General features: G+C 39.1%; 2 protein-coding genes and 1 long non-coding RNA gene across 11 annotated transcripts in view; 2 read left to right on the forward strand and 1 right to left on the reverse strand.

Annotated features, from left to right (window-relative positions):
• Nucleotides 1-12,648, forward strand: part of RGMB (repulsive guidance molecule BMP co-receptor b) — a 24,736-nt gene extending 12,088 nt beyond the window's left edge. For 2 of the 4 annotated variants that reach the window (XM_061445374.1, XM_061445375.1), the window contains one exon: nucleotides 3,324-4,146. In XM_061445374.1, coding sequence (XP_061301358.1) covers nucleotides 3,324-3,989 — 666 coding nt within the window. In that variant the 3' untranslated portion in view covers nucleotides 3,990-4,146. Of the gene's footprint in view, nucleotides 1-3,323; nucleotides 4,147-5,782; nucleotides 5,895-8,904; nucleotides 10,651-10,786 lie in introns of those variants that run through there. The other 2 variants (XR_009741870.1, XR_009741871.1) reach the window with 2 other exon arrangements.
• An 8,125-nt stretch (nucleotides 12,649-20,773) lies between these two features.
• On the reverse strand, nucleotides 20,774-80,335 carry CHD1 (chromodomain helicase DNA binding protein 1). 6 transcript variants are annotated; one of them, XM_061445379.1, is made up of 37 exons: nucleotides 80,196-80,335; nucleotides 78,192-78,386; nucleotides 58,061-58,262; nucleotides 56,990-57,094; nucleotides 55,626-55,693; nucleotides 54,429-54,578; nucleotides 53,882-54,165; nucleotides 52,052-52,277; nucleotides 49,481-49,581; nucleotides 49,040-49,218; nucleotides 47,872-47,999; nucleotides 47,195-47,411; nucleotides 46,484-46,573; nucleotides 45,586-45,776; nucleotides 44,274-44,462; nucleotides 43,810-43,972; nucleotides 42,026-42,178; nucleotides 41,490-41,561; nucleotides 39,606-39,755; nucleotides 38,860-39,008; nucleotides 38,483-38,579; nucleotides 38,304-38,399; nucleotides 37,158-37,334; nucleotides 36,818-36,978; nucleotides 35,489-35,530; nucleotides 34,621-34,751; nucleotides 34,069-34,207; nucleotides 33,139-33,289; nucleotides 31,981-32,103; nucleotides 30,913-31,050; nucleotides 28,460-28,723; nucleotides 27,902-28,042; nucleotides 25,460-25,638; nucleotides 23,742-23,838; nucleotides 23,482-23,539; nucleotides 22,576-22,786; nucleotides 20,774-22,377 (listed from the first exon to the last, which is right to left on the reverse strand). In XM_061445379.1, exons 2-37 carry the CDS (start codon nucleotides 78,242-78,244, stop codon nucleotides 22,017-22,019), a joined length of 5,436 nt encoding a protein of 1,811 aa, XP_061301363.1. In that variant the 5' UTR covers nucleotides 78,245-78,386; nucleotides 80,196-80,335; the 3' UTR covers nucleotides 20,774-22,016. The 6 variants fall into 6 exon arrangements, with proteins under 6 accessions (XP_061301363.1, XP_061301361.1, XP_061301360.1 ...); XM_061445377.1 differs by having other exon boundaries at nucleotides 80,038-80,290; XM_061445376.1 differs by lacking the exon at nucleotides 80,196-80,335 and adding an exon at nucleotides 79,957-80,088.
• Nucleotides 80,336-80,507: 172 nt separating this feature from the next.
• LOC133265128 (uncharacterized) lies at nucleotides 80,508-87,439 on the forward strand. Its single transcript, XR_009741872.1, has 3 exons — nucleotides 80,508-80,622; nucleotides 81,170-81,315; nucleotides 87,395-87,439. It is a non-coding gene; the product is annotated as an uncharacterized LOC133265128 (long non-coding RNA).
• Nucleotides 87,440-106,922: the final 19,483 nt, after the last annotated feature.

Raw genomic sequence — 106,922 nt, forward strand, 5'->3', positions numbered from 1 at the left:
CAGGTGCTAAGCAGACTTAGAGCTTTACTTCTGTTTAAATCATTCTTTCCTTGCAGAGCAATGAAAATGTGCTTGAGGAAGCAGGAATACTTTGAGCAGGCTGAGATAAAAGTCTATTTCCTCAAAAACTGTCCTGATTTACTGCATCAGGGTTTGGATTATATGCAGGAAAAACAATTACTTGACAGATCTCAGGTTTCTCTTCTCTGGGTTGCTGAGATTACATCACTAAGCATAGAGTTGTGCGGTGGTCTTTACAGGAACGAGGCCACTTGTGCTGTTGTTTTTTCTTTGTTGTAATCAGTATATAGCTAGCTTGAGATCACCTCTACTAAAGGAACTTGGTAAACTGATCTCTGTGGACCACAACTAAGCTTGACTGTCTATGCCCAAAAATGGAGAAAATGCACAAGTGGGCACATACTACATCAAAATAACATCTAGTGTATGTGTGTGAGAGACAGAAAAACTGACAGCATCAAACAACTGGGACAAACCAAACATTGAAAGCTAACAATATACTGTTTAGAGTGTGTCTGTGTATTCCAAAGGAGAAACTGTTGAAGTGGAAAGAGGGAGATGGAAAGACTTTTTGTCTTGCACATCTGCTATAGAGAGGTGAGGCTGAGGAGGGTAAAGGTTTTATTCAGATTTTCTGGAATCAGCTGTTTGTTTAAACTCTAGATTCTACTTCAGAGCAGAGGGGCAGGAAGCAAAAGTTGTTATGCAGAAGTGTGCTGGTTAACTGAAGTGAAAATGTGAGGTTGCTATAGAGTAGATATCAAGGCAAAAGTTTAATATTAAATTGAAAATGCCTTCTAATGTATTTTGGAGTAGTCTAAATCTTTTAGCAGATTGATTAAATCATATACTGCAAGTAATTTTGATCAGTCAGGGATGAAAATAATGACTAAAACACCTATTTCTGGCGCAAAATCCCCTTTGACCATTTCAAGGAGTCGCTCCCCTCTGAAACTGTAAAGGAAGTAGCATACCTGTTTCCAGTATTTATTTATCTTTGTCGGTGACATGGGCAGTGGGATTGAGTGTGCCCTCAGCAAGTTTGCTGATGACACCAAGCTGTGTGGTTCAATTGAGACACTGGTGGGAAGGGATGGCATTCAGAGGGAACTTGACATGCTTGTAAGGTGGGCTGATGCCAACCTTATGAAGTTTAACTGTGCCAAGTGCAAGGTCCTACACCTGGGTTGAAGCAATCCCACGGACAGCTACAGGTTGGGCAGAGAAGAGATTCAGAACAGCCCTGCAGAGAAGGACTTGGAGGTGTTGGTCCATGAGAGAATGAACACGAGCCAGCTGCAGTGTGCGCTCACAGCCCAGAAAGCCAACCATATCCTGGGCTGCATCAAAAGGAGCATGACCAGCAGGTCGAAGGAGGTGATCCTGCCCCTCTACTCTGCTCTCGTGAGACCTCATTTAGAGTATTGTGTACAGTTCTGGTGTCCTCAACATAAAAAGGACATGGAACTGTTGGAGCAAGTCCAGAGGAGGGCCATGAGGATGATCAGGGGACTGGAGCACGTCCCGTATGAAGATAGGCTGAGAAACTTGGGACTCTTCAGCCTGGAGGAGAGAAGGTTGCGTGGAGACCTCATAGCAGATTTCCAGTATCTGAAGAGGGCTGTAGGGATGCTGGGGATGGACTATTCATTAAGGACTGTAGTGACAGGACAAGGGGTAATGGGTTAAAACTTAAACAGGGGAAGCTTAGATTGGATATAAGGTGGTGAGGCACTGGAATGGGTTGCCCAGGGAGGTTGTGAATGCTCCATCCCTGGTGGTGTTCAAGGCCAGGTTGGACAGAGCCTTGGGTGGCATGCTTTAGTATGAGATGTCCCTGCCCATGTCAGGGGGGTTGGAACTAGATGATCTTAATGTCCTTTCCAACCCTAACTATTCTATAATTGTATGATTCTATGTGATTCCTCATTATACTTTTTATTTTAGAAAAAGCCATTAGACACTACAAAATTTGTCTGCAAGGCAGCTTAATGATTCCCTTCAAGTAAGACTGGAGGACCTACTCTTTCTGTTGTGGCTTATTCAAAGAAATGTAAAGGTTGAAAAGGCCAGTCATAATCTTAAAAGAATGAGTAACTGTTTTATGCTCCTGATTTTCTGTATTGGAAGTCAGTCTTCAGAGGTGTGTTTTTCAGTCTTGTCTCTCCGTGGGCATATTTTCTAGCAAGAGTGGGCTGGAAGTGTCAAATCTACCAGTTCCTGGGACAGATGGATTCAGGAGCCTTAAACAATTATTTGACTAGTTATTCTGCTTGGTCATGTATCTGAAGTCTCACTGCCTGCTGTGTTCACGGCTGATAAAGCACTAAATACATCAGTGCCTTTCAAGTAGTCTCGCACAACTAATCCTGCAATGCATGCAACAAGTGTACCACAACATGTGTACCCAGCAAAGGTGATACAGTCACTGCAAATGGAGTGATGAGAATATTGTGAGTGGGGGAAGCTGAGTTCTCTTGTACCTTTGTGTGATTTTGCAGAGTCTCATTCTGATTTTGCCATAGTGGCTACCTCGCATTGTCGGAATTACTTAGCAGTTAGCTTCTCTGTGACTGCAGGATGCATTCCAAAGCATTAAGAAACCATCAGGCAGGAGGGAATTGTGATGCTTAATTAAATAGAAAGCCTTTTCCTTTCCTTTCCTTGCCATATGCTAATAGTCTTACTTCCATGCCAGCCTAAGACCAACAGGTTCAGGCTGTAGGAGAGAATGCTCAAGGAGACACCTTATAGTAGCCATCCAATACCTAAACAGGGCCTACAAGAAACCTGGAGACGGACTTTTTACAAGGGCCTGTAGTGACAGGACAAAGGGGAATAGCTTTAACCTGACAGAGGGGAGACTGAGATGAGATCTTAGGAAGAAGTTCTTCCCGGTGAGGGTGATGAGGGCCTGGCACAGGTTGCCCAGAGAAGCTGTGGCTGCCCCATCCCTGGCAGTGTTCAAGGCCACATTGGACGGTGCCTGGAGCTACCTGATCTAGTGGAAGGTGTCCCTGCCTGTGGCAGTGGAACTAGCTGATCTTTAAGGTAGCTTCCAGCCCAAACTGTTCTGTGATTCTATGATTTAACAACTGCTATCCTGTAAAACATTGTTTCAAGCATATATACTGACTATTTTCCTGTAGATATGAGTTGGGAACAGCTATCAAGCTCTGAGGCAGTGGGTGGTCCTAGATATGTTTGGTTGCAAAATGGAAAAGGGATTGAAATACGTTTTTTTTTCTACTAACTTCGCCTTTTTTTTTTTTTCTACTTCCCCTCCCACCCTCACCCCCCAGATAACTATTATCTTTAAATCGTATGAAGACTGTACAGATCAGAAAGTATATCAAGCAGTGACTGATGACTTGCCTGCAGCTTTTGTTGATGGTACAACAAGTGGAGGTGATGGGAACACCAAGAGCTTGCGAATTGTGGAGAAAGTCAGTGGCAAATACATCGAAATGCATGCCAGGTACATTGGAACCACAGTGTATATACGCCAGCTTGGGCACTACCTAACACTGGCCATTCGCATGCCTCAAGAGGTGGTTATGGCCCATGAGGAGAGCCAGGATCTGCAGCTGTGTGTGAATGGTTGCCCTTCAAGTGAACGTATCGATGATAATGGCCACTTACCATTGCCTGTGATGGGTCACTTGGTCCCTCAGCATGGTTCTGCTCATCCCCAGTCAGTGTACACACTGGAAACTGCCACCACTAAGTGCCATGAGAAGATGCTGCTGAAGGACGTATATTTTTACTCATGTGTATTTGATCTGCTCACCACTGGTGATGGTAACTTCACAGCTGCTGCTCACAGCGCTTTGCAGGATGTGGAGTCACTGCACCCTAGAAAAGAGCACTGGCATATCTTTCCCAACAGTGAAGGTGGGGGTGTGGACAAGGGTAACAAATTCTTTGTTGGTCTTGGACTTGTGTTCTTGATCCTTGTGTTTTTGTAGGGCTTTTTTGTCTATAACAAAGTTTTGAAATATATATATTGTCATAATATATTGACTAAATATAAGTATATATGTATATACCGTGTATATGAAGGGATGTTTTGTCTTGAGACACCCACCAGATTGTACATACTATGTTAAATATTTTCATGTGTGATTGCTGTAGTATTCTTTGTATCTGTTTTGCAATTGATGAAATATTTTATAATGTCCCTGCATTGGGTCCCGATAGAAAGCACTTTATTTTTATATATGTTAAATATTTGTGTGTCTGAGTATGTATTATACATATAAACATGTTCATACAACACTCAGTGCTACCTCTAAGTACTACTTAGTTTAACACAATTTTTTAATGGGATTAGTTCATGGGGTTTTTCTATCATTTCTCTTACTCCAGAGACAGTATGTCTCTTGTTCTGTAATGGCATTGGTGATTTGCTGGGCTTGCTAGTTAAAATCAATAAGAATGGAACTATATTCTGTCCCTCAACCAAATGGCTATCCTGTCTTTGGAAGGAGAGAGTAAAATGTTTCCCATTAGCTCAAATGACAATCTTGGATAACCTGAATTACAGAACTGTAATTCTGACATTTCTTAGTTTCATGGCATGAGTTTCAAAAGAAGAAAAGGAAGTGAGACTTGTAATGAAACTGTTGCAGCTGTCCCTAACCTCAAGGGTTGTCATTCTCCAAGATGGACTAGAAAAATCACAAGCCTGAAATCTGCCCCTTGCTTGGGTGCTAATCTTATCTATACATTCAGAAGGAGAAGGGCAGTGAGAATGCAGGCTCTGACTAATTTCACTGAAGAGCTAGGAGGAGAATGAGATTTGGTGACCTGAATGCCTTAATCTGCTGCAAGGAGTGGAAGTTTTAATTCATTCTACAACAAACCCAGCTCCAAGTCATGTTTATTTCACTCTTTAGAAACTGTTCATCAGAGACTGGACAGATACATTAGAAGTGTTATCTGAATAAGACTCAGATAGCACTTGCCTTTATATGGTAAACTTTGTCTAGTGTTTGCCTTGGTTGGAGGGAGATGGAGTTTATTTACAGAATTAAAGCTCCTAGTTTTTATGAAGCCTTGATGGGTTAGGGACTGTTGACTGTTAAGGCCAGCAGCAGTCTTCTCAAAGAAACTAATTAATTCCCTGTCTGGGTGGGTAACTGCATACAGGTGTTACTCTGGGAATACCTGGGATGAAAGTAGTCAGAACTGAGTGGAGGCTGAAAGTAAAACTTTATTTTAGACTTTTATTTTATTTGCAGCTTGTTATGTCTGATGACACTGTTTCACATGAGTCAGACTTGTGGATAATGTGGCCCCTGCACCTTCACATAATGCTGGCAGGCTTCTCCTTCTTCTGTGTGGATTGGATGAACTTCCTCTTCAGTGCTCTGAATTTAGAGTTCTCATGGCTGAAAACTAGTGGATGAACCTAGTGTTGCTTGCAGTGGTGCATATACTTACTGGGCAGGCACCATATAGTAGTTAACTTCCTCTTTTCCTGGATCCTGTATGCATATAAGTGTGTATGCTATATATATATATATGTATATGTTTATACTAGTATTGAGTTGTTAGCTTCTCAGATGAATAATATTTTGGAACTGTGGTAATTCCCAGAAAGAGTTTTCAATTTTCTTGTTCCTTCTGTGGGATTTCTTGAGAAAATGTTATTTGCACATGTTCATTCTTGAAGTCTTTAAGAGAGCTTTAGTTAATGCCAAACATGTGGTCATTTTGAAGCTAGTGAATGGTCTCTGGAGATAGCTTAAGCTTCCACAGGTCCTCCAAGTGTCTGTGTTGTAGAAGGCTACACATGGTTTTCATGCTTGGAAACCCCACAATGTATCAGTCTTTGCCAAACCTTTTAGATGTGGTTCATGAATATACCAGTAAGTATATGCTTGTGTAAAAGAGTGGCTGAGCAGCTTATAAATACTTTAAATTATTATGAAAGAAGAATAAAGTTGCCTTCTTTGTTGAGGAACATCTATAATGTGGTCTTAGTGACCCCTGGTAGGGTACAGAGAAATTTGGAATGTGATCTACATACTGGACAGGGAATCTATGAATAAAGCCCTAGTTTGTCTCATTAACTATCACTTATTGGGTAGGAATGTGCTGAGCATAGTCATTACACTTCCTTGCAGATGCTTGTTCCCCTCTGCTATATAAGCTGTGTAGTGAAATTCATGAGCAGCAGCTGCAAACCAGGCTGGTACACTGGAGATAGTGTCTGGGAAAAAAAACAGCAGGAACCATCCCCTCACGATCCCACTTGCACAGTTCCTTCACAGTGTTTGCAGAGATACTTGAAAGAGCTTTAACACAGTGATCTGATATTGCTGCATCCATCTTGAGAGGTGTTATGAAAATCCTCTTTTAAAGTTACTGAAGAACTCTCAGACCAGAAGAACCCAGGAAGAGAAAATTACTTGCTGTGATTTTAATTAGAACAACTGAAGAAGAGCTGGTGTGTTAAAAGAATAAATTACATTGAAGAGTCCAAAAGATTACAGAACTCTGTATAACAAGATGGTCTCCTATGTATATATGGGAGTTGTAGTATTTTAGCTGCAGGGCTGATCAAGCAGTATGAATTAAAAGTGCCCTGACTTAAAACCAGTCCTGTCAGGTACATACCCAGAAAACTAGACCTAATAAATACAATTTTGAATGTTGTTTTTCTAAGCTTGCGTTGTAGCTAGAATTTGAGGTATATATATAGAACAATCTTATGTGGTAGATGCATCACTAAATGCTTTGTGGAAATAACTATAGGAAGCAAAAAGAGCTTTAAATACACGTTTAGTATATGCAGGAGGATCCCTTCATATCTGTAAGAGCTTACTTTCAAAGGTGGTAATCTACTACCACAAGCTCTGCAGAAGGAAATACAGCATGATCCATCAGTATTTTAATGCAACAAATAGTAAGCTATTACTGATACTATTACTTGTCTTTAAATTGGAGAGACATAAATTTGAAAATGGACCACCTTGTGGATAAAGAATTGGCTGGATGGCTGCACACAGAAAGTTGTAGTCAATGGCTCAAGTGTTTACACAGAGAATGGTGATGAGAGGTGTCCCTCAGGGGTCAGTATTGGGACCAATCCTGTTCAACATCTTTGTTGGTGATACAGACGGTGGGATTGAGTGTGCCCTCAGCAATTTTGCTGATCTCACTAATCTAGGTGGTTTGGTTGATAACACTGGAGGGAAGGGATGGCATCCAGAGGGACCTTGACACACTTGAGAGGTGGGCAATTCCAACCTCATGAAGTTCACCCAAGCCAAGTGCAAGGTCCTACACCTGGGTTGGAGCAATCCCAGGGACAGGTACAGGTTGGGCAGAGAAGAGATTCAGAGCAGTCCTGCAGAGAAGGACTTGTGAGTGCTGGTTGAGGAGAAACTGAACATGAGCCGGCTTCAGTGTGCGCTCACAGCCCAGAAAACCAACCATACCCTGGCCTGCATAGAAAGGAGCATGACCAGCAGGTCAAAGGAGGTGGTCCTGCCCCTCTGCTCTCCTGAGACCTCACTTGGAGTATTGTGTACAGTTCTGGTGTCCTCAACATAAAAAGGACATGGAACTGTTGGAGCAAGTTCAGAGGAGGGCCATGAGGATGATCAGGGGACTGGAGCACGTCCTGTATGAAGGTAGGCTGAGAAAGTTGGGGCTGTTCAGCCTCAGAAGAGAAGGCTGCGTGGAGACCTCATAGCAGCCTTCCAGTATCTGAAGGTGGGCTGTAGGGTTGCTGAGGATGGACTATTCATTAAGGACTGTAGTGACAGGAAAAGGGGTAACGGGTTAAAACTTGAACAGGGGAAGTTTAGATTGGATATAAGGAAGAAATTCTTTCCTGTTAGGGTGGTGAGGCACTGGAACAGGCTGCCCAAAGAAGTGGTAAATGCCCCATCCCTGGCAGTGTTCAAGGACAGGCTGGACAGAGTCTCAGGTGACATGGTCAAATGTGAGGCGTTCCTGCCCATGTCAGGGGGGTTGGAACTAAATGACCTTAAAGTTCTTTCCAACCCTGACTATTCTATGATGCTATGATTCTATACTGTCTGTGGTTTGCTGTTGCGGTGGATATTAGTGGCTTATTTAAAAGGTGATTTTAAGTATTATTAAGCACTTTGAACTAGGTTATTTCCTAATACTGTTGCGTTCTTAACAGTAGCTGTAGTTGTGTAATCTGACAGCTTCCCTAGGAAGCATGTCAGAAAACTGAGCAGAGTATCAGGTGCTTAATTGTTCATTTTTGCATGTACATACACTCCTAAATAAGGGTATTATAAAAGGAAATAGCATGTTCATATCAAACCAAAAATAATTTTTTCTCTCTTCCTGGAAAACCTGGCTGGAAGAATAATCTGCATAGAGGACCTATTAAACGGAACACAACCTGAGAGAGCGCAGGAGATCAACCTGGCTTTTGTTCTAGAGGTTGAGTTAGGACCTTTCAGTAGTTCATTTCCTCTCAAATTGCTGCCGTACTGCCAGAAAATAGATCACCCACTGTTTACATTCTCTTACTTTAGCAGTATGGATACTGTGCATTTGTTTTATGGTTTTGAAGATGTTTTAGTGGCTCTTTGTTTACATGCACCCTGAAGTGCAGCAAGCAGTGTTGCAAGCTTTGCACTGCCTAATGAGGGTTTTGTTAGTGGACATGTTCTGAAAAAAAACAGTTTGCTTTTGGCTTTCTTCTATTTTGACAGTTATAGCACAGTTTCAAATCTTGATTTTTTTTTCTTTGCTTTTTTTTTTTTTTTTTTTCACATGAGTACAGCTACAGTACTCTACATTGAAATTTACCTGCTTCATGTTTGGGGTTATTTTAATTCCTGCCTGTGTCTTGACTGATATAAACTGTTTTCCTTTCTGTCTTTTTAGCTATTCCAGCTAGTAAAGAGTGCTGTCTACACAATGCCTAGACACTGCTAGTAATGACTCCCTTTTTTTGAAGGTATTATTTGTTGTTTTCAACATAAGCATTCTGTGTTGTGCTGCTAGTTCTCTCTATATTAAAAACAAAGATTGTGTGGGTCAGTGTTGTTCATTAGATTTTATCATCATTAGATTTTATCATTCTTAGATTTAGATTTTTAGATTTTATCATTCTTATTAATTTGCTTGTTTTGAAGAGCAACATAGCCACAGATCAAGTATGCAGGTAAAGTTTATTGTGATGTTGATGTAGAACAATTCCATCTTATCTGATCCACAATTCTTTTAATCTGTGTTTGTAAATTTCACTTCACTGAAATGAAAAGCTGCTGATCATAATTCAACTGTGAACGGTATATTTAAATAAATAAAAAGATTTATTACAGACTTCAAATGCATGCAGGGGTATGTATCAGAACTGATAACTAGATATAAAAAGGACTTAATGTATGTGGAGTCCAGTAACTTTTATGGGAATTATTTTAATAACTACTACAGTTTTGAAGCTTAATTTCCACTTCTATTCTATACCATAACAGTAGAAGAATAACCCATTACATACACAATCAATGACAGAACATGTCATTGATTCTAGAATGTGCTGAAGGCTGGGTCTGCAACAGATTTTGTATGTCTAGTTGGTGTTTGAAGTGTTTCAATCTTAAATTGACTTACACATTAAAGCCTTCTCAGTTTGAACCAAGATGTATCTTTAGGATCTCTACTTCTTTCTTCTTAGTCCAGTAAAGTCCCTGAAGAAACCTGCAGTTTTGCTACTAGGCAGAGAAAATGAGTGCAGTCTTGAAGATTCTATATGCTCCCTAGCCAGATTCATATGTTCATCTTCCTGGTTTACTTGCAGGCCTTTTTTGGCAGACACTTGTCCTGCTCACTCATGTTTTGCAGATGATGGTGAGTTGCTTCTAGTGTAGTGGTGGTAAGCGTCCTGCTGGAGTATGGGAGAGGCAAAGTTAAAATTCCTCCTCTGCTTCAATTTTTCACATCTTGCGAGAATGCCAGTGCCTTAACAGCTGGGAGCTATAGTCAAATATATACAACTCTGTATTGCTATAAAGTGATAACTTTATACAAACAAAGTCTTAGGTGCCTTGAAAGAGATTGGAGGCATACTTTATGCTTGAGAATTATTTTGCCTGAATTCTGTAAACTAAGTTCGTAGGTCTTCTTTCTAGTTAGTGGAGTAAATGGCAGGATTGTAGGTTGGGTTGAATTGTCTTCTGGAGGTGCCTACTGATATGCTTCAATACAGAGGGGACCCAGGCAGCTAATTTTTAAATAGCTAAAGTCAGATGAAGTTATTCCAACCCTGATGGGTACATTCTAAATTCCAGCCTAGGTTCCTATTCAGGGACTACCTGTATTTGCTAGATGCAAGACAGCTGACCCAACATTTTGTGCACAGAATCACATCTATCTCCCAGTCCTTACTGATAGATACATTTAGGCCTCTGAAAGCTCAAACCTGACCGTCTTGCCCTTGTCTGTATACTGAAACTCTCAACATTTGATTTTTCTGAAATCATACATAAAGAAGGCAACAAGACCACCCCATCCTTTCTGTATTGGTTTCCTCCCTCCCAGAGCATCTGGGAATCAGCAGGGGAATGACACAAAGAAGAAGCAGGAGTCAGAAACAAAGAGGAAACAAGAGATGGAGTGGAATCATAGTGGGTAAGGCTTCTAATCTTAATTTTGGTCTTTAATTCTCAGACTGTTTACATTTTCCAATGAATGACATAAAATATATAACATAAATCTGCATAGGAGCAGGTGCTGTGTTTTCTAATTAGTGTGGTTTATTTTTTAGGCTGTCCTTAGGTGTGTCCTTTGCTGCCATTAAGAAAAAACCTGTATTTTGTTGTGAAGTTAACAGTGCTTCATGTTCTCACTTTCCTACACTTCGAGATTTTCTACCTAAATCGAAGATATTCACAGCTTGGCCTTCTACACATGGATAATACCTATTCTGTTTCTGAGGTTATGTCAAGAAAACCCTTGCCAAAGCCACATAGGAAAATAAAAGCAACAACCTTGAGATGTGGCAATCTAGAGGCAATGAAAATGCCCATAAGATTGAATCGTGAAGGAAGACAAATACAGAAATGTATTCTCTTGGATGTAGGGAGGAGATACCACTGAGCTGCTCAGACCTTTGAAGCCAGGGGATATGGTGGGCATATGATCAAAAGCAAATATTTAGAAAAGCAGTAAATTTTAATGTAGAAAATTGAGGCCCTTCAGGTACTACCAGATTAGGCAACAGCTGTGCGCAGGCTCTGAGTATTGAATCTAGGTGTCTAAATTTTTTAGTGGTTAAAGGCTATAATCCCTTTAAATTAACAAACACCATTTTTGCAGATGAGCTAGATTTTGAACAGCCACAAATCCATCAGACCTGACAATATGCATGCCAGGATTCTGAGGGGTCTGGCAAATGTAGCGACTAAGTTGCTCTCTCTTGTACTTGAAAAACCGTGACAGTCAGGTGAAGCTCCTAGTGACTACACACTACATGCATGTAGAGGTACTCAGTCACAGTGATTTTCCAGAAAGGGTGTGCAGAGATTTTGCCATCATGCAGTCATCTATACACATTTGTGTGCGTACAGTTGGGGTAGGCCCCTTCTGCCCTATTTTCCTGGCTGTAAGGTCTCTCTGTATCACCCTGCAGTCTTTGCTTGTCAATCCAAGCCACAACTTGATTGTGAACCATCATTTCCATCCCTTGCTGTTCCTAGCTGAAAGCTCTTCTTACCAGGTTGGCCAGACTTAACAAACCTGTCAAGATGTTTAATTAATTAAGAGTTTAATTAAGATCAACCCTAGGGGTTGCACAGTGCTATCATGGTATTATCCAAATCCATGGTGAAAGTTTCACTTTCTTTATACGTCAGTTGAGACATTGATTTTAAATATCTCTTAAATTCTATGATGCTTTGCTTCTCTGTTCTCATCCCTCTTTCTGATGCTGTAAGCCTTCCTAGAAGTACTAATTTCCAACAATAAAGTACATCAGAAATAGTCATAATGACCTGCTTGTATTTGTGCCATAGTGGTAATTTCAGAATTATTGTTCTTTTGGTGTGAAAATGGGCTCACTTTATAGTCTAGAAAGATCTGAAACTAATTGTATCTACCACCTAGTTCTCAATTTTTCAGTTTCGAAATTCATTACAAGATAACTCCATGCTGGAACTCAGAGTACAGCTAAGTTATTTCACATACAAATTAAGAGAAACACACAGACCGTAGGAAGCATGAAAATCTCACCTGTCAAATTGAACTACTCAAAAAGCTGAAAATACGTACAAAAGAAATCTTATGGTTAATCTTAAAATATTTAATATCTAATTAACAATAAAACACTCCCAGTACTTCAGGAAAAGAAATTATCCACAATAAAAGCACTCAGGGTCCTGTAGTCTTTGTAATTGCTGACAATTACGAGTAAGTTTAGAGAAATCATCACTTACTACTTACATGACCGCTCATGCAAATGTAGATTTCTTTTAACCATTTAGGTATTAAGCTTTCACAGGCACGCAGTCTTAAAAGTGGAAACGGTGCTCCGAATTTTCCAAGGGAAGCATTGCTGTTCAACGTAATCTAAGTTCAGCTCCCTCTAGTGACTCCAACTGCTGCTTTGAATACCTAACAAGAAAAGGAACATTTCCACCCCGATCTTCTGTTCAACATGGAAAATGGAACCCCAATTATAAAAATACATCTCTATCATATTGATTGAATAGCGGAAGAAAGGAGAAAATAAAGTGTAACCTTTATTGTTACAGATACTACATCATTTAAAGTAAATTTAAAAAAAAAAAATGAGCCCGCACTTAGTAAATAAGCTTTTGCACTTCAAGCAGTATTTTCTGGTTAGCAAATAGCGCAATACTTTCTGCTTACTCATAAAAACCTCACCAAATTTCACTTTCTAAAATCATTGCCAAAGAAGTGGTAAATGCTCCTTCCCTGGCAGTCTTCAAGGCCAGGTTGGACAGGGCCTTGGGTGACATGGTCTAGAGTGAGGCGTCTCTGCCCATGACAGGGGGCTTGGAACTAGATGATCTTAAGGTCCTTTCCAACCCTAACTATTCTATGATTATATGATTTTAAAAGGCAAAGCCAAGAGCAGTTATTAACTAAAAAATAGTCATAGAAATAATAAAGTGCTTGAGAGATATGAAACGTACAAGGAAGCATTTACAGTAGCTGCCATAGGGCTGTTTCTTGGTGACATATATGAAGGGAAGAAACAATAATGAAGAAGAAATGAGGATAATTCATCAGAACCTGTCTCTTCAGGTATGTTCTGCTTACTTAATCAATCCACAGCATTGAATAATTAAATTGTTCAGTCTAGTAATTTTTACTGAAGTGACAGAAAAAAACAATTATTTTAATATAATGCAGAATATTCAGTGCAAATTGAGAGTACCTCACTATCTCATTAAAGTTCTTAATTGATCAGCTAAAAGCAAACAATGCCTAAACCAGCTGGTACTATGGCAGATCTTTGCTAATTTATACCTGTGTGTGGGAGACCTAGAGTGTAACCAGCCCACGAAAGCACCAGAACTGGCACAAACAGCAGAGACGTGACATTGCTTCATTTGTGGGCAAGCAGTAGTCTGAGGAGACTTAACCATGGTGGGGGGTGTGCAAAACATTTTTAAGCTTTTCTGTGCTCTTTCACTGCTTTCCTTAGGTGGAAGAAAAGCTGTGTCTACTTTATCAACTCATGCAGTGCAGAGCAAGAAAAAATGAGTTGAAGACCCAACATCTACACCCCACACCTCTGGGGAAGGGGGATTAAAATCAGCTGAGCTTTAGTCTTGATGCCTGGAGGGTGTTTTCCCCTTTGGCTTCTTCTGAAATTAACCAGCCCTATGTAGAGGGAGACTGGTCTACAGTGCAAATCCAAATGGAGAGTGTGGAAGGGATCAGGAAATTAAGTTCAGAAATCTATTCCTTACTCAATCTAAAATCCTGTTCTAGATGCAAGCTGTGTTTGCGAAGTACTTCTCATTTTATGAAAGCTTCTGTTCATCCACGATCATAACATAAGACACCCACCTCAAAATAATATTTCCAATAATAATATAGAATTTCCTCTTAGACTCCTTAGAATCTGAAGCCTGAACATCTAGGTGGTCAAATGGTTATCAAATTAACAATTAGCGACTTGTGGGTGCTATAGCTGTATATCCTCCCAATAGTAATTATGTTTCTTCAGGATGTTGCAGTTGAAGAATTAAAGTTATGACAGAATGAATAAATTCTTATAGCATCTACTGGTCTGCTGTTTGTATGGCAAGGAGAGGACCTTGGTGGAGGAGATTTTGTATTTTCTTTAAATAGGTATAATCACAAAATTCTCTCTAAATTCCTTGTTGCTCCCATGTTCCCAAGAGGCATGATTGGAGGGATAGGCTGTGAGAGGCAGGTGGTGTTGACTGACACAGATCACATGTGCTCTTTTATCTGCAGCTGTGTGCTAGCACTCCCTCCACAGAGCCACTTCTTTCACAGCTGGCTGAAATTCAGAATTTCTTTCACTGTCTCTGTGTAACAGTTACTTCAGGGCCAGTCTTCCAAACCTAGTATCTGCCTTCCAGCTCAGCACAGTGTTTGGCAAACAGCAGAAGATTTGATGCCTTATGGATTTACTTTGCTGTCACGTTCCTAAAGCAGATGGAAGGTATACTGGAGTAGTCATCCAGAGTCTGGTGAGGCAACTACTTTGAGAAAATGCTTTCCACAGATGATGCCGATTGCGTAGCCTAAATGTTGCTTATTCTGTCATTCTATGAAAATTTGGCATCTGAAAACACCAGGGTATTTACATATGGGAGACCAATAAGGCCAATAATTGGATGCCTAATGTTTTTAGTTTTAAATTACATTCAGTGACTTGCCATCTGTACAACTGATAGGTAAAGAGAACCAAGGGAAGGTTGCAGATGTTCCACATTTGCTCTCTCACAGAGCAGAAGTCTTGAGTGTCACTCATGACCCTGATGGCCACCTCTGCTGCACTGGAATTCTGTCCACTGGAACAATTGTGCATTGGAACTTTGAAGCTGAACTTCGTAACTTTTATTCAGCTTAGCAGCCAAATTTCAAAGTGTGAAAAAGAGAGGACGATAATTACACATAAGTTCCTATCTTGAGAATCATGACTACATCTGTACCCAGTTAATTTCCAATATCTGTGAAGTTGTCGGAGATACATGAAGAATAAAGGAAACTTTGTAAAAAGTGAGCAAGATACAGCCCTGAGAAAAAGGTTAGGATGATACCACAGATCAGCCAACCAAGGCAATACCAAGGTAAGCACAAAGAGAACAAAACTGCTGATGGATCCAAACAGAAGAGTACTTCAATTGAACCATCCTAATTAACATAAGACATACCCCACCCTTGGGTAGGAAAACCCCTACCAATGCAGCCCCTGCCCCATAGCAAATGCACAGTAAAAGGAAAATGCTGGGACTTTACTAAGTAAAGACAGGGCAACTTGAGAGCCAGTGGGAATGAGGTTGATTAAACATGACTAGAAAAATACTGATAACTGTTGCTCAGCATATATAAAATGTTTACTGTGAACGGAAGCATGCTAGCTTTGTGAAGTTACCACCTAGCACACATCTCTGCACAGACAAGAAATTAACAAGTATCTCAACTCTCTGTTAATTTGCTTTCTGTACACAAGGTGAAGACCTGGTTTTTGGCACAAGAAATTGATGCATAACTTAAAACAGGTCTCCCTGAGATGACTGCTTTCAGCTTCGTCATTGTTTCCCACATCTGCTCAGTGTTTTATTAAGTCAAAACCCAATAAAAAGATGTGGTGTAGTAATCAGAATTTCCACATGCTAATTTTCAGACAAGCAAATGAGCTTGTCTCATCTCTCAGCTGTCCTCAACAAGAATACCTGGCACTGGCCATGACTGCCTTCCCACTTCAATCCAAGATCATTCCTGGAGGGCTCAGGTACAAGCTACTGGGAAAAAATCCTGTTCCAAGAGATCTGCATCAATCAAGATGGCTGAAAGAAGACATTAAGGATAAAGAAAGGAACATGGAACTGTTGGAACAAGTCCAGAAGAGGGCCACGAGGATGATCAGGGACTGGAGCACCTCCTGTATGAAGACAGGCTGAGAAATTTGGGGCTGTTCAGCCTGGAGAAGTGTGGAGACCTCATAACAGCCTTCCAGTATCCAAAGGGGGCCTACAGGGATGCTGGAGAGGGACTCTTCATTAGAGACTGTAGTGATAGGACAAGGGGTAACGGGTTAAAACTTAAAAAGGGGAAGTGTAGATTGGATATAAGGAAGAAGTTCTTTCCTGTTAGGGTGGTGAGGCACTGGAATGGGCTGCCCAGGGAAGTTGTGAATGCTCCATCCCTCGTGGTATTCAAGGCCAGGTTGGGCAGGACCTTGGGTGACATGGTTTAGTGGGAGGTGTCCCTGCCCAGGGCAGGGGGGTTGGAACTAGATGATCTTAAGGTCCTTTCCAACCCTAACTATTCTATGATTCTAAGAAATACTGAATAAAATGTAGTACTTAGAAGCACCTGGTAAGACTAAAATAAAATTCACACTTTCAAATATTTTGTTATTCAGTAGATACTGCTACTAACTGATGTGTGTCTCATGATCCCCTTGTTATGCTGGAATAACAATTCATCTCATAAAACAGAGCATTTACAGTACTAAACTGAGTGCATCACTGCATCTGAGAAGAAATTATTATTTTTTATTCCATGATCATACACTGAATGATAAAAGTAATACTGAATTTACTTCATGCATTCACTGCAGTATACTCTCATTGTGTACTCTCTGCAATTGATAAAGTGGGCTTCCCTAGAAAAAGCAGTTTGAGGCTCTGTCATTAAAATGACATCATAAGAATTGCATAGAGGGGCCTGAATTAAGATGCTGCATGAAAATTTAGTGCAGCCTAATTTTTAAGTCATTTCTTTTGCAGTTATGCAGATGTCAAGTCACTCTTCATTTATGGAAAACAAATCAAAAATACTGTCGTCAAAAAATGTTGTTAACTCAGTTTTGACTGTTTACAGTATATTTATTGAAAACATTTTCAGTATTTTCCTATTTATTGAAAATATTTTTGTAAAGAATTGGTAGGCTGTCAGTCCATCTGTTTATTCTGTATGTTACTATACTACAAACCTATGAATTAAGCCCTTAGATTACAAATAGAAAAATAACTTGACTCACAGTTAATGTAAGCAGATTTCAAATTAATAATGACAATGTCTTTTTTGTAATTATGGAAACAGATTTTGGTTCCTTTCTGTTGGTGCAAGCATGGTACCTCTAACTATACTGGATCAACTGTGGCACCAGCGACCTCTCACAATTTGCTAAAGTTTAGGATTAATGTTTTTGGCAAGAAGTCCTGAAAAGCTTTCATATAGCTTTAGTCAGTAGTGTGCATTTTCACTGACTCTGATTGACAACCTTCACACAAAAAAGGCACTATGTTGTATTAAAAGTTTGCAAATCAGTTCCAGAATAGAGCTGGTACAGCTGGATTGTCTGTTAGAATCTGCCCATGCTGTGGTGCCCTTTAAAAGTTGCCCAAGACCTGTGCAGTGTATGAATTGTTCTGGCAGTCTGTGTCCTGTTGCCCATTTCTTGAGGTGCCACAGGGTCCTATGTAGCCATGTGGTGGGAAACAAATTAATCAGTGCATTCAATCATGTAACAGATAACATGCTGCCAAGGAAACACTTAAGGAGGGTTAAGTGAAATAGAATCACTACTGCCTGACAATTGAGAGACTTACAATATGCACAAGAGATACATGTTGATTCCACAATGGAAGAGAGGTGCAGGTGCACAGGAACTTTCATATGAGGCTACATTACTTGCTGTAGCCAAAACCTGAGGGTCACTTTTTACAGTTAATCCAGGTTCAGAAAGCAGCTACCTCACACAGAATTCATGTATGTTATTGTAGACCTTTACACGGCTACATTTTTCCTGCTAGCTAGAATAAAAGAAGTACTATAATGAATCAAGCTTGGATTAAGTAGTTTGGGGTTACAGTTAGATCTCAGGTGTTGACTAATAATAGACCTGTAATTAATCACTTTGACGTTTCTTTATAAAATCCCGACAGCACTTATATAACTCAAAGGACTGTTGCTCAGTTTACTTCCTGTAAATGATAAAGATTCATGAAAATCAGTCGTATTATACAATGGACGAAAACAAATTTGAAATACAGTCCTGATAATCCACAATAAATACATGCAAATTTTCTGTATTTATTAGTTTATATAAATAGTGAAGCTTTGGAGTAAACTGAAAATGAGGCACTTGACCAGGACTTGCTACTTTTCTGTAAAATGACCCCTATCCCCCCCTATTTTTTTCTACAACATATACCATACAGAATATGAACACATATCTAAGATTTTAAAAACTATCCTGCTACTACATCCTCTCTTAATTGCTGGGAATTCCTAGGGCAGTTTTTCCACAGCTGAAATGCTGGATGTGGAGAGATTGTTTTCAGACTCCAGAATGGCTAATTCCCTCAGGTACTGATGCCTTTCTTGTACGCGGTCCACCTTCATGTGCAATGTACAACATCCTCCTTGAAGGGATACCTTTCCTTCACACTTATCCTCCAGAGGCTGAGGATTCACAATTCCCTTGTCAACTGCCCCTTCCCTAACAACTTATCCTCGCTGCTTGGCTTCCTTATGCTCTAATTCAAAATTGCTGCCCCCATTCTCCCAGCATTGGAGCATCCAGGTGATGATGTGCTCACCTGGACAACAGCTAAAATCTTTTAGCATATTCTGCAGCTCAGTCAAGGAGAGAGATCAAGAAGTTATCTCTTGTTCTGCCTCTTCCTCTGTTTCTTGTAGTGGTTCCTCTAGTTCTGGTATTGGCCCTTCTTCATCTCTTCCTTCACTAAACAAGTTATTTTCAAATTTCCATTTCCTCTTGCATATAGGAGCAACTGATACCGACACAGGTTTGTTCTCTGGTTCAGTCATATCATCCATCACCGGAGTGAGTGGTGGTCACGCTTTTTGTCAGGGTTTGAGTAGTTGCAGTACTGGTCACAGGAATTAAAACAGCCACAGTGCTTGTCACCAAAGTTTGAAGTCTGAATAGTTACTGTACTTGCTGCTGTTATGGAGCTAAAAATAGCTGCAGTGCCTGTTGCGAGAGTTTGAGTAGCCCTGGTACTGGTCATCACACAAGAGTAGCTACAGTGCTTGTTGTGGAGATTGAAGTGGCTGCAATGCTTATTGCTGGGGACTGAGTAGCCATAGTGTTTGCCACTGGTATTTTAATAGCTATAGTGTGTCACAGGGGTTGAAGTAGCAAGTCTTGACACTGGAGTCTGAGTGCCTTCCAGCCGCAGTGCTTCTCACAGGGGTTGGAGTAGCCACAGGCAGCTGTTTAACCCTGAGCAAGATCTGAATCATATTCAACAACATGCTGTCTCCTAGTAAAAGACCCAGGCTGGTTTCGAAGGGAAGGGAAGATGAAGGGGAGCTGGTGGCTCTTCATGGAGAAAAGGTCAAAGCTATAGTTGTTAATGGTTCCCAACAGATGGCTCCTGAGGGACAAAGGTCATGATACAATACTGAGTGGAAGTACCAGATTACTCTCATGACTAACAATTCCATCATATCATAACCCAGCACTACAAAGTACAACAAAATTATAACCTTAGCCCAAGCCCCACAGATAAACATCACCACAGGAAGTACATATGACAAGAACAGTATCACATAGCATACCAGAAAGCACATGTGTGATCTCTGAAAACAAATGAGGCAATGTTATGGCCAGTGATTATTACAGTACAATAATAACCACAAAGTTGTTATAATACACTCTGCTCAGGTCAGTTGTTATCTCAACCCTTTGTGCCTCATGCTGGGTGCCAGAAAGGACTGCCATGGTTTAAACACAGCCAGTAACTCGCTACCAGGGAGCAGCTTGCTCAGCCACATTCCCCAATCCCTAGGCAGGACAGGAAGGAGATGAAGAATACAAAATCTGCAAACTGTGCTAAGAAAAGTTTAATAACTAAAGTGCAATATAAAGATAATAGTAATAACAACAATAACAATACTAATAGGAAACAACAGAAATATAAATGAAAATTCAGAAAACCCAAGTGATGCCCAATAAAATTGCTCAGCACCTGCTGACCAATACCCAGCATGACCCAAGCAGTTATTGGACCCTTCCAGGTAACTTCCTCCAGTTTATATACTGGGCATGACACGCTATGGTATGGAATACCCTTTTGGCTAGTTTGGGTCAGGTGTCCTGTCTCTGCTCCCTCACAGCTTCTTGTGCCCCTCACTTGGCAGAGCATGAGACTGAAAAGTCCTTGATCAGGGGAAATGCTGTTGAGCAACAACTAAAAAACCGGTGTGTTATCAGCACAGTTCTCAGACTAAAGCCAAAAAACAGCACTCACCAGATACTAGAAAAATAACTCTGTCCCAGCTGAAACCAGGATATTTTGGTTCTACATGAATGCTTTCATACAAACCTGTTCAATTAAAAAAAGTGCACAACACTGCAAGAACACAGAAAAACTGGAGCAACAGATAACAGTTTCAACTAAGCAAGCCAGACTAGGTATCTTTCCTATTATCACACTGCATATTAAAATTCAGTACTTTAGAGCTTCATGTTTTTAAGGGTAAACTTGAGAAAAAGTAACGCTGTAGAGAAAAGCAGCAGAAAACTACTACAAGAGCCCACATATCCTTTTAGTTTAAATTTAATTTGTCAGACAGAAGTTATCTATGTACAATCAGTGTGCATTGTAACAATTCTGTCGATAAAGTCATTCAAATCTTCTAAAATATTAACTGTCTGCATAGCACATTTGACATTATTGCCCATGTTGAAGAGGGAACACAAATGGATTTACAAGAAATTTTGGCTGACTTAGATTCTGAAGTGTTTAGATATTTAACACTTCTCCTTTAAAACCAATGCACCTGAAAAGCTTTCCAGAGCACAGTTTAGCTGGATGTTTCTTACCATTTCATTACAATCACAACACTAACAGCTTAACAGGAAAATAAAATAAAAAAACACGAACAAAACAACAACAAAAACCCCCACCACCACAAACAAAAAAAACCCCAAACATGTATCTAAATTATCCAATGAAAAAGGAGCATTAAACAGAATAATATGTTCCCTTTCCCAATTTTTACATTCTAAACAGTGATTTCATCAAGATGCTTTATTAAAACATGTAAGTACACTGATTTTGTTTCATACTTGTAACAAGAACGCCTGAGTTGGTGGGGAAAGGAACAGTCAAAAAAAGCCTGAGAGGGAAAAAAGCTCATTTAATGAATTTACAATAATTTACAGTCATTTGTTTGTGTGTTGTTTTTTATTTTTTTTTGTTTTATTTTGTAAAAAGGCATTATAACTGATCACAAACAGGAGAAATCCTGGCTACTTTACAGGTACAGAATTTAAATATTCAAGCTTGTGATGAAAAGTGGCAAGGTGGTCGCAGTGTACAATGTAAACAAGTAGCTTTGGAAAGTGAACAAAGTCCTTGAGAGTTCTTTACTACAAAAGAAAAGAAAATAAACTCCCCATTCCTTCCTGAAACATGAGCACAGGTCAGGGTTTAAAAGTTCATTTACAAACATAATTTAACATGTGTTCAGCCTAAACCCATTTTGACATGAAGAGTTTTATAGTAAGATCCAGTCTGAAAGGGGCAGTGTTTGAGGTCCCTGTAAAAGTAAACATCTATCTTTTCTTAAAAAAAGAGTGCCCCAGCATTTGCAGCACAGTGCAGCATAAACTTTAAATACAAAAATATTTTTCTTCTGTTGGTATAATAGACCTTGCATCCTGGAAAGAAGTAACAATACTGCTACTGATAGAATAACCAGTTCATATCTTTCAAGTCATGTAAGGCAATTACTGTGTTAGTTTACTGGATATGGCTAAAACGTTCAGAGAATGACAGTCTTTGTTATGTTTTCCGGCTACTCCATGTGTGTTCAGGTGTACTTTTATGATCTGATGAGTGTTCAAATGGAGATCTGTGTCCTAGGGGAGATCTTGAATCATAAGACCTCTGATCTAATGGTGACCTTGGGCCACTACCTGATGCTCTGTGGTCCATTTGCCAGTCTGAGTGGTACCTATAATCTCTAGGAGACTTATGATGGCTGTACTCTGAAGCTGAACGGTGATCTGAATATATCCGGTGGTCTGCATGGGAACGGTGATCCGAATGAGCCCGGCTTTCTTTTAAACCTCCTTCCAGGTTTGACCTGTGGTCTCTGCTCCTGTAGTCATCTAACTTTCTATGTTTACTGTCACTGTAGTATCTAAAAATAGAAATTATTTGTATTAGTGTTACTGAACACACATTAAAAGCCACAATTATGTCAGATCAACAGAGCTGCATGAGAGAAATATTGCTATGATTTTGCATTACTCAAAAAAAGATATTTTGATGCTTGCTACAAGCATACTACAAAACCAGGAAGGGAATTCTGAACAGATTTTAAAAGTGATGAACTCACCTGCTGTCTTGCTTGTAGTGATCCCAGTCTCTGTGATCTTTTCCATTGCTGAAGGCTGAATAGGGCCTTTTCCTACAGTCACTTTTCTTGTAAGCATCTCCCTGATGCCTGTCTTTATGATGATCGTGGTATTGTGACGAATGTCTGTCAGAAGAGTAACTGTCCCTGCTACTGTCATCATGGTTTGTATTCTCCTTGAGTCTTTCCACATCTGTTTGATAAGGCAGAGGTTACAAGTAGTCTCATAAAGTATTTTCTTCACCTAATTCAAACAGCACTTCCTACCAGTCAGATATAAAGCAGTATAAAACTGACACTGTAATTTGACAGAAACAAGATCTAAATACTTGAAAGACAAATGCGCTAATGCAAGTGAACTGAAACCTCAGAAGTCAGAGGGAAGCAAGCTTGAATGTACATGTGTAGGACTCGGAAACGGAAATTTTCAACCTCTCCATTCAGTCTGTGAAGATAACTGTGATCCAAACAAGCAGTGAGTAGAGGTGCCTTTAGTAGAGCAATATCAGACAGAATGATAGCAACTTCCCCTCTAAGAAGGGATGGCCTGAAGAAGTTGTAAAGATACGGCTTGCAAGTGAAAGACTGTCAGTGGTATTTCTGAAACACATTATGTTGCTTGTTTAACAGCTTTGGCAATGTGGGATCAAAAAATTAAACCCGAAAATTGTTTCCAAATTGATTTTAAAGCAAGGTGAAATAACCTGCTACTTAAACCAGTAAGTACCAGCTTCAGTCTGTACTCAGCTGTATTTCATCAACTAGTAGTTTTGCTAATTAGCCATCTCTAAGATATTAGCAGTGTGGGGGACAGATCAAGGAGACATGAAATGAAAAAAACATGAAAACTAACATATGTAACACAAGAATATACTTAAGGTTTCTTACCTGGATTTCTAATTATATGTGTATTCACATTGCTGCTAATATTCTGGTCATTGTGTTGCTAAAAGAGACAAGTACAAAAACTCACTGCTACATCCCAAAGTTCGTCTGAATTAATTAGAAAAATATCCTAACAAAAGAGACTACTGCAAACATAAATGCTAGATAAAGGGTATTTGTGTGTTCATTATAAAAATCTAATAAAAGCATTATAATACTTAAAATACATACCTGTATTTTTAGAAAAGGTTTGAAAACATTACCTGAGACTCTTGACGTTTTTTGATTGCATGTTTATACAGCTTGTGCAGCTTTCTGGCATCAAATTCTGTAAACTTAGAGACAAAAATCCACAAATTTCTGAGGAAGAAGAAAAGAAGATATAATTCTTTTATACATTTTTCTTGTATTATCCATCAGAACATGGATTTAACTGAAATTATCTAAACATCAGTACTTCAGCAACCAGAAACACTGTGAAATTTACACAGCATTGCCGAACAGCACAGCAAAAAATAAGTAGCTGTATTTGAAATATTTGAAAGATTAACTCCCTTAACATTTGGCACTACTTAATATTTATCAAAAATACTTCAGAATGCAAAGTGGATGGAAAGTAGCACTAACAACAATCATGTTTTAGAATGATTTGTGCAGCTGCTTAAAAATGTAGATAATCCGTTTATGAATGTCTTCTGAAAGGTTGTTTGAATGAGTACTCACCACTCAGTACATAAAAATCTAAGTAAGTAAAAATACTTCCAAAATTGAAATCTCTTACAGTTAAGACATATGACCTACAAGCCTTATTGCATGAAAATATCAGAGATTTTTTCCACAGAATTCCAAAACCTGGTCAAACCTTTGAAATGAAAGAACTGTGAAAGAGGAACAAATTAAGTCTTTTGCTGTCAAGATGCCAAATCTCTAAAGCAATAATTTCCTTCTACAGGTAACAGATCTCAATTCTAGATTTATTTTTTTTTCTCAAATTTACATGTGGAATGCTTAAAAAGACTACAGTCTAGTGTTCAAAAGCACGTGAAGCGTGCAGGCTCAGGAAGAACGGCTCCTTTGCCAGAACACTGACATTTTGGTCTAGAGGTTTGCAGAAGCAGACAACCAGTCACTGGCATGCCTAATTATACTTGTATAACTTTATATAAACTTACTACACTTGCTATCAAAGATAGCTGAAATACGTATTTTGTTAATCTACACGTAACACTGTGGCACTATAAAGAAGAACAGCTCTTAGCTTCTACTTCAACAAATGTAACATTTACCAAAATGTAAGATGGGGATCTGGGTTTCATACCTCAGATCAACTTAATATTTTGAAGTAAAGCAAGTAAAACCAGCAGAAGCATTCTACAGAAGCAGAAGTTTCCAAGAAAATGAAACGCTTAACAGACTTCTGTATATGAAAGCACAGGCTGTATTTTCAACCATAAAAATACTGAAGTGAATATTCTGATAAAAGTAACCCAAACTGCATCAAGAACTTAATGAAGAAGTTTACAAACTAAATTCCTTTCTTTATTTTTTTGTCACCTCCTAAAGATGCAAACTCTACTTTAAATTTTATTTGAGTACATTATAATAAATACAAGCATCACATACAACCACAGTTAACATGTAATTTAATTTTAGAGAATATTTTTAAAAGAATAAGGAATTCTGGCACTCAAAATCATACTAAGCTCAATTTGCCTCAAGAATTTTAAAGGGTTTGCTTTCAGTTTTAAGACGTGAGATGACTCTACCTACTGGACAAAATGCATTGCTATGCATTATGAAAAAGCCAATCCATTAAAATTACAACTATCTATAATCTCCTTTTTATAGATCCCTATTCAAAACATCAGAAAGATACCAGAAAGGGAAAGTAAGAAATGAGAGAAATAATTAAAAACTACCCTGCCAGTAGAACGAATTTTGGATTTTCCTTTTTCAAGAAAAAACATTGAGAATAACTTACTTTCTCCACTGTTTAATTTGTTCAGGATTTGTGTACTCCTTTAGACATTCAGTAATGTGATCCCCAATTTTGATTAGACACTGTCTAGTATGTTCCAGCTGCTCTCTTTCAGAAAGGCCCTTCTCTGGTCTATCCAGCTGTTTCAATGCTGCTTTGACAGGCCTCATTCTTTCTTTGCACTGTAAAAAGGAAACAAGTAATGTATTATTTCAAAGGAAAATTCTGAACTATGACCCACCCTTTACTGTGATACACATACACCCAGGCAAAGACTGTATTGTTAGAAGCCAAATAAAACACAAGACTTGCTCACAGCTCTTCAAAATCTTTTATAGGTTTCCTTCAGAAAAAGTTGTGTTTTGAATCCCCTAGAAATTTACTCCTCTATGAAAGCATTAGATTATATAAAATACAGATATCAAGGATGTAAGAAATCACTGATTTAATATAAGGGATTTCCTGAGGGAAAGGACATGTTACAATTGGATTTTACAACCAAAGCTTTCAGCACAAGCATACAGGACAAGACTAACTTTTTAGCACCTTGAAAGCTATACTAACTCAACATCATAATTAACTATGAGTGTTCAGTACATTTCCAAAAGATACTTTCTGCAAATTAAACCTGGCAGCAGAGGCTCAACACTGATTCTCCAAGCAGTTTTGAAACCTCAGTCCTATTCAGATTCTAGAAGAACTTGTGCTTTCAAGAGTAAAGCTAGTTTGGATATGCCTAGATTAGTAACAACAGTGATGGCAATGCAGATACATATCATATGTGAGTTCCTGAATTTTCACACTTTGATTCAGATGTTTTAATAATAAATCCAGATAAAACTAGTTAGCACGATTTAAATTACAGACATTTGTTTAGGAATATCATCCAACTACAACAGCATGGTAAAGAGATGAAGAAATGAGTATTTTTCTTGTCACAAAAAGCCAAATTACTTAAGCCTGAATAACCCACTGTAGCAATTTGCACTTGAAAGTGTAGTTAAATATGCTAAGTAGACTGCATTTGACCATGGCATAATGACAAACATACATTCCAGAAAAAAACCCTGGACAAACAAGTGTTTTCCTATACAGAAAACCATCCTAGAATTACTCCCAGCTTGTAGAAAAAAAACCAAAACAAATTAAAAAAAAAAACAAAAAAAAAATCAACCCCCAAAAGCCCCAAACAACCCACACAAACAAAAATAAAACATATATAAAGAAAAAAAGAAAAAAAAACCCAACCCAAAAAAAACAAGCCCAGTCAACTACATAAATAAAAATAAAATGAAGACAAACAAAAAACCAACCCACACTTTAAAAAAAAAAAAAAGACAAGACAAATGACTGTAACAGAATGAAGCTGAGTATCACCATTACCATGTAAGCATCTAGGGACAACCAGGGAAGATATTCCATTGCCAGCTCATGCCACTAAATAATTAAGCAGCTGCACTGCACATTGCACTAGACAAAGCTTTAAGCTGTCCTTCAGAAGATGGTTTACTTTTAGAAGAGTGCACTGCTTAAATATAGAAGTGGTCAGAAAAATATAACTGTACATGGAAATTAAGTGATTTTCTGTCACTTAGACACACAAACATATCCACCTGAATCACCTGAGACTCATCCTGGAAACCACAGGTGGGTTACTTGAAATGTTTAGAATAAAACCATACACAGACCAGTCACTACCATACTCAAGAGGATCTTACTTGAATGTCACAACCAGCACCCGCAACAACCCCAGTAAAGCTGGCTGGCAAAACCAAACATCTGTTGAAATCTTGAATGACAAAACACCCACAGGAGAGTAGCTGCTCAAAGCAACTCATGAATACCTTTCCAAAGGACCCAGACAACATATAAAATTTATATAAGTTGCGCATACGTACCTCTTTTCCTCCAATATTGATTCTGTTCTTAGTCAGAAATAGTGATTCAACAAAATTATTTTGTTGTCAGAGACATTACTCCAGCAAGGTATTTTTATGGGCCTTAGCATTTGTTCCTTACTATGTCTACTAATTTAAGTCTGCAATACTTATGGAGGGAAATGCTGAAACTTAATTTCTTGTTAGCTTACAAAGAACAAAGGTGTACAAGATAAAGCAAAGCCAGAGACTCTAACAGTTGAACTGAAGGTCACTGATGTCTACTCTTCAAAGAATAACTCAAGAAGTTACTCTTCAGGGTATACCTTTAAAGTCTATACTCTAAATCTATTCAGCAGATAGATCAGTGGATAAATACTGAATAAATACAGCAAACTGATGGAATGAAGACAAAAATTACTTTTGTCCAGTATCAGTAACATTCACTGATACGAGACTATAGTAGCAAAAGAAAACCTGTGTTACTGTGCCCAATAACAGAACCAAGAATGTCAGAAATTGTCCTCATATAGACTTATAAACACTAACTTATCAAACAGGGACTTACCACACTAAATGTTTTCTGATCTAGTTCTTCAGATTCTTCTGATATAGGAACTGGTTCACTAGTTGCTGTAATATGAACTGGAGTATCCAACAATGGAGTTTTTTTAGTTTTTTCTTTATTTTCAGATTTTACTTCATTTACCTAAGAACAAGATATAAAAATATCTTTAGTAAATTTTATTTTGGCTCTGGAATTATCCTATAATATACGACAATCCCCGTAACTACTGAATTCTTTTCAACAGTAAGAATAAAAACTATGCTGACATTCAATGACAGTACATTTTACTTTCTTTGTGGGATGGAAAAGAATAGAAATTAAAGAATTTCTTGCACGCACTTGTACTCTCAGTCCAAATAAAATGTTATTGAAGACATAATTTCCCATTTCAAATGCCTATCACCATGGTTTCAGGTAGTAAAATAAAACTTCAAATTACATAAAAGACTTTAATGAAATGACAACTGATAAGATCCAAAATACCTTTTCATCTCAGAATCACTCACATAAACCTAGTGGCCTTTTCTAGTACTACACAAGATAAGTAAACCTAGTTACCTTCTCTTCCTTTACTTCTTTTTCTTTCTGTGTGGATTCTTTTACTTTGTTTTCTCTCTTTTCTTTAAAATCTTTTTCTTTTAATTCTTTTTTATCCTCTTTTTCTTTTTTCTCCCTTTTCAAGTCCCTCTTATTTTCCTTTTCTTTTGTCTCTCTTTTTTCTTCAGCTTCCTTCTTTATACCAATATCTGGCTCAGGCTTTTCTTCATTTTCTTTTTCTGCTTTAATTTTTTTATGTGGATGTTTCACTGAAACAATCTCATCCTGCAATACGCAAGCATATATGTCACATCAACTGAGTTCCTATCTGTACAAAGTTTTGTAACTATCAGACTAAACCATCTGTGCATTTTTTTATCTGTGCATTTTTTTTTTCTTTATGGACATAGATTTAATACCTATCAAGTAGAACTGAATGCAGTTTCAAAGATGAGAACCACTCGTTCACTTCCTTGATGTGACAAAGCAAGTCTTGACAGTGGTAGTGGAGGTGAGAAATTAATGTCCATTTAACTTAGAATTCTGTCACTCTAAAAGGTAGTTAGTCTCTGAACAGGTAAAAACTATAAGGAAGCAGGTCTCACAAAACTGAGCTGATTGGTCAGGACACTCAAGTGATGCAGACGTTAAAAGACCTCTGTTCTAGTTAGCTTTGGTCCAGCAACTTTTTACCATTATTAAGCATTTACAGAAGTAACAGAGTCACAGCTTTCTTTTTTCCAAAGGTGTTCTTTTTACTAGGCTTAAAAAAAATTCTTAGTTATAGAGTAGTCTGACAGGGGTTGATTTAATTATCTGAAGGTGAACAAAGAACTGCTCAACTGGTCTGTAAGGTCTGACATGGAAACTCAAATCCTTTCAGACACAGAAAAATACTATAGCAACAAAAGTTATTATGTACAGGAGCAAGAATCATTATGATTTTTGAATTTGAGTACATGCTGGAAAGACATATACAGAATCCATTGCAGAAAAACAGATTAAAGAATTCCCAGTACATGAATCTGAAGAAGTTACTTAGATGAAGTATCAAGTAATCAACCCAACCAGGACTTCAGTATTTAGGCATCATGGAAACTTCTCCACAAAACCCCAATGACTTCAAGAGTTTCCTGAATATTCTAGCAGTTAAACAGTGAAGTTTCAAATTTTGCAGCTAAGTAGCTAAAGCCAATGGTTTAGATGGTTGAAGCCCATTTTTGCATATACTCCAGTTTTCAGAGGTGCAACTGTTAGTCTGTGTCTAAAAATATTAGTGATGAATGTGTGTTATTAAATATACAAAGGGGGACAGCATTCTGGACACTTTCCCAAAACGTAACAAGTCAATCAACTGACTAGCAATGTCTATTCTTTTGATGAAATCAAACACTCATTTTTTAAGTAGTCTGAGCATTTAATTTAGTTTTACGATTCACATGCCCATGCTAATTCACTGAGAACGGGACAACATTTACAATTCTTAGTTTTATATTCCAGACAAACTACTGTATCTATAAACATAAGCCATTCTATGTTCGATTTATTTTTTTTCCCCCAGCTTTACATTTTAATCTCCATAGTACAGTTTAAATACATATAGGAATGCTTTAGTTAAAGATTACTTCTTTTTTTTTGTAATAGATATATCATGGTTCTTCTAAGGCTGACTCAGTTTTAACTATATATTCACTATGTCTCCTATGTATTCACTATGTCTACGGTGAGTTGACAATTACAATGACTTGTAATAGTTTAAAATGGTTGTGCGAGACACTTCAGTTTAGTTTATTTTAAACCAAGTATGAAGTATTTTAATGATACATATAGATTTGCATTGATTTATTTAAACTACTATCAAAGTCATAAAATTAGCTGTGACATGACCCCAAACTACTTAAACATTTATCTCTAATGGTTACTGCTGTGTAATAAGTGTTAGAAGTAAAAAGATGCAACAAAAGTAGAGGCCTAAAGAAACATCAGAAGTTACAGAACATTAAAGGTTAAATAGTTGGCTAGATAGTCTTTCTGGATAATGAAAGCAATGACATACACAGAAGCTTTAACATGCAAGTGTTGAAGTATCATCTATTCATTGTGCTCATTCTAATTGACCTTGATGATTTTTTTCCCAAGCCTGAATAAAAAACTTTACCTGAAGAATCACTATCAGTTGTTTAACACATTTAACACATTATTTTATAATTACGTGTTGCATTAGGTTTGTTAGACTGCAACATTTTTTAAAAAATATTATTTGGAAAATTACTCTTAATTCCTAAGTTACTGGCTTATCATTAAATTAAAATAGACACAGTCTTCCATGTTCCTGCATTGATGCAACATTAGATATACTGGCGATAGGAAAATGGTTTCAGGTGCTTCAATTTTATTAAGCCAAATATAACATAGAAATCAATCCTAGCACAAAGAACTAAACAGCCATCTTTACCGTATGAAAAGACATTTACCTTGTTATCCTCATCTTCATCTTCATCAGATTTTTCTGAGGGTTGTGGTGATGACTCACTTTTTATTTCTTCTTTCATTTTTGCAGCCTTCATCACCTTATTCTTCTTAGTTCTTGTTTTCCTTCTCTTTGAATTGCCCTGAATGGAAATTGGTCTCTTTAATATGTAACTGACAAACATCTTTGCACCACAGTTGCAAGAAAAAAAAAAATATTTGTTTTTATATCATATAAAGGGTTCATTTAATTTGATTTCTTGCCACTCATGACCACCACTTTTCTCAGGAATGGAGAAAGAGCATAGTGCAACAGTAGAGAATACATAGAAATAGAGAAAAATTCAGTATGTGTCCTGGGTTCAGCAGTAGCAGTCATTTTTCTCCTTCTTAGTAGCTGGTGATGTGTTTTTGACTTTCAGGCTGGGAACAGTGCTGATAACACCGATGTTTTTAGTTGCTGCTTAGTGATATCTAGTCTGACCAAGGACTTTGTGAGCCTCATGCTCTGCCAGGGAGGAGGGGAAGCCAGGAGGAAGCAGAGACAGGACACCTGACCCAATACCTTTTTGGAGAGGTGTTCCATACCACAGCACGTCATGCCCAGTATATAAACTAGGGGCAGTTACCTGGAAGGGAGATCACTGCTCGGTCGGGCTGGGTATTGGTCAGCTGGTGGTGAGAGGTTGTATTCTCTTCCCTTGTTATTTCCCTTATCATTATTATCATTGGTGGCAGCAGTAGTGGTTTTGTGTTATACCTTAGTTACTGGACTGTTCTTATCTCAACCTGTGGGAGTTACATTCTTTCGATTCTCCTCCCCATCCCTCCAGGAGCCGGAAGTGGGGGGGAATTGAGCGAACAGCTGTGTGGTTTCTGAGTGACAGGCTGGGCTTAAACCACAACAGTATGAAACTGCAATTAAATTCTTGAGTTAGTGTCATCACATGACACTATATATTACATATGATTTATAACATAGGGTAATACTACACAAAATACAGAACAAAAAAGGGCTAGCTGACATGCCCATAAGCGTATTATCTCAGTAACGAATGCCAAATTTTACTTACTGCACCAGCAAGCCTCTGTGCTTCCTTTCTTGCAAGGTCTTTATTAAGTAACTTAATGAGGTAGTCTGCTCGGGTCTGTAACTGCTTTGCCTGGGGTTTCTTATCTGGATCATCAGGCAAAATCTGAGGAGAATAATGGTAGTATTACAGCTCTGAGTACAAATTTCCAGGTTTGGAAGATGCTACCCTGGGGCACATAGAACAGAAAAAGCTGCATAAAAGGTAGGAAACAATCCTCTTCAACTACGTCTGGCAAATATGCCAGCATTTCTGAAGCAATGGAGAATTTTTTAAAGATTCCTCTCTAATCACACAGCCAGTGCATTCCTGGAAATTACCTCCCAGTTTAAAATAAACTCAGGAAACCAGCCTCAGATTCATTTCCACTCTGATAGTTTAATTAAGAATTTTATTAAGAAACCTATTTAAGAAAGTTAGTTAAGAAATTTAACTCCTGTACCTATCATCAACAGAACTCTTGGCTCTGCCTCATTCATCTTCTAAACACAAAATTCACTACATGGTATTGCAGATGACAAAACCATAAATAGGTGGTTTCAAAAAACAAATTAATGGAAGGCAGAAGCAGTAATCATTATTAAATGAATTTGGACACAACCCTGGCTCCTCAAATCCCAAACCCATAGCTTGTTGGCACTGTCACAAAGTTTACCTCACCTCAATCTTTCCTTCAATACCTGTTGCTCATTAGTGCTAAGGAGCTATCGCACTGATTTTAGTTCAGCTATTCTTATGCTGTGAGTGAAAGACAGCTTCAAGTGAGGAACCTGGGGATTAAGCAGGGATGGGGAAACCAAATCAGATCTCCAGAAAAACCTCCTTTCCAAAAGGTCAAGAACATAAAATGGACGAAACTAGAACAGTTAAAATAGAGAAGGAAAAGACTGAAAAAAATCATGACAGTGGTCCAGCTACATGGATATAAGTCAACACAACTGACTGCAAGAAAGCATACTTAACCTGAACACACAATACCTTAACATTAAACAATATACCACAAGAAGAATACTAAGAAGTACAACTGATGTATAAAGTCTCTGCTGTTTCAGTTATCACAAAATAAGTTCTTTCAGTATTTTTTCTTAGTGGCAGTACTACCTAAACAAAAAAATCCTTGAGGAAATGTGGATAACATACCTTCTGTGTCAAACTGAGATCAGGATCCATTTTTATCATTTCCCAGCTGCCATAACCATACTCATAGATGCCTATCAACAGATTGGAATCATCTTCCTTACCCCAATCGATATCAAAATGAGCAGCCTTGGTGTGGCATGGGATGACATATCTAACAGAAATAAAGTAGAAAGATGAGATTATTACTTCTGACATTTAGCAAGGGGGAAAAGAACATATTAAAAGTGATCTAACTAGGTTTACTTTCTCTGCTAAGATGCTGGTATATTTAGGAAATTAACAAAAATATTCATTATTATATTTTCTTAACATTTCTATAAAATATCAAAATCAGCATTGAAATGTGCTTTAAAGCTGACCAAGACTAAAATGTGAAGAACAGACATCTGTCTGTGGCCATGAGCTCTGTCACAGAGTTAGCTAATCATGAACAAAAGCAAAAATCATCATCCAGTGTAACTGCTAACTAAGCAGATAGTTTAGGGATTGTGATACACAAGGAGGGAAGGGAAAATGTTCAGAGAGCAGTAACAACTCCTGTTTTCCCCTCAAGCAGAGATGACACATACTGCAAGTCTTCAGCAAGCCTGAATTCTAATTCTAATTCTAATTATTATTGGCAACTGAATACAGCCCCCAGTGAATACAATTGGGAAGCCAAAGCTGTCACTGGCTTCCATGGCACGGGAAGAAAGAATGAAGTAAAGATGTGGAGCACGTTAATGCTGCCAGTCCTTACAGGGAATAGAGGACAATGCCATCACAGTATGCTTTGAGTCAGTTATCTGAAACAAAGCTAATAAACTTGAAAAACATTCAACATTACTACTTCCTAAAAAAAAAAACAACCCCAAACAAAAACCAAACAAACCAAACCACACGAAACAAACCAACCAACCAAACCCCCAAAAAACAACCAAACAACAATACCTTTTTCTTTCTTCTGGATCTGAAGGAATGGATTTGTGCAATGGTGCCAACTCTTCTTCATGAGATATGACTAGCTTTGCATTCACCTGCACTCCTGAGATTCGGAATGTCGGGCCTTTAACTTTCCCAAGTCTACCTCCTTAAAATAAATGACAAAGTCATTAAAATATTTACCTTTACAAATACCATACAGAAAGTAATAAAGAAAGCAGGTAAGACTGATGCTATACCAGCAAACTTTCACTTACGCCAAATGACCTTTTCTTAGCCAAATGCTTGAATTAAGCTTCAGAATCAAAAGGTCTTCTAAATAACAAATTACTTCTCCATTTCACAGTAAAGCAAAGACATACTGCTGTCTCTGATGACAATTCAGAGTAAAAAAAATTTAAAAAGTCACCTTACTACAGCCCTTTTAAAAAATCACCCAGCATGCGAACATTTTTATTTACATTTTCCCCCCAACAAAACTATTTTGTTATGATCAGAAAGCAAGAATAATTCAGACTTGACATTTTTTATTGCCTCCTAAGCCCCCTGAACATATTGTACCTGCTCTTTCTTGTCCAGACGAATTGTCCTTTAAAGCTTTAATGCATCCATTATGTACAAGCTCTCCCAAACGTCTAAGATCTATCTCTGATTTATCAACTAGCTCAGCATCTCTAGCTACAGCATCTAACCTGTAATAAAAGAAACACGTATTTTAGTATCTCTGAAATTTCAGGAACTGTGAATGATTCCTTCAGACTTTGAAACTAGAGAAATGATCATGTAAGTTACCAGTCACCCACACTTGCTATGCTGTGTATAATTTTGATCTAAGACGGGGAAAGAAAAAAAAAAAAAAAGGTGATTTAGGTATCAGGAGACAATAGAACAAAAACTGTAAAAGGACCCTAACCAGACAGTGTTGTGATAAGTTACTGTGCATTTATTTTAAAAACAAAAAAGGAATCGTAATACACAATAAGCTCATACAGACCATAAATATTTTAAGGAAAGTAAGGAAGGGAAGTTCTTCCTGAAATATAGAATAAAGCAAGCTTAAAAATAAGAACTGACAGTAAGGAAAATGCAAAACTAACTTTTGACAGTCACAGCAAATAAACTTACAGGCTTTCAACAGGCTATCAAACAGGACAGTTGAATGATTTTCATCAATGAAGATTAAATAAGACAGAAGGTAAAGTTGAAAGATAGTAAACAGTCCTGCGAATTGAAAAATTTACTGTGTGGCTCTTTGCACACATAACATAGACTGAGAAGGGGAAGATGTAACCTAAACTTCTGCTATATCCGAGACAAAAGACTAAACACTTAATTTTCTCTTCAGCAGAAGATTTCTTGGTATATTGCTTGAATGTTTATGAGAACAAGATTCCAAGTTGCTACACACATAATAATTAAACACATTTACCTTTCGAGGGGGCCACCAAATTTCTTGTAACTCTTGATAAACCTAGTAACAGAAAATAATATTGCCTTTTAAACATATGCTTAGCTAACTGCATTAGTTACACAATTGTATTAATATGATTATTAATCCTAGTATAATGCTATGTGGACAACAGAAAAAAAAACACCATAAAGTATGGGAGCTTAGTGTATCCAGATAACTCCCAAAAAATCAGAATTTTAATGGTTTAAGAACTGATGTAAATAATCCAATAGTAAGTACGATTTATTTCAGAAATTGCTTTATTAATTTCAGAAGACACAAGATTCAGCAGCTGGATGTATCTAATCATAAAAATTTAATGTGGATTTACAGTAAATGGACATTATGTTATGCCTTATACAGTAAAAGGAGCAATGTGCAACAGGTAATTTGAACATTTTGGAAGATATGACATTAAAAACCACACTCTCTCTAGCAATGTGTAAGTGATGGAAAGAAACTGGAGATACCTGGGATAGAACTGAAATAATAAAAATAATTTAAAAAAGAAAGAAAATTTCTTAAACAATTGAGGACTCAAATGCTAGTGCAAACACAAGATTAGCCTTTGGAAGAAGTACCAATTCAGTGCATTGCTAGATGAAACGGAAAGGCAAAGAGAATCTTTAAAAGTTATTTTTCTAACCAAAAATACTTTGAAAGCTTTACAGCACTTCAGAGAAATATGCATACCTAAATTTCAGAAGCAAAACAACATTTCACAACCCCAAAAAGGTAGAAGAAAAAAATTCCCTCCTTCAACCCCAAAAGATATTTTAGCACCAAATATTGAAGGCACTTACTGTACAGGATTCAAATAGAATTTTATATTTTTTTAGTTTAAAAAAGCATGGGAACACATTAATTCACCTAGTGTCAAGAAATCCAAAAAGGAAACAATACCCACTCAAATTTTTGTAGTTGTCACCAAAAAGATTTACATATTCTTTCAGCACTGCAGTAGATAAAATAATGGGAAGCATACGACTTTGCTTGTGTCTTAAAGGAAAAGCTTACCCATTGTAACAACTGGATTTTGGAATCACTGTCCTCATGGGTTGCAGAAATTAAGAAACGCAAAACAATCAAGAATATTTTTCAAACCTAATTTTATCCCTTTTTAAAATGGGTTCAAGTTCTTGCTATGACAGTTAACTATGTCAGGACCACATAACATATAAGGTGAATTCTAAACGCTTAGAATAAAAAAAAAATTCAGAAGGCAGTCTATTCTTCCTGAATTTCTTTGTACTTTCAAGCATCATTATGTCTTGTGTCTTTAAATATTCATGTCCCCCCATGTCTTACCGCCTGATCTCTGCATCACTAAATCCTTTAATATTTTCTCGAGGAATAGTTCGTGGTCTTCCACGCTTTTTTGGCCGTTTCCTTTCCGAGATGGAGTCGCTATCAGATCCAGAGTATCTTCTACTCCTACTCCGCCTCCCTTCACTTCCATTAAAGCTGATCTGGAATGTCAGAGTAAGTAGTTCAAAGCTAGATTATTAACAAACATAAGTAAAGTTTTACGCAGCCTGTCAAAAATATGTGTCCAGAAAAGGAGGGAAAAAACTCAAACCCAAAACCCAACAAACTAACTAAACCAACAGCAACATAGAAGTACAGGTCAGTAAGAACCAAGAAGCACCTGTTTTGCGCAGTTTCTCATCCTTGGGAGCATGTAGATTTCTTCAAGTTCTTTTTGTCTTTCTTCCTCTTCTATTCTTCGCCTCTGGACTTCTGGAATGATTTCTTCCCAATTTCTTGAATTCCTTTCTGGCTCCAACTCAATATCATCTTCGTCCATATTGGAAAAGTTGGCCACCTTGTATGTCAGATTATATGTATTTTTAACAAACTGATACATGACTTTATTTGAAAAAGTTTAATCAACAAATATTTTAGGAAAACAAAATTCTAGATGGCATATTTATGTACTTACATATTTGACGTACGCTATTGTTGTATAATTTGACGTACGCTATTGTTGTATAATATGTATAAAATTCATACATACAAAATACTTTATAAAACACAGTCTCTAGTGCAAGTATTTTTAATCATTTATGAAACAGACATGAGACTCCATGCAACATGGGCTAAGATAAGATGAGAATCTTTTTCTTCTTTTAAAAGTTGCTATTACCAATGCGTGGTGAAACACCCTTCTGACAGCTGCAGACTGCTTTTTAACTTTCTTCAAAATAGGGCTAACAACATTTGAATGCCCGAGCTTATGTGAAATTATAATAATGTAAAACAAATCAAACATTAATATATTGTAGAAACCAAAATATATTGCAAATGAGTCATCAGTAGGAGATCTATTTCATAATCTGCTGATGTAAACAAATACCTCCAGTTCTGCATATTTTTTTTGCACTCACATTATAATATGTTTAACTGATAACACTTGTATTCAATCTTACTTCAGGGCTGAATGCCACTTTGAGAAGTCATCAAACAAAAAATGCAAACTTTGTATTTTGCGTTCCATGATATCAATGCACTTAACAACAAAGTGAGTAAATAAAGCACAAAACTACCTGGAATTCTGATCACACATTAATGAATGCCTCTTATTTTGTTAGCAAAATACAAAACGTATTTTGAAATTTGTATACTGATGGTTGGTTCTCTGTATAAGTGAAAAAACATTTTATTAGAAAGAGATGCAGATTTGACTCACTGAGGCATCTCTTTCTTAAGAATGAAGAGACAGGCACACAGAAGAAAGACAGTACTGTTTATAAAGGAAAGTGTAATATGCAGGAAGGAAAGAACAGACCAATACCTTGAACTGTGAAAGCAATTCATCTCCCACAGTTAATGGACCTGGCTCATTTTCCCGAGTTTCGGCCCTCTTCAAAATTTCATCTATATCCATTTCCTATAAAAGAAGTTTCTCTTTACAACGAAGTAATTCATACATATTTTAAGTTATTATATTATCTATCTAGTCCAGATAGATACCTGGGGCTCCTGTTCTTCCCCTTCGGGTTCTTTAAAAAGTTCCTCAGCACCAAATTTCAAAATTGCGGATAACTCCTCTTTATTAAAAGGTGTTGAGCTGAAATAAAGTAAGTTTGAGGAAAAACATTTTATCTTCATAACTTGAAAAAGTTCTTTATAATCATGAGTCAATTAAACTTTCTTCTTGCTGTTAAATAAAAACTATATATATTTTAATATATGTATGTATATAAAAGTCTACAAAGCCAATATACTTCGCATCTTTATTTTTTAAACCTTATTTTGCCTTTAATTAAACAAGTGAAGCCACTTACCTTTTTATTTACTTGTCAAACATACTTAACTGTAAATTGGTATGGCAATAAATATAAACATACCTTGAAGGAGTAGATCCTGTATGTAGTACAGTTTTCCCTGTAGTGTCCATTCTCTGAATTACTAGATGATCTAACACCATCTTTTTCTTGGCTCTTTCAAGAATATCTTCTTCTACTGATCCTTTTGTGACTAGCCGATAAATATTAACCTATGTATATTATAAAAATAGTAAGCAACAACAACAAGAAATCTCAGTCTTCACTACAAAGCTTATGAATTTGTTGACTGATTTCAAGTATGAATTACTAGGTTAATCATGTTGCCACAGACTTTACATAATTAAAAAACAAAAAAACAGAGGCAACAGAGAAATTAATTCTTATACCTGCCTTTTTTAAGCTTCAGTGGTTTGGCACAAGCATTGCCAAAAGCAAAACTGCCCCATTTCAAATTATTACTGTATGAGAACTAAGTACTTAGTACTGAAGAGAACTAAGAAATATTTAAGCAAGTGAGATGTGCCTGGTGTAGCAGCTATTGTCTAGAATGACATGATGCCAATAAATGTGAGACAGATAACACAACTCTTCTCCCTCTCCCACCCATATTATCTCTCCATACATGGGAGATTTAAAAAAAAAAAAAAAAAAAAAAAAAAATTAAATCAGCATTACTAACATTACATATACAGCATGTATTAGTTATTCTCAAAAATACATGAAGACTGAATGGTACTGACCAAGCAAACGGCTAACTGTACAGAACCCTCCTTCAGGTTCGGATCTTAAAAGCTGAATGTGCATACCTGTTTCTTTTGTCCAATCCTATGTGCTCTAGCCTGTGCTTGCAGATCATTCTGTGGATTCCAGTCAGAATCAAATATAACTACAGTGTCAGCAGATGCCAAGTTGATACCTAATCCTCCAGCTCTGGTAGACAGTAAAAAGCAGAAATCCTGAAATCATAAAATAAGAAATAGTTTTATATATAATAGTTGCAATATTCTTAAAGGAACCAGTATGACAATTCTTTACGTGGTTTGTGGCACAGACTATATCATATACCACCAATTCCATAACTGTTCTATAGTTAAAGCTCCTTCAAGTAGAAACAAACATTGGTATCAATTTCTGAGTTCCTAACAGTTTAAAGGAAACAGCATCTTAAGATGATGATGATCACTGACCAAAATATCCCAACCAACCAAAGACTGGCCTAAAAGTACAAAAGCCCTACTGTTAAAGCCTTTTGTGTAACAAAGTTCTGTTCACACACCCCCTGCCCTAAAGCATGAAAGACTAAGCAGCCATGCCAGAACAGCTAAGATGCTTGACATAAAACTTGTTTAAGAGACAGGAAGCAAAAGTCATCTGCCAGGTTCAATGCTGTTCAAAGTATTCATGAACAGTATGAAAATGGGACAAGCAAGGTGAAAAAGCCAGCAAATGACATACAACTATTCATTCAGAGACAACTTTGAAGGACTGCAGAAGGATCTCGAGACATGCAATAAAACAACACAAGAAATTCAAGACAACAGGTAAAACAGATTAAAAAAATAAAATAAAAAAAAACCAATTTTCAGTTCAGTCACAGGAAATAACAAGCCATTACACTCAAGAATGAGTCCTGAGAACTGTTTTAGAAATTTCAATGTAGCCTCTAGCTCAGTAATGACTGAAAAACATACAGAATGCTCTGCATTTTTAGGAAAGAAATAAAATATAAAACTGAGAACACAATTTTGTTGCTGCATAAATGCATAATTTGCCTCCATTTTTGGAATGCACAAAGTCCAAATTTCTCCGAATCTCAAAAAGGTACAGTGTAACTGCAAAGATTTCAGGAAAAGGCACTGATGTCTATGCTAGAAATCCAAAACAAAATTAACTTTTGTATTTAACAAATGTCTGAAGTTCAGTACGGAGTTAAGTCCTTCTCCCTCCATCATAGCAGAAACAAGCTGGAGCAGCAACTGACACATGCTATGGTTTAATTACTGATTTAATTAAAAAAAAAAAAAAAAGAAAAACAACCTTCACTTCCCCAAATCTGCCACTGTAGGACAAAAAATTTAAGCTGATCAAAGGTATGGAATGGCTTGCATATCAAGAATACTAATGCAAAAAAGAAAGAATCTGTGACAGACACCTATACATTCACAGGTTGCTCACAAGGAATATCTAGAAATCTGTTCTTTAGTATTTCTTCCAGGACAAGTTAAGCAGGTAGCAACAAATGAGGAAAACAGAACCCACATTTGAAAAAGTTACAGATGGCTGTTCATGCAAGAATATATACAAAAGAATACAGTTCTGCCACTGCCAATGGATGTTTTTGATGATAACTGCTTTAAGTTCAAAGCTCTTCTAAACACTGTTGGTTAAAGTCCAAAGCAGAGGTTGAATTTCTGCAGCATTATATAGTAATTAAAATTACTCTGATAAAGAGCTTTAGAAAAAAACAAATTATGAAAATTATATTTATTGAATGATGTAGTTAATGTGTTTTTTACTTAATCTCAGACTAAAAAATTAGCAGATGTAAACCCTATTATCTAGACAATAACAATGAATTTTCAACAATATTGATATATTCCTCACTTTCCTCAGCCTCCATTTTTGTGCAATGTTTTTCTGTATTTCTCAGGAAAAAATAAAACAGATTACTTAGGAGAAAAAAATCATACCTCTGAACCTTCTGCATTAAAATGATCCAGTGCTTGTTTCCTCAATTCCCCTTTTATTGATCCGTCAAGTCTCTAAAGAGATTGAATGCTACAGTTAAAAAGTAATTCTTATGCTATATTCAAAATCAGAGCACCCCAAATTCTCAAATGCCAAACCTGTTATGTGAAGAAAAAAAGAAAACCTATGATGCATTAATTCTTGTATTTTTTTAATTCATCTATTTAACATCAAATTATTATTTAGCATATAGCAATTGCCAGATTTTATCAAAAGAGAACATGTTTTCTTGTGTCTTCTTAAGCAAAGTGGTACAGATCATATTCACAAAACAGATGAGTTTGGAAGGGACGTGATACTGTCTAACTCCCCAACTTAACTGGGGACAGCAAAAGCAGGCTGCCCAGCATCATGTCTAGGGGGCTTCTGAATGTCAGCGAGCTCATATCCTCTGAACAAGTTGTCACCTCAGGTAAAGAAAAGATTTTTCTAATATTCAAGATCAAAGCTTCTTGGCTACTACCACCAAGATTCTTACTTGAAAGGGAAACTGACGATACTTCAGATATTCTGCTAGGATGTCCAGCATCCTCACCATCTGTGAGAAAATCAGAACCCTGTTGCCACGTTCTCTCAGACGAATCAGTAGCTTGTCAAGAAGGATTAGTTTCCCACTGCTACGTATTAAATGCTACAAAATCCAAGAAATACATATTAAGAAATAAGTTCATCTCAGCATTATTATACACAGCAGTTGGTTAGATATTCAAGTTTTGCTTTTCCTTCTAGTGCTGAGGGAAGAAAAAAGGGGCAAAAAAGGCAAAATCTGACATTTCTGAAGAATTTCATAATTTAAGATGTGCATATAATATGTAATCTCCTCAAACTAAAAAAAAAAGCAACCATAAAAACCCAACCAGCCAAAAAAAAAAAACAACCCCCAAAACCCCACACAAAAAAGCCCAAACACAAGAAGACATCACTGCTATATAATCTTACTAGTATGCAGCATTAACTAAAAAAGTTCACTCTGATTTTAGTTGATTCTAACTGAAATCAACTGGATTACTAAATCACAAAAGAGAAATGTTCAGCTCCCTTTTAAAGTCACATCTTAACATCTCATCAAAAGATGAAGTAAACGTAAAATGGCTTAAAAATCTAAGCAGTTATGACGTAGACCCAAATTCCTTTCTGCAAAGTATAAAATCAAATTTGGTAACCAGTGAAATCTAAGACTGAGAAAAAAAATAAAACACAACTATCTTGGTACTACTTTCTCTTCGCCTTACATCTTCTGAAAAGGAACAGGTACTGCTGCTTATTTCTCTAAGTATTTTAAACAAAACCTATCAATCAAGTTTCTCTTTATCACAAGATAAAGTAAGAATCTTATTTGTGGTGCCTAACACTGTAACCCATCTAAAGCTTGTTAAGCCTTCTCAGAACAGAAACTCAAGCAAATGTGAAATTTAATGTTAAAAATGTTATGTGAAGATGCTTGGGACAAGTTTAGGGAATGCTCAGTTTAGTTAGGCGATTTACTCTTCATGCCAAAAAGGAGAACATTTTTCACTGCACAAACTAGTAGCTTTAGAAAGTTATTTATGAACTTGAAAAACTACAGGAAAAAAAATCTTTAGAAATATTTATGTTGGCATAAACTGCATCAATAACAGCAGTCTTCTTATCTGTTGCTCAACAGATAATCCTCAACAGATTTAGTACAAGTATTAACCTTAAAAAACCAGAAGAAACAGCATATCATCTTTGGTAGTGATGGTAACTGGTTTTATCTGTTACAAGAAGTAGCAAAATATAATGGAGCTTTTGATGCTCATTACTACCATTTCCTTTCACTTTGGTTGTTTGCAGGCATACAGAAAACAGTATTTGACTACAAAAAAAGCTTCAAAGTATTCTGTAGATCAGTTCCTCCTGTCACATAGGTTTTGGGTATAGCACTGCCAGTTACATGCACTTCCACTCACACTATATTTACCCTCTTAGCTGTTTTATTTTACTTAGGTAGGTTTATTTTGCATGAAAATACACACCCTGTTTCAAACTATTTCCTTTTTACTTTGATTGTAATTAAAACTGGGAATATTTAGTCACTTATATGTCAATTATTCATTTCTAATTAAGAAACAAGAATCAATTCACTCACCTGTAAAATACAGGATGCATGTTTTCCAGAGAACCTGTCACTTCTTAATATACTTAGAATAAATAAACCTCCAGAGCACCATAAAACTGTGTAAATATTACAGATATAAAATAGAACTTTTATATATATGTATAATATTAAAGTGTCATTACCTGTAAAGCCTCCTGTTTATTGTAAAATTCATTATCATCTGGTGGTTTAATGAGGTAGCAATGGTTACAACACTTCTTGAGCTCCATCATGATGTTCAAAAAGCCTGAGGTACTGCCTTTTGAACCTTTACTGAGGGCTTTATAATTCCTCGTTAAAATCCACCTATAGTGTAAGATGTACAATGTAAGTAATTCTAATCATATGTGAAAGCAAGACAGATATAAGCTCTCACAATATAATCAAGCCAAAGAAAAAAGCAGATCCGCCCCAAAATGTACAACCATGCCAAACAAAAGCTACGTGACATTAGACTAGTATAATTCTTGAGCCCTTGCTTCAAGAATTTTACTGCTGTGAAACCCTAGAAGCCTGAAGTTCAAACTGCATTATAAAAACTATTATATTTCAGTAAATTCCTTGTAGATATATCACTGAAAGAGCTCAACTTAAAAAGTGTTGTTACTTGTAATATTGCTTCTGTAATGCACTCATTTCCATCCTCAGAATTTGCTCAACTTTAGCAGGTAAAGACTTTTCTACATCTTTTTTAACTCTTCTCAGCAGAAATGGTTCAAGTTCTTTATGAAGACTTGCATAACCATACTCTCTCCCTTTGCCATGCTCCTCTTCAAAATCTTCCCAGGAGGAAAACCTTCAACAAAACAAAGAAGAATGAACACAAAATACTGACATGCTGTGAATGACCTGAAGGAGCAAAATTCAAGAAATAAGAAAACACAAAGACAGAATGTGTTAAACACAACATAAAGAGTGCGCACACACATACAGATTTCTTCCCTTCTGTTTAATTTAGCCAATTTCTGAATTTTCATCTGACAAGAAATTCCAAATACTTTGCCTATGAATAGAGAAAGGAATTAAAAAAAAAAAAAACTACATAATTAAATTTTAACTTCCCCAGTGGAAATGGAACATACCTCTTCTTCTGCAAGGATACTTCCCTAGATGGTTACAAAAATTCCATTATTATACATTTATCAAGAGAAGAAAAAAAAACAACCACCTGCATAGCTGGAGGGTGTGCAAGAGAACAAGAGACTACTTAATGTATGTTTTGCAGCTTCTGTTGCCTGCCTAAAGCATGACTATCCTCTATGCCACAGACTAGGAGAACAGACTTCACCATCAAATGAAGAATGGGTACTAGACCATAGTGGCTCTGCTTGTAAGGTTCTGAAGCAGACAGTATAATCCATAGCTTAAACTAAATAGAGTTATGATCCTGGCATTTACAGTACGCCTGACAGGAATATGTGCTTTCACACATGAGCTACAATTTATCTGAGGTATAAACAAAAGTGAGTACAAAATAAGGTCAACACAGTAACTGTGTTGCAACTGTATGCAAACCATACGGGAAAACCAGCTATGTAACTGAACTACAAGGTATTGCAAATCTTCATACAACTTTGTTTTCATTAATAGTACTAACACAGAAAAGATTCCACTCTATTTTCTCAGAGTAAATTTCCCCATATTGTTTTCCTCTTAGGCTAAGATGAAGCCTTTTTTCCAGGTCTTCACCCATGCATTGATCACTGTGATACACTGATGTCTGTGGATTGTTAAAATGAAAAAAAAAAGACAACTGTTACCAGTGTTATTTCATGAAAACATATATGCATCTACTTTGATATAAAACATTTACATTATCTTTCAGTATGATTCTCTATCAATTCTCAAATCACTACACTATTTCACAGTAACAACCTTGACCAAAAAATGTTAAAAAGAATCATGTAAAATTCTCTTACTTTTCTGGCATGATGAAGTGCAACAAAGACCAGAGCTCTTTCAGGGAGTTTTGCAAAGGGGTTCCAGTAATAAGAAGACGATGGTTAGACTTAAAGTCTATCAAAGTCTTGTATAGAAGAGAGTCGTCATTTTTTAAACGATGAGCTTCGTCAACTCCTATGAACGCCCAATTCAGACCACCAAGGAATGACTTTAAAAAAAATGGATGAGGGGGGAAATGTCATACAAACACACATTGCATAATTAAAGTTTTAAAGGAAGAAAATGGCCAGAAGCCTGACCCACACTAATTTTTACATCACAGAAAAAAAATCACTATTGACCTCTTCTTCCCAGCATGTACAAACGAAGTAAAAATGGTCTGCTTCTTGACTATCCATAAAAATCTCCATATATTGTTAGAAGGACTAACAGTAACTGTGTGCTACCACTATGGAGACAGTATTAATACAGGTATACATACTACTGTATGCACAATAACAAAGGAGAAACTACATGGAATTTCAGAGCTCTGAATCATGTCTGGGGTTAGGCTCTTTTTTCAGCTCCTTGATGGTAGTCTGCAAAGTAGAGCTACTGAAGATGGGAGATTATTACAGAATGCAAATCCCAAGCAAACTAAAGAAAAAGGAAGTGCTACCCACTTAACAAAATGGAAAATGACTGAAAACCTCACCACAGATACAGAAAATCAGGAAGTGCTTAAGCCCCACCCCTACCAACAAACCACGCACAAAAAAAAAAACCCCAAAACTCCAACCATGCACTGTCATAGTTCAAAAAGCAAGAGCTATCATTGTCTATAAATGCAATGGCCCACAACCCAAACACATGTAAGTCTAAAGAGAGTTCTACAATGGAGGAATTATTTTTATCTCTCTGAAGAAATGTGATTACCTTATCCTTAAGCAAGATTTCATACGTTGTTAGAAGTATGTTAAATTTTAACCGTTTGGTCTGTGGATGCATCCATTCATGAGTTCTTATCTACACACACACACAAAAAAAAAAAAGTGAACTATAAGCTAGAGAAAAAAAGGTCTGTTGACTACGATGAATTTATGTACTGCAGCAATCTGTTTAATGTCATAAAATAATGATCACGAAAAAGAAGCACAACATATTAACATATGCAAACCTGAACTTCCAACCTATGTATTCCAAAAATATTTTGTTTAAACTTCAGAATAAACAGCAAAGAATTTCTACAAAACATTTTTTACTTTAATGGATAAGATTAGTAACATTCAGAAAACACATTAAAGAAAACAAACCAACTGCATTTCAAAAAAATAAATTAAGATCATGACTGGCTTGCTTACATTATTTATTTTTACTACAGTCATGTAAATAATCATGTGGCAGAAAATAATTTGTTTTCAAATGCAAGACCAAATTTTTTAATCCTGTTCACCGCTAAGAAGGAAGGAAATCTTTCACACATTTATATCAGATCAAATCTAAGTTTTCAATTTGCATCTTAAACACACATTGTTTCAATAAGTATTGGCTCAGTCCTAACCAAAATACTGAGATGAGCACAGGATAGAAATATGAAGTGAGTCTTGATTATCTACCAGCCTTTCCACTGACAAGAGAAATACTCACCATATTTCTGCTAGTTATATCTCCCAAGTAAACTACAGCATTCATCTGAGGAGCCCAAGTTTGAATCTCTCTTTGCCAAGATGTCAAGGTAGAAAGTGGCACGACCAGCAGGAAAGGCCCATACAATTGATGTTCATGAAACAGGTAGTTCAGAAAAGAAATTGTTTGTATTGTTTTACCCAGACCCATTTCATCCGCAAGAATACAGCTATTCCCTCTAAAAAAAAAAATATATATATATAATAAAAAAAATTGTGGGTAGGAGGGAAGTGGTATAGAGAAGGGAAGGAATTGGACAAGAAGAAATTATTACCTTGTGAAGCATAAAACCCACTCATACAAATTTAAGATTTTCCAACTATACATTTTGACATTTATTTCCATAAAACCAATTTCCATCCTCCCTTAATATTTTAATTATATTTAAAAAATTAATAAAAATTTTGCAAACACTCCTTTATGAGTCTCATTTTAGAAGTATAATGCTAATGTTGACATGTCAGAACAGTTGCTTTGGGTTTTCTATTACTGTTTTAGGTTGGTTTGAGCTTATTATATGAAAACCTTCACCCTCCAAGAAAAAACAAACAAACAAACAAACAAACTGGAAAATCAATTTAAGTTTTACAAAAGCTTACAATTTACAAACAGAAAAACTTATTTCAGGCCACACTTACTTGCACCATGAGTGAGCAAGCCAATTCAATCCATTTAACTGATAATCTCTTAACTCCAAACTTTCATGTCCCCCAATGTACGATGGCTGCTTCTTCAGTGCAACAAACCTTGGCCTCTGTTTTAGAACCTGTCAAAAGCAAACTGATCATCAGTCCTACTATTGACTAAAGTTGCCAAAATGTCTTCCTACAGGAAAAAAATAGTAGTAGAGATCTACTGGGTCACCAAGTTTAGTCTTCATCCATCGATAAAAACTAGGCCGCCTAAAAACACGATCTGCAAGTTGAAATTAGTCCGATTGCTAATCTGAATTTCACAATGGGAATCACATTAACTCACTCAAAATTTACTTTCAGAACAAACTACAATACTACATAAGCCCACCTTTAAATGCCAGTAAAACCTCAGTGGACCTGCATCTACAAAAAACTATCCTTAGTAGTGATACCTTCCATATAGATTAGTATATATTATTGCTATTCTAAAAAACCTTCAAAAATATTTCATAATATGTATCTTATCTCTGGATTCATAGAAAGTTTTCACATATTTGCTAATCGCAATTGGCGTGGTGGTTTGAACCTGGCGGGCAGCTAAGCCACGACCCAGCTGCTTACTCACTCTCCACCCTAGTGGGACTGGTGAGATAACTGAAAGGGAAAAAAAAAGAAAAACTTGTGGATCAAAATAAAGAGTTTACTGGGTGAAGGGGAAAAAACACCCAACCAACCAAAACAAAAACCCACAACAGAAAAAAAATCCACAAGTGACAGAATGGGAGGCATACATTAACACACCAGCAGCCTGATGATCAACAAGTCTCCAAAAATCAGCCATCTTTGAACCCCTGCTCAGCCCACCCAGTTTTATCATCACATTAAATGGCATGGAATATAATTTTGGCCAGTTAGGTCAGCTGTACTGTCTGTGTTCTCTCTCAGTCCATTGCCCACCTCCAGACTACTCACAGCAGGGAGGACACAGCAAGGAACAGAGAAGGCCTTGACACTGTGCAAGATCTGCTCAGCAATAGCCAAAACACTGTGTTACAACACTGTTTAGGTCACAAATCTAAAACATAAGTCATACAAGCTACTATGAAGATAACTGACTCCATCCCAGCAAGGCCCAGTACAAATGATTATAAAACCACTGCAAATTACATACCTTACAATCCTTAAAGGGAGTCGTCTTGGATTGATTTCTGCTGAAGTACTCATCAATGCGTGCCTGAAACTTTTTGGCAATGAGAGCACCATCTTCCCAGCTACATTCTGAATAGGGCAGACCCTGCCATTTACAATAGTAGTCTGGATAACCAGCCGCTGATTTCTGATTTGAATGAGCTGCAGAAATGCATCAGAGCAACCTGATCAGCATTTTACTTCTTTATCTTATAAAAACACTCATTTTACATAATAAGACAACATAAGCTAGCTTCATAGTACAGACAGTATGACAACTTTTCTCTTTAGCTGAAGTTTTGTTTTGGATTAGAAAGTGAGTGATACTCACATACCAAATTTCTTAATTACACGTGCAACGTACAAACAGTGAACATACAGAATATTCTCAACACTGTTTTCTGTTCACAAGTTTGTAACATACCAATTATTCTTTCCACTATCTGGTATTGTTTATGTAGATCATCTGTAAGCTCTTGCTGGCAGTTGTAATATTCCACATCTTCTGGAGAAGCATTTTTCAGCCTGTAATGGGAATTAATTTGCAAAGCTTATTATACTGTATAGTTCTAAAACTAAGAAAATTTGGCAGCTCTAAAGCTCTGAATATAAGCATCATATGAAAGTTGCTTATAAAGATTCTTTGAAGGGAAAACTTAGAAATTCCAACTACAAAAACTGCTGCATCTGACCTAGGTCATCATTAACAACTCAGTATGCTTACTGAGAGACCCAACTACTACAGCTACAGGTGTTACCAATCACACAGCTAATTCAGAACACCTATTCTCAACAATCAGTAGAGTACTAGCAATTGCTAGGGGAAATCCCATGGGCAAGGCTGTTTGAAGGTAAAGGGGCCCAAGATAGTTGGTTGACATTCAAGGATTGCTTTTTCCGAGCTCAAGATCAGAGCATCCCGACACGTAGGAAGTCAAGGAAGAGGGCCAGGAGACCTGCGTGGCTAAATAGGGAATTGATGGGTATGCTCAAGTGGAAGAGGAGAGTTTACAGGTCATGGAAGGAGGGGCTGGCCACTTGGGAGGAATATAAGGCTGCTGCTAGAGGATGTAGGAAGGCAGCTAGGATGACTACGGCCTCCTTAGAATTAAACCTGGCGAGAAGGGTCAAGGACAGCAAAAAGAGCTTTTTCAAATACATGGCAGATAAAACTAACACCAGAGGCAATGTAGGCCCGCTGATGAAAGGGATGGGTGCCCTGGTGACAGAAGATACAGAGATGGCAGAGTTACTGAATGCCTTCTTTGTCTCTGTCTACTCTGCTGCAGGCAGTCCTGAAGAGCCCTGTACCCCTGAGACCCTAGATGAAGTCAGGTCAACGGAGCAGTTTGCCTTAGTTGATGAGGAATGGGTTAGAGACCAGTTGAGCAATCTGGACATCCATAAATCCATGGGTCCAGATGGGATGCACCCGCGGGTGCTGAGGGAACTGGCGGAAGTCATTGCTAGACCACTCTCCATCATCTTTACCAAGTCTTGGGAAACGGGAGAGGTGCCTGAGGACTGGAGGAAAGCAAATGTCACTCCAGTCTTCAAAAAGGGCAAGAAGGAGGACCCGGGTTAACTATAGACCGGTCAGCCTCATTTCCATCCCTGGGAAAGTGATGGAACACCTTATCCTTGGTGCCATCTTAAGGCATATCAAGGATAAGAGGGTTATGAGGGGCAGTCAACATGGCTTCACCAAGAGGAAATCATGTTTGACCAATCTCTTAGCCTCTTATGAGGAAACAACACGGTGGATGGATGATGGCAGAGTGGTGGATGTGGTCTACCTTGACTTCAGCAAAGCATTTGACACAGTCTCCCACAGCATCCTCACAGCTAAAATGAGGAAGTATGGTCTGGATGATCAGGTAGTGAGGTGGACTGTGAACTGGCTGAAGGAAAGAAGCCAGAGAGTTGTAGTCTATGGGGCGGAGTCTAGTTGGAGGCCTGTAACTAGTGGAGTGCCTCAAGGGTCAGTACTGGGCCCAGTATTATTTAATATATTCATCAATGATTTAGATGAGGGAATTGAGTGTACTATCAGCAAGTTTGCTGATGACACTAAGCTGGGAGGAGTGGCTGACACGCCAGAAGGCTGTGCTGCCATCCAGCGAGACCTGGACAGGCTGGAGAGTTGGGCAGGGAATAACTTGATGAAATATAACAAGGGAAAAGTGTAGAGTCCTGCATCTGGGCAGGAACAACCCCAGGTTCCAGTATAGGTTGGGGAACGACCTGTTAGAGAGCACTGTAGGGGAGAGGGACCTGGGGGTCCTAGTGGACGACAGGATGACCATAAGCTAACACTGTGCCCTTGTGGCCAAGAAGGCCAATGGCATCCTGGGGTGTATTAGAAGGGGGGCGGTTAGTAGGTCGAGAGAGGTCCTCCTTCCCCTCTACTCTGCCCTGGTGAGACCGCATCTGGAATATTGTGTCCAGTTCTGGGCCCCTCAGTTCAAGAAGGACAGGGAGCTGCTGGAGAGAGTCCAGCACAGGGCAACTAAGATGATTAAGGGAGTGGAGCATCTCCCTTATGAGGAAAGACTGAGGGAGCTGGGTCTCTATAGTTTGGAGGAGACTGAGGGGTGACCTTATTAGTGTATATAAATATATAAAGGGGGAGTGTCACGAGGACGGAGCCAGGCTCTACTCAGTGGCAAACAATGATAGGACAAGGGGTAATGGGTACAAACTGGAACACAAGAGGTTCCACTTAAACTTGAGAAGAAACCTCTTCTCAGTGAGGGTGACGGAACACTGGAACAGGCTGCCCAGGGAGGTTGTGGAGTCTCCTTCCCTGGAAACATTCAAAACCCGCCTGGACACATTCCTGTGTAACATTATCTAGGTGTTCCTGCTCCGGCAGGGGGATTGGACTAGATGATCTTTCGAGGTCCCTTCCAATCTCTAGCACACTGTGATACTTCACAGAGTATTTTAATGGAGGGTACAGAAGTATTGAGGAAGCCTATATAAAAATATTCACCATCGTTTTGTTTCCTGATCCTTTTTTTTATAGTTGTCCAGTTTCTTCATTCCTTTAACATTTTGTTGCTTCAGTGTTTCCTCAGTTTCCCAAGTGTTATGGATGTGTGACCAACCTTTCCATTTAATAAGATACTGTACTTCTCCTGGCTCTTTTGACTTTTCAAATCCAGCATTTGGGTCACCATCTGCTTCAATTGCATAGATGGTGGTTGCAGCACCTGTGGCTAAGAAAGAAACATCATAAGACTTAATTAAGTGTGCATTGTGATAACTTAACCAGTAAGAAATCTAGTGTAGAAAGCAGTTAGTGATACTTTCAGATGAGTATACAATTGACTAGTGTCTACAGTTCTCATGTCATTAGTCTTATTTGAACAATTATGAGGCAAATATGTAAACACATGGACAAGTACTCAAAAGAGAATCAAAAGAGCAATCAAAACTTCTGCATTTAACCTATAGTATCTTTGCTTTATTCCTCAGAATTTTCTTTGCATTCTCAGTCTTTACAGTGATCACCAGGGAACACTACTAATGCTGCTTGTCATCTTCTGTTGTATTAGGCTCATCTCTGAGCATACAAAAGATATCTGACATCATACTTGGTCAGTCTTGAGACACCAATAACGTACTACTAGGGGATACTATAAACTTGTTTCTTTCTAAACTTGTCTACTTTGTCTGCCTTTGTTATCTTACCTGGGAAAATCTGTAATTAAGTACAGGCTATATCACAGCTGAAGATTACTAGCAGCAGCAAACAGGCTTATTTCTGTGAGGACAGACAGCTAAGGAAATGAGCCCAGCAAGCTGTAGGGCTAAATAAAGCCACAGAGAGTGGCAACAACAAAAGACAGCACAGGCAGCAACATCATCAGGGCAGGAAGAATATAAGAAGCTGAGTTCCAAAGCCTCTGACCACAGCAATAACATTATGCACTGGAGCAGGACACACTACAATTCAGGACAGGATGGGAGAAGAAAACAGAGGAAGAAGAGTGCAAGTTCTGAGACAGGTCAGAAACTGTAGAGAGAGAGTATAACTAATGGAGAAAGGCAATTCTGAAGTGCAAGGGCCCCAGGGTTTGGGTGCTGGGTTTCTTTTTATTTGGTTTTATAACTAGAATCCTAATTTGCAGATTCAGAACGCTTACACAGAGCTTCTAGACACTGCAACCCATTACTACCAGAAATATGAAAGCTTACCAATATTTACAAAATACTTTCAAGAGCTCATATGTAAGTGTGCCTCTGAAATTTTAGATGCATTTTGTAGGCATTCCACACACTGCACTGTATTAAGACAATTTGTACAGCAATATCTGAAAACATAACCTCAGTGGCTTAGCCTTGCCAACACCATCTTTCAAGATTCAGGTTATTAGTCAGCTCTTGGACTTTCTCCACTCCACTGTATATAATTTATATTTATCAAATATCACTAAACTGCAACAACAGCAGCATAACAGTATGGTATGCATTTATGCTATATCCCACTTTATTTTTGTTTTCTACTTAGGTAGAAAATTCTACATTTTACTTTGAAACACTTAAGAGGAACTTTAAAAAGGAACATCCTTATGAATATGAGACAAGACAAGATGATTTTTTAGTAACTTTAAAATTATCGCTGTTTGTGAATTTCACAGATGACCTACAGCTGAGAACATCTGCTGAAGTTGTACCACAGCATATTCCAGGATCTTAAGGACACCACCAACAAACAAACAGACAAACAAATGCATCCCCCCCCCGAAAAAAAAATAAAAACAAACAACAAAAAAAAAAATCCCCAAACAACAACAACAACAAAAAGTAAGAAAAATACCTCCTTTTCGTCCAAGGCGACTATCCATGAATTTTTCTATAGTTTCAAATTCATCTTCTTCAGTTTGTGGAACATCTTCACCACAAACTTCCAGTAAATCATCAGAATCTGTCTTGGCTTCTTCAGCTTCTTTGTAACTTATGTTGACTGTTGCCTGGCGACGAGATCCTCTCTTATCATAATCATCATCATCATCATCCTCCTCTTCCTCCTCCTCATCCTCTGATGAATCAAGTTGCCTCTTTTTTGGTCCTGCACTCTTCTTCCCATTTTTTGGCTTAATTCTGGAAGATAATGACACAACAGGGACAACTATGAACCTTCTGTATTGCTCTCTGAATACATAGTTAAGGAATACTAAGTTACTCCACTTTCAGTTACAGCAGACAAGAAAAGGATTTTCCTAGAAAGCAGTATGTTAACAATGCTTTTAAAAACACTCTTTTTTAATAAGCGTTAATGTCTTTATTTGAATATAGAGCAGCAATATACAATTAAACTGCTTATTAGAAATAGTACCAAAGTATCCAAATGAATGACTTCTTACCTGCTTGGAGGTTTCCGGCTTTTGACCTTGTTTTTTGGCTCATAGTCAGATTCACTCTCTTCACAACTGCTTTTCTCCCTATCTTCCTCTGATTCAGAATCGGAACCAGTTCCTGATACTGACCCTGACCCTGACATTTGCCAGTCTTCACTGTACATATTGAAAGACAAAAAAGTAACTTTTTTTTTTTTTACATCAGGGATTCATTCATAGGGTATCCGCTGTAATTTCAACACTCTTCACAGAAATAAAAATCTTTTAATGGTTATTTCAGCTGATAAGACAGAAAATTGTCATCACTGAATAAACTGTCATCAATGAATAACAGATAAGTAAAAATGCCCAATGGCTTCAAAGGGAGTTGGACTAAGTTTTCTGTTACCAAGAGGTAGATTTAAAATCCAAAACAAAAAAAATCTGGACCTCTAAACAAATCTCAGCATGAAGAAATGAGTTAACATGATATTAAGAAACCAAAACACTTAACAAGTTTAACTGGAAAGATACATCTTTGTCAGTACTACCATTTCTATATACTGGCAACCCTCAATAATGAGGGGACTCATGAACTGGGAAAAGAGGAATGATAGAGCAGTTAAATTTCTACACATCATGCATAAAAAACGCATGTCACTGCCTCTCACTGCCACAACAACAATATATAATCCTTTTCACATCCTTTTTGATCTACCATTTAGAATGAAGCTTATTTTCAGTTAAAATTCTTTGCTAGTCAATGAAGTTTATTACTATCAGGACTACAATAATTTCTACATGTCCGAGGAAAAAATAAGAAAACCAACCACCTAAAAAAAACAGGCCAAAAGAATTTGCCATTAACTAAGATTCTAACTTAAATTTGTTGTGAGACAACCTATTTAAGCAGTTTCACATTTCTACAAGAATTTTTAGAGAGGGCCTTCAGCTCAAAACCAAATTGCAACAATATTTTTAAAATAACAGCATTGATGAATGTTTCTGAAGAACACTGCACTTGTTCGCTCAAAAGTACCATACAGATGTACCTTTTAAAGTTTATTTTAAATATTCCAAAAGATTTATCAAAATTGGAAATGCAAGATCAAGAAGAATTAGAAAGGGAACTTAAGCATTTCAGTTGTGGAAAAATGAAGAATGAATTATGAGCATATGTCACTATGACAAAAAAAGAAAAAATTACTTATAAAAATATCTTACTCTTTATGTTTTCTCTTCTTGGTTTCACTGGAAGAGTCATCTGCAGAATCCTCACTACTTGATGAGTCCTGCAGGTGAAGCAAAAGTAACCACACCAATTTGTCGTTACAAAATGAATGAAGTATTTCTAACATCATTAAACAACAAATCAGGTCCCATTTTCACATTGGAGGCATTATTATTCAGGTTTTACCCTCGTCATTCCCCACAGTGTAGCTGTTAATGCAGAATGAGATAAAGACTGCTACTGGTTTTGTATTTATCCATATATGAATACATTGTGCCAGCACAGCTCTAGGGAAATCAAAAAAGAAACCCTGTTTTAAAAAATAATCGTTATTGTCAGGTAATTGTCATACACAAAAAAATCATGGTTTAAATTGCCCCAACTTAATCAAGATGATGGCTCTATCAAAACCCTAATAAAAATCTACCCTCTCTCTACCAGACAGCTTTCTCACCTTCCATATTCTTTCACATTTAAACACCAGTTTAAGAACTAGGAATGTTTATTCTTTCTCTGTGCTCAAAGAAAAAACAAGAACCCTCTTAATATCAGATTTTCCTAAAACCAATCTCACTGGGATTCAGTTTAATTTAGATTAAGTTATATCCTGAAAAACATCTGTCTGAAAGAGAATACTGAATTACTGTTTTAACAATAGGTGATTAAGTTCTGTGTTTAAGTTTTAATGATAAGCTGCTAAACCAGAAAAAAACAGAAAACCAATCAAATTAGTGTGACTACATCGCAGAGTTTTTGTAATACAGGAGAAAAAGACTGCTTCATAAGTAAATTTCACTTCATAATCACTAGTGTCCTTAAAAGATGTTCGTCCTGCAGAGTCAACGTTTCTTTAGCCTATGATTTAGGTTTTAAAATACCTAGAATATGCGAGTCACTCTTAAAATACAATTCTTTTGTAGTAACTTATTACAAAATTTGTCAAAACATTTTTTTTTTTATTCCATAAACTGCAGCATTTACCTTTATACAGAATTAAATTGAAAAAAAATTCTAGCCTTTTTAACTGCCTTTACAAAACTCAAGAAGCCAAAAATAAAATGCGGGTCTGCGTGCTTGAAAATTTTCACCATGTATTACAGAGTACTTACATCTAAAAATACTCCATAATTAAGGCTTCTATAATTTTGGCATAATTAACTTGAAAACAAGTAACTAGAGATATTTATACTTTTCTTTATAAAATCATCAGTTATTTGAATGTTACTTTTATAGGCTAAACCCAGACTTTTACACAGGTAAGAGAATATAACTTGGCTTTATTTAATTTTATTCTAACTTATGGGACAATGAGATATTACTTTTAATATATTTTAAAAATCTAAATTATGTTATTCACCTCTTCTGAACCACTGTCTGATGAGGCTGCCTTTTGTTGTTGCTGCTGCGTCTTGAGTACTGCTGACCTTTGCACCGCAAGTATACTTGGACTAGACTTCCAAAACTGCACAGGAATGGAGATGCAAGAGTCTGTTAAAACATTCTGAAAGTCTCTGGTTTCCACATTTTTACTTTGAGTAGCATTGCTATTAAGACCAATCTTAATTTTATCAATCAAAAAATTTCACTCCACGCCCTAATAATAGGTTAAATTAATAAGATTTCTGCAGAACAGGTAGTTATATAGTAATTGCCAGGACAACCTCTACAGCAGTTTAACAGTGCAGTTTAACAATAGTTAGAGAAATTGTAGAAAGTAAAAAATCTATGAAGTAGATTTTTAAACTGACCCAGATAAATCCTTTTAGGTCACTTACCTGTTAAGTTTCTTTTTCACACAGTAATTCTAAAGTACATGAACAGAAATATTAACAGACAACCCTTAATGGTCTTCAGTTCTTGTGGTAACTAATACATGATTACCCTTCATAAATATGGTCTACCAGCCAATAAAGTCCATGTAAGAGAAGAATGCAAGTAGTTTTGGCCCACCATATTTAAGACATTTCTAAACACCACTCTTTCCTGCATTTAGCTAACTTATTGATAAAGCCAACTGTATGTAAGCTTGGAATTTTTATAAAAATCATTTATTGATACAAGGAAACTAAGCATTAGAGAAACAATGTAAAAAATAGAATTTCAGAAATAACACATGTGCCTTTGTGTTCCATAAGTTCCAGCAAATTATTGTGTGCTTCTGTGTGATGAAATTTAAGGTAACCATTTAACTCAAAATACTCAGAAATAATTTTAAAAGTGTCAGCCCAAGTACTTATCCATAAGAAACTGTTTAAGACAGTTAAGCACATGCATTCAGTAATCCAACCAAATTAAAATCTATTTAAAAACACTATGTTATCTCTTTTAATTTTTTTTAAATAACACCTGCCCTTGAAACTAATAAGACAGATTTTTAAGGGTCACCTCACCTCCCCTTGAAAAGAGTTCATTTATGTGTTTTGCTTACCTCAGATCCGTCAACTTTTGGTGGTTTAGCTTGAATTTGTTTCTTCTCTCTAGATGTGTCAGACTCTGATTCTGACTCAGTGCCTGACTCTGAACCAGAGTCAGAGTCGCTACTACCCGACTGGCTGCTGCTTCCATCACTACTGCTTGAGCTTGAACCAGATCCAGAACCTGATGCTGACCCGGAATCGTCATCCGATCGGCTACAATGAGAAGTTAGAAGGGTATTACATATTTGCCAAGGCAACAGGATTAAAAGAAAAAAAGTCACCTTTGCTTCACATATAAATCAACTGTTAAGTTAGACCAGACAAATGGGTAGCACAGAAATGGATGCAGTCAATTTAATAAGTTGAGATTAATAAAATTAAAATAAACAAAGATGAGAATTCAGAGTGCAATCATACTCTTTGTGAAGCGTAACAAAAGGCAAGATAAAGCAAGAACATTCAAATTAATATGGAGGAGTCAAGCATGGGAAATAAAAATAGTGGAAATGTTTCTTACTTTCCATCCCCATCCTCTCCAAAATTCTTGCTTAGCTCCATCAAACCCCATATATACCTACACACCTCTTGGCAGTTAAGTCTATTCCACAAAGATCTGTCCAATTAAAATATAAGATTTTTTACAATCTTTATAGATAAGTAGTGATCATTTAAAAAAATAAAATTTAGAAGCACATTATCTCTAAAAAAAAAAACCAAACCCAAAACCACAAAACTATGCAGACCGTTTTCCTGTTAAATTAATGGCAGCCAAATCCCCCATATAGACAACTCTGAATTTGTCACCAGTAGTAAGGCTTGTGCTGAGGCACATTCCTTGGCATATACTTGAGTTGCCAGATTATTCTACCTATATATTCATTTTACACCTCATGTAACATACAAAGAAAGCACAATAATTAAAGATAAATATGACCATTCAAAAAAATTGGGAAACAAGTAGAGTTAAAGTAGTAGAGTTCTACAACAAGTAGCCAAATTAAAATTTTAATAAAATTACTCATGAGGTTAATACTACCATATTTCAAAGATACCATGAGAAAAAAACACTGGAATCACACCACCACAGAGCAAAATAATTGCAGGTTGACACCTGGACTGCAAACACAAGACAAAGTAAACATGAAGCAGAATTGAAAATGGTAAAACCAAAAGCTGGTATTAAAACCTAGTGAGTACAATTCACCTGGCTGACAGTCAGCTGGAGGTATTTCAGGGGTATAGGGAGGACAGATTGATCATCCTCTGCCCTAGAATATACTTAATCCATTTTAAAACCACAAAACAATGTAAAATCATGCCTCTTTCTGCTTTTGCCAACACCAACAACACTATGCAAGTAAAGAAAATAGATGAAGCTATTCACAAACTTCTGCAGACTGCACCTCAATCAGCCATCTGCAACTGTCAGCTTTGAAAGAAAGAGAAATAGACCATGGTGAAGCTTCCTGGTTCTGAAGCAGGAGATACAGAGATACACCCTACTGCTGGGTTTCTTTGCATCTGCAGAGAGGAAAACTGGCACACAAGGCTGCTCCCAAACGTCCTGTTTGCACAGCAAAGTACCGTACATGAACGTCAGGGGGACTGTGGAAGTCAGCACTAACTATAAACGAAGAGAAATTGAAGAAAATTCAACATGGAGAAACCTTGAGACACAAGTAAATACTAGCTAGACAAGTCCTAGTGACAACGAGCCACCAAAATTGTGATCCTACATAATTCTGGAGGAAGGGAATCAAATACTTCCATGCAGGATAAGGCTTGCTCGAACAGCACAATAATAATGTGGATTACCAAATCTAAAAGAAAGGCAAAACATTAAGCCATAACAATGGTAATTAAGTTAGTTTTCCATATAGCAGTAAAACATTTCATATGCATCAATATAGTTCCACTCATAGGTTCAATCCCACACAGAGCCAGAGGCAACCAAAACAAAGTACCTATTTTCTAAAGTAGTTGACACTGAAATAAACTACGTTGGTCAAAAAAACTGGCAACATTATGATAAACATGTAAACCAGCTACAGGAGAGAATGGTGGAGAGACCAAAGTGGGGGTAGAGAGTTGAAATTCTGGTTTATTTATGTAAATAAGCAAAAATCACATCAGTTAAAATTTCCCATCAACTGTGAATCTGAGTGGTTTGAAATCTTTTTCTTTATGAAGAGACCAGCTAGCTGCAGGTAAAGGAGAAGGGGAGATCAAAAAAAACAAAATTACAAGAAACAAGAAGAAAGAACAAATAACAATGTTCACAACTGATTTAGAGCTGCCCTAATGCTACCATATATGAAGGACAATGCAGGATCACTACTGTAGAGTAATAACTAATTGGTACATAGAGAAAAAAAAAACAAACCCCACACCTAAATTTAAAGGACATTATATCAATAATGTCCTAATAAAATTTCTTATCCCACGGTGTTAAGTCAGCACAAGGAAATGAGAAAATACAAACTGAGCAGCAGCAAGTAATTTTAAAACTAGGGAATGACTTGCTAAAATAAAAATCAAATCTTAGGATGCTATGGCAGTGATTAAAAAGAGTTTGAAAGTAACTAGTAAAAAGCACTACAGCAGCTGAAGCACACAAGACTATGTTGTGCAGAGTTTACTTTAATAAGCCAAAGTAATACAAATGTTTGAAGCTACACTAGTGTTTCCGCAAACATGCATCACATACTGCCAGAGGTCTTAATGCAACTACAGTGCACAGAAAAAATAGGCAAGATTAACAGATGTATCTTCATTTGCACTGAACTGTGAAGAACTTTTCTCCTAACTGGCCACAGGACAAGCAACTGATAGGCTCTAAGGACTACCAGCCTGTATTTATTTCACTGTGTCCTTCCATACAATGTTTCAGCCTGAGCTTCCCAGCTTCTGCAGGATGTTGACTTGGAGGCATAACCTCCGCAAAGACGGCGCTATCACCTCAAAATCTAAAGCTCTTGTTTGCAAAGTAGGTAGGAAGTGGGGTAATACATGAGTAAGTTCTGCATAAACATATGCAATAAAGAAAACACTGCAGACTGCTGAGACTGTACCAAGCACGATTCCGTGACATGCAATACCTGTAAATCCCCAAAAGCTACAATGCTCCATATAAAGGACTTTCCTCTGGGAAATTTAAAATATATAAACCAAAAGTAACTGATGGGGAACCAAAACACACCATATAGTAAAAGATACAGGTTAAATGCTCCGCTTTCAGCATGAAAAATACTTTCAAAATTAGAGAGAATAGTTATTTTTCTGTTTATCACTTAAGTCATTGCAGTCAAAGATCCAAAAGAGAACAAATTTATGCCAAGATGAAAATATCAAAAACTTCAGGTGCTTTGATTTTCCCACACTTAAAAAGTTTGTTCGGTCTAGCATTTCTAATGATAATTCTTCTTTCACAATGTGTAACAAAAATCATCATTTCAAACTATGATACTGGTATTTTAATTTTTTTTTAAAGAAAAACTTACTACTAGAAAATTCCAAGTGATTTCATGCTAACACAGGAACACAGGTGTCATCATGAGAAGGATGAAGAACAAGGAACTTAGTTCAGCCATTCCCTCTATCAAAGCCACTGCCCCTGCTCTCACAGAAATGTTTTCTTAACCCGGGGGGCAGGAGGAGAATTCACTCCCCAGCCAAACTACCTGGGAATGCCAGCAGTTAAAAGAAAACTTTTCTGTTTCAACACTACCAAAAAAAATAACAAACACCAAAAAACCCACCAAAAAAGCCCAACACAAAACCAACCCCCAAAGCCTTTCCCCCCCAAAAAACAATCCAAACCTCTACTGCGTAACAGGACTAGTTACATATTCAAACAGAATTTGAATGGAAATTTTCAGCCTAAGAGCTATTTCTTAATTATCTCCAAAGGTAAGTATCTACAAGGCAGACAGAAAGAGAGACTTGATGACCAACTGGGTTTTTTCTTGGTTTTATTCATCTCTTATGGGAAACAGTTTTAGACCAGCATCAGACTAGACTACAAATTTACCAGACTACCAGAGAAATTCTAATATAAAGGAGCACCTTATTTGTTTTGGTTTTTTTTTTAATAATACTTGTAAGAAAGCAGGAGCAATAAAGTAAAAACATAGACCTATCTAACTTTTCCTAGAAATCAAGAAAGTCAACAAAATACGGAAAGACTTGCCTGGGACAAACAAGGAAGAGTTATGTAAAGGGAAGAAAAAAGAACTACCTTTTCTTCTCACAGCAGATGGAAAAGTAAAATGTTTCTGTGGCATTTTTAAGCAATGTCTCTTAAGCAGAGACCATAATGAAACAACAGGGTAAGGAAAATGAAATCTTACTGAAAAACTAGCAGTAGTTTTCAGTTTCAACTTCTATCCAGCATTGATACTAGCCATTTGCTACACCATATCAATTCAACCCAGAGACCAACCTTTCCTAGCACTTTGCCTCTGCAGATGTAATATCACTAGGTCATTATCTGTACTTGGATTTATTTTTGTTTCACATGTAGTGTTTAGACAAAATATAACAATGAGTCATTGCTTTGTATTATCACATGAGCAGGTCTCAGTCACTCTGCCTCACTACTTAAACTGAGAAATGTATCTATGAAAGCCAGCCTCCCTGGTGAGAAACACAATCCCTACTTCTTTTAACTGTGAGGATTACCAGGATTTAGCTACAGCCTTCACCATTACCTAAGGAGGCAGTCTCCTAGTTGCAGTATTTGCTCCAAGGTGTTCATGAAGGAGAAATAGCTCCCTCCTCTGCCAGCTGAAGCTAACTGTAATATTATTACCATAAGCTAAAAATAAAGTGACAGAGCTGATACTTCTACTCCTATACAAGCTCTTTGTAAACCACACTGCAAAGTAAGAAACAATGACAATCTGGAATCATAGAATCAACTAGGTTGGAAAAGACCTTTAAGATCATCAAGTCCAACCATTCCCCCAGCACTGCCAAGTCCACCACTAAACCATGTCACTAAGGGTCTCTACATGGTTTTTGAATGCTTCCAGGGATGGTGACTTCCAGGATGGTGACTCCCAGGTGCCCTGGGCAGCCTGTTCCAATGTCTGTCTACCATTTCAGTGAAGAAATTTTTCCTAATCTCCAGTCTAAACTTCCCCTGGTGCAGCTTGAGGCCATCACTTCTCGTCCTATCACTTACTGCTTGGGAGAAGAGACCAGCCACCTTCATCCTCCTTTCAGACAGCTGTAGAGAGCAGTAAGATCTCCCAAGGCCTTCTCTTCTCCAGACTAAAACCCCCAGTTACCTCAGCTGTTCCTCATCACACTTGCGCTCCATTGCCCTTCACCAGCTCCGTTGCCTTTCTCTGGACCTGCTCCAGCACCTCAATGTCTTTCTTGTAGTGAGGTGCCCAGAACTGAATACAGGATTTGAGATACACCCTCACCAGTGCCCAGTACAGGGAGATCATCACTGCCCTGGCCCTGCTGGTCACACTGGTGCTGATACAGGCCAGAATGTCACTGGCCTTTTTGGCTGCCATGGCACAAGCTGCTCATGGTCAGCTCTGTCACTCAAGCACTCCCAGGGCCTTTTCTGATGAGCAGCTTTCCAGCTACTCTTTCCCAAGCCTGAAGCATTGCATGGGGTTATTGTGGCCCAAATGCAAGACCGCCACGTTGCCTCATTGCACCTCATACCATTTGCCACAGCCCATCAATTAGCCTGTCCAGATGCATCTGCAGAGCCTTCCTATCCTCCAGGAGATCAACACTCCCAGCCAACTTCGCGTCACCTGCAAATTTACTGAAGGTGCACGACTGCCTCATCCAGATCACTAATGAAGACATTGAACAACACTGGCCCTAAAACCAAACCCTGAGGGACACCACTAGTAATTTTTCTTTTCTTTTTTTTTTTTTTAATGTTAAAATACTAATTTAACTGTAAGGTGCCATTTATTTATACTGCTACAGATCCTTGCAATGCTGCAGTTTATTTGTACAGTAATAAAAATTTTCAGTTTTGTTTTCCAAAATGAAAACGCTTGTGCCATTCTGAAACACCAGTACAACTGGAATGTTCAATGTAACTGCATCTGACAAGAAGCTGGAACAAAAAAAAAAAAAAAATCAGAATTATCAAGACTATGTGAAATATGTATCTACCTCCACTATTGTTAGTAATTAACCTTGCCCTGAATGCATATTCTCATCTTGTCCATGCTTTATAATGTAGGCATCAGTAGAGTAGTAATTATAATTTATAAACTATAAACTGACTATATGTACTAACAATTTTAAAAATTAATTACACATACATTGCAGGTATGTGCTCAAGTATTTTTTATTGATAGGAGTGGGCAAACAAAAATTCTGGATAAAAAAACCCATATGTAATGGAGAGAAGCCTTCCTTTTTCTCAAACCTGTACATATTAAGCAAGCCTTGTCTATTACAAACAAACATAAATCTGTAATCGTCATGGGATTTACTATGACCTTTTTTCACATGAGCATTAATTCAGATTAAATCCTACTGTGCTAGATGCCAACCCTAAGAGTAAAGACAGAATTATTTGCATAAAGGTACATATATTTACATACACACACATTCAAAAATAAAATTCACATCTATCATCTCCCTCAGTAAAGGGGGAACTCAGGAACAAACAAGTGAAGTTTCCCTTTAATTGCTCCTACCTTTGCTCTGAGTTTCTAGTAGTTTTCACACAAGTCAAACAACGGTACAAGCAGTAGTATGAGGTACCACACTTTGAAAACACTCTCAGTTCTCACTAATACATTCACCTGCTGATGAAGGTTCTCCAAGAATAATTCTTTTCTTTTTTTGACATCGTTACTGCTGCTCTCTACAATCCCCTCCCTATGGTGTCATTCACAGAGGGTATAGATTCAGCTTTTTAAAACAGCTGTTTTCATAAACATTCTCAAGGCCAATGGGTAAGTGGAACAAACAAGGAGTGAACAGTCGGTATTTTTCATGACTGCTGTCCTAAAACCGAAGCATGAAACAGTGAAATCAATACAGAATTCAGGGAAAAAAACAGCAAACAAACCCTAAATATATTCATATTAAGGATTTTTTGTAGTTTGCAATTTTACTACACACACATTCCATACTTGCAAGTCATTTTCCAAGTACGTAAACTGGTAGGTGGTTTATGTAATGCCTTTTCCCCTTTCCCACAGCATGGCGTTGCTGACATTACTAAGAAAAAGGTCAACAGCATGCAGAATTCCCATTACACTGCAGTGCCTACCAGCATCAGATGAAATCTAAAAAGCTTATTTGCAGAGTGTTATCTTATGTTGACCAGCAAGGGTTCATAATTTGAGTACCTTTTCTTGCAATGAATAAGGCACGTTAGTGCAAAATAGCACTGCTGACCTCCACAGAATTAATCACCTGAACTGGCACTACTAATTACCAAGATACTGGTATCACATCTCTAGGGGTAGGATGCAAGGAACATTAAATATTTCCTCAAATAAGGATTAGAACACTGTCACAACTACCTGTCACCTACTGTCTAATGCTCTTACATAAATATCTCTGGAAGACAACAGAGAATTCTGGTCCCCTGCTCTTCAGAGTTCCCCTTAAAGTAAAGGAGAGGCAAAGTGTTATTTCTTGCCACTTTCTCCTCCTGTACAGGCCAGGGTCATTGCCTTTGCTTCAGATGCTTCTCCTTTTTGCTAAACTGTTTCCAGTAAAAGTGGACACCATACCCACTATGCTACGGACACCTGAGACAGAGTAAAAGCGATGGTTTTGAGTACAACTTGACTAGCCTTTTATCTCTGCATCTGTATCCTCTTTTCTCCTTCCTCCCAAAATAGCCTGATTAAAAATGGCAAGGAAAATATCTACTATTCTCAGGTAGCTAGCATTAATCAGGACCTTCCTACCCTTTCCAAACACAGTCAAAATAGTGTCTCTGCAAGACAATCCAGAGCTGGAGCTCTTCTTCATTCAACTCTTCTGGTAAGAAAGTCATACATATCTTAAATATATTCAGAGAAACCATCAGCATGTAAGACTTCATTCTCAGTTAACCTCCACCTATGTTTTTCAAATTTACCCTATTCCACCATGTCACCATTCACCATGTCGTTTGCTCTGCTCTTGTAGTGCTGACCTCTTCTAACCAACTCTTATTTTGTGGTCTAATTTTTTTCCTACCTTCTTCACTGACAAACGGACCTCCAAGAAAGCAAATGCCAACAGAAGCTATAAACACTATCAACACTAGAATAGGATGTGTAAGTGGAAACAACAGGGCAAACCAAGTTAAGGTACAGAATAGAAGCGTTATTAATATATGTATACAAAAATACAATATTTGGTAACATTAACTGCTGAAGACCATTTGTGCTCTTTTAAGCACTTAATTACTGAAAATGGAATGCCTGTTTTTCTAAGTCATTTTTCTATGAATGGGTAGCATGAGCCTCTAACTCATCTGGCTCCAAGTGAATTACATATATTTACAACTAAAAGAAAAACCAACCAACAAAAAAAAAAATAACCCCCTCAAAACTCAAACAAATAACAATCAAAAAAACCCCACAACAAGAACCCCAACACCAATCACAAACAAACAACACCCGCAAAAACCAGTAAAATGAAAATGGCGTTACATGTTTAGAGATATTCCTTACATTAAGGAATGTTTAATTTAGGCTTAAGAAACCTTACATTACATTCAGTATAGTCTTAAATAAAATTAAAAAAAAAAACAAAACAACAAACCAAGCAAAAAAACAAACAAAACCAACAAACAAAAACAAACAAAAAACCCAAACAAAACCCAAACAAACAAAACCACAAAAAAACACCAAAACCATAAGAAAACCGAAAAACACCTTCTAGGATACATTGTCAAGAAACCACTCTCAGCCCAAGCCCTTGAGTCAAGTAGTTACGTTTGTACAGCAATGTGTCAAATCTGATTTGGTATGGAAATTTGAAGAAAGGGTAATATAACCCTCTTTTCAAGAAGAGGAAAATGGATGACCCAGGGAACTACAGACCAGTCAGTCTCACCTCTGTGCCTGGCAAAATCTTGGAGCAGATTCTCCTGGAAGGCATGCCAAGGCACATGAAAATCAACAAGGTGCTTGGTGACAGCCAGCATGGCTTCACTAAGGGGAAATCCTGCCTGACCAATTTGGTGGCCTTCTATGATGGGGCTACAGAACTGATGGACAGGGATAGAGCAGTTGACGTCATCTACCTGGACTTGTGCAGTGTTCCACACTGTCCTGCATGACATCCTTGTCTCTGAATTGGAAAGACATCAGTTTGATAGGTGGACCACTCGGTGGATAAAGAACTGGCTGGATGGCCCCACGCAAAGAGTTGTGGTCAATGGCTCAGTGTCCAGCTGGAGACCATCCATTAGGGTGCTATAATTACCAAATAAAATAGTGCAAATGTTTTCCTAGTGTAAACTGCTCAAAATTTACAGAACTATACCAATTTCATAGTTAACAAAAGTCACACTGTCACTGGATTGACATTGTCAGTCTCCATAGGAGAGGTGCTCTATCCCCCGATCATCTTGATGGCCCTCCCCTGGAATCGCTTAACAAGGTCCAGGTCCCTCTTGTGATGGGGGCTCCAGAGCAGGATGCAGTACTCCAGGTGAGGTCTCACCAGTAAATCTCTTCTGTCCACCATAGGATATCTCATCAACAATAATCCATCTCTATTCCTGTATCCGAGCAAATTTTGCTTTATTGCTAGACTTGTCTCACACAAAAATCACACAAAAGCTCACACAAAATGAGCTGTGCAATCTCAAACAATTCACAATCACTGTTTTATCTTCCTACTTCCATAAACACTACTCTGGATTTTTTTCATAGCAACAGACTGTACCAAAGCAAGATGTATGCACATACTTCTCTTCATATCTTGAGACACTGTCTCCCTTATTAGTCTTAACATGTATCTCATTTTCAGAGGAATAAAATTTAATAATATACAGAATAAGTAAACAGTTTTCTCCCTTTGAATATGTATGCATGTGCTTCCTTGATGTTAGCATATATTGTAAATGCTTTATCAAACTTCTTGGTATACCATATGAAATTAAAATAAACTGAAGGTAGCACTCATCCCTATTCTACAAAACCATGACACTCAATATTGTGAAAATATTTTCCTGTCTGGTATATATAGCCAAAGTCGAAGTCAAAAGTGAAAAGCACTATTGGACTTAAATTTTCTGGACCATCACCAAAAGAAGGCCTACAAGAAAACTGGAGAGGGATTTTTTACATGGCATATATGGGTAGAAAAAGAGATAATGACTTTAACCTGAAAAAGGGTAAATTTAGATTACATATTTAGTTGTTTACTGTGATGTTGGTGAGGCACTAGCACAGGCTGCCCAGAGAAGCTGTGGCTGCCGGTCCCTGGCAGTGTTCAAGGCCAGGCTGGACAGGGCTTTGAGCAACCTGGTCTAGTGGAAGTTGTCCCTGCCTATTGCAGGGGATTGAAACTGGTTGAGCTTTAAGGTCCCTTCCAACACAAACTATTCCAAGATTCTGTGATTCAATGACTTTGTTAGGGCCATCAAAAGGAATGACGGCCCTAAGAAGAGATTATTGCTAAATCTATATGCATAACCCGTATCTTTGTGCATTCATGGCCCTCCATGGGACAAAAATCAGTTTTGAATTGTGTCTCCTGAGCTCTGACTGGAAGGACTACCCATTTCTAGTGCAAATAATACAAACTCTCTTTGAGGCTCAAGAGTTACACTATTACCTGAATGTGTATCCAGCCATTTTCAGCCACCAAAAAAAAACCCTTACTCTCTGAATTTGGGAGTATCAGCTTTCAAGCAGCCTGAGTAGCTCAAGTGAAGGTACGGTATGAAATCTTTTGGAGATACTAGAGTTTTGGTTACTGTGAAAGTGACCCAGTATCTTAGTGGTTTGAGTACACAAGGCAACATTTTGGTAGATGGAATGGACTGCAAGTGTGGCCTCTGTGAGGAGTGGTCAGGGCTGCCCCTTGCCAGACACAGCTGGTTCCAGCTCCAATGGACCCACCTCAGGGCACAACTGAGCCCATCAGCCAAGATGGCCCTGCCTCTAGGAAAAAATATTTAAGAAATGGTAAAAATGCTACACAACATCAATTGAGAGAGAGAGGAGTGAGAAATATATGAAACAGCTCTGCAGAGAGCAGGGTCAATGGAAGAGGGGAGGAGGTGCCCCAAGCACTGGCACAGAAGTTCCCCTGCACTGTGTGGAAGAGGGCTCAGAGAACTGTTATTCCTTTACAGCCCACAAATAGTCCATGCTGGAGCAGGTTTATCCTGGAGGAATATGGCCCATGGTCAACCCACATCATTGCTATCTGCGACGGCCTATATGCAGTGGGGAGGACCCAACTGGAGCAGGGTAAGAGTGTGAGAAGAAAGGAGTGGCAGAGAGGAAATGTTATAGACTGATCGCAGCTCAAATTCCTCACACCCCTGCACCACTCATGGGGAGAACGTAGAAGTGTTGAGAATAAAGAAGTGAAGCTGAACATGTGAAAAAGCAGAAGGGCAAAGGAAAGGTGGTTTAAATATTTTGTCTTTGTTTCTTACCATCTAATTCTAATTGCCAATAAACTAAATTAATTTTTCCCAAGTCCAGAGTGTAGCAAAACCAAACAAGAAAGAAAATGTTAAAATATTCACTACAATTTCTCCTTAGCTACATCACCTTCTAAGCAAGTCTATAAGGCTTTCTAATTTGCCTCTACAGTTCATACCCGTCTTGAAATCACAGAACTTTATCTTTTCTGCTCCTGCTCTCACATACTGCTTGGCATTTTCTAGCACATGATGTAAACCCACTCGTCCTGTTTCCTTGTCTCCTGTGCCTGGACAGTGGAGTCTTAAATGATAGCCTGATAGCAAAGATCTTTCTCATACCTTTCTGGGTGTTTTAAGGCTGACTTATCTATTCTACCTCAGTTAACAGATTCCTGGCTCTAAGTCTTTCTTCCTGCTAAGGTGAGTTCTCAACTCTATAGTCATTACCTTGTATAATTACCTTGGTAGAAGAATTGAAACTTGGAATTGATAACTTTATGAAGAATTTCTATCGCAGCTTCTAGATAAGACCCTAAGACAGAGATTTACATTTCAGTATGTTAATGAACCTCTCAGACAAGGCCTCAAAACTTTGAGAAGTCCCATTGCCCTTTCTTACTTACTCACTAAATGAACTATGCAATTAGTGTCTTGAGAAAATAGATGCAGTCAGAGGCACTGTTACTTCTTTGGTGTCTTGCTGTAAAGTCCATGCAGACTTTTTTCTTCTGCTGCCATTTTATAATTCTAATTCTCATTTATTGTATTAGTACTTTTAGTCTTTATTTTCTTATTATAATCTGGGATAATACTGCCTCAGGAATATTCTGAGGATTAAATTCTTAATGACAGTATAAATACTTTGAAGGAATTAATGGATTTTGCATTTGTTGTGAATCTTCTCAGCTTCAAAATCATTGTTTTTTACCAATCCTGATGAAATCCGTATGTGGGTCCTGAAGGAGCTGGCAAATTAAGTTGCTAAGCCACTGTCCATCACATTTGAGAAATCATGGCAGTCAGGTGAAGTTCCCGATGACTGGAAAAAGGGAAATATAACCCCCGTTTTCAAGAAGGGGAAAATGGATGACCCCGGGAATTACAGACCAGTCAGTCTCACCTCTGTGCCTGGCAAAATCTTGGAGCAGATTCTCCTGGAAGGCATGCTAAGGCACATGAAAAGCAACAAGGTGCTTGGTGACAGCCAGCATGGCTTCACTAAAGGCAAATCCTGCCTGACCAACTTGGTGGCCTTCTATGGTGGGGTTACGGAACTGATGGACAGGGGTAGAGCAGTTGACGTCACCTACCTGGACTTGTGCAAAGCGTTCAACGCTCTCCCGCATGACATCCTTGTCTCTAAATTGGAAAGACATCAATTTGATGGATGGACCACTCAGTGGATAAAGAACTGGCTGGATGGCCCCACGCAAAGAGTTGTGGTCAATGGCTCAATGTCCGGCTGGAGACCAGTAATGAGTGGTGTCCCTCAGGGATCGGTGTTGGGACAGGTCTTGCTCAACATCTTTGTCAGTGACATGGACAGTGGGATTGAGTGCGCCCTCAGCAAGTTTCCTGATGACACCAAGCTGTGTGGTTTGGTTGATACGCTGGAGGGAAGGAATGCCATCCAAAGGGACCCTGACATACTTGTGTGGTGGCCCAATGCCAGCCTCATGAAGTTCAACAGCGCAAAGGGCAAGGTCCTACACCTGGGTCGGAGCAATCCCAGGCACAGCTACAGGTTGGGCAGAGAAGAGATTCAGAGCAGCCCTGAGGAGAAGGACTTGGGGGTGTTGGTCAATGAGAAAACAAACATGAGCCGGCTTCAGTTTGCACTCACAGCCCAGAAAGCCAGCCATATCCTGGGCTGCATCAAAAGAAGCGTGACCAGCAGGTCGAAGGAGGTGATCCTGCCCCTAAGCTCTGCTCTCGTGAGACCTCACTTGGAGTATTGTGTGCAGTTCTGGTGTCCTCAACATAAAAAGGACATGGAGCTGTTCAAGTAAGTCCAGAGGAGGGCCACGATGATGATCAGGGGACTGGAGCACCTCCCATATGAAGACAAGGCTGAGAAAGTTGGGGCTGTTCAGCCTGGAAAAGAGAAGGCTGCGTGGTGACCTCATTGCAGCTTTCCAGTATCTGAAGGGGGCCTACAAGGATGCTGGGGAGGGACTCTTCATTAGGGACTGTAGTGACAGGATGATGGATAACGGGTTAAAACGTAAAATGGGGGAAATTTAGATTGGATATAAGGAGGATTTTCTTTACTGTAAGGGTGATGAGGCACTTGAATTGGTTGCCCAGGGAGTTTGCGAATGCTCCATCCCTGGTGGTGTTCAAGGACAGGCTGGACAGAGGCTTGGGTGACATGGTTTAGTGTGAAGTGTCCCTGCCCATGGCAGGGGGTTTGGGACTAGAGGATCTTCAGGTCTTTTCCAACCCTAACTATTCTATGATTCTATAAGCTGGACACACTGAAGCAATCTGTACTTTTATATTAAAAATAACAACAAACAGATGCAGACACTCACTACCTTTTCTGTATGAATTTATGCCTGAATACAGTATTTATTCACAAACTCCTTTGCAAGAAAAGCTACATAGCTTAATTAAAGTAACAAACCCCACAGATTTTCATATTTACTCTTGCCTGGTTTTTTTTTCCACACACCCCACAATAAATACCTATGCAATGAAACTGGTGAATGCTTTGGGGAGATGACAGGTCTAAAGAGGCAGGTAACTGAAACAGATCAAAAGCAAGTATCCTGTAACAGCCATTGGTTCTTTTTAATATTCTAATACTTAGTATCACTAGCTTATCTCTTACAACAAGGTGCCCCTGATAGGATCAGAAAACGAGGAACAAAGTCTGATAATTTACACAAGGTACTAGGAACAGAAATCCTAAAATGAAAGCTATACAAATACCTGTAAAATAGTACTTAGGCTCCTATGTAAAGGTCTAGGTTAATAATGGATCCAAGAGCGGGTAATTTATCACCACTGATTTAAAAGCACATTCATTACGTTAAACTACCTTAACAGTCTTCTAAGGGCAGCAGGCAAAATTAACTAAGGACAGTTGGGCAAAATTAAGTACAACACACTAGAGGGAAAAAAAAAAACCAACACTTTCTGTAGGGTCATTGAAAAGCATCTGACATGACAGTGGACTTTTTGGTTCTTTGGTTTTGTTTGTTTGCTTTGAAACAAACCAGAAATAGAAGGAAAACAACTACTTAATTTGATTTAGATGCATAAAGAAAATTTATCTTATTTATCACCACCAGTAAAAATCAGAGGAAACAAACAGAATAAAGTTCAGTCTAGCAAGGGTTATTTCCTGTCCTCAGCTATCACAAAGCATGAATTTAACTGAATTTTCCTGATGTGGGCTAGCAACTCAGAGAAATGCATTATATTTCCAGTCCTGCAGGACACTGCCACTACTACAAACCATCCCCAAAGTAAAGGTATCAAAACTATACTGATCATCTACCCACTTTCACAACCCCAAGAAACACACAGCAAGTCTTTGAGAGCCACAAGTCACATATCTTAAGAACCCAAAGAAGTTCCAGGAATCTTTCATAGGCAGGAAGTATCAGTGGTTCCCAAGGGGTCTACTACTCTGTGGTCTGATGTGACCATCCTTCGACATGCAGCTGGTTCCAGGAGCAATACAATGATGTCTTTAGTAGAGCTCCTTACAGTTCACCAGCAAAAAAAAAAATTAAATGCAATTTAATTAAAAAACACAAAAATGCACAACCAAAAAAATCCACTAATATAAACAAATACAAAACCAAACAAAAAACAATCGAACAGAAAAAAAAAAAAACCACCAAAAAAACCTAGCCTACAAACCACCTCCCCCTTAAGAAAACAGCCAACCTAAAAAAACAACAAACACTACTCCTGGAGGGCCGACATCTGGATAGGTGCACTGCCTGTATCACAAAGACAGGACTTTGTCTTGAGGAATGTGAATTTTGAAACTCCCAGAATGGTGGAACTGAATCTAAACATACATACAAAAGGTATCTATCAGCCAGTTCAGATAGAGAAGGAACAAGACCTGGATAAAATCAGCAGCAGTCCCAAAGCCAAAACAGAGACCGTATGTACAAGAAAAGCTGTATCGTGAATTTATAATTCCTTCTTTTAGCTGGCAAGGTTTCTAGACAAAAAAACACTTTGGTTTTGATACACATTCTATCTGAACTCTTCCAAAAGAAGTGAAAAGATGCTTTTAACTTGTATTAGGAGAACTTTTCACGCTTAACTGCAATAATCCTGATAAAGTAGCAACTTGCTAACCAAAAATATTACTGCTAACAGAAGTGAAGAGCTTGCTTTATCCACTAGCCATTCACAGCAAGCACTACGCAGAGTTTCCTTTACCATTTACTTCTGTTGATCTCAAGAACTCCTGTGTACTAAGTATGTATCTACGTATGTATAGTTTTATGTATATGCTCTCTCCTGCTACATACACACATTTTTATTATCTATTAAATTTATTCAAAAAGGAAGCCACCACATAGAGGTAATTATGCAAACATTCTTGGAGAATTTCTGTTTTAACTCCTGCTTCTATTTCTTGAAAGCAATAAACTTAATTCATGCCTTTCGATTCATCTTTTTTACCTTCAATGGAAAGTATGGATTTGTATAGTAAATTGAAGCCTGCTGACAAAATCTTTAGTCTCAACTGCCTTCTTTGGTCCATAGTCTACTCAATCCACAAAGTGAATTAATTAAACCCACTGAAATTAGTATCTTCTATTAAAATCAGCTTTCAAGTGTGCAAAGACTGGGCAAGGTCCTTAGTGTGAAGCAGCTGCTTTCTGCTTAGCGCACAAATAGTAGTACAGTTCATTCCAGCCAACTACTTTGCAGTTAAGCTGCACTAAGCACATCCCTTTAAACCTCCAGAGAAGGAAGGTTTGCTTAAGTCCTCTATACCTTGTTCTGCAGGAAACGTAGGAAGAGCAAAGAGATGGGAAAACAGATTGTTATTCAATTAGTACCACTCACTTCTGCAGTCCCTGTTCTACCTGGAGCTTGTCTTGCACTTCAGGTATAACTGCCCTTCCTTGCTGATTAAGGTTTCTTATTACTACCTAACTAGAATGTATTTACTCGTATTTAAGTTTGCAACAGAATGCTTTCAAGATCACTACACAAGGATGCTTTGCTGAAGAGTCAGCTTCTCAAGTATCAATATCAATTTTTTGTGTCTATGCTCACTTGCTATCCAGATTAACAATATCTGTGATATTTTACCTTAAGCTATTTAAAAATATGCCAGAATAGTGATTTCAAGTAAACAAGAAGCTGGAAAGTAGATTCCACTGTAATTATTACACAGAAATCAGCACATCAAGCAAGAATAGTGTTTACGATAGTCTGCAACTTCCATCATGCTTGGTTCTAGTATTGATTTTTATAGGTTCAGGGGTTGCTGAAATAGGCAAGGAAAATTCAAACAGCATGGTCAGTTATGAAAATATATGAAAATACAAAAGATGCACTTTTTCACCTGTAACAAAACAGAATTTCAGGCTCAACTAGCAGCAAAGTTGTCTGCTCATTTACCAGTCAGATGAATAGATGCAATGCTGTGAAGTAATGCAGAAGTGTGGCAAATCGTCCATTCCTTTCACACACCTCAGAAATAATTCACCTTCAAAGCTAGTCACAGGGAACAAAGGATAGTTACAATTCTATGCTACAATGCTGACCAGTGCATAAAATTGAAAGTTTATGAACAGTTCCTTCTCCAGCCCTCCTACTAATGAAACTACAGGCTTTCCACTACTTCTGCAAGTCATGGTGTTCCCCTAAAATAATAAAATGCAGTATCCATGAAGCCTTGTTTTTTTGTAAATTCAGCCCTAATCCACTGCTTCTTGTAACTTTCTAAAGTAATGACAATGGCTCCCCTACATCAGGCTGTATTTAATTGTTATCAAGATTGACTCCAGAATGACACCTATGGACATTTACAGCACACATCAAAGGGAAGTGGATAGTTTTACTGTACTTGTAAAGTGTCAAACTTGCAAAGTGACATAAACTTCTCATAGTTATCACCAATACCGCTATTTAGATTATCACTGTTTTCACCTTCATCTCTTCTTCTTTTCTACCAATTCTTGGAAGTTTCATCATCTTTGGAGTTTATTCCCAACAGCAATTCTCAATTACTTTCTTCACTTGTTCCACTTCCCTCCCCAGCATCCTGCATGAAATAGGACAACTAGAAGCCTAGGAAATGTAATTTCTTACCAATCTCTACTTCCACTCTGCAGAATTCACATTTCCATATTTGAAACCTAAATACAGCAACGCTTCCCAAGTTATAGTTAGCTATCTGTCTGCAGCTTGCTAAGGCAACTCTCCTCCCAGTACAAACTACCTAAACTTCTGGAAACTCAAAGAAAAGGAAAGGAAAAAGAAAAAAAAAAGAAAAAAAGAAGGCTAAACAGGGAGAAGTCATATAAAGATATTCCATAAACATCATACTCCTTTGGCCTTTGGCAGTAATTATTTTAGTAATGGAAGTAGGCTAGACAAAACCAGCTCCATCATTGAAAATGGAAATCGTTGACCTTCCATTTATAAAAAACAGTTTCCTGATACTACACGGCAAACGTGAAAATAAGCTTTCCAGGACTTGCCTGTGTACTAAGCTATGGGGTTAATGACTGATATAAGCCTAGGAAAAATGTTTTTAGCTTTTTAAAACCTGATAAAACTTTAAGATGTGCTCAGCAAGACATTTAAAATGAGTAACAGTCTTGCTTCCCAGGCAAGTGTCAAGTTTGAGTACTATGCATCCTCCCCATAGTTACTTCTAATGATGTTGCTGCGAACTGTAATGTTTAGTTGGCTTAGTCTTAAGAATTACTATAGCTTTTAAATAACTTTGATATACTAATGTTTATGGGTAGTCACAATTACAGAGTGGTTTTCCAACCTATCTTTAGCAAGGTAGCTTGTTTCAAGTAGTAAGAAAATTTACACACATAATCATCAGACTTGTCCCTGGTAAATCTGCATTTGTTGAACATCTAAGAGTTCAGAAGAATAGCCTTGCTCACACTATTTGTTCATGTTTCTCTTCTCACCTGATAAGGCTTTCCCCAGTTCCCCTGAGCCACCCCTCTTTCTGATCTCCAGTGAGAGACTCAAAGACAGATGGGTGGATTAACAGCATGTTCACAAACACTTCTTGGGAGTCTAAAACCACTTTGCAAATTTACTTCAACTTAAACCTTCAGCATTTACCATATTTCCAATTTTAGAAATCTAAACTGTAGCACAGAAGTGATGTGAATTTTTGAACCCTAATTCAACCCCTCTAAATTGGCTGTCATCCCTGGATGCAGGAAAGTTCTAACCAGGCTCTTTAAAATGTGAACACTGCACATGCTACAAAACTAGCATTCAGCATCACAGGACTGATTTTTATATTTAGTAAATCAAACAAACAAACAAAAACCCCAACCCAAACAAACCCTAAACACAACCTCCCCCCCCCCCCCCCCCCCCAGTGACAAAAAAACCCAGCTGGGAAACTGGACTTTCACTTCAGAAAATAAATAAATGTCAACACTTATATTGCTCTGACAGCTCTAAAGAAGGAAGGGCCATGCAGGCTGAGAGTTGTGGTTGTTCAGCCTGGAGAAGAGAAGGCTCACGGGAGGCCTCAGAGCTGCTTCCTGTGCCTACAGCGGCCAACAAGAAAGATGGAGAGGGATTTTTGACAAGGGCATGTAGTGACAGGACAAGGGGGTATGGCTTTAAACTGACAGTAAGAAGATTTAGATATTAGGAAGAAATTCTTCACTATGAAAGTGGTGTGACACTGAAACAGGTTGCACAGGGAAGCTGTTGCTGCCCCATCCCTGGCAGTGCCCAGTGCCAGGTTGGACTGGGCTTTGAGCAACCCTGTCTAGTGGAAGGTGTCCCTGCCCATGCAGGAGGTTTGGAACTAGATGATCTTGAGAGTACCTTCCAACCCAAACCATTCTATGATATAAGAATCATAAAACACTCTGTATCAAGAACAGATGTATTTATAAACAAGTCACTACTCCACCTTTAGAGATAGCCTACGTAGGGTTTTATACAACACATATTATGCATATGTGCCTTGCACTTCATAGACAGTAGCTTTATTTTACCATTCAAACAGAATGGTAAAGACACCTCAGACATTCTTTTTTCCCCTCAAAAGAGCAATACTACTCTGTTGGATGCCGACACAATTTTAATACTATATAAACTTTACTACATAAGGTGCATACAAGCTCATTACAGTCCATCACTGAAGCGATGTGAATGTAACAAGCAGAAATGTAAACTGCAAGAAAGCATGTGCAGTCCTCCTAACTAGGTCTGCTTGTGAACCAGGAAGCTTTGGCACCAAGTTCAAATATAAACCAGTTTATAATAATATAGGAGAATAATATAGGAGAATACATAGTCAATTATAACTGAAACGAGTAAGTGCTTACCTTGACTCTCCACTACTGTTTCTTATGCTTTCTTCATCGCTGTGCAAATTCATTGTAAATATTAGTAAGTTCAAAAGATAAATAAAAGACCAGTCTGGTTACAATGTGGATATCTTCTTGGTATTCTGCTTGTTTGCCAAGTCAGGTGTTTGCTCTAGTGTTCTTTGTGTGTATTCAAGATTTCTCCTCAAATACCTAAAACAGTAAAGAAAAACACTGACACAATTTGAAAGCACGTCTGCATCTAAAAAGAAACGAAAAATAACATGGCAATATAGATGGCAATGTGCACAGAATAGGAAATGGTATGGAAATTACATTCTCTTTAGCACTGCAGGGTAAGAACAGTTTACTACATGTCTGCACTATATCATGTGGTTTAACTTTTGCCATACGACTGACTTCAGGACAAAGTGGATATAAATTTTAACAAAAAACTGCTCACCTGAACACAGACGTAAAACGACATATATATTCTTCAGCTAAGATCTGCTTAGTAAAATGTATTCAACAGACAAAACACAGTGGAAGCATTTCCAGATACACACATAATGCTTACAGCCGCTTGTGGGTAAAGGCAGGAAGAAAAAGACTGTCCTGTTTAAAACAACTGTCTCCACTAAATCAGACCAGCAAGATCCCACAGATGGAATGATCATTATTTCACATACAAGCGCATCTTAAACCAGATCACTGCAGTATCCCATACAGCTAGATATGTTTAGGTTCACGGTAAATGGACTGCAAGCACAAACTCACTGATAATCAGATAAAAAGCACCGCCTCTCACAGATTTAGTGATGTGAAAGCGGTTAGAGTGTGTCCTGCTAGCTGCCTGCCCCGAGGCGCTCTCCTCTAATATGTAACAGCCCAACCGCAGCTCACCGGGTCGTGGCAGTGGGGAATGCATCGCTCCGCGGTGGGAAATACTCCGTGCTCAGGCATCCAAGCCACTCCGGCCACCAGACAAAGGCGACGAGGGAGGGGAAAGTAACAGAAGGCAGCCCGGCAACTCCGCAGGGCCCGCGAAGCGACATCGGGGACCTCGCGGCGGAGGAGGCGAGCCAGGCGGCTCCCCGCGGTCCGCCCGCAAGGCCGCGCTCTGCTTAGTCGCCTGGCCGCACGCTGCCCGTCCTCCCGCGCAAACACCGCCCTCGCTTTCGGGCCCGGCACCCGGTGAGCCCCGGGAAGCACCCTGAGCAGCGACTCTAACTTTCCCCCTGCCGCGCTTTTCCCGTTCCGCGGTGATCCTTCCTGCAGGACTGGAGAGCCCAGGCCGCCAGACCGTGCTCCCGCAGCCTCCCTCTGCAGCTCTCGCTCTGCCCGCCCCCAGGGCGCTCGTCTCCCGTCCTCAAAGCTAGCTCTCCGCTGGCAGCGCGGCCTTGCACAGGCGTCGCTCCCAGCCAAGGCTCCCTGGCAGCGTCTCCAAGGCCGCCGCTGTCCTCCATTCTCGATTTTCCCGGCGCCCCGCCTGGCCAGAGGAGAGCCAAGGCCGCTCTCCTCCCTCCAAGGCGGCTCTGCGCTGGCTCCGCCAGCAGGACCAAGCGAGAGAGACTCGACACCGGCTATCCGCTGCGGCCCTCGCAGCTCCCACTCTCCGCTAAGTGGGCCCAAGAACCCACCCCGCGCCGGGCAGCCCTTCCCCCCGGACCCCGCCCGGCAGCGAGATCCATCTCTCAGCACCGCCCGCCCCCCCTTCCATCTTCGGAAGCTGTAAAACTCCCGGCCGGCGAAAGGGAAAGAAGCCATGGCGGCCTCTGCCTACCTTCGTGTGCCCAGCCTGGCGAAGCCTTCCCAGAGCCTCCCCTGCCCGTGACTGCGCTACGCCCCGCGGGGATGCTCGTACCGCAGCCGAGGGTCGGCGGCTGCTGCCGCGGCGGGCCCTGGGCCGCCGCTCAGTCCCGCTGGCCGCCGGCTCCTCGTAGCTTTGACGCGGTAGACTCTCTCGCCCGCCCGCTCGAACAATGGGGCCCCGAACTGGGCAGGGAGGGGCGCAGGGAGTACCCGAGTGAGTGTTGTGCCGCTCTGCTCCGCCACCGCTCCTCAAGTCCTCTCGACCGCCGCCATCACGCCGCTTCTCCACTCTGCCTCCCCCTCCCGCGGTCGGATGGAAACCCCGGGCGTGATGTCAGCCGTGCGCCCTGGGACCGACCGGCAGCAGGAGGAGGAGGAGCCACGGCCGGGGGCGACCGGCAGCGCCGCTGGGCCTCTGGAGTGGTTGGTGAAAGCAGGGTGGGCCGCTCGTTGTGCCGGGGGTTGGTGGCAGTGCCCGCCCTCTGTCCCTCCTTCCGTCCCTGCCTGCCGCACGGAAGGAATGTTGAGGCCGGGACGGGCCCAGCTCCCAGCCGTCTGTGAAGGCGCAGGGCGCGGCCCGACCCAAAGGGACTCCATGACCTGAGCGGCCCAGCCGCCCGTTACTATTCTGCGGAGCGTGGGTTGTTGGTTTTATTTTATTTTTTTTTATTATTTGGTGGGGGTTCTCGGTGTAAAATCGCAGCCCGGCGACAAATACGACCACGTTCCTTAGTCTAGCTACACAGTTACAAGCAGTACGGGAAGGAAGGCTCCGCGCTCTGCTGCTGGGAGGACGTTGTCACCGGAGGACTACCCCTGGGGGGTAGCTGGTCTTCCTCTTTCCATTACAGAACCTAACGGTCGCTCTTTTCAAAGCTATTAATGTTAGCCTTTTATTTAACATGCATCACGTTCGTTAACAAAAAAAAAAACAAACCCTCAAAACAACACCCCCCCCCCCCAAAAAAAAACCACAACTAAATCCAAACCACCACGCACCCTCCAAATCTGAAATACAACACACAAGGAAAAAGGTTACATAAGTTGTGTGTCTGAATTTTCCCAGAATGGCAAAGAAAGTGGCAGCTGAGTGAAAGAGTGTGCTGTAAACTCAATGCCGCAGCCAACCTGTCTTCTCTTCTTTGGAGGCACACATATGCAATTACACTCTTGTCACCCAAGAGGATTGTGGGGTCACTGCTGACATCTGGCACCAGACCTTTGGACATTTATGTAGCACCCTGCAAGAATGAAAGAGGTCAAGATCAGCATGAAAACACAGCTTGGCCATCAATGAAGGGAAGCTTGAAGGAAGCAAGTTGCTGTGCAGGTATACCAGAGGAAGGTATTTACAGTAGCCGTCAAATCAGTTCCAAGTTTGAAGAGTTGTGTTGGCTAGGAGCCCACATCTGAGCCACAGTCAGTCAGCTGGAGACCTCTGGGGCTTACAGCTTACCTCATGGTTGCTCTTCCAGGATAAGCAAAGCTGGTTGCTTCAGCACTCAGTGGAGGGTGGTGAGCCAGTGTACCTGCCACTCTTCATCTGAGTTGCTGCGGTTTCCTAGATCGGCACCTTCAGCCCACCAAGAGGATTGTGGGATTGGTTGCCATGCACAGTGACTCGCTGCCTGAGAAGCAGCAGGGGCTAGCCAAAGATTATATACCAGTCCAGCTCTCAAGCACCATGTAGGAGTGTACCCCAAAATCCCAATGGTGTTTTTTCCCTCCAGAGTTAAAAAATGCACCAGGAATTGCTTAGACAAAAATAGCTTCAAAGTTTACAAGAAGGTTATGTTACATTATTGTCCTTATAGAAGCACTAAAATTTGACTAAGTCAGCTTAAGAGAGAATATTTTTTATGACAGACAATAAAATAGATTAGATAGACAAGAGTGCTGCAAGATCAATGTTCTGAAGTTTAAATCAAGACAGAATGAAAGTAACTGTTTTAAGTTAACAAACTACTCTGATAAATAATAGGATAATTAAGGATAGAGCAGATTCTAATGAAAGGATTTTTATTACTATTAGGAATTTTTACATTTTAAGGAAAGAAAGAGTAGAAAGCCACTGCCTTGTTCAACCAGAACAGATAGGTCTTATGCAGAAATTGTGGACTTAAGCAATTACCTTCAGCAAGCAAGTGATAAGACCAAGCTGATAATTTCTAATACATGATAGGTGTTAGGTGTACAAATTATATGAATTAATGTGTGACTAATTTGAGTTACATAGCTAAATAACAGAAGTTTTCATTGCATTTTACAGCTGATTGCAAAACTCACACAGGTCAATATAGATATTTAAATACATAATTTACACCTTTAATATTAATATGATCCACAGAATTTATAATAATGCAACCACACCTAAATACAAATGAAAGGAAATACATGAATTTAGCATCCCTTTCTGTTTACAGCATCCCTTTCTCTTACGAACTACAACACTGTCTTCTTTTGGAAGATAAATAAAAAACACTTAGGGAAGAAAGGAGATGGGAGAACAAAAAAAAAAAAAAAAAAAAAAAAAGAGAACACCAACCAAAACCAAGCAACAAACCAACCAAAAAACCCAACCCAAAACTAAATAAATTCCAGTTGCTTAGCTACAGAATTCTTATTAACCATTCAAATTCTTGTTAACCATTAGACATCAATAAAGAAGGCAGATGTTATTAAAATTCCTCTATTTTTGCTATCAAACTTCCTCTCTTTAAGTTCCTAATTATTCAGAGATCCAGTGACTTTCATCCTTCTCTTTTTTTTTTTTGTGTTTCCCCCTTCCGCTACCCCTCTGTAAGACATCATGTATAGAAAATAGCTTTATTCTGCCAGAAAATATCTTTCCAGGCTGCTGCTTTGAGTCATGTGCATAATTTTTTTTTTGGTACATATTGATTTTTAATTCGTATTAACATCAACAATAGTAATTAGCTTCTATTAACAAATGAAAATACAGTGTTCCCATAGGTCCAATAATTTGCTTTAATGATTAGTACAGGAATTAACAAAACTTACTTATTCTTTCAGGAAAATAATTGAAGGAGAAAGTCCAGTTTTTCCATTTCACATGCCAACTACTAATTTGTCTTTTGTATGGTTAGAGTTACTGTTGTGACAGTATCTACATTTAAATATTGATCATACTGCACATACGTCGTTTCCTTTGCAGGTTAAGGCCCCAAATCTTCAAACATTTGAAGTATGAGCACAATTTTCTGACAGTCTTCCAAGAGCTTAGGGCATCTTCTTCATTGAGAAGATGGTGATGTTCTGCAAGATTGTCTTCATAGTAGGAAGATATGACTGTACGTATATTAAGTATATTTGTAATAGCTTATTTTAGATATCAGAAGTAATTGACTTTGATCACATGGCAGAATGGACACTAGCGTAAACTAATAAAGTCGTACTAGAGAATTTTTACCAGCTCTCAAGACGACAAAATTTTTGTTGCATGCATGCATGTTACATGTTACATGCATGTCAGATGTCCTTGGAGAGCTGCTTTGTGGTTGCTAAAAGGTTCTGGCAATGCTGGTTTAGATTAATTAAGTGATGCACATACACTCGCATCTGCTCTGAACACACTTCTGCCGGAAAGGCATTTATATGTAAACTTTACCATAATCTGTTACTATTGGGTAGTCTGCTATATACAGTGTATCACCCCTCCTTTCCCTGCCTCACATCTCCCCCGGACTTCAACACTAGTAGTTTTCCTATCCTTTTTCATATCCAAATTAGGAACGTTAATCCTACCTCCTTTCCAATGAGGAGCAATCCTTAGGGTTTGGATTTTTTTCCATTTGCATGATTTAGTTAGAGGTGTGACATGTCTTTCTGCTTTCTGTCTGTAGCAGACATGCTAGGCTGTGTGCTCACTACTATGCATTTTTTTTTTTCCTGAGCACAGCAGTTAAAAATACTAGCCTACACTTTGCAACCCAGGAAATAACCTCTGTTCCCTTAGTCTTCTAAATACATCACAAAGTGCTGCTCCCCAGGATGTACCTGCACATGCCCTTTCATTTGTATTTGAGAAATGTAGGTGCTTCTGATTTGGAAACCTCACTTGGAGTCTCTGCAGTATGAGGCAGGCTTAAGATTCAAGCAGAATAAATTTCTGTTTCAGGAGGATACAAGTTGAACTTCTAATTACGAAACTTAGAAGAAATCAACATTTTTAGTTCTATTTTACTTATTAGGCTTCTTCAATTTGCTTCACTTAGATTCTTTTGCTAGTTTCTCAGCTGCTTTGGAAATCCCCTTTCAAGGTGTGGTTTCACAATGGTTTAAATTAACTGGAGTTAGAGCTGCTGTGATCTGTGGCCATATCATCCAAAACCTACCCTACTCAAAGATGCTTGCTTTCTGGCCACTTCAACTTCTTGACTTAGGTCACCACACAGCTATGTGTGGAGTGATCCTTGTGCAGTAAAATAGTAGCAACAATTGTTACTTAGACTGGTTAAAAATTGCTGCAACAGTGTCTGGAGATCTTTCTCCACATCCCTTTGGGAGAAGGATTTTTCTTTTGCATCACAATTTATTTGTATTGCATTTTTAAGCTATTCTTTTTTTTTTTTTTTTTTTTTAGGTAAAGTAAGCATGACATTCTTATCTCAGCAGCATCTCAGACTGTAAGTAATACTGATTTCTGTTGCACATAGCTTTTAGTCTGTATCAAGAGACAAATACACATGACATACAGTGCTTTAGGAACAGCTGGCAAAGCTTTTTGTTATTACAGAAAAGCTATCACCTGTGGGAATAAGCTGCCTTTTTCTGAAACTCAGAATATGAGATGCCAGATGCCATCATCTTCCACGAAGTGAGTGATTTATTGTGTCTAAAGTGTCACTGATTTACCCCACCTGTATCCCCTGGCCTGTTCTTGAGTTGTATTTTTCCTTGTAGGCAAAACATGATCCAAGTTAGGTGTGCTGTTACTCAGCACAATACATTTAAGTGTATCTGTTTTCAGGTTATTTACCTTATCTTTTTAGTAATGGTAGTGGTTCATGTTTATCAAGTATCATTAAAGGAAAGATTTATCACTTTTCTAGTCTTAATATTTAGAAACTCTTCTGGACAAAGAAGCTTTCTCCTTTTTAAAGTAGTGAAACCTTGAATAGTGATCTAGCAGACTTCAGTGAGGCAAGATAGATTCAATAAATACCCTTAACATTTGACTATGTGCTAAGTTAGGTACTGGTTTCTCCCCTTTTTCTTATCTTCTCTCAAAACAATTCCTCCCAAACCCTTCATATTTTGACTTTCCTTCTTCTAATCTTCAGTTACTTCTTAAACAAGTCCTGAAGAGCTCGAAGGTCGTAATGCTAGATATAATACACAAACAAACATCTTCTTTCTGCTCAGTAGGTGTTACCAGGCATAGCCTAGTTTGCCTGTTTTTCATTCATTTTGTATCCCTACTGTTATTTTATTTCATTTTGCATTCTCCCCTCTAAGAAGGCATCAACAGCAATTTATATAGGTAAACCACTCATTATCCTGTCACTTAAATACTACATCCTTCCTGCTGCTTCAGAGTTTTCAGAGTACTCATGTTAGACACCAGTTTAGTTAATCCATTACTTGCTTAGCTCTTCTCTTCACACACAACTGATCAGAAGTAGTTATTTCAAAACAATTTTGTGCATAGATACTTACGTCATAGTAAGATACAAAGTTTTCCTAGCTTTAAATGCAATTAATCTGTAGATACCTAAAATGCAGGTAGACTTGTTAACTGCATTGCATGGAAGAAAAGATTAAAAAATCCTAGTGGCTGGTTAAAAAGTTTGGCCAAATTTGGCCAACTAACCATAGGGTTTTTAAAGTAATTTATTTATAATTTTTTAAAATTATTTATGCAATCCCTTAAAATATGTAGGTACATGAGCTTCAAGTAAATTAATTTCAAGTTTCACAAAAATGTAACAGCTTGCACTGGTACAAGTGTATACATAATATTTCTTAACTATAGGAGTTTAATTATATTGAAGAACAAACTGATAATTAGACTAGTATAATTCAAGGCCTTATTTACACCTCATATAAAGTACAATTAAATAAACTTTTTACGAATTTCTGCTTTGTCTGAACAAAATATCTGTATGTGATTGGAACAACTGAACAGAAACATTGGATCAGTGCATTAGCAAAATGTTTTGCTGAAAAGATCGAAGAAGCAATTAAAACAATGACAATTTAATGGTTCTAATGAGCTTTAAAGTTAATATCCATCAGAACAGCTAAGTTCACACTTTTCTCTAGACTGCTGTTTTGTTTGGTCTATCCAAATTACCATTGATTTGTTGGAGGCATTGCTGATGGTAGGAAGATGTAACTGTACTAACGATGACACCTACAAAGTTCTGGTCTGTAGCTGTCTCTCATACATGTATATTACATTAGTCTACAATATAAGATAAAGAAAACTTTAAAAAAACAAAATAAATACTGTAAATGCCCAGGTGAAATGAATAATTCCATGTAAAGATCTATGTTTGAAGCAGCCTATACTTTAAATAGCAGGCACTACTTGAGGCTGGAGCTAATTTCAGTAAAGCCTGGTAGGTAGCTAACATTTGTGGAGCTTTTATAAATAGACCAGTATCTTCCTAGTGTATTAATACTAACTTTGAGGCTCTGGTATCATTTGTTTTCAAATGCGCTCACTTTTTGAAGTGATTTAATTAACTGATTTGAAATTTGCAGTTGAAATTTGCTTTCTAGTTCTAATTTTAGTTGAAAATTAGCTCATAAATTGAAAATTAACAAATAAATCACTGGCATATCTAAGTTTTGGCCAAGATCAAAGGAATCAAGAGGAGCTGAAAAAAGGTGGGGACTAATCATCAAGGAAATATAATTTCAGAGTATTGTAATCTCCAAGCCTTACTAAGGCTATTCAGTTTCCATGTGATAATCATCACAATACACAACCTAGTAATACCTCATCTGTAGCTGTACAAATGGTTAATGCTGCAATTGTGTTTCCTGGTCCCATGTACCAGTGCAGTTCTACTATGGTTGGCAAGCCATTGCTGAGCAGCAACAACATCTTCAAGCTGTGTTACCACTTGCCACCATTTTTCCTTCGGGACAGGTTGTACTTTCTTGCAATGTTTATTTAGCGCTTCAATTACCTGGTAAAGTATATGGGCTCAGTAGCAGTATCCACAATGGGATGCAGTGTATTTTGACTTTTGTCTATCACTTTGAAAAATCAGTATCTTACTTCAAAAGAGCACCTTCTTTTTTAGAATCATTCAGGCTTTGAAGGTAAAACTGTAGCTGGCTACTTTTTGAAAAGAAAACATGATGACATGAGCAGTCCTAGCCATTAGTAGACACCTTTTTCTTGTTTACAGTGACACTAGTTACCTTTGTTGCAGGTTCACAGTGTACCTGGCAGTCTCCACGTACTTGAAAGAAGAAAAACAAGCAAGTGTTCTGGAACAGCTAACAAAGATCTTTGTTTCTGCAAACTTGTATCCTCTATACCAGCCAACTCAATCTCTGTTATGTTCACTGACCTTTCCCACTCTTTAAAACCTCAGGTTCTTTTACACCACTCCTAACTGTGCTGTGCTGCTGGGCAAGGGAAGGGAAAGCAAGAGGAGGCTATTTTGACTTTCTTGGATACCAACTGAAACTGAGGGCATTCATTTAGGCCTCTGTTTATTACCACAAACTTTATATTTTCTATGGCCCCACTACTTCTGATAGACTAGGTTGAACTTGCTAGTTGATTTTGAAAGTCATTGCAGAAGCAGATACGGAATGAAAAAGTAAATAAAGTCAATGCAACTCCATGTTTTTTTTCTTTAGGAAACGCTACTAGAAGAAGAGTGCCAGTAATGTGTGGAAAAGAAAGTAGCCAGTCTTCTGAAAACTCTTTCTGGTGTTCACTTGCAAAACACCCCTAAAAAAAATCTAAGTTTAAAGTTACTTAAAACATCTCTTGAACAAACAAAAAATGCCAGCTCCTATATGTAGACTTCAGCTATTATGTCTGTTTTAGAGGGCTGTTATATTTGTAGGGTAGATGGCTTTCTTCAGGATTTGCAACAGCAATATCATACAGATTTTGTTCATGTAGCCCCTTTCATGCTTTTCCTGTTTGCATGCTGTGCATTGTGAACTTCTGGTAGTCTCCCTCCTGATCAGCCCTCCCAAATTCAGCTGGCTGTCCAGTTGGCCTGGTTGGTAGAGCATTGGCCAGATATGTATATATGGCTGCAGCAAAAGGCATAGTACTAGGTTATGAGTCAGGGAATATGCACCTTTGCTTAATAAACTCCCTCCATAAAACATTTTCTGTGCTGTAGACCTTGCTTTGTGACCATGTATTACAGGGAATCTGCTTTTTATTTGTAAGAATTATTGTTATGTGACTTTATGCCTAAAATGTCATTTTTTTGTAACATATCACTGTAGCCTTAGATTTTATAATTCACTGGAAGTTAAGGGACATAAAGTGGCATAAGTATAAGCCACTATATATATATCAATATATTTACATCTGGAGCTTTTGTTTGCGCAGCTATTTCTGCCACAAACCTCCCCTATTCATATCCCAACTCAACTCTTACAAATGCAGACATTTGGAGCTTCCCCTTAGCTATAAGAATGCTACTCTTATCCATCAATTTAACAAATCAATGTATGTTACACAAGTGTAGTTGTTAGCCAGAACCTTGAATATTGTACCTCTTGCATACTGGAGTAATGCAGTTTTCTCACTAGAGTAAGTCTTTTAGTACTTTTAGGTGTAAACGAGTTTATAAAAAGTGACTGGCTGTTTTCAGTGTTTAGACTAGTCAGTCTTCAGTTTAGACTAGGTCTGAGAAGGGTGAACAGCTGACTATAATTTGAGCATGTAGAAGTTCAGCACAAAGCCAAGGTTAGTTGTTAAGACTATTGCTAATGGGAAAAATAGACCAAAGATATTAAAAGAATCATATGTGAACTGTTTATTCCAGCTACTAAAGGGAGGGTAAACAGGAGCTCTGTCTGAAAGAGGAATCATCCTTCTGCACTTAACCATATAAAACACAAAACACGCAGAGGTCTATTGGCGTGCGCTATATTGCTGTATATAACAGTAACAACTGGGGTTACACTCACAGAATGCACTTTGGTGTAGAGATTATACAATCATACAATCATAGAATAGTTAGGGTTGGAAACGACCTTAAGATCATCAAGTTCCAAACCCCCTGTCAATGGGAGGGATACCTCACGCTAAACTAAGTCACCAAAGGCTCTGTGCAACCTGGCCTTGAACACCGCCAGGGATGGAGCATTCACAACTTCCCTGGGCACCCCATTCCAGTGCCTCACCACCCTTAGAGTAAAGAATTTCTTCCTTATATCCAATCTAAACTTCCCCTGTTTCAGTTTTAACCCATTACCCCTTGTCCTATCACTACAGTTCCTAATGAAGAGCCCTCCCCAGCATCCATATAAGCACCCTTCAGATACTGGAAGGCTGCTATGAGGTCTCCACACAGCCTTCTCCAGGCTGAACAGCCCCAACTTCCTCAGCCTGTCTTCATACGGGAGCTGCTCCAGTCCCCTGATCATCCTCGTGGCCCTCCTTTGGACCTGCTCCAACACTTCCATGTCCTTTTTATGTTGAGGACACCAGAACTGCACACAATACTCCAAGTGAGGTCTCACGAGAGCAGAGCAGAGGGGCAGGATCACCTCCTTCGACCTGCTGGTCACGTTCCTTTTGATGCAGCCCAGGGTACGGTTGGCTTTCTGGGCTGTGCCTGGGATGACTCCGACCCAGGTGTAGGACCTTGCCCTTTGCGCTGTTGAACTTCATGAGGCTGGCATTGGGCCACCACACAAGTATGTCAGGGTCCCTCTGGATGGCATTCCTTCCCTCCAGCGTATCAACCAAACCACACAGCTTGGTGTCATCAGGAAACTTGCTGAGGGCGCACTCAATCCCACTGTCCATGTCACTGACAAAGATGTTGAGCAAGACCTGTCCCAACACCGATCCCTGAGGGACACCACTCATTACTGGTCTCCAGCCGGACATTGAGCCATTGACCACAACTCTTTGCGTGGGGCCATCCAGCCAGTTCTTTATCCACTGAGTGGTCCATCCATCAAATTGATGTCTTTCCAATTTAGAGACAAGGATGTCATGCGGGAGAGCGTTGAACGCTTTGCACAAGTCCAGGTAGGTGACGTCAACTGCTCTACCCCTGTCCATCAGTTCCGTAACCCCACCATAGAAGGCCACCAAGTTGGTCAGGCAGGATTTGCCTTTAGTGAAGCCATGCTGGCTGTCACCAAGCACCTTGTTGCTTTTCATGTGCCTTAGCATGCCTTCCAGGAGAATCTGCTCCAAGATTTTGCCAGGCACAGAGGTGAGACTGACTGGTCTGTAATTCCCGGGGTCATCCATTTTCCCCTTCTTGAAAACGGGGGTTATATTTCCCTTTTTCCAGTCATCGGGAACTTCACCTGACTGCCATGATTTCTCAAATGTGATGGACAGTGGCTTAGCAACTTAATTTGCCAGCTCCTTCAGGACCCACATACGGATTTCATCAGGATTGGTAAAAAACAATGATTTTGAAGCTGAGAAGATTCACAGCAAATGCAAAATCCATTAATTCCTTCAAAGTATTTATACTGTCATTAAGAATTTAATCCTCAGAATATTCCTGAGGCAGTATTATCCCAGATTATAATAAGAAAATAAAGACTAAAAGTACTAATACAATAAATGAGAATTAGAATTATAAAATAGCAGCAGAAGAAAAAAGTCTGCATGGACTTTACAGCAAGACACCAAAGAAGTAACAGTGCCTCTGACTGCATCTATTTTCTCAAGACACTAATTGCATAGTTCATTTAGTGAGTAAGTAAGAAAGGGCAATGGGACTTCTCAAAGTTTTGAGGCCTTGTCTGAGAGGTTCATTAACATACTGAAATGTAAATCTCTGTCTTAGGGTCTTATCTAGAAGCTGCGATAGAAATTCTTCATAAAGTTATCAATTCCAAGTTTCAATTCTTCTACCAAAGTAATTATACAAGGTAATGACTATAGAGTTGAGAACTCACCTTAGCAGGAAGAAAGACTTAGAGCCAGGAATCTGTTAACTGAGGTAGAATAGATAAGTCAGCCTTAAAACACCCAGAAAGGTATGAGAAAGATCTTTGCTATCAGGCTATCATTTAAGACTCCACTGTCCAGGCACAGGAGACAAGGAAACAGGACGAGTGGGTTTACATCATGTGCTAGAAAATGCCAAGCAGTATGTGAGAGCAGGAGCAGAAAAGATAAAGTTCTGTGATTTCAAGACGGGTATGAACTGTAGAGGCAAATTAGAAAGCCTTATAGACTTGCTTAGAAGGTGATGTAGCTAAGGAGAAATTGTAGTGAATATTTTAACATTTTCTTTCTTGTTTGGTTTTGCTACACTCTGGACTTGGGAAAAATTAATTTAGTTTATTGGCAATTAGAATTAGATGGTAAGAAACAAAGACAAAATATTTAAACCACCTTTCCTTTGCCCTTCTGCTTTTTCACATGTTCAGCTTCACTTCTTTATTCTCAACACTTCTACGTTCTCCCCATGAGTGGTGCAGGGGTGTGAGGAATTTGAGCTGCGATCAGTCTATAACATTTCCTCTCTGCCACTCCTTTCTTCTCACACTCTTACCCTGCTCCAGTTGGGTCCTCCCCACTGCATATAGGCCGTCGCAGATAGCAATGATGTGGGTTGACCATGGGCCATATTCCTCCAGGATAAACCTGTTCCAGCATGGACTATTTGTGGGCTGTAAAGGAATAACAGTTCTCTGAGCCCTCTTCCACACAGTGCAGGGGAACTTCTGTGCCAGTGCTTGGGGCACCTCCTCCCCTCTTCCATTGACCCTGCTCTCTGCAGAGCTGTTTCATATATTTCTCACTCCTCTCTCTCTCAATTGATGTTGTGTAGCATTTTTACCATTTCTTAAATATTTTTTCCTAGAGGCAGGGCCATCTTGGCTGATGGGCTCAGTTGTGCCCTGAGGTGGGTCCATTGGAGCTGGAACCAGCTGTGTCTGGCAAGGGGCAGCCCTGACCACTCCTCACAGAGGCCACACTTGCAGTCCATTCCATCTACCAAAATGTTGCCTTGTGTACTCAAACCACTAAGATACTGGGTCACTTTCACAGTAACCAAAACTCTAGTATCTCCAAAAGATTTCATACCGTACCTTCACTTGAGCTACTCAGGCTGCTTGAAAGCTGATACTCCCAAATTCAGAGAGTAAGGGTTTTTTTTTGGTGGCTGAAAATGGCTGGATACACATTCAGGTAATAGTGTAACTCTTGAGCCTCAAAGAGAGTTTGTATTATTTGCACTAGAAATGGGTAGTCCTTCCAGTCAGAGCTCAGGAGACACAATTCAAAACTGATTTTTGTCCCATGGAGGGCCATGAATGCACAAAGATACGGGTTATGCATATAGATTTAGCAATAATCTCTTCTTAGGGCCGTCATTCCTTTTGATGGCCCTAACAAAGTCATTGAATCACAGAATCTTGGAATAGTTTGTGTTGGAAGGGACCTTAAAGCTCAACCAGTTTCAATCCCCTGCAATAGGCAGGGACAACTTCCACTAGACCAGGTTGCTCAAAGCCCTGTCCAGCCTGGCCTTGAACACTGCCAGGGACCGGCAGCCACAGCTTCTCTGGGCAGCCTGTGCTAGTGCCTCACCAACATCACAGTAAACAACTAAATATGTAATCTAAATTTACCCTTTTTCAGGTTAAAGTCATTATCTCTTTTTCTACCCATATATGCCATGTAAAAAATCCCTCTCCAGTTTTCTTGTAGGCCTTCTTTTGGTGATGGTCCAGAAAATTTAAGTCCAATAGTGCTTTTCACTTTTGACTTCGACTTTGGCTATATATACCAGACAGGAAAATATTTTCACAATATTGAGTGTCATGGTTTTGTAGAATAGGGATGAGTGCTACCTTCAGTTTATTTTAATTTCATATGGTATACCAAGAAGTTTGATAAAGCATTTACAATATATGCTAACATCAAGGAAGCACATGCATACATATTCAAAGGGAGAAAACTGTTTACTTATTCTGTATATTATTAAATTTTATTCCTCTGAAAATGAGATACATGTTAAGACTAATAAGGGAGACAGTGTCTCAAGATATGAAGAGAAGTATGTGCATACATCTTGCTTTGGTACAGTCTGTTGCTATGAAAAAAATCCAGAGTAGTGTTTATGGAAGTAGGAAGATAAAACAGTGATTGTGAATTGTTTGAGATTGCACAGCTCATTTTGTGTGAGCTTTTGTGTGATTTTTGTGTGAGACAAGTCTAGCAATAAAGCAAAATTTGCTCGGATACAGGAATAGAGATGGATTATTGTTGATGAGATATCCTATGGTGGACAGAAGAGATTTACTGGTGAGACCTCACCTGGAGTACTGCATCCTGCTCTGGAGCCCCCATCACAAGAGGGACCTGGACCTTGTTAAGCGATTCCAGGGGAGGGCCATCAAGATGATCGGGGGATAGAGCACCTCTCCTATGGAGACTGACAATGTCAATCCAGTGACAGTGTGACTTTTGTTAACTATGAAATTGGTATAGTTCTGTAAATTTTGAGCAGTTTACACTAGGAAAACATTTGCACTATTTTATTTGGTAATTATAGCACCCTAATGGATGGTCTCCAGCTGGACACTGAGCCATTGACCACAACTCTTTGCGTGGGGCCATCCAGCCAGTTCTTTATCCACCGAGTGGTCCACCTATCAAACTGATGTCTTTCCAATTCAGAGACAAGGATGTCATGCAGGACAGTGTGGAACACTGCACAAGTCCAGGTAGATGACGTCAACTGCTCTATCCCTGTCCATCAGTTCTGTAGCCCCATCATAGAAGGCCACCAAATTGGTCAGGCAGGATTTCCCCTTAGTGAAGCCATGCTGGCTGTCACCAAGCACCTTGTTGATTTTCATGTGCCTTGGCATGCCTTCCAGGAGAATCTGCTCCAAGATTTTGCCAGGCACAGAGGTGAGACTGACTGGTCTGTAGTTCCCTGGGTCATCCATTTTCCTCTTCTTGAAAAGAGGGTTATATTACCCTTTCTTCAAATTTCCATACCAAATCAGATTTGACACATTGCTGTACAAACGTAACTACTTGACTCAAGGGCTTGGGCTGAGAGTGGTTTCTTGACAATGTATCCTAGAAGGTGTTTTTCGGTTTTCTTATGGTTTTGGTGGTTTTTTGTGGTTTTGTTTGTTTGGGTTTTGTTTGGGTTTTTTGTTTGTTTTTGTTTGTTGGTTTTGTTTGTTTTTTTGCTTGGTTTGTTGTTTTGTTTTTTTTTTTAATTTTATTTAAGACTATACTGAATGTAATGTAAGGTTTCTTAAGCCTAAATTAAACATTCCTTAATGTAAGGAATATCTCTAAACATGTAACGCCATTTTCATTTTACTGGTTTTTGCGGGTGTTGTTTGTTTGTGATTGGTGTTGGGGTTCTTGTTGTGGGGTTTTTTTGATTGTTATTTGTTTGAGTTTTGAGGGGGTTATTTTTTTTTTTGTTGGTTGGTTTTTCTTTTAGTTGTAAATATATGTAATTCACTTGGAGCCAGATGAGTTAGAGGCTCATGCTACCCATTCATAGAAAAATGACTTAGAAAAACAGGCATTCCATTTTCAGTAATTAAGTGCTTAAAAGAGCACAAATGGTCTTCAGCAGTTAATGTTACCAAATATTGTATTTTTGTATACATATATTAATAACGCTTCTATTCTGTACCTTAACTTGGTTTGCCCTGTTGTTTCCACTTACACATCCTATTCTAGTGTTGATAGTGTTTATAGCTTCTGTTGGCATTTGCTTTCTTGGAGGTCCGTTTGTCAGTGAAGAAGGTAGGAAAAAAATTAGACCACAAAATAAGAGTTGGTTAGAAGAGGTCAGCACTACAAGAGCAGAGCAAACGACATGGTGAATGGTGACATGGTGGAATAGGGTAAATTTGAAAAACATAGGTGGAGGTTAACTGAGAATGAAGTCTTACATGCTGATGGTTTCTCTGAATATATTTAAGATATGTATGACTTTCTTACCAGAAGAGTTGAATGAAGAAGAGCTCCAGCTCTGGATTGTCTTGCAGAGACACTATTTTGACTGTGTTTGGAAAGGGTAGGAAGGTCCTGATTAATGCTAGCTACCTGAGAATAGTAGATATTTTCCTTGCCATTTTTAATCAGGCTATTTTGGGAGGAAGGAGAAAAGAGGATACAGATGCAGAGATAAAAGGCTAGTCAAGTTGTACTCAAAACCATCGCTTTTACTCTGTCTCAGGTGTCCGTAGCATAGTGGGTATGGTGTCCACTTTTACTGGAAACAGTTTAGCAAAAAGGAGAAGCATCTGAAGCAAAGGCAATGACCCTGGCCTGTACAGGAGGAGAAAGTGGCAAGAAATAACACTTTGCCTCTCCTTTACTTTAAGGGGAACTCTGAAGAGCAGGGGACCAGAATTCTCTGTTGTCTTCCAGAGATATTTATGTAAGAGCATTAGACAGTAGGTGACAGGTAGTTGTGACAGTGTTCTAATCCTTATTTGAGGAAATATTTAATGTTCCTTGCATCCTACCCCTAGAGATGTGATACCAGTATCTTGGTAATTAGTAGTGCCAGTTCAGGTGATTAATTCTGTGGAGGTCAGCAGTGCTATTTTGCACTAACGTGCCTTATTCATTGCAAGAAAAGGTACTCAAATTATGAACCCTTGCTGGTCAACATAAGATAACACTTAAAGCTCTTTAGCTAGAGAAGAATTGCTTATAGACTATGCCTAAAAAAATGCTGGAAAAATTAGAGAACCCCATAGGCAGAGGTTTTTGGTGTATATAATCCCCCTTTTTCCTTTGAGCTTCACTTCTTTGTTCCATTCTTTCTTCTGAGGTATGCCCTGTTCTTACTGTGTTGGAACAACTTAAAAATTTAATGCTAATGATATGCGGATAGACTCCACAACTTGTTAAAGTTGTAAAGTAGGTATGCTTTTATTCAGTGCTGAGGTGCATGGGGGATAGCTCCTCCAAAGGCATCCACACCTCAGCACTGTTCTCCTTCATATTTATCCTCTAAACTATTACATATGCATTAGATTACGCAACACGCTTATACATATTCATGACCCATCCCCGCTTCGTATTATAATGAGGTAAAAGTACAGCAGTTAACCCTTCACATCAGTCCCCCCTTTTCTATAAAGTTAGTAAATTCTTTTACTAATACATAGATTCTTCTTTTAGCAAACTCCTGCAAAAGGTATCTTTTAGTGCTTTACCATGTGCGTTTGACAAAGAAGTCAAAATCATTATTTGTTGTAGCATCCTCCAATTCCAAATAAACAACACAATTGATAACATGAAGCTAATACCAACTGATATTAGAACAACAATAATGGGGTTACACAATGTATTTAGAATGCCACTTGCAGTGGGTGACCATACAAAAAGTACATCCCACCAGTGGTGACTTGCATTTTGTCTTACCTGTTGCAAAACTCTGCTTATTTCTTCTGTGTTATGATGAATCGTAATTAAAGTTTTCTTTCCATTTTCCTGGACCTCCTTCAAAATGTTAATGAGGTCTTAATGCTTTATTAATTGCCTTACCAAGGTAGGGTTGTTGTGGTTTAAACCCAGTCAGGTAACTCGTTCACTCACTCCCCCCCTTCTTTCCCTCCCCCTACTCCCGGAGGGACAGAGAGGAGAATCGAAAAGAATGCAACTCCCACGGGTTGAGATAAGAACAGTTTAGTAACTAAGGTATAACACAGATCACTACTGATACCACCAATGATAATAACGATAAAGGAAATAACAAGGGAAGAGAATACAACACCTCAGCACCAGCTGACCAATAACTCGCCCCCCAAGCCCGATCAAGCTCTGACCAATACCTCCTCCAACCCTGCAGTCTCCCAGCCCTTCCGGCTAACTCCCAGTTACCTCCTGGGCATGACGTGCTGTGGTATGGAATACCTCTTTGGTCAGTTTGGGTCAGGTGTCCTGTCTCTGCTTCCTCCCGGCGTCCCCTCCTCCCTGGCAGAGCACGAGGATCACAAAGTCCTTGGCCAAACCAAAACATCGCTATCAGCTCTGTTCCCAGGCCGAAAGTCAAAACACTGCAGTGCACCAGCTACCAAGTAGGAGAAACCTGATTGCTACTGCTGAACCCAGGACATTATCCACCCCTTATTCCATACCATTCACGTCATGCTCAGATCCCACATTTTCAATATACTCTTATCTTAGTGCATGGACCAGTCCCTATAAAGCTGCTGAGTCCATCTGGTCCATGATGTCAGGCTCCATCTCTTGTAACAGTCAGAGCAGGAGAGACTGTGTGCAGTGTTCACACTCGTGAATAACGTGGGCAATAGTGTCCATTGCTAAGTCCACCCCTCGATCATGAGTCCATCTCTGTGTTGCATCTCTGCTCTGATGGCCTGAAGTGCCATGGGCCCACCAGGCTCAAACTAATTCACTGTCCCCTTCAGCAGTTTCTGCAGCTTGTTGCTGGGGACTCCATACAGCTGCCTTCCATCTCCGATGCTTCCAAAGCACTGGAGGGGCCCAGTGGACTAGATACTTGCCCATACTGTCCCACACACCCTGCCACTCATGACTGTCCAGATTTGGGGAAAATGTCTTGGTCACCCTATATCGTCGTCTAACCCCAGACAAGACCCAAACCTGACTCTGCTTAACTTTTGAGATCAGACAAAATGGTTGTGGGTAGAACACACTCTGTGTGTGTGCCAACATGCTGATCCCCATCACAATCAGCAGGCAGGTCCCAAGGGTACCCAAAGGCCATTCAAAACCTTCAGAACTCTCAAACGATGCTGCTGTACTTGTCACTGGGGCTGGTGTAGCTGCTGTGCTTGCCGGCTCTCCCACCACCGGCTTCTCTTTTCCTGAGTCCAGCTCCTCCTCCTCTGCCTTGCTGGGAAATGCTGCGTGGTCTCCTGCATCCTCCTGGGGCTCGGCGGGCGGCTGCCGGGGAATGCTCTCCGCCGTCTCAGGGCTGGGCTCTGCCGCGGGGCTCGGCTCCTCCGCCGCCTTCTCCCGCTGCTCGGCAGCCGCCTCCTTCTGCTCCTCGACCGCCCCGGCCTCCTCCACCGGCAGCCGTCCCCTCGCAGCCTCCGGCCCCGCTCCCGCCGCCGCTTGGTCCCCGGGGCCGCTCTCCCCGGCCGGTTCGGCTGCCACCGGCTCCTGGGGCCGCTCCCCCTCGGCTCCCCGCAGCCTCACGAAGATGGAGGCGAGGGTGAGGGCCAGGCCGGTGAAGAGCAGCCGGACGGCCAGGTACAAGTCCACGGCCACGTCCGTCCCGCCCTGCTGCTGGAGCCCGCCCGTATTACAAGTCATGGCCATAAAGCACAGTGAGACAAGAACCTTAGCCCAGGCCCCACACTTGATAAACACTATCACAGCAAATACCGGCTCTAAGTAAGTTACAACATTCTGAAGCTGTGAGATCAAGAGAAACAACTCTGAGAGCCAATAAATCAGCATTGTGACGAGTGACTATTAATCCAGTCAGATCTGTCGTTATCTCAACCCTTCGTGCCCCACGTTGGGCGCCAAAAAGAACTGTCATGGTTTAAACCCAGTCAGGTAACTCGTTCACTCACACCCCCCCCTTCTTTCCCTCCCCCTACTCCCGGAGGGACGGAGAGGAGAATCAAAAAGAATGCAACTCCCACGGGTTGAGATAAGAACAGTTTAGTAACTAAGGTATAACACAAATCACTACTGCTACCACCAATAATAATAATGATAAAGGAAATAACAAGGGAAGAGAATACAACACCTCAGCACCAGCTGACCGGTAACTCGCCCCCCAAGCCCAACCGAGCTCCAACCCATACCTCCTCCAACCCTGCAGTCTCCCAGCCCTTCCAGCTAACTCCCAGTTACCTCCTGGGCATGACGTGCTGTGGTATGGAATACCTCTTTGGCTAGCTTGGGTCAGGTGTCCTGTCTCTGCTTCCTCCTGGCTTCCCCTCCTCCCTGGCAGAGCATGAGGCTCACAAAGTCCTTGGCCAAACCAAAACATCACTATCAGCTCTGTTCCCAAGCCGAAAGTCAAAACACTGCACTGCACCAGCTACCAAGAAGGAGAAACATGACTGCTACTGCTGAACCCAGGACAAGGGTTCATCCCAATGGGTGTAGGTGATAATTTGTGGTACATTGTGTAATTAGACTTCATCAATTGCTGGGATACAACTGGTGTTAAATACGTAAAGTCATACCAGTGATCTTAGTAAAATTACAAATATGAAGATTAGAACTGTTCTTAATAGCTACAGTTTCATTATTACCTATCCTTATAAAAGTGCAAGCAGTTCTTAAGCGCACACAGCCTTGGCCAATATATACAAGTACAGTGCTTTGAGTATTGTCTGGATGGACTTCAAAATGAGAGATGCCTTGTTCTGTATCAAGGCATATGTCCTTAGCATCGATTGCGTTTCTTCTTGAGCTTTCACAATTCGAGTTGGAAAGGCTTCTGGCCAACCTGAAAAGGTATCCATTAATGCCAACAAATATCTATACCCCCCTTTTCTTGGGAGCTCTGTAAAGTTGATCTGCCATTGCTGTCCTGGTCCATTGTCCCTCCCAATTTGACCCATTCTGGGTTTAGGATTATTTTTGGGGTTTGTTTCGAGGCAGAGATCACACTGTTGGGTTACCTGTTGGATAGTAGCATACAAATTTCTAGCTATAATTTTGCTTGTCACATATTTATATAAGGCATCTACCTTCCAGTGTGTTTTTTGATGCTTGTTCCTTATTAGTGACCATAACAGAGAGGAGGGGACAATTATTCTTCCCCGTGCTGTGCTGGCCCACCCCTTCCCCTTGAATATTCCTTCTGTGTCTGTGATTAATTTTTGGTCATCTTTGTTGTAATTTGGCTTACCTTCCAGGGAAATTTTCCCGTCAGGAATTAAAGCTCCTTCAATTGTTATCTCACCTTTTGGTGCTTCTTTTGCCACTCTGTCCAACAGTTCATTTCCTTCTTCTAATTCTGAGCTCACCTTCTGGTGTGCCTTGATTGCATAATTGCTGCCTTCTCAGGCAGTTGGACTGCTTCCAACAGTCTCACTATTTCTTGTGCATGTTTGATGTTTTTCCCTTGAGAGTTCAACAGTCCTCTTTCTTTCCAAATGGCTCCATGCGCATGTATGACCCCAAATGCTTGTCTTGAGTCTGTATAGATGTTTATATTCTTCCCTTTCGCTATTTCTAAGGCTCTAGTCAGAGCAATCAGGTCCGCCTTTTGTGCAGAGGTGTTTATTGGCAAAGGTCCAGATTCTATTACCTCTCTGCAGGTGGTAACTGCATATCCAGCATGCTGTTTTCCACTGATGACATAGATGCTCCCATCAGTAAGCCAGGTTTCTGCATCGTCTGAAGAGGTATCTTTCAGATCTGGACATCTGGAATATGTGGCCTCAATAGTCTCCAGGCAATCGTGGTGTACAGGTTTTCCTTCATTTCCGCTGAGGAAAGAAGCTGGGTTGACAATGTTAGTTACCAGTACTTCTACATTATCTTGTTCCACCATAATGGCTTGATATTTCAGAAACCTTTGTGGGGAAAGCCAGTGCCCGCCTTTCACCTCCAGCACTGCAGACACTATATGAGACACCAGAACAGTCATTTTCTGGCCCAAGGTGAATTTGCATGCTTTTTGGATGTTTAGTACAACTGCTGCAACGGCTCTGAGGCACCCCGGCCATCCTTCAGCTGCAGAGTCCAATTGCTTAGAAAAAGAAGTAACTGCTTCCAGTACGGGCCCAAGTCCTGTGCTAGTATCCCTAAGGCAATTCCTTGTTTCTCATGGGAGAAAAGAAAGAACGGTTTACTCATGTCTGGGAGTCCTAAGGCTGGTGTCGACATCAAGGCGTTTTTTAATTGGTGGAAGGCTCCAGCAGCTTCCTTTGTCCACTGAAGATTCTTGTTGTCTTTTACGATTAGTGCATATAGAGGCTTAGCAATTAGTCCATGATGGTAGATCCACTATCTACACCATCCTGTCATACCGTCCAGGCCACACAGGCCTCTTCTGTCTGGGTAGCTATTAGGATGTCGTCCATGTACTGCAATAACTTTCCTTTTTCCGGTGGAGCTTCCCAGGACTGTAAGTCTTTTGAAAGTTGCTCTCCAAACAGGGTGGGACTGTTCTTAAATCTCTGAGGCAGCACTGTCCAGGTCAGCTGGGTTTTGCGCCCACTCTTAGGGTTTTCCCATTGAAATGCAAAGATTTTCTGGCTGGCTTCATAGAGAGGGAGGCAAAAGAAAGCATCCTTCAAATCTAGAACGGTAAGCCAAGTTAGCTCTGATGTTAAGCATGTTAGCAAAGTGTATGGATTTGCTACTACAGGGTAAGGATCCTCAGTTATTTTGTTAACAGCCCAAAAGTCCTGTACCACCAGGTATGACCCCTCAGGTTTACAAACAGGTAAAATAGGGGTGTTAAAATCAGATTGGCACTCTTTTAGCAGTCCTAGCTGTAGGAAATTTTCAATTATTGGGCAAATTCCTTCCCTATCCTCCCTTTTCAGGGAGTGTTGTTTGATCCTGACTGGCTGTTTTTCCTCATTGAGGGGTGTATTTTTGGCTTTTCCAGGTCCATTTGTGTCCCATGCTCCTGGGAATACCTGATCCAGTATATCTCCCCTGATTTCTCCCTCGATGTAATTACTGATCAAAACTAAGCTTAACATCTCTATATATTGTTGGTCGTTTACTGTTGTTGGTACATTGGTTAACCCTTCGCATCACTAAGGTTATGGTTTGACCAGTTAAACACATGTGAGATGTTTAATGACATCTAACACCCCAAGGTATCACACATATTCAAATAAAATTAAATTTTTAATATTGTTGCAACAGTTAATGCTCAGTGATCAAACAACATATTTCTGAACAGAGGAATTGCAAAGTGGCACATTGTCATCAAACCATTATTTTCACATAACGGGAATATTCTTTATAATAGTTTTTATATCTGGTGTTTTCAACATTGGCAAGTTATAATGTAAGATACGACTGGTACTTGAGCTTTTATTCAAATGTGTCGTGGTTTAAACCCAGTCAGGTAATTCGTTCACTCACTTCCCCCCCTTTCTTTCCCTCCCCCTGCTCCTGGAGGGAGAGAGAGGAGAATCGAAAAGAATGCAACTCCCACGGGTTGAGATAAGAACAGTTTAGTAACTAAGGTATAACAGAGATCACTACTGATACCACCAATGATAATAATGATAAAGGAAATAACAAGGGAAGAGAGTACAACACCTCAGCACCAGCCGACCGATAACTTGCCCCCCTCAGCCCGACCAAGCACCGACCGATACCTCCTCCAACCCTGCAGTCTCCCAGCCCTTCCGGCTAACTCCCAGTTACATCCTGGGCATGACGTGCTGTGGTATGGAATACCTCTTTGGTCAGTTTGGGTCAGGTGTCCTGTCTCTGCTTCCTCCTGGCTTCCCCTCCTCCCTGGCAGAGCATGAGGCTCACAAAGTCCTTGGCCAAACCAAAACATCCTTGTTATCAGCTCTGTTCCCAGGCCGAAAGTCAAAACACAGCACTGCACCAGCTACCAAGAAGGAGAAAAATGACTGCTACTGCTGAACCCAGGACAAAATGCAATATAGTTTTGGAGAAAATAATGTTCTAACATGTTTTTATGTTCACATTCTGAAACTTGATTTTGTCTGGTTTGCCAGTGTGCTGTAGATAGAGCACCAGTGAGAATCCCAGCAAGATGCAATACAATTATGAAATTGAATCTTCAGTATTCTTTTAAAGTGTAAGTTAGTTTTACATGTCTTTACAGTCCTTTAGTCTTTACAATCCAGAAGTAGTCATAATTGACTTGTAATAAACCACAGTTGGTGTTCTATTAAACTGGTTTGTAGGCCCACTAATTCTAAAAATCTGCGGATTACTTGCTTTTATTTTTTTCCCCTACATTGTTTTGAATAAATATTACAGTAACTCAAAAACTGGAAGACCTTGTTCTCTTCTAGAAGGATGAACTCTGCAGATAATTGAGAAATATTGTCATTAAAGAAAAATAACTGAACTAAAAATCAAGACTGTCATCCTACATATTTCATTGTTGATCTTTCTGGTACTTGACAATAACACAGATGTTAGAAGAGGACATGGAAATGGGCAGTTTAATCATTAATTTAAAGAAATAATTTGATTTTTAAAAATGCAAATACCTAATCACTGAGGACATCATGGTAGATGGAATAAGTACTAAAATAACACTGTCTCCTTCAGAATGTCATTATGCATTTCTTGATTAGATGAGCTCTGAAAAATTACTGCTTTAAGTAAAAGGAGCTACTTCAGCCAAATTCTAAATTTTGAGGTACATTCTTCCTGAAGTTTTAGTACAGGTAATCAGTGACAGTTAGGTTGTTATGACAAGTAAGTTCGCATAGAGTGTAGTTCCATGTCTGAAAGGGAATATGGGATTGTTTCTGATGCATTCTTATGGCATGTCCAGGATAATGAAAAATCTTGCTGTGCCTACATTGTTTGCTCATATCCTTCTAAATGTCATCTATTGGTATTTTCATTAATGTCATCTATTGGTATTTTCATTAATGCAATCAATACAATATTGCTGTATAGTATTGATCTGTGAGAACAAGGAGAAAATGGTTCAAAGTTCCAGGGAGATGATTTTTAATAAGTAGTTCATAATATATATCCTTTTAAGTGGAGGAGTACTAAATATGACATTAATTGTGGTTTGGCTAGGTTTTTAGTTATGACAGGTTATCTTGCAAAAACATACTTTGAATGAAGAGGGTCAAAGGCATAAGTGTGCCTGTGCTGACAAATTTCTTGCCAGTGTCAAACTGGGACTGACTTTCCTGAGTCAGTGGATTTATGTCTGCCCTATCATGGTGTAAGTGTGCCTTATGTCCTCTGCAACAGCCAGAATGGTTTTTGGGAGACAGAACAACAGCACCCTCTTCACCTGTCATCCATGAGTCTTTTTTGTGGTTTTTGCTTGTGTCCTAGCAAGAGAATGATACAATGCAAGGATTCCAAATGAAGTTAGAAGTGACTGGAAGTTTGGTAGCTGGGTTTGAAATGAATACTTAGGAATAGCCACCTTAATAGGTTTTTTAAAGAAAGTGTTAAGAAGCAACATAGTTATTATTATAATTATTATAACATTTAATAATTTATAATTTTAACTTTATTATTATAATGTTATTATAATTATTATCTATATATATGCAAGGACCTGATGAAATCCATCTGTGGGTCCTGAAGGAGCTGGCAAATTAAGTTGCTAAGCCACTGTCCATCACATTTGAAAAATCGTGGCAGTCAGGTGAAGTTCCCGACGACTAGAAAAAGGGAAATATAACCCCCATTTTCAAGAAGAGGAAAATGGATGACCCCGGGAATTACAGACCAGTCAGTCTCACCTCTGTGCCTGGCAAAATCTTGGAGCAGATTCTCCTGGAAGGCATGCTAAGGCACATGAAAAACAACAAGGTGCTTGGTGACAGCCAGCATGGCTTCACTAAAGGCAAATCCTGCCTGACCAATTTGGTGGCCTTCTATGGTGGGGTTACGGAACTGATGGACAGGGATAGAGCAGTTGACGTCACCTACCTGGACTTGTGCAAAGCGTTCAACGCTCTCCCGCATGACATCCTTGTCTCTAAATTGGAGAGACATCAATCTGATGGATGGACCACTCGGTGGATAAAGAACTGGCTGGATGGCCCCACGCAAAGAGTTGTGGTCAATGGCTCAATGTCCGGCTGGAGACCAGTAATGAGTGGTGTCCCTCAGGGATCGGTGTTGGGACAGGTCTTGTTCAACATCTTTGTCAGTGACATGGACAGTGGGATTGAGTGTGCCCTCAGCAAGTTTGCCGATGACACCAAGCTGTGTGGTTTGGTTGATACGCTGGAGGGAAGGAATGCCATCCAGAGGGACCTTGACACACTTGTGTGGTGGCCCAATGCCAGCCTCATGAAGTTCAACAGCGCAAAGGGCAAGGTCCTACACCTGGGTCAGAGGCATCCCAGGCACAGCTACAGGTTGGGCAGAGAAGAGATTCAGAGCAGCCCTGAGGAGAAGGACTTGGGGGTGTTGGTCAATGAGAAAACAAACATGAGCCGGCTTCAGTGTGCGCTCACAGCCCAGAAAGCCAACCGTATCCTGGGCTGCATCAAAAGGAACGTGACCAGCAGGTCGAAGGAGGTGATCCTGCCCCTCTGCTCTGCTCTCGTGAGACCTCATTTGGAGTATTGTGTGCAGTTCTGGTGTCCTCAACATAAAAAGGACATGGAAGCGTTGGAGCAGGTCCAGAGGAGGCCCACGAGGATGATCAGGGGACTGGAACACCTCCTGTATGAAGACAGGCTGAGGAAGTTGGGGCTGTTCAGTCTGAAGAAGAAAAGGCTGAGTGGGGACCTCATAGCAACCTTTCAGTATCTGAAAGGGGCCTACAAGGATGATGGTGAGGGACTGTTCATTAGGGACTGTAGTGATAGGACAAGGGGTAGCAGGTTCAAACTTACACAGGGGAAGTTTAGATTGGATATAAGGAAGAAGTTCTTCACTGTAAGGGTGGTGAGACACTGGAATGGGGTGCCCAGGGAGGTTGTGAATGCTCCATCTCTGGTGGTGTTCAAGGCCAGGTTGGACAGAGCCTTTGGTGACATAGTTTAGTGTGAGGTATCCCTGCCATTGACAGGGGGGTTGGGACTAGATGATCTTAAGGTCCTTTCCAACCCTAACTATTCTATAGAATTCTATGATTATGAAGAAAAGATTTCTGAAAATAGCCAGCTTTAGATTCACTTGGAGTTAAAGAAGCATTTTGAAATCTATTTTGGGAGGGTTGAAATTAGACATTCAGACTAGAAATAGGGCAGTAATTGAAACATAGCATAAAGGGATCATACAAGATTCCTGGTGTAGAAGTGCCTATATTTGTGCCTTACTTGCAAATGTCCTAGGTTGAGACACATGACTAACTTTATTCAGAAACTGCTGGTTACAGAGTTTTGGTCTGTATGGCATAAAATTTCAGACTCGATTCTCAAAATTATTCCTCTTAAGTATCTGTTGTTCAGTATTTTGGCATCTCCAGGGTAGACAAGTTTCTGCATGACTTATTATTTATGGGTGCCAAAGTTTGACTTGCTTCACTAACTGGAAATTTTATGTTTTTTTTCCTTTGCTCTTTCTTTTGCTGCTTGATTACTGTTCAAAACAGTAATTCCTCCAGTGGCTATATATAATTGACCTTCCCTTGCTTTTAGGTCATGATGAGCTGATTGCTGTCCTCCGTTTTGAAGATCACATTGTTAATTCTTGTGATTGTTTTCTGCTGTATAGTGGTGTTTGGGTGGAGCAGGAAGCACTGGAGTCTGATACCACAGTTAGAAATGCAATTTGTGGTACTACAAATATGAATTGTTTTTTATGATTTATTAACAAATGCTCTGACATTAATTTGGAGGGGAAAAAACATACTGGTGTGAGTGTTTATAATTCACTATTAAGATTTTTAATTTATTATTATTTCATCAGTCAAATTGGCCTGATTCATAACAGTAATAATATCTACAACCAGAAGAACATTTTTTTTTTTCAGATGCTGTGGTAACCTCATGTCACTCCCACGTATTCTAACCCATTTGATCGTATCAAAATAGTAGTTGTAGTCATAAGGGAATTCCTGTTTTGGTTTTCTTAGGTTTGTAGTTATGTACAGAAAAATAATCGGAAGGATTGCAAAAATTACAGAATGGTTTGTTAATAATGAATACTCTATG

The sequence above is a fragment of the Pezoporus flaviventris genome, unplaced genomic scaffold (genome assembly GCF_033815535.1).
Source record: "Pezoporus flaviventris isolate CSIRO_AGI_PZ_B2104156 unplaced genomic scaffold, CSIRO_AGI_Pfla_v1 ptg000004l, whole genome shotgun sequence".
Taxonomy (NCBI): Eukaryota; Metazoa; Chordata; class Aves; order Psittaciformes; family Psittacidae; genus Pezoporus; species Pezoporus flaviventris.

Excerpts from the sequence above, each read along its gene's own strand:
- CHD1 (XM_061445379.1), bottom strand. The coding sequence starts at position 78,244 with ATGAATTTGCACAGCGATGAAGAAAGCATAAGAAACAGTAGTGGAGAG. Across the intron at positions 57,095-58,060 it reads CAAAAGTTGACGGATCTGAG|TTTTGGAAGTCTAGTCCAAG; the intron begins GTAAGCAAAACA and ends ATTCCTGTGCAG. Across the intron at positions 49,219-49,480 it reads GATAGTGGAAAGAATAATTG|CTCATTCAAATCAGAAATCA; the intron begins GTATGTTACAAA and ends GCATTTCTGCAG.